Genomic DNA, 121,896 nt, shown 5'->3' with positions numbered 1-121,896 from the left:
ACCACCCCCTATCTCCCTCTCCATCAATCACTCTTGAATTGGCAGCTCTTTATTCTTTCTGCATGTTTACATGGTTCATATGAGCCTTTCACATTGTGGAGACCTACACCTTGTATCCATGGGTGTTAAATTACATCACCAAACTACCAATTAGCATCCATAGATACAAAAGTTAGTGTTTGATGCTATCTAATGCAGGACTGTTCTATTGCTCTTGGTTAAATATAACCTTATGAGGATTTGGTTTTCACCAGTCAGTACTGTCTTTTCTGAAAGCGAATGGTTTTGTTAAATTGGTTATCTGGGAATTTGGGGTCCAATGACGAGCTTATAGCCTCCCCCCTTACCTGATTTGTTCACTGCAGTTTTGGATGCCATTATCACAAAGGTAGTGCAATAAACATGATATCAGATCAAAGTATGCACTCAACAGAACTATATGGGGGGAGAATATAAGTGAAGTAAGGTAATGTCAAATAAAATATTGACACCTAGCCAAGGATGTGAGCAAAGGGTCGCCATGGAGGTAAGCCCAATGGAACACATATACACACGTCCAGAGTCTTTGTCGTTTTATAGGACACATACACACACCATACAGATGGTTTTAGCACAAATATATATATGCTCTCTCTTTATTCTCTGTTAGTGAAGGGGGATAAATTATTAAATTAGTGTGCAGATCCAAGGTTCCCAAAGCCATCAAATCACTATCGATTTAGACAGTCCATTGCCTCTAATATCCTCTTTACATTTCTCCAAAATGATGCCACACTTTTCAAAATCGGTGTTTGGCAATAAGCACTGTAAATACACACACCAAAACCACTGTGGGCCGATGTGTAAGATCCATATCGAATTATTATTTAAAATTATATAATATATAAAGGAACTAAAATAAGGGGGAGATTGACACAGATAGGAAACATTTATTGAGAATAATCAAAGTAGTGATTTTTAAAAATTGTTTAAAAAAAAACTATTTGAAGGGCAGTAACCATGGGAACCCATGAAACAAGCAGGTATATTCCTACAGTAATATGTAACTACTCAACATTTACAACTTTACAGTTTTCTGAGCACACTAATACCACTCCCCTGTTGTATGAGGCGAATTTTCACAAAGCTTATCTGGCCCACATTTTCCTATGACGAGAGTATGTGAAGTCCAAAGCGTCACTAAAGTAACATATGTAGCATGTGTAGTTCCCAATTTAATTCAGTTTGTGGACCAATAATATTGTGTTTCTTAGGTATAGTAGTGAACATTAGTATGTGTATGCATAACTTCCAAATGTCCCTATATGAGAGAGTGAGTCACTATTTTTGGGACAAATACCTCTGTCCCTCTATATCATGGGTCCTCAAACTCCGGCCCCCCAGATGCTGCTGAACTACCATGATTCTTTGAATTACATAGATAGTCAGAGAATCATGGGAGTTGTAGTTCAGCAGCATCTGGGGGGCCAGTGTTTTAGGGCCCATGCTCTATAGTGTTGGTGTGTCTGTGTATATCAAGGAGTTCCACAGCAATATAACTCATAGTAATGTGTCTTCAAAAGAGCACTATACTGTCCTAAATGGTTTTGAAAACAAGTTTAGGTTTTCGGGCCTTCTTGTCTGCATTTAAAAAGATGATTTTACTCCCTTTTTTAACAGCACCGGTCTCGCCATGGCTGGTTTCACCCCACCTCCTTGGCTAAGATCATCAAATTTGAAAATCTCAGCCAAGTCAATGCTTTCCAATAGGAAAGCAGTGGGAAGCTATTGCACATGCGTGGCAATCCGCATCTTCATGAAGAGCATGGGGATGCTGAAGGACCCAGTAAGCACCTCTAGTGGCCATCTAAGTGACTTGCACTTGAAATGTTACTAGGCACTGAAAAAGCAGTGTTTACATTTAAAAACCTGCACAGGCACACTATACACATCAGAACAACTACATTAAGCTGGAGTTGTTCTGGTTACTATAATGTCCCTTTAAACTACAATAAATGTGTTTAGAAAACAGTCTGTGTTGGGGGGGGCAGAGCCTAGCAGCACATCCGAATAGACGCTATTTTCACAGCTCCGAGCGCTGAAAATTGAATCCACCCAATATCTCTGGCATCTTGGCAAAACCAACTGAAAGGAGGGCAGATATCACTGCAGCAAGCCGCCCTGACTCCTCCGATGCCTTTTTTATACACCCCGGGCAAAAAATACCAGACCCGAGGCTCCAAGCAGGGCCGGATTAACATAGGGGCTGATGGAGCTGCAGCTCCAGGCCCAGGCCCATGGAATAGGCCCATTTAAAAAAAAAATAATAATTTTTTTTTTTCACACACATTACTCTTAGGTTTGCCACCTCACTGGTATTTACTGGCACAGCCAGTATTTGAGGCTGCCTGGTCGTGCCAGTATTGCAGTAATACCGGCAATACAAATGCAGGTATTTTTCTCAGAATAAATGGAGATTACTCTGCAATACCAGCACCGGCCAGTAGGGGTCACTGTGTGTGGAGAGAGGCAGGGATAGGAAGTTACAGCATATCCCTGCCTCTCTCTACTACTTACTGATCCGTGGGGGAGCAGCTACACAGCACAGAGTCCAGACAGCAGCTCTACAGCTCAGATAAGTGAGGGATGGAGGGAAAGGCAGCAGGGACACATGGGGACACTGAGACACTAGGGGACACACGGGGACACTGAGACACTAGGGGACACAGACACACTAGGACACATGGGGACACAGACACTGGGAGACCTGGAAACACTGAGACACTTGGGGACACTGGAAAACATGGGGACACAGACACTAGGGGACACAGACACATGGGGACGCTGTGAGACATAGGGACATTGGGAGGCACTGAGACATTGGGACACTGAGACACTATGTCCCCATTTCTTCCAGTGTCCCCATGTCCCCCATCCAGTGTCGCTAGTGTCTTGGTGTCCCCATGTCTCCCAGTGTCCCCAAGTGTCTGTCTCCCAGACAGTGTCCCCTAGTCTCCCAGTGTTTGTGTTCCCATGTCTGTGTCCCTAGTGTCTTAGTGTCCCCATGTCTCCTAGTGTCTGTGTTTTTAGTGTCTCAGTGTGCCTAGTGTCCCCATGTCTCCCAGTGTCCCTATATGTCCCAGTGTCCCCATGTCTGTGTCCAAAACTGTCCCCGTGTCTCCCAGTATCCCCAAGTGTCTGTCTCCCAGCCAGTGTCCCCTAATCTCCCAGTGTCCCCTAGTCTCCCAGTGTCTGTGTTCCCATGTCTCTGTGTCCCTAGTGTCTCAGTGTCCCTAGTGTCTCAGTGTCCCTAGTGTCTCAGTGTCCCCATTTCTCCCAGTTTCCCTAAATGTCTCAGTGTCCCCATGTCTCCCAGTGTCCCAATGTCTTTGTGTCCCCGGGTCTTTCAGTGTCCCCATGTCTCTTAGTGTCCCTGGGTCTCTTAGTGTCCCTGGGTCTCTCAGTGTCCCTGGGTCTCTCAGTGTCCCTGGGTCTCTCAGTGTCCCCATGTCTCACTGTGTCCCCAGTATCCTAGTGACATGGGGACACTGGGAGACTAGGGGTCTGGGTGACATGGGGACACTGACACTGTGATACATAGGGACACTGAGACACTGGGTGACTTGCGAGACTGAGACACTGGGAGCAATCCATCTATACAGCAGAGTCAAACTGGGAGTAGTTTGTTGGTGATTTTACAGAATTTTCTCTGATGTCACTCCTTGTGATTATACAAATGATTAAGGCTGGTATTTATTTTCAAAAAAGGTGGCAACCCTAACTACTCTTCACATTCTCTTGCTTAAAGGAGCACTATAGGGTCAGGAACACAATCATGTATTTCTGACCCTATTATGTTAAAACAACCACCCTGGCCCCTTCTTGACTCCCTAAATATAGTAAAATATGCTGCTGGATCTGCCTCTGAACTGACTGTCTGCTGACATCATCCGAAGTGGTGGTCTGAGCAAATTACAATACTTCCCCATAGGATTGGCTGATAGTGTAAACTAGACAGATCAGGGGCAGAGCCAGCACAAGTCCAACATAGCCCTGGCCAATCAGCATCTCCTCATAGAGATGCATTGAATCAATGCATCTCTATGAGGGAAGTTCAGTGTCTGCATGCAGAGGGTGGAGACACTGAATGGCAGTGCTGCACACTAGGCAGTACTGCCACAGGAAGCACCTCTAGCAGCCATCTAAGGAGTGGCCAGTGGAATTATTTTCTCTGAAAAGACAGTGTTTATTGCAAAGGGCCTGAATGGAATGATTCTACTTACCAGAACAAATACAATAAGTGGTAGTTGTTCTGGTGACTATAGTGTCCCTTTACGTTTGGAAGCTTAAGAGGGATGTATGGGAACAAAACTTGTGTGGACTGGCTGACAATAAAATTAGTTTAGGTAATGCAGACGTTGGTCTCTCTAACACTGTGGCATGTCCCCTTTCTTTTACACTTACTACATACACCTTTTCTCTGTCCCAGACTATATACCAGGATCTTCTGCCTGCTAGTAAGAAGGTAAGGAGACAAGTGGACCAGCGAGTGCTAGGGGACAGTCCTTAGAAAGCATGGAGTGAGCGCATCATTAGACACATTTATGTAAAGCTCAGGGTGCTGCCTGCATAGTATGCCCTTAGTTGGACAGCCTGCATTATTGGCAGGCAGCCTGACATGCGTTCATGCCAGGCTGTCCTTCAAATTCTTTGGACAGACATGCCCCCTTTTTGGACATGTTCTCCCCTTTTGGCAGTTCTGGTTACGTGATTTGCACCAGTGGCCCACCCTTTTACCCTGCCCATTGACTCCCTGCTTCACTGGACACTGCTGTTAGGGGGTATGGATTTACTTAAAAGATGAAAGCATAAATTAGAGAGAGATTAGCATAGAGTATGTGTTTTCTTATAGCTGAATCCTATGAGTTTCCCTCCAGCACCATCTCCATCATATACATGACGTTTGGGAGGTATGACTGTTTGTGTTTTTGGTCGATAAGATTCCCTAATTAGGCCCATCATAATTGTCAGCACCAGGCCCAGTGTGCTCTTAATCCGGCCCTGGCTCCAAGGCCTACCGTGCTACCAGACACACCTCAGCAGCCTACGGAGGCCTACTGGACTGGGACGAGACAGACTTCTTCCCTCTGCTGACCGGTGATATGGGCAAGAGAAACCAAAAAACCCTGCGACTACCACCAGGACCCAGCACGACATAGGCCTGATGCTGCAACAAACGGCGCCCACGATGGCACCGGCGGCACGGGAGGCTTTACTCACCCGAGAGCCCTCACTCTCAAAGGCTGACGACCGGACCCCACTCCAGAGCTCGATACCGGCAACCACAGGGACACTACACCCACAGGAGACAGAAGCTCCAGCCACAAAAAGGGAACTTCAAAATATGCTCACCGACCTGCAAAACAACCTCAGGACAATGTGGGAGGTGGATCTGGCGGTTCTTAAAGCGGAGGTACAGGCCGTCAAAACGCGCACACAGACATGTAAGAAATGTAACAGACCTACAAAAAGGCCTTAAAGCACTCAGTGATGAGGTACAGCAATTGCAGAAAACACAAGCTCAAACCAATAAACAAGTGCACATACTAGACGACAGGGGCAGGAGAAAGAACATAAAGGAGAGGGGAGTAGCAGAGTCCATAACCCTGGAAGAATTGCCACACTTCATGAGAAGACTGACGACATCGCTACTGCCAGCAAGAGAAGCCAAGTACTTCTCCTTTGATGGGGCATACAGAATAGCCAAATCCCCTAGGACCCCTGAAACTGCACCACGTGACATAATCCCGAGGTGTCAAACGATGTCCAACAAGTTAAAGGGAAACTCCAGTGCCAGGAAAACGATCCATTTTCCTGGCACTGGAGGGTCCCTCTCCTTCCCACCCACCAATCCACGGTTACTGAAGGGGTGAAAATCCCTTCAGTTACTTACCTGGGGCAGCGGCGATGTCCCTCGCCGCTGTCTCCTCCTCCGCGACGCTCCTCCTTGTGATTGCGTCGGACGGTGGGCGAGACTGATCTCGCCCACCGGCCGAGGAGACCTAATGCGGAAATGTCGCGCATTAGACAGCCACTAGAGGTGGAGTTAACCCTGCAATGTAATTATTGCAGTTTATGAAAAACTGCAATAATTACACTTGCAGGGTTAAGGGTAGTGGGAGTTGGCACCCAGACCACTCCAATGAGCAGAAGTGGTCTGGGTGCCTGGAGTGTCCCTTTAAGCCTGCTAGCGGCGATTAAAGGAAAGATGCCGTATCACTTTGAGAACTGTAAAATTTCCTTCTTCCAAGACCTTAATAGAGCCACACTACAGTGGCGAAAAGCCATGCAACCCCCTCACGCAGACCCTACAAAAAGGACTGACCTACAGATGGGCGACACTGCAAATACTATGGGTCACCAAAAACGGAAAATTCTACAAGGCCACTGACCCTGCAGACGCTCCCACAGTCTTGGCAGCGCTGGACTTGCAGCCTAACCCTACACACGAGCTGCTAGATACGCAACCTCGAATGGACACTGACTCGGACACGTCTTCACACGATTCCGGAAGAAGCAGGAGGCCGAAGACCTGAACCAAATAATACTCCTGGCCATCCCATACTGAAGTGGCACATACATGATTCTTAACCACAAAGTTTTGCAATTGTAACACTACAAGTTCCGCTTAATTTGCCTAATTTTACACACACCAACGCACAGTCACTCTTCTTTGCTGGAACACCCAAAAGACACACACAGCGCTCACACTATGCTCAGGAACTCTCTCTCCCCCCCCCCCCCCATAGTTTCAACGTGCCAAGGAGAAAAAACGAGGGGACAAGGGACCAAACACACAGATAAGGGCCACACGATAGGACTTACAACACCACTGGAGCCGGGATGTCACCTGGTACCACGGATCCGCCACCTAGTGGGGCCGACACCACAGAGACACCAACACCTCCCCCTTCTACACAACACCCGAGCGACCTAGACACCGCAAAACACACTGGCACACCAACTCCGCGGCACCACGCATTGAGGGGGTTTATTAATCCATACATTGACCAACTCGCTACAACCCGACAGTCCAACACACTTCTAAAAATGTGCAGCCCACTCACCAGACATAAGCCACAAACATATGATGTTACCTTTGTTGTTTAATCATGTTGTAGACCGAAACGAAAAAATATGTATGTACGTTTACATGCAAATCTGCACCAAAAATAAAGAATTTAAAAAAAGAAAAGAAAACAGTCTGTGTTAATAAGATACATTGTTTTTGCACTAAATTGTCATTTAAGTTGCATAAATTATTGTTACCTAAAATGTATCAGAACAGCCTTACCTCTGGTCATACCCATATCCCTAACTGAAGTGTCCCTCTTTATCTATTTGAAATGTTAGGGGGTATAGTATGGGTCATAATGTGAACTAAATCATATTTTATATGCTTGAACTAGGTGAGCACTGAAATATTTTAAACCGTATTGTGGTGGAATCTCGGTAAAAATAAATTTAGTAGGCCGAGATTACCACGTGGCATGTGTACGTGCATATGCTGACGTATCGATCAGTTGGTTGCACGAGGCAAGATACGATCAGTAGTGTACGGAGCATGTGCAAGAATACAGGATATAGTATTCCCCCTCCTCCATTGTGCTGGACAAGCCATGCGGTCAAACAGGAAGTTAATTCTTATTGTGTTGATTGGTTAAGAGAATGTGCGGGTGGAGCCTAATATGGGAGGAGTTATATGCCTATATAAGGAGCCTGCACTATTGTCCGGGGCTCAGAACTTGTGGTATTTTGGTGACGCTAGTCCCTCTGAGTCCCGATCGGTGATCCAATAAAGAATCTCTTCCTTCCTGAAGAAACCTGTGTCCATCTCTCTGTACTTGGCTTCCGTCAGTTTCTCCGGTATCATTTGGTGCATTGGCCGGGAAGCTCATCGTTCAACGGTAGCTGAGAGGCAGAGGCGTGAGACGGTCTATCTTTGCCCACGTTCTCTACGGCTGCACCCCTGAACTTCTGCGTGGACCTCCCTTCGTCTCGGCGCCACTGGGCCGTTGTCCAGGAGATCATCGGCCTCTACGTGAGAAGTGCTGGGGTGTCCCCGTCGATGAGTGTGAACTCAGGTTCAGGAACGAGGAGGTAAGACAACTGCTGTTTTAGACGGCAGGACCCACTAGGGGTATACCGATTGTGCGGTAGGCCCAAAGGGGTTTTGAATCTGTGTATCTGCCCCCTCTGTCGGAGGGAAGGAGCGAAGGCGCACCGCTCGATCGAACGCTCTTTAGTCAGACCGTTTGATTCTGTTAGTCAGGCGGGGCGCTCTGGTGTAAAATAGCCCTAGCCGGACACCGGTGTCTTGTCTAGACTAGCGTTCTAGGGTGTATATTTTGTTCGCTAGGTCGGAGGGACCGGGAGACTAAGCGGCGTCTGTGTAAATCCGGTTCGCTAGTTCTCATCCTATCTGGGCTAAGTGGGAAGGCGTGTAAATTTGGAACCCACTAGACTTTTGATAGTACGACTAAGAGGCGTCTGTGTAAATTCGGTCCTCTAGTTCGTTGTATAGTGCGACTAAGAGGCGTCTGTGTAAATTCGGTTCTCTAGCTCGCTATATATGTGGTGATTGGGCAGTGTGGCTAACCAAAACGTATGTAGATTGTTTTTAGGTAGTCCATTCAAGGTACTGGCCAATAGTTTAGTTGGGAATTGTAAATGTGTTAGCGATTGTTTAGTAAAGTGTATATCTTGTTAGATAGCGCGAGCTCAGCCGTCTAGCGAGAGTGTTAATAGTGTGTTGCTGTATTATAATGCACGGTACCATAACCCTGTATATTTACTGACATTGTATAATAAGTACTAATCATTGTCGTCCATTGCATGTTTAACACCATAACCACTAATAATTGTATTGTGACCTTAACTTGTACTTTGACCTATGCTAACCGTACTGTAACCGCTATTTGTAAAAGACGATGTTACTGGGGTGTGTTATAGACGGGTAATTCGTATATAGAGAATTATAGCGTGGGTGACTGTATAGTTACGCCAAAGGGCATAATATTGATTATCTAGTGACTGGTGTAACAGCTGTGTGTGTACGGGAATTCCCTGAGTGTTTATTGTTATTGTGTACGTTTCACTTGGTAACCGTACCACGTGGTGCTGTTGCCAGAGGAAACGGGTGTGACTGTTGAATAGTACGCGTGTATAGTATTTGTTGTCGACGACGTTCCATTGTTAAGTATGGGTGCGTCGCAGTCAACGATTCCGGATCCCTTAGGTTGCATGGTAAAGAATTTTAAAAAGGGATTTAAAACTTGTGATTTTGGGGTTAAGATGTCTCCTGTACGTTTGGTTACTTTGTGCACTAGGGAGTGGCCTACTTTGGTTGCGGCATGGCCGCCACGTGGCAGTTTGGATCTAACTTTGGTACAGCGCTTACACGTGGCTGTATCAGGTAGGCCTGAACTTTACGGCCAGTTTCCTTATATTGACTGTTGGAGACAGGCCGTAAATGACTCGCCAAAATGGCTCCAGACATGCCACGAGGAGCAGTGTCGCCTCATGGTAGCTAGGACTTGTTCGTCCACTAGGACTGGTGTTAGGCCCATTTTGGACACGCCCCCTGAGTCCGAGATCCCTTTGCCGCCCCCTTATTTTCCGTTAAGAAGAAGTGACGCAAACGCAGGAAGCCCTGCACCCCTCCCCTCATTACCCCCATCCACTTCCGCTTCCTCCTCCAGTACAGGATCCACCCCCCCTCGTACTAAATCTCCCCTTCCGGAACCAGAACCCACCCCCATTAGAAACGAATATCCTGATTTGGCGCCACTTCAGACTTCCGGTCAAGCTTCATCTAGCTCGACTCGAAGTGTTTTATTTACAAACTTTTCCCAAAGCCAACCTCCCACATCCCCATACCCTACCTCTCCCCGACCGGAACCCATGACTGACGCCTCTCTACGTAGCCCCATCCAAACCCGACAGTTAACTGGTGCCCAACAATTAAAGCACTATCAGATGCCTCTTCGCCTAAATCCCGGGTCAGCTTATATCGATGCCGCAGGTCAAATGGCACACGCTGACCCAGTCTTCGTATATGTCCCATTTACCACAACCGACCTTTTAAACTGGAAGACCCATAATTCCTCGTATACTGAGAAACCACAAGCCATGACTGATCTGTTCACCTCAATAGTACAGACGCATAATCCGACATGGGCTGATTGCCAGCAGTTATTAATGACTTTATTTAATAATGAGGAAAGAACGAGAATAAATCAAGCAGCCATTAAAGCATTAGAGGATAGAGCCCGTGCTTTGAACCAAGCTAATCCAGCAGCATGGGCCGCAACACACTATCCCAATACCGATCCCGATTGGAACGTAAATGGTGCTGACATGGTTCAACTCAGAGCCTATAGAGACGCTATAATTGCTGGCATGAAAGCAGGAGGAAAGAAAGCCATTAACATGTCGAAGACAGTTGAGGTGATCCAGAAAAGCGATGAAGCGCCCAGTGTCTTTTATGACCGATTATTGGAGGCATACCGCTTGTATACCCCCTTTAATCCGGAAGACGCAGACAATTCCCGAATGGTTAACTCCGCCTTTGTCAGCCAAGCATACGGAGATATTAAGCGCAAGCTACAAAAGTTAGAAGGGTTTGCAGGTATGTCAATCACCCAACTAATGGAGGTAGCAAATAAGGTCTATATGAACAGGGATACAGAAAATAAGAAAGAGGAAGAGCGCAAGATGCGTAAAAAGGCTGATATGCTAGCGGTAGCGATCGCAGGCGTAGATAGACGGGGCCCAGATAGAGGCGATAGTAAGTGGAATGAGGAACCTCTAAGTAGGAATCAGTGCGCTTACTGTAGGGAAGAAGGGCATTGGAGAAATGAGTGTCCGCGAAGAGAACAGTCTGAGAGAGACAGACCTAGGTCAGGTTACGGAAACTTTAGAGGCAGAGCGAGAGGTAGAGGAGGCCCCGGAGGGAGTAATGGTTATAGAGGAAGTAATGGGAACAGAGGAAGTGTTAGGGAAGATAGATATATTCCAGCAGCGCAGAGGTCCCGCGATAGAGAAGGTAGGGACTTTGTAGGATTGGCTGACACGGTCATGGAGGACTATTGATACCGACCGGGCTCCATCCCCCTTGGTCGAGCGGAGCCTATGGTCGATGTATCAATAGGGGGGAAAAGGAGTGCGTTCATGATCGACACTGGTGCTGAACATTCAGTGGTGACTAATCTAGTTGCTCCTCCATCTGGAAGGACTATTACTGTGATAGGAGCAACTGGAAGAAGTGCTGAAAAACCGGTTCTTAAAAGTCGACTCTGTACATTGGGAGGCCACGTAGTGAAACACCAATTCCTTTATATGCCTGAATGTCCAGTCCAATTGCTGGGACGTGATATGCTATCAAAATTACAAGCGCAGATTACGTTCCTACCAAATGGAACAACATCCTTAAAGTTTAATGGACCTTCAGGTATTATGACTTTATCCGTACCAAAGGAAGAAGAGTGGCGACTTTATACAGTGTTGACTAGCCAAAACCCTAGGAGTGATGAGACATTATTCAACATACCAGGAGTTTGGGCAGAGAACAACCCACCAGGACTGGCCCGCAATATTCCACCCATAAAAATTGAACTAAAACTTGGGGTTTATCCAGTAAGCCTACGACAATACCACATCCCACAGAAGGCTAAGAAGAACATTCAATCCTATCTGGATAAATTCATACGGTATGGTATCCTAAAATTCTGTACTTCCCCCTGGAACACCCCATTGCTGCCTGTTCAGAAGCCCGGTACAGATGAGTATCGACCTGTGCAGGACTTAAGAGCAGTCAATGATGCGGTTGTTAGCATACATCCAGTTGTACCCAATCCATATAACCTGCTTGCTTTAATTCCGGGCGGGGCTACTTACTTCACAGTCTTAGATCTCAAAGATGCCTTCTTTTGCCTCCGAATTGCCGCAGAAAGTCAATGTATTTTCGCTTTCCAATGGGAGAATGCTGTAACGGGCTCAAAACGCCAAATGACTTGGACAAGACTGCCCCAAGGGTTTAAAAATTCACCTACCCTATTTGGTTCAGCCCTAAGTCAAGATCTATTGGATTTCGAGTCCATCCCAGGAGAGTGTGTATTGTTACAGTATGTAGATGACTTGTTGATAGCAGCAGTTACCAAAGAAAAATGTCAGCAAGCAACGCACGATCTACTACACATTCTCTGGAAGGCAGGATACAAGGTGTCTAGAAAGAAGGCTCAGTTGTGTTTGCCAACTGTCAAGTATCTGGGATTCCATATCTCTGAAGGTCAAAGGATTATGGGGCCAGAGAGAAAAGAAGCTGTCTGCCAAATACCAATACCCAAGAATAGAAGACAAGTGCGAGAATTCTTGGGGGCAGCAGGCTTCTGTAGGATATGGATTCCCAGCTATGCGATACTAGCAAAACCTCTGTACGCAGCCATCAAAGGTACAGAGCACGACCCCTTCTTATGGACCCAAGAACAGCAAACGGCATTTGAAGATGTGAAGAAGGCTTTGATGAGTGCCCCAGCATTAGGTCTACCTGATCACACACGACCATTCTACCTATACGTACATGAGCAAAGAAGAATGGCTGTGGGAGTATTGACACAGTACTTGGGATCATGGCAAAGACCTGTTGCCTACATGTCTAAGCAATTGGATGCAGTGGCCAGCGGACTTCCACCTTGTCTAAGAGCCGTAGCTGCAGCCGCCCTGCTAGTAGCTGAAGCCGATAAACTCACTCTGGGTCAAGAACTTTATGTACGAGTTCCACATGCAGTACAGACGTTGTTGGATTACAAAGGAAATCATTGGTTTAGTAATAGCCGTATGACCAAGTATCAAGCAATGTTGTGCGAAAACCCAAGAGTGCATTTAGAGACTGTAAACACTTTAAATCCGGCTACCCTTTTGCCACAACCTACTGAAAGTCAACATGATTGTTTGGAAGTAATGGATGAAGTATTCTCAAGTAGACCAGATCTTCGTGATTTTCCCATCCAGAACCCCGATGTTCAATATTACACCGACGGCAGTAGTTATGTGAAAGAAGGGATCCGCTATGCAGGATATGCAGTAACAACAATAGACAAGGTGATAGAAGCTCGGCCACTGGCAAAAGGAACATCAGCACAAAAGGCAGAATTGATAGCACTAACACGAGCGTTACAATTGGCTGAAGGTTTAAGAGTAAATATCTATACGGACTCTAAGTATGCGTTTTTAACCACTCATGCCCACGGAGCTTTGTATAAAGAAAGAGGACTACTGAATTCAGAAGGCAAAGAAATCAAGTACGCAGCTGAAATCCTACAACTATTGGAAGCAGTGTGGGAGCCGAAAGAAGTCGGTATTATTCACTGTCGAGCGCATCTGAGAGGAGATGGTGATGTAACCAAGGGAAATCGGATGGCAGATAGTGCAGCTAAGCGTGCTGCCGAATCAGGAAGACAGGAGTATGTGGGGCATATAGCTGCTCTAATACCAACCCCACTGTCTCAATGGACTCCAGTTTATACAGCTCAAGAAGAGGAGTGGTTAAAGACTGAACCGGGAAAGTATTTGGAGAACAAGTGGTATCAGCTAGAAGATGGAAGAATAGTTATACCAGCATCACTAGCAGTAGAAATTGTCCAGAACTATCATAACGGGACACATTCTGGGAGAGACAGTACAGAAGAATCTCTCAGGAAACATTTCTACATACCAAGACTGTCCAACTTGACTCAGGCCATTGTACGTAGATGTGTAACGTGTGCTAAAAATAATGCAAGACAAGGACCAGTAAAGCCACCAGGAGTCCAGTTTATGGGGGGACTCCCCATGTCCGATCTACAAATAGACTTTACAGTGATGCCTAAATCGGGTGGACATCGTTACCTGCTGGTAATTGTGTGCACCTATTCAGGCTGGGTAGAAGCATGTCCCACTCGTACAGAGAAAGCAGGAGAAGTTGTGAGATTCCTGCTACGAGAAATAATACCCCGATATGGACTACCCTGTTCTATAGGATCGGACAATGGTCCAGCTTTTGTTCACCAGTGCCTACAACAACTGACTCATATGCTTGGTATAAAGTGGAGGCTTCATACTGCATATCGACCCCAGAGTTCTGGTAAGGTAGAGAGAATGAATAGAACTATTAAGAACCAGTTGGCTAAAATGTGTCAGGAAACCCAACTTAAGTGGAACGTTCTCTTACCCATAGCTCTATTGCGAATCCGCAGTACCCCTACCAGAAGGATGGGCCTCTCTCCTTTTGAAATTATGTATGGGCGACCACCTCCCGTACTTGGTAACTTAAGGGGGGATTTGAGTCAGTTGGGAGAAGGAATTACCCGGCAGCAGGTTGTAGAGTTGGGTAAGACTATGGAGGAGGTACAGAAATGGGTACAAGATAGATTACCTGTGAATATTTATCCCCCTGTTCATAGTTATCATCCAGGAGACCAAGTGTGGATTAAAGAGTGGAATAATGTACCGTTAGGGCCCAAGTGGAGAGGTCCTTATGTTGTTCTTTTGTCTACCCCTACAGCGATAAAAATAGCAGAAGTGACTCCGTGGATACATCACTCCAGGGTTAAACCAGCAGCAGTCGATTCTTGGCAAGTTACAGCAGATCCAGAGAATCCCTGCAAGATCCGGTTGAAACGCACTACTCAGTCGGAGTAACGAGGAATTATTGTGGATTACAAATTTTATTGTTACAGGTGTGAGTGAGAAGGCCATAATAAAGCCTGTCCGCTTACCATCACATAGTGTATAAGCCAGGAAAGTCTCGAAGAGACACCTGTGAAGACGAGCAGAACTCCATTCCCTGCAGCCCTCACATCCTGGAAGCTGAGGTTCCATCGCACGGACGAAGACTGAGGATGACGGCGAAAGATGTGCTTTTGATTGTGTTTATTTACATGTGTTTTTATATTCAGGAAGGTAGAGGTACCGACACTCCTAGCTGTGAGGTATGCATTAAGACTACGAGAACAGGTAACCATATTTCCCAAACCCTAATTTGGCATTCACAATACGAGTGTAAAGGAGAGGTATCAAGATGTAGATACCTAAATATAGACTATAGTGTGTGCCATTTAGGAGTAGGAGAACCTAAGTGCTTCAGTCCGGAGTATCAACCTCGTACAATTTGGTTGACTCTCAGGAATGGAGATCCTCAGGGGACCCTAATTAATAAGACGGTGTTAGAATCCGTATATTCTTCGGGTGTTCTGCTATTTGATGCATGTAAGGCGATATCAAGTGGTAGAAAGCCGTGGAATGTATGTGGGGATCTTAGATGGGAGAGGACGTATGGATCTAACGATAAATATATTTGTCCCAGTAGTAAAAATAAATATGTGAGTCCTAGATGCCCAAATAAAGACTATAACTTTTGCCCATATTGGTCTTGTGTGGGGTGGGCGACTTGGGGACAGACAGTAGATAAAGACATGATAGTGACTAAGTTGCCGACTAGCCCATATTGTAAGTCTATGGAATGCAACCCAGTCCATATACTTATAAATAACCCCGACAAGTTCCTAGATAAGTATGGAAATTTATTTGGGTTTCAGATATACGGGACGGGTTTAGATCCTGGGACATTATTGTTTATAGGAATAGAGACTGATACGGTATCCTCCCAGACTCATCAAGTATACCATTCCTTTTATGAAGAGATGAGTATAGATAATAAGATCCCCCATAGCGCTAAGAACCTGTTCATAGATTTAGCCGAAAGTATTGCCGGTAGTCTTAATGTTACCAACTGCTATGTGTGTGGAGGTACTAACATGGGAGACCAATGGCCTTGGGAAGCAAAGGAGGTAATGTCCGGTTCTGAGGCAGTTGACCAACTAATATCTGCACAAGCTGATTATCATTTGAGTGTTAGAGGTAAATCTGAGTGGAGATTAAAGACCTCCATCATAGGTTATGTTTGCATAGCAAGGAAAGGAATAATGTATAATACTTCTGTAGGAGAATTAACTTGTCTAGGGCAAAAAGCTTATGATGATGATACTAAAAATACAACTTGGTGGTCGGCTTCAAATGTCTCAGAACCATCTAACCCGTTTGCTAGATATGCCAATTTAAAGGATGTGTGGTTTGATTTATCCATCACATCTACCTGGAGAGCCCCAGCAAATTTGTACTGGATCTGTGGTAAGAAAGCCTATTCGGAGTTGCCACAGGACTGGGAAGGGGCATGTGTGTTGGGTATGCTCAAACCATCCTTCTTCTTGTTACCGATTGAAACAGGTGAGACTTTAGGTGTTAAAGTGTATGATGTGAATCATAGGAAGAAAAGGGGACCCCTAGAGATAGGTACCTGGGAAGATAATGAATGGCCTCCCCAGCGTATCATAGATTATTATGGGCCAGCCACGTGGGCAGAAGATGGTACCTTTGGTTATAGAACCCCTATTTATATGCTCAACCGCATTATAAGGTTACAGGCGGTGGTTGAGATTATCACCAATGAAACATCACAAGCACTCAATCTCCTAGTGAAACATAATACCAGGATGAGGACAGCAGTATACCAGAATAGATTAGCCTTGGATTACCTTTTGGCAGTAGAGGGAGGTGTATGTGGGAAGTTTAACCTAAGCAATTGCTGTCTTCAAATAGACGACGAAGGGCAAGCAATAGCTGAGCTTACTAGCCATATGGTTAAACTAGCGCATGTGCCTACTCAGGTATGGAAAGGGTATAATCCAAGTAGTTGGTTTGGTAGCTGGTATGAGTGGTTTGGAGGGCTTAAGGCAGTGGTAGGTGGAGTCCTATTGATCTTATTGTTGTGTCTACTCCTACCGTGTCTTATCCCCTTAGTAGTTAGGTCTGTGCAAAGCCTGATAGGAAGTATAGCAGAGAGGAAGGCTGCTGCACAGATAATGGCGATATATAAATATAGGGCTCTAGATCAGGGAGAACCAATGCAGGAAGATGAATGTTGAAGATTCACATCATAAGATAAGTCTGGTCTGGTTCAAGGTAACTTGCGGTGTAAGCAAAACTAAGGTTATGTGATGCCTCAAGTAATTGTAAAATATCAAGAGGCATCAAAGGGGGGAATGTGGTGGAATCTCGGTAAAAATAAATTTAGTAGGCCGAGATTACCACGTGGCATGTGTACGTGCATATGCTGACGTATCGATCAGTTGGTTGCACGAGGCAAGATACGATCAGTAGTGTACGGAGCATGTGCAAGAATACAGGATATAGTATTCCCCCTCCTCCATTGTGCTGGACAAGCCATGCGGTCAAACAGGAAGTTAATTCTTATTGTGTTGATTGGTTAAGAGAATGTGCGGGTGGAGCCTAATATGGGAGGAGTTATATGCCTATATAAGGAGCCTGCACTATTGTCCGGGGCTCAGAACTTGTGGTATTTTGGTGACGCTAGTCCCTCTGAGTCCCGATCGGTGATCCAATAAAGAATCTCTTCCTTCCTGAAGAAACCTGTGTCCATCTCTCTGTACTTGGCTTCCGTCAGTTTCTCCGGTATCAGTATATTTTGTGAGTGCACTGATTCTTAGTTATGTATTTTGAACACAATTATGTCTTTCAGCAGTACCACTATTAAAAATAAGGGAGTACTCTGCAGCATAACTTTGTCACATCCACCAGGTTTGCATTGTTTATATCACTTCCATACACTATGTGGTAGCACTTGCAAAGTACTGTCCATCAGTATACAGAATTCATATGCTGCAGGAATGAAATATATTAATTAAACAGAATTCTGTAGCAAATGCTTTGCCTAATCAATGGATTTCTCAATGCAGCATAAAGCCAGATCTGAGGTGAAATATCAGTTTTCATATTTAGAAACAATACTTTCCCATGTGTTGGATGTGTTATAATATAACAATTTTTTTTAAAGCTAATATCTGTGTTTTACCCACCCAGAGTCAGGTTAACCTACATTGTAGACAGTAAGTACATTAAAAATCATGACAAACACTGGCTTACAATCAAATTTGGCAACAGAGTTTTTGTTTTCACCCCAACGCTTCCAACAAACACATTCAAAATGAGAACCTATGAGGAAGTAAAGCCCAGCCAATACCCAGACAGGCTATATTGGAGCTGCTCAATGAGAAGGGCCAGTTTGGAAGCCACAAGGCCGCCCCTTTATTAGGCAACTCTTCTGCTCCCTGAGGGGGCGGCGCTACGTAAACTCCGCAGTTTACGCGTAGGATGAACGGGTTTACGGTGACAAGAGGTACTAACTGCCTTTGTGAATCGCGAAGCGCTTGCTGTCAAATGCTTTGCCATTTAAATGGCTGCGCAGTGTCAGATTAGGGACAGTGTGTTCGGTTTGGGCAAGGAAGCTGCTGGGGGGACCGGAGAGGCCTGAAGATGATCAAAGAGGAGGAGGAGGAGGACGGTGAGAGACGGCAGGGAGAGGAGCAGCTCCGGAGCCGGTATGAAGAGCTCTGTAGCAGCCTTAACATGGACGAGAGGGCCCGGGGGGAGGCCTGGGAGAGCTATGGCAGGATCAGCCAAAACTACACACTGGAGGTACAGTAAGCACACTGTCATCATAACCTGGGAGTGACTGGGGGGGACATGGAAACTGCTCTCTGGGGGGTTTAGGGCACCTTTGGCAAAAACAGCTGTTTTGGACTACGTTTCCCGTGATGCTCAGCCAGCCTTTTGAATGACAGAGCATCACGGGAAATGTAGTCCGCGAGAGTCCATACCTTATATAGAGCAGGGATAGCCACACTGGGGACCCCCCCAGATGTTTCTGAACAGGTTTACTATCAAAGTGGTTATTATTCACCCCATGATCATCTCACCTGCATGCTGTGAGCATCTGGAGGGTCCTTGTGTCGTGTAGTATAACCCAAAGACCCCCCCCCCCCCACTTTCAATTTGCAGAAGTAAAAAAAAAAAAAAATGTGTGTGTGTGTGTGTGTTTTTTTTTTTTTTTTTTTTAATATAATTATTTTATTTAAGATCCAGATTTGTAAAGACAAATTAAACCCGGGAGCCACGGTTTGAGGGCCACTGGTTTAACCCTTTGAATGCCATGGCTCATTGACCCTTCAATGGAGTGGGTACACCTCGCAGTGATATGATGGGGGTGATATGGAAATTGAAGGTGTTAATCTGTGAAGAGTATTTCTGCCTTTTGTTAAAACAAAGCTAAGGTTTTGCTTTCCTCCTTGCACAAAATCTCCTGTTTATAATACATCACAACCTAGGACATACCTGAAAAGGAGAGAAATCTCAATGTATCCACCCTGGTAAAATATTTTATAAATAAATAAATAATATACACTGCTTTGGCTGTCAAAGGGTTAAGCATGTGTCTCCCAGATTTTATAATTTATCCAATTGTGTGTTTTTTTTGGTTTCGAATTGTGACATATATATATAAAAGCATAATTTACTAAACATACTAGTATCACGGATAATGCATTGTAGAACATCGTGATTTGTTCACATACCTGTTGTGCCACTATATCTTCTACATGGATGGTTTAGCCACTAAATTAGTAATGGGCAAGGAAATTGGCTTTGTATGCCCAAATACAGGGTGGGTAACTAAAGTTTGAATTGTTAAAGGAACTCTCCAACATTAAAAATACATTTCTTTTTAACATTTCCCATAGCATTGAGATACAAGAGAAACATCAAACCCTCACTTACACTTTTAGCGTGCACTCAAAGCAAGCAAGGAAGGCAACTTTGTCACCTGTCTGATAGCGAGGAGTTGTCACCAAGGCTCTAAGCACTTTTATTTAGAAAGGAAAAAAAAAAGGACATGCTTTTAAACCCTAAAGCATTTCAGCAAGCAGATACAGCATTGATGTCTCATTAAAAGGTGGTTGATTTTTTTTTTTTTTTGTTTGTGTTGTGGTTTTTTTTTTTTTTTTTTTGTTTTTTTACGAATACCCACATGTATCACACAGGAAACAAAAAGCTCTTTTTTTTTAGTGTCCATCTAAGATGGTCTAAAAATTTGTATAAAAAGAAAAAAACTAAACTTTTTTTTTTTTTTTTTTAAAAAGCAATTTCATTAAGAGCTATGGGAACAGTACTCCTATTGACACATTCTTTTATGCTGTTGATCCAAAATAAGCTTTAAAAAAAAGCAATTGTAGCCATTTCTAATTATGCCACAAATGACTCCATAATGGCAGTCAGTTAGCTCCTTGGATCAACAACCAGTTTACACAAATATCTGAAAAGGTCATTTATAAACAGATTAAAGAGAAGTGGACCCAGGACAGAACCCCGAGGCACTCTCCTTACCACTTTTGTCCAATTAGAAAATTCTAATTTACAACTACACTCTGCACTCTATCATTAAGCCAGTGTTCTATCCAAGAATCCTTTTTTTTTTTTTTTATTATTATTATTATTATTTTTTTTTGTGTGTGTAAACCAACAGATTTCAGTTTTACTAGTAACCTCTTTTGTGCAACTTTATCAAATGCCTTGGCAAAATCCAAGTAGATCACATCCACTAGATCACCCTTATCTATATTTCTACTAACTTCTCAATGGAATGCAATTAAGTTAGTTTGGTTAGTTCTGCCTTTCATTGAACCATGTTGATTCCTGCTAATTACATTTTTATTCAAAATTAATTCTTAAATATTATCCCTTAACAGACCTTCAAATAATTTTTTAATAACAGATTTTAAGCTCTTGGGTCTGTAGATTCCAAGTTGAGCATTCAAGCCCTTTTTAAATATTGAATATATCTACCCCTCTGATCTAAATGTTTTGAATGCTATTTTCTTATCTTTTATCATTTGACTAACCTTATAAAGAAAAAGTTGTATCCAATTAACAGAAAATGCTAATCTGTTACATTATCTTCTAGCCCAAACTATGCTGGTTTATTTTGACATTGTTGATGTTATTCAGTAAATTGTGAACATTTTAATTTTTAGATCAAAATAAGAGTTGGGGAATTTTCCCATTTTGGCTTTAAAGATGCAATTCCTAGCTCAATTTACCAAAATTTATTGAATAGACAAATAACTGGCATATTTAGCTGTCTTTAATCCATTTTGAACAAGTCTAATTTAGCAGTACATACATTGAATGTTCTACCCCGAGCTGTAATTCTAATCCTGTTTGACTCCTGATTCTGTTAAGGTACAGCAGGTTATGGACATGGAGATGCTGTGGCTTGGGTACTACAGAAATAGCTTGTTGCCATGCAGTCGCTAATCACAGGGCTTGATGCTAGACATTTGTATAGTGTTGCCATGGATTGTAGTTTGATGCAGTCTCAGTAGCTGTTTATTACCTGGGAAATGGCATTGATTTAATCGCTGCATGGCATCTAAATGTTTTCGCTGTGGGGTCATCTCATCAAAGGCAGATATGCTTTGGGTACAAATAGAAAACAATGTCAGTGTTTTAATCTCTTTTGTGGTTGCATTCCTCCTATAAAAGAACTGCTAAAGATGTTATAGATTTTATTTCCAAAGGAAAAAGTTGAATTAGTAATTATGTATTATTAATATTAAATATAAGTTTTAATTCACTCACCTGTGTCTTGATTCTGTAAACATTTTTTTTTACCTTAAAAACGAAATAAAAAAAGTTAAAGAATAAATATAATAACAGTACATATTCAATTCTGAATTTTCTTTAAATTCGCTTTTTGACAAGGCTAACAAAAAGGTTGTGATGCGTTACTATATTTACAGGGTTATTTAAAAAAAATAAAAAATAAAAAAAAAAGTATCCAAGTCCGCTTTGCTTCCACTTCTGCTAATTTGGTCTAAAATGTGAAATTCACTTTGAATCTACGGTGAATTCAAAACAATTCTCACTACAAAGCTGGAATTAGGGTATCTTGTGTTTTTTAACTTCACTATATGTAAATATACCACTGATTTCAGGACCCTGTCCTTAGAAAAATACTTTTATTTCCCCGACGTAAAGAGTCCGTTCAAGAGGGATGTTCTTCCTTAAAGGAAAACTCCAGTGCCAGGAAAACAAACCCCTTCAGTTACTTACCTGAGGCAGCGAAGATGTCCCTAGTCGCTGCTTCCTCCTCTGCGCCGCTCCTCCTTCTGACTGCGTCAGCCGGTTGGCGAGACTGATCCCGCAACACCGGCCGAGGAGACCTATTCCAGAGATTTGGTCCTTAAGGGGTTAAAGGAACACTATAGTGTTAGTCACCATGTAGGTGACTTGCCCTCCACTCTGCCTTCCTTAAAAGCTAATAAAACTCCCCTTTATTCCAGCGCCGTGCGGATCTGCCTGCACTGGCCCTGCCCCTGATATACCTGCTTTCCCATAGGAATCAGCATCTCCTTATTGAGATGCATTGAATCAATGCATCTCTATGGGGAACGTTCAGTGTCTCAAGTTTTAGATGCACTTAACCAGCTGGCCTTGTCCAATCTATACCTTGGCTGAGACAGGGTCATACCAGCAAACATATATTGGTGAATATGTGTTCAGGGTTGAACCTAAAATAGAAAGGGCCCCTTTAGAGGGTACTTGGTACAACAGAAACATAAGCAATTGCAAATACTCAGTTATTGCAATACACTCCACAGCAGGCATTCAGTATGGAACTACTAATATACTATAACTGCAAATTCTCTCCTAACTCCCACAGACCTCCCTCTTGGTGTCAGACACCAGAAGAGTTGTTTTCATAAAACTCTGTTTTATAAAATTAAATAAAGAAATCCACCAATCTATCCTGGAACTGAGCAGTACAATCTTGGCTCTCTGTCACACATTGTTGTCCTTTTCTACTATCGACCATAGTGGAAGAGGAAAAACCAAAAGCGTTCTCCTGCTCATTTGCACTCTGTGCCATGGCTATGCCAGGACTGAACTGGTTTTGTGATGCCTACTGCTAAATCTTTAATATGTATTTATTTTTTTAATGATGATTTTCAGTGTATTATTCAATGGTGTCAATTTTTAGAGAAGTGACAGTTGCACTTTAAGTGCTATTAACAATCCGTCATACTATATACGTTGAATTCTTGATATATTCTTTATTTTTTCTACTTATTTAAAGACTGTTTATAATCCTGGACATGGATTCAATTATCAGAATATCTTGCTGTGTAAATTGAATGATTGCTCTAATGCATCTGAGGTCTGTAATGCATTTTACACAGCATTCAGACAGAATTTTACTATGCAACATAAGCTAGATCTTTAGTATTAAAAGAACACTCTTTTGTCACTTATCTGTTAACTGCTGTTGGTCTCAATAAAAACTATATATGAAAAAAAAGAACACTCGTGGTACCAAAACCACTACAGCCTCTTGTAGTGGTTATAGTGCCACGAGTGCCCTGGGGCCATCACACGGTAAAATGTCAAACTGATTTAGCACAGTTTGACAATTGACCTGGGTCCCACTGGGCCCAAGCTCCACATATAGTCATCTTCAGCATGAGAAGCTCTGTAGAGCACAGCAGGACCATGTTCACTAGTTGAGTGCTCAGCTAATGAGCATGGATCTGCTTTGTTCTATAAGTATCCGTATTCTCTTAGTAACCTTGTAACATTGCAACGTTTATATTGGGGTTTTGTGCAAATTACTTGAGAATATGAGTTACATACCTTTTTTATTTATTTTTTCTTCTTTTTTTCAATTTATTATGTACTTGAAAAATGTCTCCTTCGTGTCATCCAGTTTTACAAGAATTCTTTTTTTATTTTATTTTTTATAGGGTAATGCCCTGCATTGGTTGGCGTGTGCATTGTATGTGGCATGCAGGCAGACTGTACCAACAGTGGGCCAAGGGATGGTGGAAGGCAATTATGTCTCACTGACAAGAATTCTGACCTCTTCACAGTTAAGGTATGTTGTGGGGGTAGAAAATACCATTTTGTTTCAGTGTGACGTATATTCAAATGATGTGACATTTATTGAACACCCCTCCCCAAAGTTCAATCAGCTTAACAAGCTCGCTTCTGTCAATATATTGTGTAGGATGTAGAGTGGCACTCAGCTTGTGGTGTGCAACACGAGGTAATTTGACGTCCGAGGATCACAAATTATTGTAGTTCACTGTGAACACTTTAATTGCACTTTGATCTGTCATTTCCAGATGGACGTAAAATATCAAACCCCTGTACATTCCCTACAGTTCTTTGCTGCTCTAAAACCCTTGTGAAAATCTTTTTATTCTGTAATTTACCTCAAGGGGCATTTCCTACGCTGGAAAAGATAATGAAAGTAACACACTCCAGCAAGTGAATGATAAATGAAAGAAACTAGTAAAATAGGAGTCTTCAAAAATGTATTGTGCATGCTTGCATGTATCATCGTAGGTGCACATACTATTTCAATCACTGAATGCAATGGGAGTTCAAGGATTGGCTTAGAGACCCCAGCCAGTTCCTGGTTTCACTCAACACAATTATCGAATGATCAAATTGCTTGTGAAAATATTCAAAGAAGTAATATTTAGAAGGTTTTTTTTTTTTTTTATTGGCATATTTTGTATGTGTTCTCTGTATATTGTTGTCCTTGAGACACTTGAACATTTACTTCGACCAATAAATTATCTCCCACTTGCTTCACTAATAGGAGAAAACATAAAGTCTTGGTTTGTTCCAAACTAGCAAAATATCAGGGAACCTTAAAGAGCTGGACTCTTGCCTAAATGGCAGTTTCGCTATAAATTTGCAAAAACCAAAGCATGTTAAATCATCAACATTATTGACAAAAATTTTTTTTTTTAGTTTAATAGAGTTTTTTAACAAGATGAAGAAGTGGGAAGACATGGCCAGTCTGCCTGATGAATTTCGCGAGCGGACTGAGAAGCTGGAACGGAACTTCACCGTCACGGCAGTGCTGTTCCAGAAATACGCTCCAATATTTCAGAAGATTTTCAAAAACCCACAGGAAGAACAACCGCGGCAGCACAGAGGACGGAAGCAAAGGTGTGTACTGCCAGGTAGAGGAAGGTGTGCGAGACTGAGGGCATCAAGCCACTCATGGAGATGAATTAAAAAGCATTTTCAGTATTGCGTATTGTCCTAGACTGCATATCACCCTTAATCTATTAAAGTGGGCATTCCATGCAAAAGTTGGCAATTTGCAGGTAATGGCTTTATATTGGAACATTGCGCTAGCCAGAACACATGCTTATCTGTTGGATTTTGATCCTATTATTATTATTTTATTATTTATGTAGCGCCAGCAAATTCCGTAGCGCAGTACAATGGGCAGTTCCTATAGTTTGTCTTTTGTATATGTTCAGTTTCCTCACAGCATACTGCCATACCAGCAGGAGATGTAAATACTTACTGTGCCCTTTAAACACCATAGGTCCTCAACAGCAGCAAGTATAACCTTTTAAGCTTTTCCAAAAATAGGTTGTCCGTTTTATTGTGACCATTTTTAATGTGGTGCTCTCAGCCAATCAATAATGTTGTTTGTTGTTGTTATTATTATTATTATTATTATTATTATTATTATTGCCATTTATATAGTGGCAACAAATTCCGTAGCGCTTTACAATATTATAAGAGGGGGGATTTAACTATAAATAGGACAATTACAAGAAAACTTACAGGAACGATAGGTTGGAGAGGGCCCTGCTCAAACAAGCTTACATTCTATAGGAGGTGGGGTATAAAACACATTAGGACAGGAAATATCAATCAAATAAGGGGGGAGTGAAGCAGAGCTGGAGGAGATAGCAAAGTGATGCCCTTTAGGAAAGAGCAAGGGACAGGTATGTGAGATAGAGGTTACTCTGGGAGGCCATAAGCTTCCCTAAAGAGGAAGTATGAATACTAAATTGGAAGTATGAATTGCTGCTTTAGCATATCAGTGCAGACCGAAAGGACCACAGGTGCCTGATAAAGGCATGTAAGTGTTACATGGTTTTGTAAATGGTTTGCCAGTACACTGAGGTTGGTGCCAAGGGACTCCTGGCACCATAACCATAATCGCATATAGGGGTTATGGTGCTTAGGGGATAGATCTTTGTTTTGTCACATTAGGGGGAAATAAACAGCTTGTACATAAGACCCTTATTTGTCCTAAACTGCAATTTGTAAAGTAAATTATGTTGTGTACATACTATACTTGGATTTTTAAAAGCCTTACATAATTTATGATGTTAAGGGTCATGAATACATTGTAAAATGCTATGTGATGGGCATTCCAGCTGAAATGAGTGTCTCTGGGTTCTTTTAGAAGTTGAGTGCTTTATAGTAATGGATTGCCCAGTTCAGGATTTGAATACCTCATTTAGCACAATATAAATGAAGCCGGAAGGGATAGTAACGCTGTTATAATATCTGAGTCCTTATAATATATTCTGAATCCAACAGTTTTGACCATATGAACAGTTGGGACAGTTTTACAGATCGTATCTAACAATAGGTTTTGTATCAGTGATGTCCTTGTACCCTCTTCATTAATACCACAACAGCAATCTAAATACGTTGTAGACCAATTTACACTTACAGCAATTAACAATGCCACAAGCAAACATTTCAACAATTTTAAAAATAACTGTATCCACATGCTGCTCGATGTGAGGAGAAAGCAACGTTGACCCATTTGAACAGCCACTTATTGCCCACATGTGCTTCAAGCTTTAAAGGGACAATCAGGACCCCTAAAACATCTTTAGCTTAGTGGAATGCTTTATGTGTTAAGAGTGTGTCATCTTTTTGTCATTTTACAAAATGTGCAGGTTTCAGTAGAAATTGGCACTTTTCTAAATTAACCTTGTTACACCCCCTGACTTTCAAGCAGACAACAGGTCCTGTCACTTCCTGGTTGTTTAGCTCAGTGAAACTAAACTCAAGAGGCAGCAATTACTCAGAGCACCTGTCTTGCAAAGACTTCTCATTGAGCTGCATCGGGAAGTCTGTGATTGAACCGCCACAGATAGTCTAAGAAGTGGAGAGGCAGCAGATGAGATCTTTCATTTTAGATACACCCTCCATGTACAATTTCATGACTGCATGCATGTATGTTTTCATTTGAAGTATATTTACCAAACAGTGATTTTTATTTGTATTTGGGAGGAAACCTTTAAATACTAAGATACATTGAACCACACAGTTTGTTCAACGTTCCAACTAATATAATTAGTTTTATGTTGGTTGCAACAAGCATCTTACAATATAATATATAACATCCTATATATAAAAGGGAGTGTCACACTAAACAAACAGGATATACCATGCGTGGACGGATTCTTTCGAGAACCGTGTGCTGAAGACATTAAATATCATGAGTCCTTAAGGGTGACCTGCCTCTTCCTAGGATTTTTAATGTTAATTTTATCTATTTGTATGTTTAATAAATCTTTGATGTGAGGTGTCAAAAATAATACTAAATGTAGAAATATACACCTCTTTATCCCGTACCTGGGTGCCTCCATTTTGGCTCCCTGTCAAGCATTGTTACAGGCTTTTTCCTTTGCACCTGGTAGTCGGCATAGAGAGAACAGAAGAGGAGAAATGAAGCAATGGGAGATATTTATCAATGTGTTCTGAAAAGTGGTGGCTAAATTCAGTCAGTATAATCATATGCATTAATGTGTTTTGAAAACTGATTTTAAAAGTGCTGGTTTTCCTTATAGTAAATTCCACTAGAAATGTCTGTTTGTGAAACCTGCTAAATTTAAAATGGAAGAAAAAAAATTAAGAAAAATTGATTGCATCACTGGAAAAATAGTGTATATTCAAAAATGATGGTCAGAACACAAAAGAAGCAACAATGCACAAATCTGACTGATTTAATAAATTGCACTAAACATTTACGGAAAATTAGACATAAATGTGTTGTCCACACTTTGATAAATATCCCACAGTGCTTTTATTTTACCTTCATATTTCCAGTGTTTGCCCTGGCTGAGCCTGGACTTAAAGGAACACTGTAGGGTCAGGAACTCAAATGTATTCCTGACCCTATAGTGTTAAAAACACCATCTAGCCCCGCCTCTCTCCCCTCCCATCACCTCCGTGTCAGGGTACCTGTGGTCTCTACCTCCGAAAGAGGTAGAGACTAAGCTGTTCCTTCATCCAGACGGTCTGATGGCTCCCTTCCCCGCGGTCTATCCGGTCATGCAAGGCCGGCCGCGAGGGAGTGACTGCCTTTTACAACATCTAGGCAGGAAGTTGTCATCAGGACACTCCCCCGGAACGACCTGACAGTCAATTGCTGCAGGACCAATCAGGACGCCTCGGAGGCGTGGTTACTGCTCTGAACAGGGTATTTAACAGAGCTTCTTTCACTAGCTCATTGCCCTGTCGTGGTTCTAGCTTGTTCTAGTCACTCAGTGCTTGTGTATTCTCTTATCCCTTTTGGTTTTGACCCGGCTTGTTTACCTTACTCTGCTTATCTCTGTTACCCTTGATTCGGCTTGTCTCTCGCTTACCTGTCTTCTGTTACCCTCGACCTCGGCTTGTCTTTGACCATTCTATACTGTACTACTTACGTTAGTCCGGCCATTCTAAGGTCTGGTATACGTATCTGGCTACTGTTTGTACTCTGCGTGTTGGATCCCTGTCCCGATCCTGACACTCCGGCCCTCCCAAACATAGTAAAATCTTACATTTACTCCAGTCTGCTGCTCCTGGTCCTGATCTGCCTGCTTGGCTGACATAATCAAACGTGATTCTCTCAGCCAATCCAATGCTTTCCCATAGGAAAGCATTGGATTGGCTGAGAGTGTCAATGCTTCAGATCAGGGCAGATCCAGAACAAGCCAAACACAGCCCTGGCCAATCAGCATCTCCTCATAGAGATGCATTGAATCAATGCATCTTTATGAGGAAAGTTCAGTGTCTCCATGCAGAGGGTGTAGACACTGAATGTCAGTGATGCACACTGTGCAGCACTGCCCCAGGAACACCTCTAGTGGAGTTATCCGTAGGCTGCAATGTAAACACTGTTTTTTTTTTTTTCTCTGAAAACCTGGAGGGAATGATTATACTCACCAGAACAAATACAATAAGCTGTAGTTGTTATGGTGACTATAGTGTCTCTTTAACAGGATTGTGATGTCATTTCGCTTAATATTTAATATACATTTAAAATAAAACAGAGCAAATAGGTTTCCACAAATTCTAGAATATTTTCAGTGGTTTACTCAATAGTGAACTGAATTAGATGATGGTCACTTGCTGTATAACTGTATGATTTTTCTTTTGATTTTTAGGCGCCAGCCGTGTACAGTGTCTGAGGTCTTTCAGTTCTGCTGGGTGCTGTTTATCTATACTAAAGGTACTGTACTTCTGCTTCCTCTCAGTTTCTGTAGCTCTATACCAGAATGCATACTCATTACTCCTGGATAACTAAACATAGTCTAGATCGGGGTTCTCCAAACTCTGGCCCTCCAGATGTTGCGGAGCTACAACTCCTATGATTCTCTGGCTATCTATTTCATTCAACAAATCATGGAAGTTATAGTTCAGCAACATCTGGAGGGTCCGAGTTTGGGGAACCATGTTCAATAAAGGGGGAGTGTGTCAACCCACTTAATTTATTTTCAGCCTAATCATTCTGAAGACTCTTTAAAGAACCACCCCATCCACATAAAGCACTTTAGCTTGCTGAAATACTCTGTGTTGTCCTCTTTGTTTCATTTTGCAAAAAGCACAGATTTCAATAGAAATTGGCATTTTTACAAATTAACCTTGTTACACCACCCTTTGCTGTATATCAGACAAATGGTCCTGTTACTTCCTGGTTGTTAGGCTCAGTGGAGCTAATTCCAAGAAGCAGATAATTGCTGAATTTATTAATTTTAAATTTTTTCTTTTCATATTTATGCATTTTGCTGTATGAAATCTAGTCCATTAAGTCTTAATCACCCTTATTTATAGTCTAGTTATAACTACCAGCCTATAGAGGAATTCATTTCTCTGCCAGAAGCTCGTAGTCATTGAAATAACGCCTGAAGTTGCTGACAACGTAAGCTCACCCCCTGTTTTTGAACAGTTCAGGACATTTCAATGGGTTATAACATTTCTATGGTCAGGTGGGTGGGAGGAGTGAATGGATCCTGCTATTTCAATGTCATCATTATACTAAAATTCCAGAGACTGATAAAGATTCCTATACCAGTTTTCAATACCTTTTTCTATTTTTTTATATATGATTTAACTGTATTTACTGTATGCGGGCCTTGTGCTCAAATGCAGACATTCGTTTTACATTCTGTTGCCATTTTTAGTAAGCTGTACTGCCTTCACCGTCCTTGCACATACCGATCACAAAGGTATTTGGCAATTTTTATTTATCTATTTTTTTGTCACATTTACTGTATGTGAGAACATTTTGTTTTTCTGCTAACATTTCAACATTTCTGGAATATTGTAAGATAAAGGATGCCGAATACTGTCTATAGCGGTTCATTTCCCAGATATTTTATGAAGTCTGAATGACAATGTGAAATAAAAAGTATTGGGTACATTTACATAATTGTTATTGTTATGTTTGTGTTCAATGCAATCTATGTGTTATCTGTGTTATGCTAAGTTTATATGCTGCCTATTCATGCCTTGCTTCAAAAAAATGTTATGCTAATATTTTTTTCAATTTAAAAGTGCTCAACAGTAAAGGGGTAATAGCATTAATAGTATACAGAAGTGCTGATTTATCTATGGAAAAATCTGTTTAAAAAAAAAAAAAAACACAAAAGATTTTTGTAAATATCATATGATTTATTTTACAAAAATTCCCAAGGACCTTTATGGTGATGTCTGTACTTAAATAATTTGGAAAGTTTTTTCAACAGTATTGAATCATTTGGAAAGCTTACTATATCGAGGCCTTTGTCCTTTGTAGAAACTCTAACCCTTGTCTTCTTTCCGATGTAGTAATGGAATGCATTTACATGTCTGGGCACATCTTTACATTTCGCAATTTTAATGGTTTCAGATGAGAGGACCATTCTGTGTTTATAGCTTTTAGTTAATGATATATTCTAGAATCTATAGCTGTCGTGAATACCTATGAGCACAAGACAAAAGTAACCTTGTCTGCTTTACCTTGTGCTAGGTTTTGGGTATTGTAACTTTAAGATGAAAATAGAAAGGCAGAAAAAGAGAAAGGGTTACGAATAAAGTGGCTTTTTTTTTTTTTTGGCTTCTTTTGAGAAGGGGAATGTCTGACTAGCTGGCTCATACTGAGCGATGCTTCTCTGGAATTGAGTTGGAGATTGTATTGCTTACGCTATAGTAAACCTGTATTCTTTGCGCTGTAATGTTGTTCTCGTTATTTAGATCCAGGGAACCCTTGAATATAAACAAAAACTGGGGAAAATAGTGTTGCCTCCATTTTTTTCCAGTGCCAAGATCAACCCCTGCAGCCGCTCGTCCTGCCTCCCACGACGTCATGCAGGCACATCTAACAGTCCAATATAGAGGAGCATTGTAGACTAAAAATGTATGCGTAGTACTATGCTCTTACTGGGGGCTGGATGTGAGAACTGTGATTGACTTGGTTCTCACCTCTTAAGGCCTAGTGGTTGTCAGGTAGACTGCCACTAGAGATGTATTTAACCTTGCAATGTGAACATTGCCAAATCTGCTAAACGGCAATGCAAAACTAGAGAACCATAGCACGCAGCCCACTTCATTGAAATAAAGTGGTCTGGATGTCTTTAGTGGTCCTTTATCTAGTAATGATAAATTTTATGGTAAGAGGGTATCCTGGAAAGCTGAATAATGTTATGGGGAGAGTATATAATATGCTGAAGCATGGTATGAGATGAGTCGGTGATGGTTGAAGAATGGTATGAAGTGAGTCGGTGATTAGCTGAAGTATGATATGAGGTGAGTCAGTGTTCGGCTGAAGTATGGTATGAGATGAATCCGTGATTGACTGAAGTATGTTATGAGGTGAATCTGCGATTGGCTGAAGTATGGTATAAGGTGAGTCTGTGATCAGCTGAAGTATGGTATAAGGTGAGTCTGTGATCAGCTGAAGTATGGTATAAGGTGAGTCTGTGATCAGCTGAAGTATGGTATGAGGTGAGTCAGTAATTGGCTGAAGAAAGGTATGGGGTAAGTCAGTGTTCGGCTGAAGTATGGTATAAAGTGAGTCAGTGATTGGCTGAAGTATGGTATGAGACAAATCCGTGATTGGCTGAAGTATGGTATGAGACAAATCCGTGATTGGCTGAAGTATGGTATGAGATGAATTCGTGATTGGTTGAAGTATGTTTTGAGGTGAATTCGTGATTGGCTGAAGTATGGTATAAGGTGAGTCTGTGATCAGCTGAAGTATGGTACGAGGTGAGTCAGTGATGGCTGAAGTATTGTACGAGGTGAGTCAGTGATGTACTGAAGTATGGTATGAGGTGAGTCATTATTTGGCTGAAGTATGGTATGAGGTGAGTCATTATTTGGCTGAAGTATGGTATGAGATGAGTCAGTATTTGGCTGAAGTATGGTATGAGGTGATCCATGATTGGCTGAAGTATTGTACGAGGTGAGTCAGTGATGGCTGAAGTATTGTACGAGGTGAGTCAGTGATGTACTGAAGTATGGTATGAGGTGAGTCATTATTTGGCTGAAGTATGGTATGAGGTGAGTCATTATTTGGCTGAAGTATGGTATGAGATGAGTCAGTATTTGGCTGAAGTATGGTATGAGGTGATCCATGATTGGCTGAAGTATTGTACGAGGTGAGTCAGTGATGGCTGAAGTATTGTACGAGGTGAGTCAGTGATGTACTGAAGTATGGTATGAGGTGAGTCATTATTTGGCTGAAGTATGGTATGAGGTGAGTCATTATTTGGCTGAAGTATGGTATGAGATGAGTCAGTATTTGGCTGAAGTATGGTATGAGGTGATCCATGATTGGCTGAAGTATTGTACGAGGTGAGTCAGTGATGGCTGAAGTATTGTACGAGGTGAGTCAGTGATGTACTGAAGTATGGTATGAGGTGAGTCATTATTTGGCTGAAGTATGGTATGAGGTGAGTCATTATTTGGCTGAAGTATGGTATGAGATGAGTCAGTATTTGGCTGAAGTATGGTATGAGGTGATCCATGATTGGCTGAAGTATTGTACGAGGTGAGTCAGTGGTCGGTTGTGATCAGATGAAGTAGTGTACAATGTGAGTCAGTGATGGGCTGAAGTATGGTATGAGGTGTCTCAGTGATTGGCTGAATCATGGTATGAGGTGAGTCAGTAATGGCTGAAGTATGGTATGAGGTGAGTCAGTCATTGGCTGAAGTATGGTATGAGGTGAGTCAGTGATGGCAGAAGTATGTTAGATTTAGCATTTCACAAGCTGAAGAATGTTAGTCCTGTGAAAGGCTAATGATTATTATAGAGCAAATCTCTAACAGACTGATGAGACTTATGGGGATGTGCCCCAGGCTGAAAAATATTATTGGGTGAGTCTAAAGAAAGCCAGAGGAATGTTTAAGCCATGTCAATCAGGAAATATTACATTTTACCCCTGTGACTTTAATTTTCAGCTATGAACAATTGTTCAGAGCAATTACGAATTAAAAAAAAATATATATTAGTCTTAGAATAAAGTATATAGTGTTACTCAAACCATTGTTTTTATCACCTCCACTGTGACAAAATAAGTAATGTTTTTTTCAAATCGGAAGAAATCTATTGACAAAAATGAAAAATTAGTCCTTCACAATTGCCCTTTTTATTTCTGTCAATTAAATGTTTCCTTTTTAGTTTTCACTAATAATTATTCACAACAGGTAAACAAGAAATAAAAAGTATAAACTATACCTTAAGTCCTGCACAAACAATACATAAGACTAAGTTACCTTAACACAAAGCATATTAAGCAATGATTTTTAAATCATTGAGCCTGGCTGTTTAAATACCCTGCACTTAAAGCCAGCAAACATAGATTCTGCATCACTATCATAGCAACTATACACAGAAGGCAAGTTTGGGCTTGTTTGTATTATAATGCCATCACTTCAAGAACCAATAAGGAACAGCGTCTAGTCACATGGCTAGCCCCTGCTTCAAGCAAATCCAATTTAGTGTGTCAGACAAGAGTTTGCAGCTGTCCCAGTTTGTTCCTGTTTGCTGGTGACAGATGACAGGATAAAACCCAGGACACGTACCATTAGAGGTAAACCTACTGATTTTCTATGTCTCATACAGGGTGCTTAATACAGAGTAATGGCGGTATATAGTGGTATAAAAGGTACAAGTTTGCAGAGTTATTCAGGCAGGTGTAACTTTGGATATGTATTAATATGTGTATGTGCTGGAGGGGTTAGTAAAACAATATACAGTGTTAAACATTGGGACAGGACGCTAGTAAAAAAAAAAAGAGAAAATTTGAACAAGGAAGAATTTAATCCTGGCATGACTATTATGTCACTGGCCATCGAAGGGTTAATAAAATACTGATGAAGGTTATTTACTAAATAACCCCCGCCAAATGCTTCTCCTGAGAACTTCCAGCAATCAATCCTTCTGAAAATCACCATCCCTGCTTCACTTACATTGTTTGGCGTAATGATGGAGCAGCAGAACAAGGGAGGGAGAGTGGTAACAAACAGGGTTATTCACTGAAGTGAGAATTCAAAGTGAATTTCAAATTAAAGCCTAGCTGGAAACATGTTCTAAACCATCTATACTTTGTTTGCCTTCTCTAACCTTAGAGGGTCACTCCAGTCACCATAACTATTTCATCTAAATGAAGTTGTTATGGTGTCAGGAGGCCCCTGGGCGCAGTCTAACCTTAGGGGTTTATACTGTTTTGATAAAGATTTAAGCCCAGAAGTCGCCTTCAGTGTCAATCTCCAAGTCCCCCAAGCAACATCCTGCTTCTGAATCTCCGTTACAGGAAGCGCAGAGTTACGCTGGGCAGTGGCGCCGCTTATTGGCTAGAGCAGTCAGCTGCCACTCTAAGCCAATCTGTAGCTTCCCATTGATAAAAAAGGTACATTTCTTTTCTTATTAATGGGGAGCTACGGATTAGTTTATTCCCTTAAGGTAAGAGTGCGCCGGGGTCCACTTGACAGCATAACAACTTCATTCATGTTATGGTGACCAGAATGTCTCTTTACATTTATAATTAACTTTAAAGGGAATCTCCAGTCCCAGGAAAACGATCCGCACTGGAGGGTCCCTCTCACCTCCCACCCTCCCAACCCCTTCAGTCACTTACCTGAGGCAGCGGCGATGTCCCTCGCCGCTGTCTCCTCCTCTTCATTGGGTTGGCCGATGGGCGAGACTGATCCCGCCCACCGGCCGAGGAGACCTAATGCGCATGCGCATTACGTCTCCCCATAGGAAAGCATTGCAAAATAATTTAAATGCTTTCCTATGAGGAAATGAGCGACGCTGGAGGTCCTCACACAACGTGAGGACGTCCAGCGACGCTCTAACACAGATAATCTGCGCTATAGAGGAGGAAGTGACCTCTAGTGGCTATCTAGTAGACAGCCACTATAGGTGGAGTTAAAACTGCAATAATTACACTTGCAGGGTTAAGAGTAGTGGGAGTTGGCACCCAGACCACTCCAATGGGCAGAAGTGGTCTGGGTGCCTGGAGTGTCCCTTTCAATTTTCACTTTAGTAAATTATCCTTAAAATTTTTCCAGGCTGGATCCACCTGTTGACTTAGAGGGAGGATTTCCACCAGTGCGTCAACTTGATCTTGCAGAGTATATAAAATAAATGATGTCTATACTAAATGTTTCTTTTCTGCCATTGTAGAGTAAAATATGATTTTTCATGATTTTTTTTTTTTTTTTGTGATTTTTTTATTTAAAGCTACATTTCTTCCTGGATGGTTATGCCAATTCTACTTTAAGACACAATGTTTCCAAGATATAACCATCTGTACCTGGGTAGCAAGTACATTTCCATTGCAAACTTACGTTTTTTTTTTTACTGGCTTCAGATTGTTCACATGATTTGATAAGCATTACTGTGCACACATTGCCAAAAAAATTTCACAATAAACCTGGTTAAGTGGAACCCCAACTATTGTTTAGATGCATATTAAACCATTTGCTTTTGATTTCTGTCGCCTATGGTTTCCGCGTAGGTTCAGATGTGCCACATATCCTCTGGAGATTGGTTAGGGTCCCTTTGATTGGTGGCCCTACCTTCTGGAGATGTACTGTTTGAGCCATAAATAAGCGGATAGCTCTAGATGGTGTAAGGGCAGGGAAGTTTTTAGGATGTTTTGCTCAAAAGATTGCGCTACATACTTAAAATTTGCTCTACCCCAAGTCTGTAGGGGCAAGTCTGAAGCACCATAAGAATGGCATAATATAGCAGAGATGATTTCGACAGTGGGTGAGGGGCCCATCAGTCCCTTGTCTTAAGATATGTCAGGGTAAGGGTCAGTTTCCTGTCAGTCGGCGGTCTGTAAGAGGGTGGCAGCATCATTAACTCACTAACTGACTAAGTGTATAGGGGCGCATTTTCCAGAGATGCCCATTGGGGTGATTTGTGGTGGGGCAAGTTCTGAAGCATAAGTGTAGTTAAGAATGCTGTGTAATACAACTGAATATCAGGAACTAGCCACCCTGCTTAGGGTGTAATCAAGAAGACTGTTGATTCTGGAATTTTTTAGAAGGAGATTTGGAAACCAATAGAGGGCAAGGGGGAGTGCACTCATTTTTATGGTATTGATTTTCCCTATCCTCTCACTGTTCGTACAAGGTTGCCAGTTAGTTGAGTAGTTTCCTCGAATTACCAGTCTTGCTGAGATTTAACCAGGACCATATCTAGGTTTCCGGACATAGGGTAATATAGTCAGGTGACAAATAACCCACACTATATGTTGCACTCACAAGAACATGGAAAAATGCAAGCCCATCATCCTAATATCAGCGTATGGGATGAGTCTGTTCCACATAAAGGGGATGATACTTTCAAACTTGTAAAGAAAGCAGAAAGCCAGAAATAGTGAAGATGGTAGCTATAAAACATTACATTTATTTAGATTGCACTTACAGGATAAAAATAAAAAACAAACATATCTCCACATTCAGCGGGTCTAGACAATGCCGATGAGTCTAGGAGCCAGCCGTGTGTGTGAAAATAAAACCATAAAATAAATTAATGAAAAAAAGATAATAGAGTCCCGGAACAAACGAACCCGGAGTCCTCCCAATAAGTATAGCCAACACGTTTCGTCTTGGTAGACTTCTTCAGGGATATCTGACTCCCTTCTTTCATGGAGAAAATTTATGAAACGTTGGTTGTGGAAAAGAAATCTGACCTTGGGAGCATTGAAGTTTTGTCATTATTTAAGAGACCGTCAAGAATCAGCAACTTGCTATCAGTATCTATGTGTATGTGGTCAGTTTGGAAGGCTCAATCTTTGTAGAGCAAGATACAAAATAAATCAAAATCACTGTTTAATAGATATACCCCAAATGACAAGATGCATGCCTTTAGTTATGCATCTTTTCATTGGGAGTATATCTAAAAACAGCTTGCAAAACTGGCATTTCTCTTGTCTGCTGCCATTGCAAGTCCTTCCCTTCTAACCCTGCCCAGACTTTCTGTGGCTGTCCAATCACAAACTTTCAAATGCAACACAATGGGATGTTTTTGTAAGGCAGGTGCTCTGAGCAATTGTTTCTTCTTGACTTTAGCTCCACTGAGCTAACCAAACCAGGAAGTATCAGGAGCTGTTGTTTGCTTAAAAGTCAAGGGACATTTTAATTGAAATCTGCACCTCTTGTAAAATGAAAAAAGTAGGATACACTATTCACACAAAGGTTTTCAGCAAGCTAAAGTGCTCTAGGGGTCTGCAGTGCCCCTTTAACTCAGCAGCTGGCAATAGAAAAGATTTTGGAGTATCCCACAGTGGGAGTTGCAAGGGAGGGATAGCCTAGTGGAGGAAAACAAACTATTGACATACCACAAAGCATAACAACAAAAGAAGTAAGAAACAGTACATACTAAACCGTGAAACATACATATTAGACATACTAACTTTGTGTGAGTTGAACTCCTGGATCTGAGTGGTGTGAATGATCAGGTGACTCAGCACATTTAGGGAGAGGGGTGCGGGTCCATGAATGTGCCTAGGTACAAATACCACGCCTGACCTACGCCTAGATAATGTGCATGAACCAAAGATACAAGAAAAATAATATATATAACACACGTGCGCCCCAGTGGGTAAACAAATATAAAATAAAATTTACCCCAAATAAGAGTGTAAGAAGATCCCTCCAGTCTTCCAATTCAGTATATAGACAAATACAATCTATAAAACAATATAGCAAAAGAATGGTGTAGGATGTTTGAAACACCATAAAGTACGCAAATATATAATGCACTCACAGGATGGAATTAAATTGCAGACAGAAAAAGGTTTCTTTAAAATTCAATGAAGGTCAGAATCTTCTTTTAAACCTTACATATAAAGGAGAGACACAAGGACATAGTGCACCAATCTGACCGATGACAAAATAATTTATTCAAGTTTCCACTCACAAGATACGAAGTAAAATGCCAACATATCACAAATCTCAAAGAAGTTCAGCTCCAAAGGCGACCTCCTGGATAAGCAGATTGGATGCAGCAGTCAAAATAAATATAAATAAAAAAACATACATATAAACAAAAAATCTAAAACATAAAAAACAATAAAATAATCATTAAAGCCTTGGTCTCTCCGCTCGACGCGTTTCGTCCTAAATAAGGACTTCCTCGGGGGCAAAATAAAATGTAATTTTGCCCCTGAGGAAGTCCTTATTTAGGACGAAACGCGAGTGGAAACTTGAATAAATTATTTTGTCATCGGTCAGATTGGTGCACTATGTCCTTGTGTCTCTCCTTTATATTTAAGGTTTAAAAGAAGATTCTGACCTTCATTGAATTTTAAAGAAACCTTTTTCTGTCTGCAATTTAATTCCATCCTGTGAGTGCATTATATATTTGCGCACTTTATGGTGTTTCAAACATCCTACGCCATTCTTTTGCTATATTGTTTTATAGATTGTATTTAACATGAACCAAAGATGTATGGTGCATGCATATAAATAAGCCTTACAGACTAATTTTAAACAGGCAACATATAAAAGAGGCATTAACTTATTTTATGCATGGTTCAACTTGTATACCATAGGCAAAATGTACATTGTGGGTTGTTGTTTTTTTTTGTGTATTTTTTTTTTTTTTTTTTTTGTGTGTGTTAAAATATTGTGGGCACAAACTAAAATTACTTAGATTCTTAGAGGGCATACGCAAATTAACAACTAAGTCCCTACCCTGGTGGAGGTCACCAGGTTCGCAGATGTGCATTAGTCAGTCTCCTTGTTAGCCATTTTCCAGAGATGGGGAACCTTGGGAAGAGTTGATATCTCCTTTGGAAAGAGATAAGACTGCGCTACGATGTTCCAGGATTTCAATAGTTATTGGCCGTACTCAGGATTGTTCGCTATTGCCATGGAGCCATTTGTCCAGATGATGAGCTTGGTTGGGTATACCCACCTATATGATATCTGATGGTCTCCACGTAGCCACCATCTTGCATACTTTTGAGCTTCCTTTGTTTGGAGTCATCTGCCATGCAGGGGGTCTCCTGACTTGCCTAAGGTGTTTGCGGAGCCATTTACTTGCTCGGTAGATATTTTCCCACGTATTTGAAGCTTTTTATTTCATGTTGTGCACTCCAGAGCGCTGATCAGTTGGTGTAGGCCTACAGAATAAATGGAGCTCTCCTCACATGCTGCTTGCTCAGAGCAGCTATAGGTCACGCACCCTGTGGGTGAGCTTTCTATGGCGCTAGTGTATTTGGGGTACGTCGTGATAATCTTTCATTGAAGGGTATTGAATGACATAGTTGCTGTTGGTGCTGTGTTCATATTTTTGATAAATCATAAGGGGCATGGCTATGGAAGCAGGCAGAATTCTATAAAGAGCTAAGCATGCAAATAAATACAGCATATTAATCAGGCCAAAATCTATCAAATGCATTCAGGTTTTATCAGTACCCATAGAATTGCTTTCATTTCTAAATGCACGGCTTTTTATCCTGCAACTAGGCTCCTCCATCTTGGCTCTCTGACAGTCATTGTTATAAACTCTGTCCTTTTTACTTGGTTAACTGCATAGAGAAAGCATACAGAGAATAGGAGAAACAAAACCGTTTTCTCCTTTCCGGTTGCTCTGACTGTGCCTGCACTGAAATGGGTTGTGACGTAGTTTGTTAAATCTTTTAGTATACATTTAAATGAAAACACATTAACACAAAAAAAAAAAAAGGTTTAAAACAAGTTATAGGTAATTTTCACGTTTTGTTAGATGGTGTAGTGATTGGTGAAGTGACTGTTCCTCTTTAACGGGTTGTTATACATGCACATACTACTTCAGTCAGGAAGTGGCTAAGATATCACTATAATGTTTCCTGCTGATACTATTTAGAGAAATAATTCCACAAGTTTTGCATTTCTACGTGTTGGTAAATAGTCAGTGATAAATTTCACTTTAACCAACAGGAAACAGATGTCACATGACCAGCCAGACAAGTGAACGAGATACATAAACAAAGTCAACCAAAAGTACAACTAATTGCAGCACTAAACTGCCGTATGCCACACCAATACACAAACAAATACAATGTACTTACATTTAAAGCTTCTAGTGTTATTCTGACAGTTCTATGATCAAAGCACAATGCTTCAAAGACAGGGGGAGATAGGAAACTATAAAAAACATATTGCATTTTATCCCCTGTATATGGAAGAGTGAATTTTCTCTTTTTTGTAAGACTTTTAAGGCAAACCTCAGGCAAAACGTTTTAATGTATAACATAGAGAATGCATAAACAAATATCCAATAAACAAATACAATTAAAGCTGAAAGTTGACTATCTGTTGCTACAGGCTAGCCCCTCCCTCACCAGGAAGATGATCCACCAATCAGCAGTCTCTCATTCTGATCTATGGGGTAGAGTTTCCAACACCCCTTACACATGCCGATATTGTGGCATTATAAGTCATTCCATCTGGCCTGAAAGAAAGTTCAATAAATAAGCAATTCTGAAATCTTTAATCAAATCCTAATTTCTAAGAAGTATGTAAAGAGCACATAGAGAGATCACACTGAGAGTCTTAGTCTACAGTAACTACTTGTACCAGATGCACTTAACGTTCTGGACTGTGGAGAGTTCTAAAAATGTTGTGATCTGAAAAGTGGTTTGAAAAAAGAAAGAGGTGTGACTATCGGTGGAAGATTCCTGTTGATTTGATGGTTTCCGTGGTGAGCATCTAACCGCTGTACCACTACAAATTTCCCCTTGTGTTTCTTATTGTGCTCATCCATTGTGTTGTCTGAACATCTCAAAAAAGCATTGTCCAGAGCAGATATATTCGGGGTATTTAAAAAAAACGCTTACTTCTAAACACAACTGTTGCTGCTGCCCATGTCTATTTGCTGGGAAACAGGATTGCATGAGTTGACCTAAACTAATCTTTTGTTTACATTCTTTTTTTTTTTTGTTTTTATCTTTTGAAAGCTAATATTATTTTCTGGGTCTTCTTTTTTTTTTAGGAAACTTTCCAATGATTAGTGATGATTTGGTAAATTCATATCACCTTTTGCTCTGTGCCTTGGATCTTGTTTACGGTAACGCCCTGCAGTGCTCCAACCGGCGGGAGCTGCTGAACACCAACTTTACAGGTATAAACTGCGCAACGCATAGTAATGTCTTTGAGGGTTGTTGTTGTTTTTTGTTTTCTTTGTTTTAAGGTAATTGACAATATTGGAAACTGAAATAAATTCGGACTATAGTTAACTATTCCACTAAAATCATTGTTACCGTTCTTTAGCCGTCTATTTAAAGAGGATAAAATTTCATATTTTTCATCATTTCTTCATTTGCTTCAATGCTCTTTGGGGCAACGTCCTCCGTAAGGCTCAGGGACAGAAGGGTCTGGATATGGGGGATACTCTAAAAAATTAACTAGTGTCAGGAAAATTCCAGAGACTTTATTCTCTATAGTATACATACTATACAATATATAATAGCATATTTGCAGTTATACTTTATGGGGAAAAATATATATTTACAATATAATTGACCAGTGAGGTTTGTGTGTCTTACTAAAAAGTGTCACATCCTTTCCACTGTCTTTCCTGTTACATCATTATACATAAATATGTTCTATGTATTGTGATTATTTCATTTCCTCTGAAGGTTTACCTGAAGATTTCCCAAGTAAAGACTACAAACCTCCTTCCGAACCTCCTTGCATCATTGAAACCCTCTGTAGCCTCCACAATGGTTTACTTCTAGAGGCCAAAGGCATTAAGGAACATTTCTGGAAGCCTTATATCCACAAACTGTTCAAGAAAAAGGTTTGTCACTTATTTATTGAATTGTAGCTAAACCTATGAACACCAAGCTCACTTTTTAAACTTTTTTTTCCATCCAATATTCTCTTTTGACAAAAGTTTGAAACTCTAAAAACTCTTTCTTTTGTAAGTACCAGACAATGATGTCACCATCACCTATAATTTTGTTTCAATGCCTGATATTCACACAGTATGCTCTAGCATATTAATCCAATGAGTTTTCGTATTGCAATATGCCCCAACTGTGGCACACTAAATCAGCACGCAGCCTGCAGAGATGCTCCCATTTTGCTCAATGCTGCCAGAGGAAGTGTCGCAACCAGTCAGACTTCCTCCACTACAAATTCATCTTTCTTTCATACAGAGCAGCACTTGCCCTTGCCAAACAGTCATACTTTTCATCTCTCATTCGCGCATGCTTCCACAATCCAAGGCGTCTCTTTGATACATTTAACGCCCTTTTTTGCCCTGCTGTGGCCACCCACCTTACAACCAATAGCTTTGCATGCTACTTTACCAACAAGATTGAACAGCTAAGGAAAGAATTCTCCCTACCTTGCCTCTCTTTTACATCCATACCGTAATCATGCCTTTCCTGCCCTTCAGACTTTCTCCCAGGATACTGAACAAATGGTGGCTGTGCTTCTCCTTTCCTCTCGCCCCACCACTTGACCAGTTGATTTTGTCCCGTCTCACCTTATCAGATCTCTCTCTTCTTGTCTTTTGCCTTTCTTAACACACATCTTCAACTGCTCTCTCTATTCTCGCATAGTCCCTGCTGCCATGTATCTTCACCTGTGTGTCTTTCGTCGCCCTCACCCTTTCTGTGTCTCTTTCTCCCCCACTCCTCCTTTCTGTGTCTCTTTCTCCCCCCGCCCCCGCTCTTTATCCCCCCCAGCTCCTTTGTGTGTCTCTTTCTCCCCAACACATGTGTGTGTCTTTTTACCCCAGCACCTTTGTGCATCTTTCTTGCCCTAGCCCCGTTGTGCTTCTTCTTACTCCCCTCTATCCACTTTGTGCTTCTTTTTCCCTCCGAGCCCCTCTGTGCGTCTTTCTCCCCCCCAGCCCCTCTGTGTGTGTCTTTGTCCCCCTATGTGAGTCTTTGTAGCCCCTCAGTCCCTCTGTGTGTCTCTTTGTGCCCCGTGCCCCTCTGTATGTTTCTTTGTGCCCCCCAGCCCTCCTGTGCCTTTCAATGTTCTCCCTGTGCCTTTTATTGTCCCCCCTCCTGTACCTTTTTTGTCCTCCCCATACCTTTTATTGTCTCCCCTCTTCCCCTTCTGAACCTTTCATAGTCCCCCCCATCCTCTCCTGCGCCTTTTATTGCCCCCCTCCCCTCATGCACCTTTTATTGCCCCCCCTCCCCTCCTGTACCTTTTTATTATCCCCCCTTCCCTCCTGTTCCTTTCATTACCCTCCCCTCCTGTACCTTTCATTGTCCCCCCTCCTCTCACTGCTCTCCCACCTCTCCTGTATGTTTCATAGTCCTTTACATTTTGTTGTCCTCCGTACCTCTAATTGTGCCCCCTGCACCTCCATCCATGTGGCTGAGCAGGTGGTCCATGGCGGAGGATCTGGTTTCCTGTCCCGGTTTGACAGGAAGTAGTTTGTTGTGTTTCCTCAGACCAGGTAGGTGGCAGTACACTCGCTTGGCAATGCTACATGCAAAGGGCGCTCTCTTCCTGCCGGTCACGCGGAGATCGCACTGCCTGCTGCCCTTAAACATGCTACTGTAGCACCCATCTTAAAAAAATCCATCTCTTGATCCGTCCTTAATTTCTAACTATTGCCCCTGCTCTTTTTTTTTTTTTTCTCAAACCTTCTGGAAAGACTTGTCTTTACCTATCTGGCTTGCTTTCTCAATTCCAACTATCTCCTTGACCCTCTTCAGTCTGGTTTCCGCCCCCTCCTTTCTACTGAAACTGCTTTTATTAAAGTTACTAACGTCATAATCGCAGCTAAATCCAAAGGTTACTACTCCATACTAATTCTTATTGACCTCTCTGCTATTATTATACAATATCCTCCCCATAGCCAGTAACCTGTGTTTATTATACATTATCCCCCCATAGCCAGTAACCTGTGTTTATTATACATTATCCCCCCATAGCCAGTAACCTGTGTTTATTATACATTATCCCCCCATAGCCAGTAACCTGTGTTTATTATACATTATCCCCCCATAGCCAGTAACCTGTGTTTATTATACATTATCCCCCCCATAGCCAGTAACCTGTGTTTATTATACATTATCCCTCCATAACCAGTAACCTGTGTTTATTATACATTATCCTCCCCATAGCCAGTAACCTGTGTTTATTATACATTATCCCCCCATAGCCAGTAACCTGTGTTTATTATACATTATCCTCCCATAGCCAGTAACCTGTGTTTATTATACATTATCCCCCCATAGCCAGTAACCTGTGTTTATTATACATTATCCCTCCCATAACCAGTAACCTGTGTTTATTATACATTATCCTCCCATAGCCAGTGTAACCTGTGTTTATTATACATTATCCTCCCCATAGCCAGTAACCTGTGTTTATTATACATTATCCCTCCATAGCCAGTAACCTGTGTTTATTATACATTATCCTCCCATAGCCAGTAACCTGTGTTTATTATACATTATCCCTCCCATAGCCAGTAACCTGTGTTTATTATACATTATCCCTCCCATAGCCAGTAACCTGTGTTTATTATACATTATCCCTCCCATAGCCAGTAACCTGTGTTTATTATACATTATCCTCCCATAGCCAGTAACCTGTGTTTATTATACATTATCCCCCCCATAGCCAGTAACCTGTGTTTATTATACATTATCCTCCCATAGCCAGTAACCTGTGTTTATTATACAATATCCCCCCCATAGCCAGTAACCTGTGTTTATTATACATTATCCTCCCATAGCCAGTAACCTGTGTTTATTATACATTATCCCCCCATAACCAGTAACCTGTGTTTATTATACATTATCCCCCCATAGCCAGTAACCTGTGTTTATTATACATTATCCCTCCCATAGCCAGTAACCTGTGTTTATTGTACATTATCCCTCCCATAGCCAGTAACCTGTGTTTATTATACATTATCCCTCCCATAGCCAGTAACCTGTGTTTATTATACATTATCCCTCCCATAGCCAGTAACCTGTGTTTATTATACATTATCCCTCCCATAGCCAGTAACCTGTGTTTATTATACATTATCCTCCCATAGCCAGTAACCTGTGTTTATTATACATTATCCTCCCATAGCCAGTAACCTGGGTTTATTATACATTATCCTCCCATAGCCAGTAACCTGGGTTTATTATACATTGTCCCTCCTATAGCCAGTAACCTGTGTTTATTATACATTATCCCCCCCATAGCCAGTAACCTGTGTTTATTATACATTATCCTCCCATAGCCAGTAACCTGTGTTTATTATACATTATCCTCCCATAGCCAGTAACCTGTGTTTATTATACAGTATGCCCCCATAGCCAGTAACCTGTGCTTATTATACATTATCCTCCCATAGCCAGTAACCTGTGTTTATTATACATTATCCCTCCCATAGCCAGTAACCCGTGTTTATTATACAATATCCCCCCCATAGTCAGTAATTTGTTTTTATTATACATTATCCCCCATAGTCCTTTATCGTTGGACCTAGGCAGCATGATGTCTTAGGCCGGCCCAGAGAGTGAGTGAGTGAGTGAATAATGTAATATATATGTTCAGAAACATATTAGTAATATATGTAAATCGGGTTCATGCAAAGACGGTGAAAAAGTATTAAAGAAAAAAACACTTATTGCATCAAATTTACAAAGCCAAACTTTTAAAAGCTTTCCTCATTTCTTTCTCGGGATGAGGAATATATCGGTTGTAGACTGAGGATTTCCATCTGCCCAATCTTTTAATAATATGCACTGGAGTGTCAGTGTTGAAGGAGACCGAAGCTGCCCCTATTCTAAATGAAAGACCCGAGACATGGATACAACCCAATCTTAGGAGTAGTGTTCTGATGTAGAAGATTAATTTAGCCGTAGTCAGAGGGATTCATTGAGCGTAGTGGTGAAATGTGTGTGGCATGACTGAGTGTGGGTAAGTAAGAGTCAAGTATTTTAACTGGGCACTAGTTCTAGGTGGGATAAAGTGGTATAGCGGATGGATGAGTAGTTTGGTTCGTTTTAGAGGTTTGTAGAGAAAGTATATAGTGATCATGATTTTTAGCGATATCCAATATTTTTAAGGTGGTCTCAAACAAACATAAAATGCTATATAAAATTTGTGGGAATATCGAATAGTCGTTTACAGTAAATCAGAGAGGGCTCAGAATATCGAACCATCGATCAGTAACCTGTTTTATTAAATACGTGGTAATATGCTTTTAATGGGATAGGACGTTAGGAAAGGTGTGTGATTGGGATAAGTGGTTGTGGCTGTATTTACCTTATCCTGGGACCGACCTGACTCCTAAGCTTGAGCAGCGCGTGGCTGGATCACTCCTGCCTCCACACGAGCCGCATGCGGCTTGATCTCCTCTTCTGACTTAGCCGCGTGCACTGACCGCAGTGATCGGCACTAGGAGCACAGCTCGAGTCACGAGCTCGCTCTTAAAGGGGCAGTGGGAGCCAAAAGTTGATTCAGGCTCCTATTGGCCCACGTCATTCCAGCACACACAAACGTTTTGGGGGCGTAGGCATGACGTGGACCAATCAAATGTTAAAGGATATTTAAACTTCCCTAGCCCTATCCACTTTGTCCTATCGTGGTTTCTGTGTCAGTACCCTTTAGTGCGTTCCTTGATCTATTTTGTTTATTTTGGTATTGACCATGGCTTTGTTCTTGACTCTGAATTTATCTTTAACCCTTTCCTGTCTTGTTTGCCCGTGTGACTGATTACCATCTACCTGACTCTGGCTTGTTCTCGTTTTCGTAGTCTCTCTGTTACCATGACCTCGTCTCGTTTCTGATTACGCTTTATCTCTGTCTGACGTTTAGTCTGGCCATTCTAAGTCCAGGTAATAAGTTATATCCTAGTCTTGTCCCTTGCTATCCTAAACTCTGCGGGTTGGGGTATTACATCATGACATTATGATAGGACCATGGGCCCTGCAGGTTTAGGACAGCAAATGGCCTCCTATGAGGCAAGATTTTAAGAACAGGATCACCGTATGGACCAGATTGCCCAGGCCCATCAGACACTTTTGTCCAGAAATGCTTATTTGGCCCCTGAGACACTGGTATGCGTACCATCTCAACCCGTACCTCCCATTTCAGAGGCATCTATACTGACTAGAGATGTCCCGAATAGTTCGCTGGCGAATAGTTCCTGGCGAACATAGCTTGTTCGCGTTCGCCATGGATGGCGAACATATGCGATGTTCGGTCCGCCCCCTATTCATCATCATTGAGTAAACTTTGACCCTGTACCTCACAGTCAGCAGACACATTCCAGCCAATCATCAGCAGACCCTCCCTCCCAGTCCCTCCTACCTCCTGGACAGCATCCATTTTAGATTCATTCGTAAGCTGCATTTTTTTTTTTTTTTTTTAGACAGAAGTGTGTTATATTTGAGCATGCTAGGCTGAACGTGCGTATATCATGGCTAGTTGCACTGAGGGTATGAGTATATAGCAGTACATTTTTGTGGAAGATGGCTGTCATGTTTAGGGTGTAGCTTGCACGTTATCAACTGTGTATTTATATCAGCATCTCCACCACTAGTTATAAATCAAGTGTGAGTCGCCCCATGAGATGAGACTAGTGAATAACAGAATACATGAACGGTTAAGGTAAAGGCATGTAAGGAACTACGACAATATACTCTTTAGGAGGTGAAATAATGACATGTTTAAACACTTGCTACTTTACAATTAGTTAATGTGCAGAGAGCAGTTCATGTGATCAAAGGCATGGTGTGGAGGATCGGCTATAGTGGGACATGCTTGGCAGGCTGCTGTTTACTGCTTGTGCTCATCCGATCCCTTCTGGGCGCCAGGTGCAGACCCTGGGAGTCCCTGATACCTGGAACAACATAGGCAAGTCTCTAGCTGAGTGCCGGGTTCGCGGCTTGAGGTGGTGGAAGCTTGTTTTGTCGGGTGGTCGGATCTGTCCCGGTGGTGCATCACGTCCGGTGCGGGATTGTGGTGGCTTAAGGTGGAGGCGAGTGCTTGACGTGGGGCAGGCTCTGCATTTCTGATTATGCCTCCGGTCCCATCTTCAACGCCTTTGGCGTTGGTGGATTTTAATGGGGACTGCTTCGCTTAGCTGTGGTGGAGCATGTTGGGGCTGTGGTGGAGCTTGTTGGGGCTTCCTGCTTGTTATTTGCTTCCAAAATTGATTAAAGAGTCTGTCCAGCTTAGACTCAATATCCTGCCATGCTTTGCTGGTACCAGGAGGACACGCGGCTGCCGCCATATTGGGAGAGTCGCAGATGAGTATGTCAGCCTGGGTGGCTGTGCTCTGTGCGTCCATTAGCTCCAGACAGCCTCTCAGGGGTGGACCGGGATAACCCCCACCGGTCCGAGGGGGGGGGGAGGAGTGGGGGTAACGGAGCTCCTGCCGGGAAGTAGCTGCTCCTGGGCATCCCAGGATCGGGAGATCGGCCGCCTCTCCCGCCCAGTGAGCACCAGGCCACACTTGCCACGTGGAGGTAAGTAAGACTCTGTTGAGTTGCTGACCGCTATTAAGCATGTCGGGTCGGTCAGGTAGGAGCAACATTGCTGGGTCATCCCCTTCTGGGGTGAAATTCGCTTGTTGATAGCTGCTTGAGGGAGCTCACACGAAGTGCGTCTTTCCTCCATGACAGCTAGGCCCCGCCCCCCGGAAGCTGCATTCTTAGTGAGAGGAGGGACAGTGTAGCTGCTGCTGATTTAATAGGGAAATCGATAGCTAGGCTAGTGTATTCAGTGTCCACTACAGTCCTGAAGGACTCATCTGATCTCTGCTGTAAGGACAGCACCCCAAAAAGCCCTTTTTAGGGCTAGAACATCAGTCTGCTTTTTTTTTTCCTGTGTAATCTAATTGCAGTTGCCTGCCTTCCAGCGTGTGTGTCAGGCTCACAGCGTATACTGTGCCCACTTGCCCAGTGCCACCACTCATATCTGGTGTCACAATAGCTTGCATTTAAAAAAAACAAAAAAAACTTTTTTGACTGTGAAATAATAGCAGTCAGTTTCCTTCACACGTGTGCGTTTCAGGGCCTGCCAGGGCACAGTGTCACACCAGTGCAACTCATATCTGGTGTAACAGTAGTGTACATTTAAAAAAAAAATACAGGGGGCTTGTTGTCACCTTTCGGGGACCCTTGGTGTTGTACGTGGCTGGGTGGTGGAAGAGACCTTCAATGGCATCAGTGAGGACAAGGAACGGGACATGGCTAGCTTGGTATCCAACCTTGTGCAAATGGGGAGTTTGCAGTTGTGCAAATGGACTGTTTGCGGTTGTTTGCGGTGCGTTAAACGGGGAGTTTGGTCTGTCACTGTGAAGCGGGCGTAACCCTTACACTACCTGATCAATACAACATCATACCTGATGTTTTAAAGCACGTTATTCCAAACAAAGGAATGTTAGGTGATTTATGCCCTTTATGGATTAAAACCAAACTCTGCATCAACTATGTAATTTTCCATGGGAGTTTTGCCATGGATCCCCCTCCGGCATGCCACAGTCCAGGTGTTAGTCCCCTTGAAACAACTTTTCCATCACTATTGTGGCCAGAAAGAGTCCCTGTGGGTTTTAAAATTCACCTGGCTATTGAAGTCTATGGCGATTCGCCCAGTTCGCCCGTTCGCGAACATTTGCGGAAGTTCGCGTTCGCCGTTCGCGAACGGAAAATTTTATGTTCGCGACATCACTAATCAGCAGGATATGTAGAGAGAGAAAATATCCAATGGTACAGTATAAAAGCAAGTGCCAAAATAAAAAATAGAATATCCTACTTACACAGACAAGAGCAAAGACCTACTCTGGAGCTTGGGTGGTAAAAATCCTCACCAGGCATACACAGGATAACAGGAAACCAGATGATAAAAAAAAAAAATTGAAAAGTTTAAATGGACTGTATTTTAATTTAAACAATACTTTAAAAACAAATCGAACATAAAGCAAACAAATATAGATATAAAATAAGAAAATACCAGTCAGATCTAAAACAGTATAGATAAGTGTGCGCTTGACGTTTCGCCAGAGGCTTTTATCAAAATTGTCCACTCCTTTGGTAACGTTCCACTATATATAGGTAATCCTTAATTTGCTCCAGGTGTTGTTTCCGCGCACTATCTGGCATTCGCTAGCGACATCTTATGTATGTGGATCGTCAGACGGAAAAAATGACATCCACAGGAAGCCATCAGTCCACCATCCTGGAATGCAGCAGATGGGCAAGTGTACATAATGTATAGGAAGACATATAATACAAATGCCATTATACCCCAAAAATATGTAATTAAGTGCTCCAATAAATCTTTAGCTCTTAATAAATAATAAAAAGCTCTAGATAAATAATTAGCAATCAAAACTAAAGACTGTTAATCTGACTTGTGCTGACTTTTTCTTTCTTTCAGATCTTGAAGGGAAAATCAGAATCTCTAACTGGATTCCTGGACCCAGGAAACTTTACAGACTCTGTGTAAGTTAACTTAGTTTATCTAGTTTAAAGTAATGTCTCACACACACGTACCAGTTCTTAGAGTCCACTTTTCCTTTCCCTGGGACACAGTCAAAATGTTTGCAATGTCTGATCTATGGAATGCAGCTTGGTGTCATATACTAGGGCAAAGAGGTTAGCAACAATGAGTGTGTGTGCTTGCTTATTTGTGTTAGACTATTTTTTTTTTTTATTATAATAGCATTTAGTTTATGTGGAAAAAAAAACGGATGCCATTACCATTCTATATTCCGAACATATTCTAGAGCAGGGATAGGCAACCTTCGGCACTGCAGATGTTGTGGACTACATCCCCCATAATGCTCTTACACCTACAATGCTGGCAAAGAATCATGGGAGGTGTAGTCCAAACCATCTGGAGTGCCGAAGGTTGCCTATGCCTGCTCTAGAATATGTTCGGAATATAGAATGGTAATGGCATCCGTTTTTTTTTCCACATAAACTAAATGCTATTATAATAAAAAAAAAAAATAGTCTAACACAAATAAGCAAGCACACACACTCATTGTTGCTAACCTCTTTGCCCTAGTGCTGCACTGCAAAAAAAAGGGACTCGTAGTAAGCATGTATGCTTGTGTCTGTTTCACTTTTGCATTCCACAGCAACTAGAATTCCACAAATCGAAAAGGGTTACTACTGTAGTTAGTATATAATTCCCTTTAATTTTCTTCTTATAGTCATCAACTGGTGGGCCAATGTCCACAGCGATAGACTCCTTTAGTTTCTGTTAACCATGTTTGTTGCGTTTCTTGCGCGATCTATTGGTCCACAGCCAGCTCGAACCACAAAAACATCACAAACATCGTTAACAGAAACTAAGGAGTCTATCGCTGTGGACATTGAAAAGCATGTAAATACATAAAACCGTCTAAGACAATAGAATGTACCAACACTAAAAAGATCTACAAAATAGGAGATTTTGCAAACTGCAGCACTACCAAAATCGTATACCTGATAACTTGCAGTTGCAAAATCCAATACGTCGGTAAAACATATCAGGAATTTCGTAGAAGAATTCTACAACATGTTAATTCTATCACAAACTTAAAAAAATCTCAACACCCGTGGCCAATCACGTCGGGAATTTTCACGATACCGATCCGTCTAGCTTGTCCTTCCAAATCCTTGAACGGATTTATCAGAACACCAGAAAGGGCAATTTCAACCTAACCTTGCTAAATAAGGAATCCAAATGGATTCATAAATTAAAAACATTAGCACCACTTGGCCTAAATTAGGAATTTACTTTACACCATTTATCCATAATTAATCATAAGCCATTCTTTATATCGCCTCCAAAATAACCTGTTATTATACAACCAGAGTTCCCATGGTAATCAGACATTTTTATTATTTGTTTATTTAGCCACATACAAAGAGTCCATGTCAAGTATTATATTAACTTGTTTCACCTAGTTCCGACAAATATAATTATTCTCATTGATATGTACTCACGATCTCCTAGTACAGTTACTACTAAATAATCTACCATCACCGGAAGATATCACTTTCCTGTGTTCAGTGCAAAAATTGTTTACCATCAACTGAGAGATTAATAGAAAATTTCTAACTGGCTAATTCCATCCTGCACGCCAATCTATAAATTGTTACTCCACACATACAATCACCCCTCAAAAGTCTGCTAAATGAACCCCTGACAACATTCCAATTGTAAAATAGATACAAAGTTATAAAATACCTAATACTATCTGTCGTTTCTATTTTCTAAAAAATTTGGAATTTCAGAATTCCACCCCATTTAGCCTAACACACTATCTCTCATGACCAAAGAAAGTGGTAACTGATTACATCCAAAAGGATACAGTATCTATCATAAGATTACTAATTGTTATGATACTATAGTATCAATTCGACATCTGGCCAAAATGGCTACAATCTTTCATTCCAATTTTATAATCGGACAAGAAGTCATAAATACACAACAAACACTCTTTCAGTAACTATCCCTATTAATACTCTAACTACTATTACTTGTATATATTCTATTATACAATGTGAGCATACTAAGCAACTTAAACACATTTATTTTCTTTATATAGTCGTTTTTATTATTTATTTTTTATTCACTAGCACAGTGATAGAAGTATCAAAAAGGGTTAACTTTATTTTGAAAGACCGTCAATGAAAAATCCTTCGTATTTGCATTGGTCAGTTCAAATTATTTTTGATGAATTACAGCTCGACACCCGCATTTATAATCCCTGATACTCACTTGTGCCTGGTTCCCCTCTGAAGAGCTGACTGGCTAAACGCGCTCGTCAGGGGCTCGGGTAGCATCATCCTCATAACACAGATGTCAGTACACTAGGATCGTGCTTCTAGCCGCGGAAACTGACATTATTGCTACCGATCTCAGAATGTTTGCCTTTAATTTATTTAACTCTGGGTGGTCTGGGTACTCGTTATAACCAAGAGAGAGAGTAGAATGTTGGGGTAAGGGGTGCCCTCGAAGGCACAGTAGCCTCCACTTATAGGAAAACAGGCTTCTCACACTCCTCCATATTCTACTCATATGAACTACACTTCTCTCCTTTGTCTGATAAGTGATAGGAGCTGCAGGGATGTACCTAACGATAAATAGGTATCTAACTGAAATATAGTGTAATAATAGGGACCATACTGCAATTCACTCCTATTTTACAAACTGTATCATGATCTATTACTCTAAACCATAGCCATCTACAGATTTACACATAGGAAAACCTATCTGCTTTCATTAGATGTTTTTACAACTTTTGCTATACACTCTATACAAATTTTTAACCTACTATATTAAAAGTTAAGTCTTAATAATAATTTGCTTGCTCTCCCATAGACAGATTATAATCTGAGATTTATTTATCTGTTTTGTTTTTCTCCATTTTTTTTTAACTAATCAATCAGGGGTTACCCCCCATTTCTTGTTATACATCCCTAGCAATCTGTCTACATTTCGATTTACAAACTGGCTCAACCATTTCTTTTAGTTTTTTTCCTTGACTATTATATATGTGTACTCGAATTCTTGTCTTGAGGGTTCTAGATGTTTTTCCAACATATTGGAAACCGCAGGGACGTGTTATCAAAAATATAAAATTTTGTATTGCACGTAATAAAGGATTTAATACTTCTTTAGTCTTAAATGAGGTGAATTTCTGTACACATTTATTATTTTTATTGTTATCTCTTACTAAAATAATAAAACCTCTACACGTGAGTGGATCCATTTATTTTAATACATAGATCTAATCTAAACTATATTACCCTATATGTATGTTTTATCTTTTTAGATTTTACCATCATTGTCCAAGTTTGTGGTAATATTTTATTCTGAGTGTGCTCTCACCATTCTATATTATATATCGATAATATTGGTTTCGATTATCTTTCCATCTGGACTATTCCTTCCTTTAGGATCTTCTGCTCGGTGTAATAAATCACTAATAAGATTAATAAGATCAAAGTGCATTCAAAGAGTATTTTAGGGCAACATTATCAAACTGCGACGTAGCTGACTTGGGGAATCTATGACGTCATGTTTGGACGTTACTTTGAAGGTTTTTTGCGCTTTTTATTAGGTGGGAGACTTCCTTTAAAAGAAAGTAATGCAAATAACTATCCTTGTGACAGAACCTCGTAAACCTTATCACTGCCCACCTAGCGCCTGTACTTTGCCCCTTTTTCTTGCTGCCTTAGGACACCAAACTCATGTAATTAGCATTTTCCACTTTTGTCTGTCTTAATTTTTGTTACGTCTGTTTTTTTAAACACTTAGGAAAGCTATTAACAAGGTATATGAAGCATACGTGCTGTCGGCGGGAAACTTGGATGAGCGAATCTTTCTAGAGGATGCAGAGGAGGAGATTGGAAGTATAGGCCGCTGTTTGAATACTGTGTCCGGAACCGAGTCTGTGGAGAGGGCACACTTGACACATAATCTACAGCAACACTTTGACATGGTAAGTAATCATACTTAATCAATTTAGAATTTAATCTGTATTAAAGGGATAAGTTAAACACCAAAACAACTGTAGGTAAATGATGCGGTTTTGGTGTATAGATCTGCAGTCTCACTTATCAGCTCTCCCTCTCTTCCGTTTAGGAGATAAACGATGATAAAAGTCATCCCTAATCCTATCTCCCATGACGTCTCCCTTTAGCATGATATTAACAGAGCAGGAGATACGACATTCTAAATGAAATACACTGTGCAAGATGAGATCTCTTTTTACTGGGAGTTATTAGGGAGGCTGTGTGAGTCTCAGCCAGAGGAGTTGTTTCTAGGGCTGCTTACAAAAGGATTTGAACACCTAAATGGCTGACAATTTAGCAGTGAGATTGCAGGGCATGATATATACACCAAAACTGCTTAATAAAGCTAAAGTTGAGACAGCCAGTGAAGTGGGTGGTATTAGATTCCTTGAGTGACCAACTTAGAATGTGAAGGTGTTGGTATTGCTAGAAAAAAAATGTCTGGTCCCATTAACTATCACCTGCGACAGCTGATGAGAAATGGCAAGATGTCCCGGCAGAAGCTGTCTTAAGCTCTGCTTTTACCACTTTTTTTTTTTTTCAATTTGGCACTTACAATTTAATAGACTTAGAAATAACTAATTAAAAAAAACAATAAACCAAATGATCACAATGGAAGAGATGTAAAATCATAAAACATCTTTGTCTACATGGAAGACTTTATGTTAATGTACCTTATGCTCCATTGAGAGGTGTGACGAGACCAATCTCGCCACATTGCATTGGAGGAGCCTGGTCACAAGAGGTCTCCAAATACTCTACTATATGCCTCAGTCACCTTCTTAAAGACAACTTACATAGTTAGTTACGTAGTTACATAGGCTGAAAAGAGACGTGTCCATCAAGTTCAACCTTCCATACATTTGTTTTTTGTTGTTGATCCAAAAGAAGGCAATAAAAAAACAAGTATGAAGCACTTGCAATTTGGCAACAAACTCGGAAAAAAAGTTCCCTCTTGACCCCAGAATGGCAGTCAGATTTATCCTTGGATCAAGAAGCTATTATGTTTTTGCAAGTATGCATGTAGTTTCTGTTTAAACATTGATACGGACTCTGATAAAACCACTTCTTCAGGCAGAGAATTCCACATTCTTGTTCTTACAGTAAAAAAAACAAAAAACCTTTCCTTTACCTTAGACTAAATCTTCTTTCTTCCAGTCTAAACGCATGACCTCGTGTCCTATGCTTAGTCCTGTTTGTAAATAGATTTCCACACAATGGTTTGTATTGGCCCCGGATATATTTGTATAATGTTATCATATTCACTCAGAGGCGAAGTTTTTCTAAACCAACTTGTATCAGCCTCCACTCCCCTCTACAATCTCATTGAAGAGTTGTTTCCACCCCACCCCCCCCTTATTGTAATTTAGGGCCCCCACCCGCCGTTCATGGGTGGGGCCAAGGGGTGAAGACAATAGGTCCCCCCCTTTTTCATTTAAGGCCCCCATCCGTCGCTCATGAGTGGGAGCCAGGGGGACAATAGGTCGTCTGTCCCCCCTTTTTCATTTAGGGCCCCCAGCCGCTGCTCCTGGGTGGGTGCTGAGGGGAGGGAAACAATAGGTCCACCCCATTGTCTTTTAGGGCCCCCACCCACCGCTCATGGGTAGGGGCCAAGTGGGGGCCTATGTTAATAGATGCTAGTTAATTGATGCCCCACCATGGGGCCACTTGTTGGAAGGGGGAGGGTGCTTTTTTTTTTGTTGCTCACTGTTTAGTAGACATGCCTTCCACTTCTGCTCCCTGCCGCTTCTATTTTTGCATTTTACAAGGAGGGAGCTGCGCGCGGTTAGCTCCCTCCTTGTAATAAACCGAACGAACAAACGAACACCGATAATTGTTTGTTTGTTCGTCTGAAATTTCTATTCATTCCTGACGAATTAATGAATAGACAAAATTCCCATAGCAAATGCCCAAGTGTTTAACTGGGCATGCACGGGAATTTCACAGCGCTATCTAGTGTAGGCAGATGACTTCATCTACCCACACAAAGATGGCGGCAACCCGGACCTAGGTCCGGGCACAAAATAAAGATTTTTAAAAAGGTAATTTGGGGGTGACTGAGGGGCAATTAGATGTAGTGGAGTCAGGAGGGGGGTTAAAAAGCAACAACTGGATTTGGCCATGACAGTGCCGCTTTAAGTTTAGCTCCACTGAGCTGAACAAAAGAGGAAGTAACAGGACCAGTTGCCTGATTGACAGCCAGGTCGGGGTGTGTAACAAGGTTAATTTATAAAAGTGCCAATTTCTATTGAAATCTACACTTTTTGTAAACTTTTTTTTAAAAGAGGACATGCTCTTCACACATCAATAATTTCAGTAAGCTAAAGTGCTTTAGGATCTGGGGTGTCCCTTAATTACCAGTGAATTCTGCTTATTTTAAAAAAATAAAAAAAATAAAAAAAAGTGCAGTCAAGAATGTGGAGACATGAAATTCGAAAATCTGTGAAATTCGAAGACTGTGCACATGCTGCAACATTAAATTTGGGAGTTCCATAGGATACCTGTAAAATCAGAAGGCAAACAGGGATTTCTTTGCACTTTGATATTGTAGGGTAGGGACTCCAAGTAATTGTAGTAATTCATCAGAATATTGATAATACTGGCCACTGTCACTCAACTCTTGTTGTCATGGTAACTTTCCTCTAAAAAGGTTTAGTGATTTTCAAGACCTCAAAAATTCTATCTAGGTCTATGTGTGTTCGTACACCCCGATACACAAATAAGGAGGGGAGAGCGGCCTCTCTTCTAATGCATCTGTTTAAAAGCATAAAGTGAACTTCCCTATGTGGTAATAACAGTACTTCCTCTTTTTGTAATACAATACGTGTGGAAAAATATATTGGTAATGTGTTTATACAGTAGACTTAATTGTTTGGTGAACCTTGCAGTAACCTATATTCTCAGAGTGGGAGCTAGAAGTGCCCTCAGCATCATATGTTTAAATAGAGAATGGTTCTTGCTTGTATACACAGCTTTTTATATAGTATTGATTGATGCAACTGGTAAAAAAAGAAAGGTAATATTGATAGAGGTCAAATAGGTTTTGAAGTCTAGAAGGAGCATTTTAACTTCTTAAAGGTACATTTCTGCAAAACATCGGCATTTTTATCATCATTGTATCAAGAAAAGCAAATCTGAGTGTTTAAGTACATTGCCCATGGATATTGTTATCCTTATTAGCTATATTATTGTGCAAGTGTTCATAATATAAAAAATAATTTTCATTCCCACAGATGAAATCGCTTCGAATTTCCACTCCACTTACTGGCCTGAAATATGTGAGTGATAACAGCCCATACACCACCCCAGTGTCCAGTGCCACGTACAGTGTCAGTCGTCTGTTTTCTCTTATATCTGGACTGAAACCAGCTCCTGCCGAGAAACTGCTCCAGATCCTGAGGTGAGCTGTAAATCTCTAGGGAGCGGGGGGTGGTTGCAGTTACAGAAGAATTGCCCATGAGGCACCAAACTACAGGTGGCTGTTAAAACCTCCTACCTCCTGCCGGCATCCGCTGACCAGAACAGAGGAACCCTATATATACCGCTTCCCAGACTGTACACACACACACTGCTACCTAGACTGTACACACACTGCTACCTAGACTGTAGACACACACACACACTGCTACCTAGACTGTAGACACACACACACACTGCTACCTAGACTGTAGACACACACACACACTGCTACCTAGACTGTAGACACACACACACACTGCTACCTAGACTGTAGACACACACACGCACTGCTACCCAGACTGTAGACACACACGCACTGCTACCCAGACTGTAGACACACACGCACTGCTACCCAGACTGTAGACACACACGCACTGCTACCCAGACTGTACCCAGACTGAATGGTTTAACCCTTAAGGGTGAGCTAGCAACAGGGACCTTCTGGTGCCATAACAACTTCATTTCAGTGAACTTCTTATTGTGCCCAAACTGGTTGTTTAATTTCTCTGCAACAGAGCTTGCATGAAAACGTTAGTCTCCAAAGAGAAAGCAATACCTTTTTGTCATTGACATTGCAACTTCTTCTCAAAGCACACACTCTCCATCTGCCCACTGAATAAGAAAGAATGTATGGTGTATTGAGAGAAATGACCAGTGTCCGTGCATACAAATATATAGATACATGTAAAAACCAGGGGCAGGAAACCTTTGGCACTCCAGATGTTGTGGACTACATCTCCCCTGATGCTCTGCCAGCATTATGGCTGTAAGAGTCTTATGGCAGATGCAGTACACAACCTCTGGAGAGCCAAAAGTTTCCTACCCCTGGTATAAACGGCCATTATTGCTTTAGTGGTGCTGGTTTTGCGCTCCCTTCCCACATTGAGTCCCATTACAATGAACAACATAGTATTCCATAGTCTCTTGACACATGATAGAATATAATAGGATTTGTCTTGTCATGAAGGGATTAAAGGATGAATTTGATGTTGATTTCTGCTCTGTCTCTCTCTTAGATCTTGTTCCCGGGACCCTAGTCATGCAATTTCCGAAAGGCTCAGAGAAATGTTTGATACTTTCTGTGGGCACACTGTGTCCGAAGGAGGAGAAAATCAGTATTGCAAAGGTCTGACCAGTTATCAAATTGATTTAAATATGAGAGCAATTAAATGTCAATATCTTCTGCCAAATCCTTGGGTGCTCAGTCAGCTATGTTGATTATTTGAATGTTGACCTGTTGTTATACGAGTTTTATGATAACCAGAACATTGGCTGAATCTAGCTTGATTTTAGATGTCATTTAGGTCCTGTGGGTTAATTTGACAAAACATTGCTCTCTCCATAGATATCGCAAAAAAATATTTCCGACTCGCAGAGGTGCTGTATTACAAGGTGTTAGAATCTATTATTTGCCAAGAAAAGAAACGTCTGGGTGATACGGACCTGTCTGTAAGTTGAATAAATGTATAATTTCCATTGTTTTATTTCTTTACGTTACACTTTGGTTAACCTTCAAAAGACTATTTTCGCTGGAATTGTTTTGACAATCTAAACAGGAATTGGAAAAAATGGACTATATACTTATAAATGGTGGGTGAGGATTTTTTATACCACTTTTGTAGCCTACTGATAGATGGGTAAGTGATTTAGTACAAAGTGAAATGACTTGGCATGATGTAATTGATGTCACGTAAATTGGATGACCTATTTTTGTAGCTATGAAGGTGTGCAAGCACTCTCAAACTGCACAGTTCTGTCAACGTTGTTGCTGCTATGGAGATGTCTGATGCACTCCTACACACTTGACCAGGACAGGCGAGCGATTGACCCCCAGATGTTGTAGAACTGCAACTTCCATGATGCTTTGCTCTTATAATAGCTGGCAAAGCATCAAGGCAGTTGGGGTTCTGCATCATCTAGGCATCTACTGTTTGCCGAACCGCCGCACTATACGTTGCTGTCAGCATTATTTGCCGTGGAGATCTTATATATATTTGTTTACATAGCAATTATTACTTTTTTGTAAATTGTATTTGGTTTTGCTATTTTTCCAGAAAAAGATTGTGGGGGAAAACTTCACATTTTTGGGGGGATAGTTTAGGATTTTATTGGATACCTCGCCGCTTTGAAGACGTTAACATGTTATGTATAAATTGTTGAGATTGTGCTAATTTCAACCATAACTTCTCACCAGGCAGCAGTCATAACAAGAAAATTACCCCACTCATCAAACTGCTTGGGGGCTAATTCACTAATCACCAGATTGTTGTGAATTGAATTGAATTGCAAAATTTAGGTCAAAATGGCTGATTTTGGAAAAATTATACTACTCTAGCCAGTCAAAGGCTGGTTATTTTAGTGACGATTATTTCAAGGGATTGCAAACTGAATTTAAAATTGTAAGGTCAAAATAGCTGAATTGGACACAATCTCTAAATCGGCTATGTTTTCAGTTGAGCTATATTCTGGCCTTAAAGGAACACTACAGCTTTAGGAATACAAATATGTGCTATAGAGCCCTAGTCACCTAAACGGTGAGTAGGGCCCCTTCCGTGGCAAATAAATGGTTAACTAACTCCCTCGGCGCTGGTGACCTCTCCTCCTCCATCAACGCTAGCTCCCGAGTGGACCCGAATGTGCATGCGCGGCCAGGGGTGCGCACGCTCATTCAAACCTGCCCATAGGAAAGCATTACTCAGTGCTTTCCTATGGGGATCTTTTTTGACGCTGGACTCCGTGAAGATGTCCATCAAATAAGTGCGATTTACTCTGTGTAAATCGCAGAAGCGCCTCTAGTGACTGTCAGGGAGTCAGCCACTAGAGGCTGGATTAACCCTGCAGTGTAGACATAGCAGTTTCAGGCTACATTTTCAGCTGCAGGGTTAAAACTAGGGGGACCTGGCACCCAGACCACTTCATTGAGCTGAAATGGTCTGGGTGCCTATAGGGGTCCTTTAAGTGTGAAATTCACTTTAAATTCTGGAAAATGTACTCTTTAGCGAATAACCATATTCGTTTTTAGACCAGTAATGAAGTGTTGCACACCGGTATTAAGTAACACCTGAGCTCCATGGTAGAGCTCCACTAACCTCAAAAATGCAAAGCACTGGGTGAATACTCAAGTTTATTGTGAATCTCTGTTTTATCCTTGAACCCACAATAAACCTATCTAAATATTCACACTACGCCGTGCCATCTGTGGCCCTTGACCTTTGGATGTTCGTTTTAGTTAGTGTTCTGCAGACAAATTGAACTTTTTAGATATAAACGTTGCCAAAGTTCTAGAATATTTCTTTTGAGTAGGTCAGCTTGGTAATTTGGCCCTCCTTTTCAGTTTGGAATGCCTTCAATAAATTTATAATGTTGCTGATTAATGATTCTTGCTTTATTTCAGAACATTCTGGAACAGGATGTCTTTCACAGATCCCTGTTGGCGTGCTGCCTTGAGATCACCATGTTTGCCTACAAGCCCCCTGGCAACTTCCCTCAAATACTTATGATGTTTGACCTTGCACCATATCATTTTTATAAGGTCTGTTCCAGTAAACATGCATGGGCTTTCAACAGTATCTATCTTTGCACCTGTCTGGTATTGATTTATCTCCTGTTACATGTCTTGCTTCTTCATCTCCACATTTTACTGGTTTTCTAACTATTATTGCCAAGTTTATTCATGTTCCCTGACTAGTCTGTCCTCCATGTTAACTTATAGAGACACTACAGTCACCAGAACAACTACAGCTTAATGTATTTGTTCCGGTGAGTATAATCATTCTCTTCAGGCTTTTTGCAGTAAACATTGTCTTTCCTGGGAAAATGCAGTGCTTACATAACAGCCTAGGGATATCTCCACTGGTCACTACTCAGATGGCTGCTGGAGGTGCTTCCTGGGGAGGTGCTGTACAGTGTGACTGACATTAAGTGGGTCCCCAACATCTGCATGGAGACACTGAAATTTCCTTATATACATGCATTGATTCAATGCATCTCTTTGAGGAGATGCTGACTGGACAGGGCTGTGCTTGGCTTGTGTTGGCTCTGCCCCTGATCAACCTCATCGACAGTCTCAGCCAATCCAATGCATTGTGATTGGTTCAGATCATCACTTCTGGTGATGTCAACCAAGCAGGCAGATCAGGGGCAGAGCCAGCACCAGCAGACTGGAATAAAGGTAAGATTTTACTACATTTTAGGGGGGAGCTAGATTGTGTTATTAACACTATAGGGTCAGGAATACATGTTTGTGTTCCTGACCCTATAGTGTTCCTTTAAAATTGTATGTACTATATATGCAGAATTTACCATCTCTATTATTTTTTGTACTACTATAGTTATTAAAGAGACTCTACAGATACAGTATTAAACGGATTGATTTTATTATAAAAATCAAGGACATAGGTGCATTGAAGGTGTGTTTTTCAAAAGTGGATCCTGCCCTCTACTCCTTCATTTCCTCTTCAGTCAGGAAATGGCTGAGTGCACCGAGCAGATCTCTGATCTTCCATTGAAACCACAGAGAGAAGCATTGCAAGTGCTCACATGACATCACACACATTTGCTATGTGTCATATGTTAAAAATAATGGGATCTCTATAATTTAAAGAATTATAGCTACGATTTAATGTTTTGGGATAAACCTTTCAAATGATTTAATATTATTGGATCAACGTTTTAAAAATGATTTTTATATTTCAATATTTTTGTTGTTTATAATTAGATATTTTATTAGTTTGAAAACATTTTTTTTTTTATATAATTGTAAACAAAAATATTAAATCATTTGAAAAGCATATCCAAAAACATTAAATCAAGGCCTGTCTGTGTAAAGTGTGATAAATAAATGTAGAAATCCACACCTCTTTATTCCAGCAAATTAGTGCCTTTATCATAGCCCCCTGTCAATCATTGCAATAAGCTCTATACTTTACATACAGAAGTCAACTACAGAGAAGAGGAGAATAAAACAATATTGCTCCTACTTGTTTGCAATGTTTGTCGTGGCTTTGACTTATCTGAACTGGATTATAAAAATCCTTTCCTAAATATTTAATATAAATTTAGAAGAAAACGGTGTGTTTTTTGGTGGGGGGAGGGGGGGAGTTGAAAACTGTTATAGGTAAATTCCGATGTTTTATTTCTTGTGTGAATTGCAGTTAACCTACAAATAAAGTTTGGTCCTTTCTTGCTTGCCTGCTCAGAGATGTACAGTTAACTATTTCTTCCCGTTGTAGGTGATTGAAGTGTTTATTAAGGCGGAGGATGGTCTGTGTCGGGATATGGTGAAGCATCTTAACCACATTGAAGAGCAGATATTGGATAGCATGGCGTGGACACATGATTCCCCGTTATGGGAAAAGATAAGAGAGAATTGTGAAAAGCTCCCACTCTGTGAAGAGGTTTGTACCGCCAAAGAAATACATACTGTTATGAAAACAATAAATATACGGTATGTAAAGATGTTAGTCCATTTTTTTTTTATTTCTTAAACTGTAGGTTATGCATCCTCAACACTTTGAGAGATCCTGTTGTAACAGTGCAACAAGCTCCCCCACTCCTCTCACCCCCAGAAGAGTGAACGAGATTCGTGCAGATGCAGCAGGCCTTGCAAGAAGTTAGTGCTCTATAGCTTGTGTTTGGTGTCATGTCTAATACTGAGTGTAATGTATGCACAGAATTTAAGGTGTATTGTGCATCACCTATATATCACATGTTAAACCTTGAGTAAACTCTGTTCTGGGCACAGCATTTTTGAGAAATCTATATTGTCATAATTCTCCCAGAATACTCTATGGGATATGCAAATCAGCATAAACAAGCACTGTGTTTCAGATTTCCTCATGCATTTCAGCAGCTTTTTTTTTTATATAAGAAACCTCTATTGCATGGTAACAATACAATCCTATGTCTTCTGATTGTCATTTAAATGGTTAAAAGCTAAAGTTATATTGCATAGGGAGGTTTATTTGTAAGAGCAGTAGCTATGCATGAATGAATGTCATAACATTTGGATGGTGGGAGAGGGACCCAAATCCACATTCAGTCCATTGTCTTTTGGTACTGAAAAAGCTCTCTCTCTCCCTTTATATTTATTCCATAAACTTATATTTAATACATTTTAGTAAATTTGGACCATGCAGTGCTATGTCACAGTGCAATTTGCTGATTAAAATAACTTTATATATTTTTTTAATAAAAGCTGTCCATTTTTGCTAAACATGAATTTGCTAATCAAACTTCTGTCGTTATATAAAGGTATTCCTTCATCCCCGGCTAATGTTAGTGAGCGCTACAACTCCCCTGCTCCGGGAACAGCACGTAGACGCCTCTTCATGGAAACAGATAGCCCGACGGATACCGCCAGTACACCCCAAAACTCTCCACACACCCCTGCTGCAACCGAGTCTGTTACTACAACACCGGTTCCTGGCCAGACACTGGTTACCATGGCAACAGCCACTGTAACAGCCAATAATGGCCAAACAGTCACCATACCTGTGCAAGGTGAGTAAGCACTTTAGGAGGAATTCTGGGTGGAGAACTAGGAGTAGGGAACAACACTGTAATTTATAATACCAGTCTTTTTTTCCCCATTAAAGATGTGCAAGGCTTTCCTACTTTTGTTTTGTATGCACCTTGTTTTAATTTTTATTTTTAAAAGTAATTGGAAAGCTGTTTTGTTACATTGTATTTTTTTTTTCCTGTTCGTACTTGTCTAACACAGACTAATGGGAATTTTTTTACGTTTGTGTTTAGTAACCATATTGAATTGCTGTGTACTTTTGATGTGTGTTCAAAATAGATCATAATAATAAATGTCAATATATATAGTCTCCTACCTCCATGCAGGTATTGCCAATGAGAATGGAGGCATCACATTCTTTCCAATGCAAGTGAAAGTCAGTGGACAGCCTCACAATGTACCGAGTACATTACAGCCCCTCACCGCACAGACTCTTGCAGGCCCCTTGACCTCTCAGCAGATTCAGGTCACAGGGCAAGTCACAGCTCCACAGGTCCCGGCTTCTCCAAACCAGAGGAACGTGACCAGTTCGAAACTGAAGAAGACCAGCTCATTCTCCCTGTTTTGCAGACGGGTAAGGCATTAAGAAATGTATGTATGGTAAGGAATATTTCAAATAAATAACCACACAATAAACACAGACAGTCTATTTATATTTTAATGGGCTAGGCTGTACTGTTTATTTAAAGCTTAAAAAGGGGCATACCACCTTAACATGATGATGATTATTATTAGTATTATGTTATTATTTATATAGCGCCAACAAATTCTGCAGCGCTTTACAGTGGGTGGACGAACAGACATGTAGTTGTAACCAGACAAGTTGGACACACAGGAACAGAGGGGTTGAGGGCCCTGCTCAATGAGCTTACATGCTAGAGGGAGTGGGGTAAAGTGACACAAAAGGTAAGGATAGTATTAGACTAGTGACAGTTGCAAGAGAGGAATCAGTCGGGAGCTATTAACAGTTTAATCAACTAGTGACGTAAACGTGCATGCGGCGTCACGTTTTCGCCGTGCACGCACGTTCTGGGGTCATGGGACCCAAATCAGCCAATAGCAGGTTTTACTGCAGTTCTTCAGTGCCTTTTAGATACAACCATTTGACACATATCCTTCCTCAGAACTTGAACCTGAGGATGACTTTACCCCAATGCTTTCTATCACCATGACATTAATTATAAAGAAAGTTTAAATAGGGGAGGGAGGGAGGGGGTCCGTCTGTGCTTCTCCTGCCTTGGAAATAGCTGACCGGCCTTAGCAACAGCTGTGTCACCGAATCTGCCCAGCTACCTGTCCCACTCTGCCCAACAACTTCACTAGGGGTCATGGACTTTTACTAGACTTTCCCTAACTGTAAAAACATGACAGCTTAACACTGTATTGCCATCATACATATATGCCACAGTGCTTGATGCCTGTGGCATCTTATTTACACGTAACTGAGAGCTCTGTCTTGATTTCATAGAACATGCACAAGAAAGCTTCACAAAGACATACAAAGTGTAGTTTCATAACAACCATTTTAAAGCTGCACTGTCAAGAAGGATTTTTTTTTTTCCTTTTTTGTGGCGTAATTGGAAATGGCTACAATCAAGTTTTTTGCCTTATTTTAGATCAGGCATAGGAAACCTTTTGCACTCCAGATGTTTTGGACTACACCTCCCATGATGCTTTACCAGCATTATGGGTGTAAGCGCATTATGGGGGATGTAGTCCACAACATCTGGAGTGCCGAAAGTTGCCTATCCCTGTTTTAGATCAAGGGAATAAGATTGCGTTTCAAGGACATTAGTCTTTTTTTCAACCAAGATTACTATGTAAGACAGGCTTTGCAGACAGTCAACTGAATATATTTATTTTTGTGCTTCTATTACTCATTGTGCTTGTTTTTTTTCAATTTCGCTTAGTTTTTTTTTAGTCACACACAACAAAAAGTAGGGATTACTTTTTTTACGGGGTGCATGGTTTTTGGAGGCTTTTGGCAATGGGTGGAGCTCAAGCAAAGTTCCGTTTTAGTTGCTAAACTAATTTACCCACAATCCATCGGTCCAAAAAAAAATCCCACAGAAGGACAAATTGCAGACCAATATGGAGAACTTTTTTCAGGTAAGTTATTTTATTTTACCATTTAAATTTCAGTTTGCTACCGTTCAGACTTTAGTGAATAGACCCTTTTAGAAGTGGCTGAAATGGGAGAGAGAAATGCACAGAGGACTATCCCTCCCCCAGTCATAGAATAGGCAACTGCTTCCCAGGTCAGGACCTTTATATGTGTTTCTTCTCCTCAATTCCAAACCTAAAGTATGTGTATTTTATGAATGACTTTACCTCACTATTATACTTCTCACTTCTTCCCTCCTCCCTTAGTTAAAGGGGAAATTAATTAATTTACATGCTTTATAGCAGTAATGTCTAAACGTCGCATCACAGATTTTTTTAAAATAAATTTCCCATGATACAGTTGGCTGAGCATCATGGAAAATGGGGTGACAAGGTTTACCATCAGTGTTATATAATTTACATACAAGACATATTGATTGCTGTAATACAAACTAAATCCTTGTGCCGACCTTCCCATTACCTGTAATACTCACATAATTACATGCAATGTATAATAACCTCTTACATTGGTTCTCGGATTCCTTCACTGTACAGGTTTACCATTTAGCCAGTGTTCGCCTTAGAGATCTGTGCCAGAAGCTCGATGTTTCTGTCGAACTCAGGAACAAAATCTGGACTTGTTTTGAGTATTCCATTGTCCATTTCCCAGACATGATGAAAGATCGTCATTTAGACCAGCTCCTGATGTGTGCTGTGTATATCATGGCCAAGGTAAGAAGGGTGGGACATGAATGGCATGTGACCACTATGAGGTTTCCATGTTGATTATAATCTTACCTTTCAATAATCACCCTTAAACAAAATACATCTTCACGTACTTAGAGTGGGGCTTTTTGTGTGTTTTTTTCACCCCTTGTTTTTTACAAATCAAGTTATTCTAGATTATTTTATTTTCTCTGTGCAGGTTACAAAGGAGGATGCTTCTTTCCAAAATATTATGAAATGCTATCGTACCCAGCCTCATGCAAGGAGTGATGTAAGTTCATATCTGGCTAATATATATTATCAATGCCAAAGTTGGAATTTAAATTGTGCATAGGGTGTCATGGTCGCCTGTAATCGTCATAACTTCATATAAAATAAATCACAAGGATACTGGATCCTAAAACGTACCAGGAAATATACTGTAAAAATTGATTTAAAAAATAAAATAAAAAATTAAATATATAAAAAATTTTTTTAATGATGACTTGTGCGGGAAAAGTGCTGCCCCTGAGTAGGAATGAAGGGGCCGCTGTTAACTAAACAGTGACATTTTTTTTTTCAAAAGTTGATAAAATAGTACACAGCAAAAGATACTATAATAAACAACTAAAATGAAACCGCAAAAGCAAATATAAAAAGAGCATGGCAGTCCATGTAGTGAACAGTCAATAACACTTTGTATCGTGATAAAATGTAGCAAAAATGTATCAGCTGCCAAGATGTTAGATACCAGTTACTGAATAGCAGGAACTAAAATCTGTGGGTGATATTCTATGACCTATATAGGACTACATGGGATAGTGACATATAGGTGAAAAGTCTTCTTTAGAGGGGTATAATACCTGACCATGAACTGGTCTCATATGATGTCTTGAGATCTAGAAAGGGCAAAAAACAATAGACACAGTGTTCTCGGTAAACCCTTTATTACAGTATTATTATTATTAAACCGTTTCTTAGTAATGACTAGTAAAGGGTTTTCAGAGAGCACTATGTCTCTTGTTTTTGCCCTTTCTAGATCTCGACATCGCTCAACATGTGAGTCCACTCCTCCTTGCCCTCACTATTTTCCCTCAACAAATATGGCTCATACAAACTCCCCTGTGTGATATTGAGACAGGGGAGGTCTCGGGAGCACGTCACACACTCGGGGGGCAGGACGACTCAACATTTGACTGACTGTGCCGTTCCCAGCCTTACCTGAGCGTGTGTGATGATCAGACAGGTGCACGTATGCTAGAGGGAGGTTGGAACGGAATGGTGACATCACGTGATTGGAGAGGGGTGACGTTCGCAGATACCTGCGACGTCACTTCTGCCAACCACAGTAGGCGGGGCTAGCACTTCCACCACAGCCCATCAATGAAATTTAATGATAGAAATGGTGCCAAAATTCAGCAAATAAACTACGTTACCACCATATCTGCACTCCTCTTTCATAATTACAGACGCTTCCAGGACTTTTTTAATAGCATTCAGCATTTTAATAATTACAGACGCTTCCAGGACTTTGCTTTTGGATAATTACAAACCCATGTGATTAAAGGGGAAGTGCTGCAAGACAATTAAAAATTCACAGGACCAGACCTACAGCTGACCGAGGAAGCTCTACAAGAGTGAAACACGTTTTGGCAAATTCAGGACTCCCTTATTTCTATTTTAAATTTTTTATTTTATTATATGTTACAAGTTATACTGTACCAATAAATATATTTTATATATCTTAAGAAGTCATCTGGATTCTATTGAATCTACATAGGGGTAGTGCCATCTCCCTAAATTGGCACATAGCTATCATAACTCAGAGCCGGGAATACTTGGCTCTGGGAAAGGTGAGCATTTTACTTATTTCACCTCCCATATCATTTTAAACATTCTACACATTCCCTTGGTTCCCATCTCTCCATGTTTTGTCTTTGAGATACATCACATTGTGGATTGACCTTGAAAGCATACAAGCTTGATTACAGAGCCAGTATTTATACACAGGCTCCTTTAAATGTGAGTGTTCCTTTTTCACCACTATTTTATTTTATTTTTACTATATGTACCATCTGCACTATATTGTACTTTTTATCTTTTTTACATATATTACCAACCACGTTTGATACCAACCCACATGGGGTAAGTCTACCCCTTTATATATATATCAGCACTCCACTTATATGTATAGGTTTCCACTTATACCACCTTATAGATTTTGGATTTCTTTGGGTGTGGACAAGAGGATATTTCCACACAAGTGCTCAGAGCTGCTGTAACTTATACCTTTTGTTTTTAAGACTATGTTGGACACACATTCCAGGAGGTATACCTCACTAGTTTTTTTTTATCAATTCTCACAGCAAATTCCCGGTACGTCCAGTATCCTTGTGATTTATTTTATATCTTGAGCTTTTATAGGGGCTTTTTTAAACCAATAGAGATTAATGTGAGTGAGGGAAAATAAGTCCATTCCCTGTCTTTCCATTCAATTTGAATAGGTTTATTCCTGTCTGTTTTACCTGTAGTCATAACTTCATATATCTAGCAAGATCCAAAACAAGCTCTCCCTCAATTTCTAAATCTCACAGGTCTACAGAAGTGTCCTCTTAGAAAGACGTAGAAGAAGGCAATCTGGGAGCAGCGACGTCAATCTGCAAACAAACTCCCCAGCAGAACACAGCAAAGATCTTGGTATGAAATAATTTATCTCACATTCACAAGTTATCAGTGAGAATGTAGAACATGTGTACTTTATAAAGTACTCCATATTCAAACACATTTTAAGGTTAACTTTATCATTTTTATACTTTTGTTTTTCTTGTGCTATGGACATAACTTTTAATATACATGTAATTTAGAGACTTTCACTTTATATTTAACTTATAGAGGGAACTCTAAGAAGTTCCCCTTTCTTTTTTTTTTTTTGAATTCTTTATTTTTGGTGCATATAGTAAGTTTAACATACTCGCTAGCATAGCCCCAACGGCTTTTGCCGGCACATCAATCAACATATAATAACATTTGTTAGGAATGCATAACAGTGCACATTTTATATTTTGAAGAAAAAGACAGTAGTATGTTGTAGTAACTTTAACGCTTGAAATGTGTTACAGTGGGCTATGACCTATAAACTGGGATCCATGTCTTGTGTAGCTTGCTCTTATGTCGCTTTGTCGTCTGGGGTGTAAAACCCCCTAATGAAAGTCATCTGTGTATCTTAGGAGCTCGTCAGGTCATGTATTTTCCTCTTGGACGCTTAGTTATAATATAGGTTTAGTCTGTGCTATTAGTTGTCGTCTGGTAGTTGAGGGTCTTGCGTAGTCCCTAACCGGAGGGGACGTCGGGGGGTGCTGGGAAGCAGGCCTACGTGGGGCCCTGTTATGTTCGTCGCTATAGTACGGGCTATAGTGGGCACAGACTTTTTCTGGGGTATCCATCAAATCAGTGCAATGGGAGTAGAATTAGGGGTGCTCAATATGAAGGTTGGGTCAAAGGAGCACTAGAGTCTTAATCTGTGGCTGAGGTGTGATTCCCTATGTCACTGCTCCATGTCCATGTCGGGGGACAAAGGGGGTGACGTTGTCGACATCCCATGTCCCACTGGTATCTTGGACCTTCCGCTCCTGCGGGGTGTCTCTGATGCCAAGCGCTGTCAGGAATGTGTTGGCCTCCGCCGCATCGGTGGCCTTGAACTGGGTGCCTTCTTTAATTACTGTGAGTGATCGAGGGGCAGTCCATCTATATGTTATCTCTGCCTCTTGCAGCCTTTGGGTGATGGGTTTCATAGTCTTTCTCCACAGTAGAGTGGTGCGTTGAAGGTCTTGGAAGAGTGAGATCTTGTGGGTCTCAAAGTCCATAGGCGATTTATTATGGATTGCTCTCATCAAGACTTGTTTGTCTTGTCTCGTTCCGCATCGCAGTATAATGTCCCTGGGTGCTACGAGCGGCGCCCTAGGGGATTTTGCGATACGGTATGCGCCGTCATGTGCGAATTGCTTTGCCTGTTTTGCTGGGAGCAATGTAGTTATTAGGCGTCTTATGAGGTGCGGTAATTCTTCCGTAGTTACTACTTCTGCGACCTCCCTGATCTTTACATTCTTCTGGCGGGATCTTTCATCCAGTAAGTCTAGTCTCAGAGACATGTTTGAGTGTTGCTCTTGTAGTTTCGTTACGGTGTCTCTCACTGCTGCCAGGTTGCTTTGCAGATCAGCTATGTTTGTGTCAGACACCTGGATGCGGGCAGTGACCGCCCGTACCTCGGTCCGCACCGCCGCTATGTCTGCGGCAAAAAGCTTTTGGATTCTGTCGAAGAGGTTATCAATGTCCTGTTTTGTTGCAGGTTCAGTGTTGACTGGGGTTTGTGGGGATGGGACCCCCCTGTGGATGGTCCTTGTGTGTCTTCACTCACCCCTGCTTTCTCCTGGTAGTCATAGGCCCCTGGTTCGGCCTGCTCCAGCTCTCTGGGCTTGGGTGTTCGTTGAAGCAGCTTGCCGATGTCCTGTGTGTCTTGGGGTATGGATGCCTGAGATTTGTGGGATTTTTTGCCCATCTCCTCCGGCTCTGGTGTCTGCGCTTGCCATTGATCGGGTGTGAGCCAGTCTGTATCCCACCAGGCCGCGGTTGAATGCGGTCTGTATTTCTGGCTGGCCGCTTGGGTGGCCTTTGAAGGCCGGCGTTTCTGCTTTGCACCCTGTTGCAGAAAGAAAGGCATCGACGTGTGCCGTTTGCTCTCCCGGAGCTGAATCTGGTCGCCCCGGCGGTCGGGGTGTGCTCGTTTAGGTATTATTCTCTTTTTTCACTGCAGGATTAGCGGAGCTCCTGAAATGGCGTCTGTGCCGTTCGCCCGCTAGGCCCCGCCCCCCAGAAGTTCCCCTTTCTTGACTCACATATTTAAAAAAAAAAAACCTGCATCTGTCATTGAGACAGCTGAAAACCTAAAATTACCCACTGGTAGTTTAAGCTGTTGATGCTGTCAGCAGATTTTTTTCAAACCTGATCAGTCATGCACTTATCTTATTGGATAATTGATAGTCTATATTGTATAACGATATGTGACTAGTATCCTCAGTATATCACACAACAAAATTAGAAACCTTGCACATCTCCCTCTTCTAGGCTGTGCATCTGCACAGCATATTAAATGATCATTTAGATAAAAATTATAATTTCATAGAAACCAGCTATACGATTATAATCACTTTGTTTGGAATGTAATTTACATGAATGCCTTTTAAGCTATTCGATAAAGATGAGGTTTACCTACATTTTTTTTTTTAAATGAACTACAGATATCAGAACTGCTTTGCACTTTTGTCTATTGATTTTCCAAAGTTCAGCTTATATCTTGTGTATTGGTTCTAATAATTTGTCTATAAACTTCTCCACCTCATTTAGACAGCCGCGAGGCAAGCCCAGTAATGAGATCTAGCAGTACTTTACCAGCTGCTCAGCCCAACAGTGCTCCCCCAACACCTACACGTGTTCCGGCAGTGAGCAGTGATATGGAGGGAGAGCAGAGAGGGGATCTCGTTCAGTTCTACAATAATATATACCATGACAAAATGAAAACCTTTGCATTGAAATATTCAAAAAAATCTTCGGTAAGTAGAAGGAACGATATTGCATACTTTAGAAGACATAGTGGGTGTGTTCTGTGCTTGTCGATAAAGTTGGCTATTAATCATTGTAAGACACAGTGGGCATTTTTCTGTGCTTGTTGATAAAGTTAGCTATTAATCATTGTAAGACACAGTGGGTGTTTCTGTGCTTGTCGATAAAGTTAGCTATTGATTATTGTAAACACCTACAGTCGGTATAATTAGGAGGATAAAACTGACAGGTTTACTTGTTTAACACTTGTTTTGAACTTCTTTCTTCATTGGTACCGACCAACGCTTAGCCTTTACCATTTTGCAAATAAGACATATATATATATATCTATGTGTGTTTTTCATTACTCTAGCAACACCTGAAAAACACTATAAAAGGTTCACTTCATGCACAGGCACTTCACCCAACAAATGTCACAAATATTTATTGAAAAATACATACATCGTAGATAAGCTTTAGTGCTTATATGTATTTAGATATGAAATAATATAATATTTATTTATAGTTTTCGGTTATCAGTTAACATTATGAGTGTTGAGGCATTGTGGTATTATTAGTCAGGTATGAATTCTTTAGTTTAGCATGGAAACCATTGGTTTCCATTGGGTCCTATTAAAGGGACACTACTAAGTCACCAGAACAACTACAGCTTAATGTACAATCATTGTCTTCAGGCATTTTCATGCAAACACTGCCTTTTCAGAGAAAAAGCAGTGTTTACATTGCCCCTAGGGACACCTCCAAGTGGCCACTCCTCTGATGGCTACCGGAGGTGCTTCCTTGCTCAGTGCTGCACAGTTGGCAGAAGTGCTCTTCAGCGTCTCCACGCTCTGCATGGGGACGCTGCATTTTCCTTATAGAGATGCATTGATTTAATGCATATCTACGAGGATGTGCTGATTGGCCAAAATGATGTTTGGCCCCGCCCCTTTGACGATTTTAGCCAAAGGGGAAAACATAGGATTGGCAAAAAATCGGCAATTCCGCTGATGTCACGGGGGGGGGGGGGAGGGCATTCCAGCAGACCCGCACTGCTCTGGAAATAAGGTGAGTTTTATTAACTTTTAAGGGGGCTAAGGAGGCGGGGGGGGGGGGGGGCGTGTTTTTTGTTCATGACCCAATAGTGTTCCTTTAATAGCTATAGGAGATGTTAAAACTTTTGTCAGCTGCTAATTATCAAGTGTAAAATGGTACAATTTGTAGAATGGGACTGTTTGTAATTGCTAATGACAGTGATTGGTAATTTAGTGATTATCAGCCTGTCGTTAAATGAACAAACATAGAAATTAATCTATAGTGTTTTTTCTGTCAATATAAAGCGTTGCTCACTTGCTTAAAGGGTGTGCTTAGGCATGTAAAATGCAAGATTGATAGATAACTGATAATGGTAAAAGATGGGTGCTTTGTTTAATGAAAAATGTTCCATCCTACTGCTTAGATTTCCAAAATAAGTTGGTGAGACACTAAACAATAACAAAATAATCTAAATAATAATCAAGGGGGCGGAGCCTGACCAGCGACCGGGCAAGACGTGTGTTGCAGGAGCTCCTGCCACACGGGCGCTGAAAATGCCTACCTTTCCTGCTACGGGGCTCAAATCCTCCTACCATGGTGCCCACGATGCAGAGGAGGCCGGCCGGAGCACAGCGACACCACACCCGACACCCGGGTGGATCGAGCCCCGCAACGGCAGAATGAGGCCTAACTCGAGAGGAGGCGAGGAAGGACGGCCGCCTTCCCGCCAAAGGCAAACAGCAACAAGCGAGTATTCTAGCCCTCCCCCCCCCCTATGGACCGGTGGGGGAGATCTCGGTCCCCGCTGGGTGGGGTGCCCCACACTCTGCACCAAATGAGTGTGCCTCCAACTCCTCCAAGCAAGATGGAAGCTGGGGCGCCCAAGATGGCGGACACAAGCGCATCCAGCATGAGAGACAAGCAGCAGCCCGCCGGACTAGGCAACGGCGCACAGGCAAGAGACTCAAAAAGTGTAATCTTTGATTGTTTCTGGGCCAAGCTACAGGCACACATGCAGTCAGCAGGTTCAAACAATTTGGAACCTACGAAACACAAAGCTCGAGGAATGGGAAGGCCTGGGAAACCTCCGCGGGGCGCCATGGAGCACCAAGCGACAAATCCCCTTGATGGGGGCCCTCTCGTGCTGGGAGCAACAGGGGCATCACCCCACAGGTGCCAACCACACCGGCGGAATGGGACTAGAGGTAACCAACTAAAAACGATGAACCATACCCACCGCATTATCCCGACAGGGAAGACCCAGGACCACTACGGAACCCTGGCTCGTGGCACAAGAGCACCAGCTTCCGTACAGCGTCGAGGCAGAAGGGCACAAACGACTGACAACAGCGCCAGACGCTCCTCTGGAGGATTAAACTGGGGCCCACTATGGAGACCTCAGGGCCGAAACGCACAGACCACGATACCCAGCGGTAAACAGACACCAAAAGCAGGCGAGAGTATCCGACACCCAGCAGGGCCACGAGACCACCGCCAGATACACCCAGAGGCATCCAAGACCCACAAGGCCATATCGGACGGCCACCTCAGACACGCAACGATAACGCCCAGACGGGGCATCGGCTGACCCATGCAACCAGGGACTCACTGAGACTCTCAGGCTGTACCGAGCTGGCTGTGCCAAGCTGTCCTGAGCGAGGTAACAGTGCCTCATCTCCCCCAGGACTAACAGCCACGCAAAAGCATAGCCGTCCCCAGTTAATTTTGAGCCAGTCCAATTTGCTTGCGCTGTTATTTTCGGGTATCACCACAGTTCTATATGATGCTATGTTCTGTTATTATTTAGATTTGCATTTACTAGATAGGGCAACGCAAGCCTCCCACCTGCCAGAACTAAGCAAGCGACTAATATGCTTAAGCAACGCCTAGTTAATTTTGCCGCTACACCGCTAACACACCGTGACTCAAGACTACAGTAGCTTCCTAGAGTAAATGTAGCCTGTTCAGGCCAAACCTGGAACAAGTCTAGTCATGTATAATCGATAGAAATGTCTGTCTCCTTAAGCGATATAACCCGCAAGACACCCCTAAAACCTTCAAAGCGTGCATGTCCCTACAAATGTCTAGCTAGTCTAAGAATATACTACTATATTTCTCTTAACATTACTTAGCTCCTACCTAGCACTCAGCATACATGATATTTATAAGCAAAGGTTTAGCTTGTGTTTAACATAAAACATTTAAAAAATGAGGCATCAATATCCTGAAACTGTACTGTACTAACAATACCGATGTAACTACCCTTTGATGTAACTCACTTGTACGTTTCCCGTATCTCTTCTTCTGTACCCCATCATATATGCCTTAAATAAAAGAAAGATTGACAAAAAAAATAAATAATAATCAAAATAACTTGGTGAGAGACTAAATGAAAAAGTATTGCTTACAACAGGTCTGATCACGAGACCATTAATTTGTGAACCAAAAAGTAAATTTTGGGCTCCTGTCCGATTATTCCAGGTTTATTTCTTGGTGTCCCATTTTTAATGATATCAGGGAATATACCATCAAAAGTCTCAAGCTAAGCTCAGGCCATTCAGCCCGTTGGCATGCTACAATGCATTTGCGGTCCTTTGTGGGACTGGCCAAAGTACCTATCAGTCAACCTGACGTGCACTCACATCAGATGGACTTTCTTGTTAGGCCTGCCCCCCTTTCTAAGACATCCCTCATCTTGCCCCTTTTTGGTCCACCCCTCACATCCGTACTTACCAATCCTTGGAGATGTAAAATCATTAGGTTTTAAATGAGTTCTGAGGCAAGTATTTCCTTATTTAGTTCAAAAGCATTTTAATATATTATCTCTACAGTTTGCAGGAGGTGTTGAACTTGGTAATGCTTTTGATGTTTATTATATGAGTAAACAAAATACACCATAACCACTTATTTCTTTTTTTTTCTTTTTAAGGGGGAAGCTACGCCACTCTCTCCATATCCTTCAATGAGAGTCCTTTCGCCACGCCGTGTTCAGTTGTCCCACGGTTATCCTATATTCATCTCCTCCCATGGGGATGACACCAACACAGCTTCTCCTCGGGAAAAGATCTGCTACTACTTTAACCTCAGCCCGGCAAAGGTGAGATTTCCATATATATATATACTTTAAACCAGCAAGTAGGTCTCATTAAAATGTATGTTAAAGTGAAAATACTAAGATACCTTGCAAAAAGAACTATCTTCCTATAGGTATGGTCCTACTGTGGAATGGTATCTTATACTGCATATTCATAAGATTAAGTCATGTTTACAGAGTCACTATTTTCCAATTTGCACAACAAGACCTTTAATATCCCAGTTTGAAGCAACGCTACTACATACTGGGAGACCATAAGATTAAATATAAAATTCAAGGGAATACCAAAAACACTAACGAAAATTAAAATGATAACAGTGCACCATGCATAGGACAATAATCATGCCAAAATGTATTCAAGTTTCAGCCAAAGTGTCTATTTACGTTGCTAGGGGGGACAATTTGTGTGCATATCTCCGTGCCCTTTTTGTTGTGGGGGATAATGGTAATATGGGGTTTGACTGTGCCTTGTCGTGTTGTCCTATGTGGGTAGCAAGTATCAGTTTGGCATTTTTGAACATTCTTCCATCGAGCAGAAGTTTTAAGGTCCGGCCACTTAGAAAATAACTCATTCACACAGGCATACACAAAATTCTGGACTTAATACTCCAAACCAACTGAAAAATGTATATATGATTGTATCTGGAAAGTCACAAATGGATAATTTTACACACTCATAAAATAAAATAACCCTTGACTTTGTTTATTCTTCAAAAAATGTTGTCTCCCATCTGAATAATTTTCAATAGCCAAACAACATATAATATATAATATAACGCATAAATATACGTGTCGAGAGGGGACAAAACATCCCTTTACCAAATGTCACAATAATATGGAAAAGTGAGGTTTATTCAATTGGAAAATGTTCTCTGTAATGATGCAAAATACCAGCAGTTGCAGTGTGTAGATTCCAATATAGCATAGACCATAATTAAACTAAATAAACTTCCATATGAAAATGTAAAGTCTATGAAAAATCCAAAGACTAATTATTTGGTTTCAGTATAGTTAGAATATAGTTGTGTATTCAGTGTATACAATGTATTCTGTCTTCTCTCTCAATCCAGAAGCTACAAGACATTAACAGCATGGTGCGAACAGGAGAGACTCCCACCAAAAAAAGAGGAATTGTCCTGGAAGAAGGAAGCGAATCACCGGCCAAGCGCATCTGTCAGGAGAACCACACCGCGCTTTTGAAAAGACTGAGGGATGTAGCCAATGACAGAGGGAACCTTTAAATCCCTAGAATACCAGTGTTTTTATAATCTATTAATGTAAATTAATTATGTTACGTATGTGATAGGGTTCCTTCTGCAACATGGAAAACCAATTCAAGGTATTGATCAGGAATAGTTGAGTGAATGTACTTCTAGAATGGAGTGCTTTCTCTGTTAACATACAAGTAATTGTTAATGCCTGGAGTGGCTACTGAGAAGGAATCAAGGAGACCGATAGCGATATTCACAGACTGTAGGGTTTGGCTTCCCTGTAGCAGGGTCAGGCTAAGGTGGAGTACAAATCTCCACTGCTACAACTTGTTGGACTGAGCAGATCTACTGCTAGAATTGGTTGTCAGGACTGACCGAACGAATCCACAATTCCACTGCTACAAATTATTGAGTCAAATGTATACAGAAAAGTCCACCATGTTTCGAGTAAACACCTCACATATCAAATTATGATTTCAAAAAGTCTGTGTAAAAGGCAAGTTTTCTGTCCTCTAAATATATGATACACACATATAGTAAGACCATGACCGTCAAAAAACATTTTGTTTTGTTTTGTTTTATTTTTGTACGATTCAAGTATGCAGTCAATGTTAATCAGTTAAGTGGATGTTTGTGAGACAATTAAAGCCAGTACATGGTTTCATTTTAAATATACAAATAAGGATTAAACTGCTCACAAACTGACTGTAACGTTATCAGCGATGATGAGTTTCCAGATTATAGTTTTATAGTTCAAAAACTCTTACACAGCAAGTTTGTTAGTACCGGACGTGGTATGAGATAAAGTTACTATTGTTAGTGCTTTAAGAGATGCTACCTCTTAAAAGCCTGCTAACTGTAAATTATTTTGTTTGTAGTGTTACAGAACTACTATTGTACACATGGACTTAGACATTTTAAATCCATCTTGATACAGTAAAGTTTGTTGAACTTTATGTTTATTTGATACTTTTTCAGTGAGTTATTACGGAGTATCAGTGTAGCATCAGATGATAAAGTTTGTCTGGCATTACTTAAGACAATAAGGCTCTCACCTTCATGTATATAAAGTCTTGTAGCTTAGGTATTAGTCTAGTAGAAAGTTATTTTGTAGTAAAACATTCAAATAGTCTGTCCCCAGAATGCTCACCTGTCTGCAGGACACCAGAAAAGCTTCTGGTCGTAAAACATTTCATGATTGTCTAACACTCATACACTGCTATCAAGAAGAGTTTTTATAGTTGCTTTGTCACATGTGAGCCTGAATGGGATCATCCCATGTGTTCTCCTGGTGAATTTAGGCAAGTCGCTTTAATGTTTGGTGTTTTTTGAAATAGAATGTAAGCTCCTTGGACAGAGGATAATTTTTTCCTCCAATGTGTATACACCGTAAGCACAGCTGATAATTTGTAATAACAAGTTTACACCCTGTTAGTAGCATGATCAATAGTACTGGATATTTTCGTAACAAAGCATGACGTCTGTAAACATTTTGCTGTATTATGGACGAAGAGACGCTTACTTAAATTTGAACTATTAATCTTATCACTAATCTTTTATTTTGTAGATCTAGAGTTTCTCCTTCTTGACTCCATAAACAAATAATTATGATATGCTATATAATGTTAGTGCAGTGTCCGTTTACACCAAGGCTGAAGGGTGACTATAGCTAGGAATGCAGACAGGGTTAAAAACCCTTTTGTCACTTACCTGAAGTGCCGATGTCCATTGGAGCTGGGTCAGACTCAGCCGATGTGGGGGACCTAATTGCGCATGTACAGCGAGCGCCACAGTCACATTAGAACTTCCCCATAGGAAAGCATTGACTCAATGATGCTGGATGTCCTCATGCATAGCGTAAGGACATCCCGTGCCGTTTAGCGGACCAAGAAGCGCCTCTAGCGGCTGTCTAGTAGGCAGCTACTTAAAGTGGAGTGAACCCTGCAAGGTAATTATTTCAGTTTCTCAATAACAGCAATAATGACAATTGCAGGGTTATGGGTACAGGGACACTGCACCCATACCACTTCAATGAGCTAAAGTGGTCTGGGTGCCTATAGTGTCCCTGAAACGAAATATGGATATTACAATGTTATCAGGCAATGATAGGAATGCATCGATCCACTCCATGTTCTAAGGAGTAATTTCCAATCTCATACTCAGTCCATAGTCAGCCAGGATTTTGGGATCTCCCTGTAATGTTCCTATGGACATACCGGAGTAATGTGGATCATTGCGATTTCTTAAGGATATTGTTGGAAGCCACCACTGAATTTATAGTATGAAGTAAATTCCAGGGGTCAAACATTCCCAACTGAATGTCTTCTTCAAAATTTTAAACATTGATTATTATTTTCTACGTTATTTCTACTATATATTTCACTACTTTTTATTATTATTAAAATATAAACAAGAATATGCAGATTATTAATCATGCTAATAACATTCCACTTTAACCCCTTCTGGGCCAGTGATATGTGAGGTTTACAATGGTAACAAGCAATTTGCTCTTTTCCTGAAGGGGTTAAAGTGTTAAAGCACTTTGCAAATAAGTAAAGTATTAATTGAAGCAGGTGTTTTATTTTTGTTTTGTTTTTTTTACTATTTTTTTTTAATGATAATTAAACTTGTCTTTTTATGGAAGCAAAAAAAAAAAACGAATTAATGCAGTTAAATGACTCTACGCACCTTGTTAAAATTTTGATATATATTTGGTCTTTTTGAAAAACTCAAAAGTACTAGTTTAGCCACTAACCTTTAGATAGCGGTATAATATTTTCCTTCCATGGACTTGGAAGGAAATTGCAAAAAGTTAAGTACATTTTTTTCCAGTGAGTTACTGCCTAGTTTTAGAAGCAGTAATACAGAAATATTAGTTATATACTTAATTTCTACGAATATAAGTATTTCTGTTTTTAAGTAGAGAGGCCCTGACTCTGTTTCAACCTTGATGATCTCAGCCAATCCAATGGTTCGCCGTAGGGAAACTGGTAAGATTTATTCTGTAACTAAAGAATTTCGCCTCTCCCAAAACACTGAATTAATCTTTTCTCATTGAATTTTCTAAAAAAAAAATTGTACTAAACGTTTGAGCATTTTACACTATTGTACAGATGTACAGTTTATATGTCTGCTTTGCTCATTCTTTCAAATAATTATTTTTTATTTTTTTTATTTTTTTTTTTAAACCTGAAATAAAACATTGCAATTTTTGTTTAATTGCAGCTACTATGGCCTAAATTTTAAATTCGCATTGATTCCGAACTCACAATTTATTGAATAACCCTGTAAGAAAAGTAAAATTCTTACTTATCATTATGTTTTTATCAAATGAATATAATCGTATATCTTTGTCGTTATACGTTTTTTTTTTTCTTTCTTTCTAGTGGTGTTTCCACTATCATATTTATTGTCCTATAAACATTTTGTTTTTATGGTTTAACTTGGTAAAAAGCAAGTGATTGAATTTGTTTAGGAGTTCATTTTTATATAGGTTTAAATTGCACATGTGTATCTCCTTATCAATAAATATTGTAATTGAAATATTCAAACAGCTTATACATATTTTATGATTTGTAAATAATTCCCTCCTTCCCAAGAATAATTAAAGTAGTTATGGATATATTAACATATAATTGCATGATTTAATCTCCATATTTGGAAGCCCATTGATTATAAATAGAAGAAGAATAAAATAAAATTATCATCAATTACGACAACTAGAAAGCTAATGATTCAATAATTCACATTGCTTGAGTCTAATTAGGCATTAAATACTGTAATCAATGCCCCAAATGTACCATGGCTATGGCCAAGAAGCACAGAATAGGGACAGATTATTCTTGTATTGAGGTCTGGTTTTTCCCATTGTTGTTTTTTTTTTTTTTGTATTTAATATTTAATAACAACCAATTCCTTACATTAAGGAGGAACTGTAACATTTCAGATTTCTTTTTTGTTGTTGTTGATTTTTTTTGCGTGATTATCTAACATGCGACAGAGTCAAATGAAAACCTACTTACTTTCTATTCTATGAACCAGGCATTAAGCGCTTACATCTTGAAGACTCTGTACCCAAGCATATAATTGTATTTTTGTGATGGAAGAGCATAAGAAGTAAAATAGATGTTTTGCTTCTTATATAAAATATATGTGATTTACTTCTTATATGTGTGTTTTTTCTCAGTTGGCTGTATTGACATCAGTCAATGGCAAGTCATCATCATAGACTAATTTGGAAGAGCTGGATTGGATGTACAGTAACATACAGGATTTATTAGTCATGCTCAATATATTCCTTATTAACACAGATTGCTTTGACTCAGTCCTTATTTGTCTTTCTAATTGATGTTTGCTTCCCTTCTATTTGTGTATAGAGTGTGTGCCAATGTGCAATAAACTATTATGCTCTGTTCAAGTATTCTTCTAAAAGTGATGTACAAATAGTTTACAATAAACGTTTGACAAATTCTGTATTACTTTCAAAATTTCCTTTATGGAGCTTAACACAATATAGCAATATGGTGGAACTGAATCCCCATACATGTTTTCTGAAGTATGTGATTTTTAAGTAGCCTTGTAAAATGTAAAACTTGCTCCCCTAAATATAGTCAAATCTTAATTGTATTTAATTCTGCTGCTGCTGGCTCTGCCCCTTCAAATAGGAAAGCACTGGATTGTCTGAGCTTGTCAAGGAGGCAGATCAGGGGCAGCACCAGCACAAGCCAAACACAGCCCTGACCAATCAACACCTCTTTATAGAGGTTAATTGAAAAAAATGCATCTCTATGAGGAAAGTTTAGTGTATCCATACAGTGTGCAGCACTGCCCCAGGAAGCACCTCTAGTAGCCATCTGAGTAGTGGCCAGTGGAGGTATCCCTAGACCTTGAAAAGACTGTGTTTACTGCAAAAAGCCTGAAGGGACTGATTATACTCACCACAACTACAATAAGCTGTTTTTGTTCTGGTGACTATAGTGTCCCTTTAAGGGTGGTGGACATCGTTATGCTCACATGGTTTTTTTGTAAAGCTAATATCAATTTGACAAAGCATGCAGGAGAACGGACAGAGGTTGAGGTTGAATATGTTGTTACCATTATGCAAAACCCCAGACTGGTTCTTGAACAGACAAAATTACATTAAGGTTGGAAAATACATCCAGATCCTGACTAATGGCCTTGATAAAATCTGTGAAGATCATGAGATGCTCAAAAAGATCAAGGCTCGCAGAGGGCTTCATCACTTCTGGGGCCTGCGTATCAGAAGTCAGCACACAACAACCACTGGCCATTGTGGATGCATAAAGGGTGTGTCCAAGAAGAAGTAACTTGTTTGGCTGTGTTATGTGTCAATCTACTATACAAAAGATTTGCTTTCCAGGCTTCAAACAAACACATCTTGGAGACCTAGCAGAGTTTCGCCTGATGCTCATGGCAGTGTATTGTGTAGGGTATGGCCTTGCAGTGTGGAGCTTGCAAAAAGTGCAGTCACTTACTCTGTCTCCTTCACAAAAATCTCATTAATTTTGAAATGTAATATTGTTTATGCATGAATTAGAGTCCTTGTATTCCAAATATCATTTACCTCATCAGAAAAATTTCTGGTCATGATAGAAAGGTGTCACAGCACACAATGCTTTACAGTTTGTTGCATATAGGGCGATGTAGTTGCAGACTGGTCATAGTGCCCATGACCCCTGTCCACCTGCAAAAGTCCCTTGAATGGGTATGTGAGCATCAAAACTGGACCATGGAGCAATAGAAGAAGGTTGCTTGGTCTGATGAATCATGTTTTGTTTTCGGTCAGGTGGATGTGCATGTGCATCATTTACAAGACGGTAGAGATGGCAGCAGGATGCACCATGGGAAGAAGGCAGGCTGGCAAATGTAGCGTTATGCTCTAGGCAATGTTCTGCTGGGAAACCTTGGGTCCTGGCATTCATGTGGATGTTACTTTGACAAGCAACTCCTACCTAGAGATTGTTGCAGACCACATACACTGCTTCATGGCAATTTTGTTCCATGATGGCCTTTGCCTGTCAGGATCAGATGGAACAAGAACGCACAGACTGAATCACAATAAATAGACTTTCTATATACTGGTCCTTTGAATGGGCCGGCTAACTGACAAAAATAGTCAGTAAGAATAGCAGAGGTCAAAGGGTTACAAAAGTGCGCATAAACCTTAAACAAGCCGAGGTCAAAGGATTACAGAAGACCGGAACAGCAATGAACCAGAAATAAATACCAAATAACATCCAAGAGGAACACTCTATTGGGCTAATAAGAACCACATCAGGGAAACATGGAATGGGTGAGGTAAGTAATTATAGGCAGGCCTTACCTCTCAGTGGTCCACATCATCTTAAAATTACATATTATTTGTGGAGGTTATTTGACCCCTTTTTTCTGACCTCTGAACTAATTTTTGGGCGCTTTGCCGAATTCCTCGTTTGGTTCGGCGAACGCTAAATTCAGGACTGTATACGGTCACATAGATAAGCACACTGCATGCAAGCATACTGCGTTGGACAAAACACCGGAAAGGTAAGCGTGCTGCAAGCCCGACATTGCCTCTTTTAGCACGATAATACTCCCTGCCACATTGCAAAACCTGTTCAGGAATGGTTTGAGGAACATGTCTAAGAGTTCAATGTGTTACCTTGACCTCCAAATTCTGATTGAGCAACTGTGGTAGGCGATGGAACAACAAATCCGATCCATGGAGAACTACCTTGCAACTTACAGGACTTAAAAGATCTGCTGCTACACAAGACACATTCAGAGGCCTTGTTGACTTCATGCCTCAACGCAACAGCTGCTGTATTATCAACACGAGGGGGACCTGCAGGATTTTAGGCTGGTGGTTTTAATGTTGTGGTTTATCAGTGTATACACTAATGGATTAGTAGACTTTTGTTAAAAGGTCCAATAACCATAACCACAAGAATTTATTATACTCTAGTTAGTATTCTAGTGGTTCATGGCCAGAAAATGTTTACTATATACATTACAGTTTTACTTGGTTCAGCATATGTCAAATGCTATGCTAGTCTAGACTGTCAGCCATGTATGCCTTCACATGTTTTTGAGCCCATTACACAGCTCAAGGTCAGTGTCGTCCCTGCCCCTTTTCCGGGATGTATTGAGTGTGGTTATAGTGGATTTAGTGCCTGTATAGTGGGTGTGTTTAGGAGCTGTAGTGTACATGTGTAATATATTAATATCTGTGTATTTCTTTTCTAATTCAAAATATTGGTTCTTTCAGGATAATAAATCATACAGTAACCATACTCAGATGCAGACACAGACAATCTCACTGACACAAGCTTATTGATACACAGGCTCACAGACAATCTCATTGATATACCTATAAGCTCATTGACCTAAAAACACAAGCTCACTGATGCACACAAATAGGCTCACTAACAGACAATCTCACTGACACACATAGATAAGCTAACTGGTACACACAAATTTAGTACAGACAAACTGACACACACACATGCTCACTACAGACAAGCTCTCTGACACACTTATTACAGACAAGCCAATTGACACACACATGCTCCCTACAGAAGAGCTCACTGACACACACATGCTTACTACACACAGGCACACTGACACACACATGCTCCCTACAGAAAAGCTCACTGACACACACATGCTCAAACTGACAAGCTCACTGACACACATGTTTACTACAGACAAGCTCACTGACACACGTTCACTACAGACAAGCTCATTGACACATGCTTACTACAGACAAGCTCACTGTCACACACATGCTTACTATAGATAAGCTCACTGTCACACACATGCTCACCACAGACAAACTCACTGGCACACGCTTACTGCAGACAAGCTCACTGAAACACACACATGCCCCCTACAGACAAGCTCACTGTCTCACACAAGCTCACCAAAGACCAGCTCACTGACACACATGCTCCCTACACACAAGCACACTGACAGACACACATGCTTACTACAGACAAGCTCACTGTCACACACAAGCTCACCAAAGACAAGCTCACTTACACACATGCTCCCTACACACAAGCATACTGACAAACACACATACTTCCTACAGACAAGCTCACTTACACACACATGCTCACTACAATAGTGCTCACTGATGCACACACATGCTCACTACAATAGTGCTCACTGACACACACACGCTCACTACAAACAAGCTCGCAGACACACACGAGTTCACTACAGACAAGCTAACTGACACACACATGCTCCCTACAGACAAGCTAACTGAAACACACACACACAAGCTCACTCACTAGCAGGAACACTTGTTGTACCATGGGGCTAGGGCTGCACCACATGGACCCCTGGGCTTTTTACTCCAGGAGACCTGGACCCCTGCTACCAGGGTGCCCACTGGCCATGTGGTACGGCCCCAGCCCCGTGGTACAACTGCCTGGGCCCTAACAGCATAGGCCATCCGATGGCAAAGTATTTCCAAGGACCTGGTCAGCACTACGGTGCTTTAACAGCGTGATGAAGTCAGCATGGTAGTATGGTGATGAAGTCAGCATGGAAGTATGCCACGGTCACTTCCTCCCAGCAATCACAGAGCCGTGCGAGAGGAGGAAGAAAGAGTGGGAACTCTGACTCCCATCAGCCTGAGCCAGCCACTGGACCCAAGGGAAGAAACCATTTTGCATATGTGTGGGTGTGTATCTCTGTATGTATGTATGTATTTGTGTGACTGTTTGTATGTGTGTCTCTGTATGTATGTAAATGTGTGTTTCTATAGGAATATCTGTTTGTCGACATGTGTTTCTGTATGTTGTATGTGTATCTATTGGTCGATATGTGTGTCTGCATGTCAGTGTGTGCCCTATGTATCTGTATGTGTGTTATTCTGTGTATCTGAATTTTGTGCGTTAGTGTCTGTATATTTGCATGTGTGTCTATATGTGTGTCTGCGTCTGTGTATCTGTCAGTGTTTGTATCTGTAGGAGTGTCATTCTGTGTATCTAAATGTGTGATATTCTGTGTGTCTGTGTATCTGCATGTGTATCTGTGTGTATATGTGTCTGTGTATCCGTTTGTTAGTGCGTGTGTCTGCCATTTTCACCCTATTACACTCCCCTTCTCTAGCACTGCCACACTCACCCTCCCGCAATCCTGTCACATTTATTCTCCATCACTGTGCCATAGGTGCCCTCTTTCACCCTGCCCCTCTCACCCTATCACATTAACCCCTCCAATTTGGTCACACTCTCCCCCCCAACCATAACACACTCATCCTGTAGTGATGGACATGCTGGAGGGCATTAATGTGACACATGGGGGGGTTGGTGGGGGTGAGATGCATAGGGTGTCCCCATGGCAATTTGTGCACCAGCCCTGTAGTTTCTAGTTACTCCTCTGGGCACACACACACACAAGCTCACTCACTAGCAGGCACACACGCACACGCTCACTTACTAGCAGGCACACACATACACAACCTCACTCACTAGCAGGCACACACACACACACACGCGCACACACACACACAAGCTCTCTCACTAGCAGGCACACACACACACACGCGCACACACACACACAAGCTCTCTCACTAGCAGGCACACGCACATGCACACACAATCAATGTCATGGGCTGAAGCTTACCTGGCACTGGTATGTGAAGTTGTAATTCTCTGGCCTCTTACTTCCAGCAAGGTCAGCAGCTTGTGTGCAGGGGTGGCGCTTGTGTATGGGAGGTGAGGTGAGGCTTGTGGTTTGGAGGCATGGCATAAATACAGGGGTGGGGCATCCAGTGCCGAATTGTTTGGCATTGTAAAGGGAGCCTCCCTGTGCTCCCCCAGACTGCCAGCAGCCTAATTGAGGCCGCACCAGCCCAGAGGGAATTTTTTAAAAATTTATATTATCCTAATTTACGTAGCCCAGTAGCCCGGTGGGCCAGTCTGGTCTTTTATATACTGTATATATTATACAACTAGTACTTAATATACCCTCTCCCCCAGCTCCATAATCCTCTCCCTAAGCTCCATCCCTCTCTCCTCTAAACGCCATCTCCCTGTCTCCCACCTAGCTCCATCTCCCTCTCTTCCAGCAGATCTTTTTCTTTGCTCCCTCAGCTCCTCTCCCTTTATCCCACAGCTCTACCTTCCACTCTCCCCCAGCTACATCTGTCTCACCCCTGTTCCATGTCCCTCTCACCCACAGCTCCCTCTCTCCTTTCCAGATCCATCTCCCTCTCTCCACCCAGCTCCACTATTATCTCTCCCAAGCTCTCGCCCCCTGCACCAACTCCCTCTCACCCCTGTTCCAATTCTCTCTCACCCCAACTCCATCTTCCTCTCACCCCTGCTCCACCTCCCTCTCACCCCAGATCTCTCCCCCAGCTCTATCTTCTCTACCTCAATTTCACTCTCTCTCCCAGCTCCCTCTCCCCCAAGTTTCATCTTAAGCATGATGGGGCTAATAACTCCTGAACAATGCAGTTCCTAAGACTTAGAGACCCTCTGCAATCCTGCCTGGGTCCCATACACCTTTATGGGTTGTTTCCCACTCCAGGCAGCCTAGCACTCAGCATTATTAAAAGGTACACTTAAAGGATCACTATAGTGTCAGGAAAACAAAGCGGTTTTCCTGACACTATAGTGCCCTGAGGGTGCCCCCACACTCAGGGTCCACCTCCCATGGCACTAAAGGGGTTAAAACCCCTCCAGCAGGTTACCTTATTCCAGCGCCAAGCTCTCTCGGCGCTCGTGACCTCTCCTCCCCCGCCGACGTCAGCTCCCCTGTCCGACGTCAGCGGAGCCGAATGCGCATGCGTGGCAAGTGCCGCACGAGCATTCAAAGTGTCCATAGGAAAGCATTTCTCAATGCTTTCCTATGGACGCTCTGCACGATAGAGGCATAATATGCCTCCAGCATCGCAGATGCGCCTCTAGTGGCTGTCCAGAAGACAGCCAATAGAGGCTGGCTTAACCCCTAAATGTAAACATAGCAGTTTCTCTGAAACTGCTATGTTGGCATCTGAAGGGTTAAAACCTGAGGGACCTGGCACCCAGACCACTTCATTGAGCTGAAGTAGTCTGGGTGACTATAGTGTCCCTTTAAGTACTAAAAACCATGCTGCTTAATGGGGTAGTTATGGTGCAAAAAGACTGAGTAGAGTTTTTGTGTGGTTTTCCAAGTCCCCCCCCCCCAGGCATCCAAATTCTTCTTCATTATCTGGACAAACTATTTGTAAAAGTTAGCCAGATTCAGCCTCATTGAATTGTTGTTAACACCTTTTGGCACCACCAAATCAACAATGGACAGCCTTCTGAGTAACTTCACTTACCACATTTGTCCAATTAAAACATTTTCCGTTAAGGAGTACATTAAAGTCTATTTTGTCAGAAGCTCCTGTCTCGTGGCATCCCTTTGTGATTGCCAGGAATGCAGGTTACAATTAAAATATTGCTGGTCTGTCAGGTTTGTTATACATAGACAATATTAAAAAAAAATGATACTTTATATAGAAAGGCTTTCCTCTTTATGGGTAGCTAGCAATGTTTAATGATTACTTACTAAAATTATTTACGTATCTGGTTTATGTGTTTTTAATGGAGTTAAATAGCTGACAAATGCAGGGGTTAATAAAAATATCATATTGAGATTTATTAAATAGTTTGGTACGTGTAATAGTTTCTATGCATCCAGCAGATGGGGCTTAAACACTTAAGTATGTAGAGTTTTTAAATGTCCTGAACAGTCTGGATACTGGATCAGGCTTTGTTACTAGGGATGGGAAAAATCTGCTATTCATAAATCGGAAACACATACCTCCAAAAATTTCAAATAGACAAAGAGGAACAGTTACATTTTTGGGGTGTGAGCGTGGCCAGGGGCAGTGCTCCTTTGAGACTTTTTAAGTGACTTACTAATAACAATTTCTACAACTAAAATGCAATTTAGAACAATAAAAATGCATTCTATTTGCACACATTATTGTAGTTTACTGTGAGTATTATTGCTGTGGAGCTCTGTTATTTATAGAGGGATACAAAGTTTTGCATCCAAAATAGGGACTGTCCCTCTTAAATAGAGACATTTGGGAGGTTAAAACCACTGACCGGTGAAGTGAATAACATTGATTATATCATTACAATGGCACCTGTCAAGGAGTGGGATAGGCAGCAAGGGAACAGTCCATTCTTAATTTGCATGTGTTGGAAGTAGGAAAAATGGGAAAGCGAAAAGATCTGAGTGACTTTAATAATGGCCAAATAGTGGTGGCTAGATGACTGGTTCAGAGCATCTCCTAAAGAAGAAGACTTGTGGGGTGTTCCCAGAATGCAGTGGTTTGTATCTACCAAAAGTTGTGCAAGGAAGGACTACCAGTGAGCAGGTGTCAGCATCATGGAAACCCAGGGTCTCAAAGATGAACTTTTGGTGCGAACGTTAGCCTGTCTGATCGTTCACACAGAAGAGTTACTGTAGCTCAAATTACTGAAAACCATAATGCTGGCATTGATAGAAAGCTATCAGAACACACAGTGCATCGCAGTTTGCAGCATATGGGGCTAGTGTCACGGGAGTCGTACCCCAACATGCAGGAAAGTAGAAACCCACAGAAGGTAGATTCGAAAGACGTATTATCGAGCCTTAGAATTGCCGGACTTAACGTATTAATGCAGCAAGAAACAAGGTCAAGATATGCCAAGGTCAGGAATACAGAAATACTCAGAGTCAAGACAAAATTGGGTCAGGGTACCAAATAATCGGGAAGTCCAATACGAAGCCAGGTCAGGATACCAGACATCACACGGTCAATACGAAGCCGAGGTCAAACACAGAAAATCCCATGGGCTTCACTAGGAGCACAAAGTGGGGATCTATACAGAAACCACAATAGGGCAATGAATGGAGGTTAAAACAAGCCTTCAATAGGCTCAAACGATTTCTCATTGGTCCACGTCATTTCTGCAAACACAAACAGCATGGGGTCGCCTAGGTGACGCGGTCACTTTAAGAAGATGGCATCAGAGGGCTACTGCCTCCAAAGTTTGAGGCCAAACTTCGACAATATCTCCTCACATTTCACTGCCATTCTACATTATGTACATTTTGTACATAGCGCATCAATTTGGGAAATTGTTTTGTAGTTGCCTCTCAGGTCAAGCATAGCATTGGCTTCAATGATCAAATCAATCGCATTCCTGTAGCACAATAATACTTGGTATACCACAACACCATAATATGATATCACGTCATCCCAGTTGTTCACTTTACCCCCATCACATTACCTTACTTGATGGTCACATTACTCATCCCATTAATCCCCCTAACACCACGTGAGTCAAAGTGAAAATACCTAATCCCTAGAATCCCCTCATCACCCCCTGCCCCAATTATATAATCCCCATGGCCATAATCTTATTCCCCTAGCTAAATCTTCTCACACCAACTCCATAATTCCCTTATCAACTTCAGCTATTAAAGTATATTTATCCCATATTCTCCTCATCACCCCAGTTCTAATCACTTTACCCCATCTGTCCATCACACAAATTCATATTGGCCCATATTAACACTGGCCTCAATGTAACCCAGCCAGATATTGCCCTTACACCTCCATATGATCCCCAAATGCCATCAATTCCAGCCAGATATTGCCCTTCCCCACCCCCGCCATACATATTAATCACAAACCCATGGTGCCCTGATCTCTGCCACCTCATACATGGTGTTCTAGTGGGACAGCTTCCAAAGTCCTTCCTGGCAATATGACAGAAGGAGCTAAAGAGAAATGGGCTAGGTGATCATATTCTGTGTCTCCATCACTGTGTCCCCTCTAACACACAGCACCATGTGCGCGCAGTGTCTGGTTGTGATTGTTCCTAGCATAAACTGCAGAAACAACAGAAGGAATGAAGGGACTGTTAATGGCAATGCACAAACTAGGATTTTGGAAAGGTCCCAGCAGACTGTCCATCCATCTGTGCCAGTTTGTGCATCGGAATTAGTTATGATCAGCTCGGTGGTTGATCTATTACATTTTTTTTTCCAAGATTGGCTCCAAGGCGGGAGAAAGTACCTGTGAGAGTTTGTAGGTGTTTGATTATGTCTATGAGTGAATGTGTGCGTGTGTGTGTGTGTGCGCGTGTTTGTGTGCATTAGTCCAAGAAAAAAAAAATAGCCTATTTGCTACATATAGAAAGCGCATAGGGTTGGTGTTATACTTAGAAAATCTAAACACTCGCCCCCTATATAGTATCTATATTCTCTACATATGTATTTGTATATAAATATATCTTTTGGAAATGATTTAGGTGCTCAAATATGTAAAATAATAAATAATACAATTCAAAATGTCTTAGTACTGCATGCATGTGGTCACTGTGTATCATTGGAATATGATGTCTGCTTACTAAATCAGTCTGTCAATATGAGCCCTAAAAATTCACGCACCTAAGATTCTGTTTAGAAGTTTTAATGATTCACTTTGATAGATATGTTTCACCAAGCTGTCTGTTGTAGGAACATGTTCCCTCTGCACTTCCTAATGTGTAACCTTGTCTTACTGTGCTGAAAACATAAACAAGTAAAAAACAATGTAACAAATGCAGGCAGCTCAGTAAATAGAAAATATATAATGAAATATTGTAAAAAAAGAAATCAAAAATGGAAACTCCGAATTACCTCATTTCACATATTCTAAATCCCTGGCCAAGCGCAATCAGAATCGGTATCTGTGATCTGAGGCATATAGTCAAGACCTCAGTGCTGCAAACCTAGTCAACCGTTATTCTATATTATTATTTATTAATTTTGTCAGTTAAATGTTGGATGCCTTTTTAATTATTGTTTAATAAGGCAACCAGTGATGTTTTTTTTCCCCTTCCAATCTGTTGTCCATGTTTTTTTGCTATATTGGGGAGGTTTCGGAAAATTTGTCAATGTCGATGCATGTAGGGACAATACGAGCTCTACCCGTTATGTACCATTTGGTGGAATTACAAGAATGCTGGTATGTGCTCACCTTTATCTGGCAATTCTCATATAAACTATCATTACAAAAAGCTGTCACTAGCAATGATAGATAATTCCACTGGAGAAAAGGTTAACCCCATTGATGGGACCAATATATCCCAATAATAAAAACATATGTATGTATTTATAGGTTATTAAATATTTTATTATACATTCATTTATATTTATTGAAATTGTATTATTTTATTAGATTATGATTATTCTAACCATTTACCCACTAGCTGCTCTTGTTACTGATAGGCAATCATAGACTGCTGTAGGTTCACCTGAAATTGTTTTGGGAATTTGTCTTCTATCAAATTTTTCAGAGTGAATATGGTTAAAATTAGTGTTTGATCATGCCAATCCTGTCTGCAGTTAAAATACACAACTGCACAACCTCTTTATTTTTTTACGGCCTGAGTTCCCTCATCACGTGCTCATGCAAACATAATTTGCATAATGGAAAAGTTTGGAAAAATCCAATGTATTGTTTGGGTGATATACACACGTACACGGGTTGTTTATATTTATTATCTTTTCTTCCTTGTTCTGGATCTCAATACCTGGGCACATACATCATGTTCTCCTTTGTCCACGATGTCTGTGGGATCCTTCCGAGTTAACGACTTTGGGTAAATTAGCCCAGCAACTAAAATTAAACTTTGCTTAAAGGAACACTATAGTCTCAGGAATACTAACATGTATTCCCAACAGTATAGTGCTAGAATGCAGCATTAGATCCCTCTCCCCCTGCTCTCCAGAGCCAATCCAGTGTATTCCCATAAGAAAGCATTGGGAGGCTACTCCGCAAACGTGACATACCAGTCAATATCTCATCACAGAGATGCATTGAGTATGGGAGGCGTTTGACATCTCCATGCACATCATGTTGATACATACTGTGCAGCACTGAACTAGGAAGCACCTCTAGTAGCCGTCTGAGTGAAAAGGCATTGTTTACAGTTCTAAGGCTGCAGGGACATGCGTTAGACACCAGAACGACTACATTAACCCCTTAACGACGCTAGACGGTTCAGGACCGTCATCGGCATTTTTGCGTTGCCGACCGACGACGGTCCTGAACCGTCCTAAATTTAAAAGGTACTTACCCGATCGCCGTCGTTCCCCCGGCGGCGATCGGCGTTGCTCCCGTTGTGGGGAGACTGCCTGCAGCCCAGACAGTCTCCCCATGGCGGTTTAGGACCCCTGTGGCCATGTGATCGCCCAACAGGGCGACCACATGGTCACAATAGGTGTCCAAGTATCTGCCTGCAGGGGGACTGTCTGTGCTGACAGGCAGTCTCCCTGCCAGTGTAAAATCATAAAAAAATTAAAGTTATAGTGAATAAAAAAAAAATATTATTATATATGTGTATATATATATGATATATAGACATATATTATACCTATATAATATATGTCTATATATCATATATATAATGTCATGCTAAGTTTATTTTTATATTAATATGTACATATATTAATATAAAAATACACTTATTATTAAATTACACACGTATATATATATAATATATATAATAACTATATATATTGTATATATATATTATAAAATACAAATAATAAGTAAATTAAATTAAATTAAAAAAATAAAAATAATAATAAAAATTTAAAAAAAAATTATATATCTATACGAAATTTTATTCTAACTGTATTTTGATATTAATATATATATATATATTTATATCAAAATACACTTAGAATGAAATTGTATATATATATATATATGTGTATATATAAATAAATAAAAAGAATACGAACTATTCATAGGTCCATATACAAAATTACATAAATAATTATATAAATATACACGTAGACTTCAAATATATAAATATGCATATATATTTAAATTCTACGTGCATATTTATGTAATATTTTTACATAATTAAGTTATTTTATTGATTGCAATTTAAGGGACCTGCCTGCCAACTCAGGCCGAAAGTCCAGAGAATTTAATTTGCTGTCACTGTATTTTACCCTGTAACGTTCTACGACACCCTAAAACCTGTACATGGGGGGTACTGTTTTACTCGGGAGACTTTGCTGAACACAAATATTAGTGATTCAAAACAGTAAAACATATCACAGCGATGATATTGTCAGTGAAAGTGACTTTTTTTGCATTTTTCACACACAAACAGCACTTTTACTGATGATATAATTGTTGTGATACATTTTCCAGTTTTGAAACACTAATATTTGTGTTCAGCAAAGTCTCCTGAGTATAAAAGTACCCCCCATGTACAGGTTTTATAGCGTTTTTGAAAGTTACAGGGTCAAATATATGGGTCAAATATTTTTACATTGAAAATGGCCAGGTTGGTTACGTTGCCTTTGAGAGCGTATGGTAGCCCAGGAATGAGAATTACCCCCATGATGGCATACCATTTGCAAAAGAAGACAACCCAAGGTATTGCAAATGGGGTATGTCCAGTCTTTTTTAGTAGCCACTTAGTCACAAACACTGGCCAAAATTAGCGTTCAATTTAGTTTTTTACTTTTTTCACACACAAACAAATATGAATGCTAACTTTGGCCAGTGTTTGCGACTAAGTGGCTACTAAAAAAGTCTGGACATACCCCATATTGAATACCCTGGGTTGTCTGCTTTAAAAAAATATGTACATGTGGGGTGTTATTCAGCGATTTATGACAGATAATAGTGTTACAATGTCACTATTGACACATTTTAAAAATGTATGTTTTGAAACCGCAATATCCTACTTGTACTTATAGCCCTATAACATGCAAAAAAATAGCAAAAAGCATGTAAACACTGGGTATTTTTAAACTCAGGACAACATTTTGAATCTATTTAGCATTTTTTTTCATTCGCTTTTGTAGATGAGTAAAAGATTTTTCACATAAAAGTCAAAAAACATGTATTTTTTTCAATTTTTCATCATATTTTTTCATTTTTTTTAAATTAAATTACATGAGATTATATAAATAATGGTATGTAAAGAAAGCCCCTTTTGTCCTGAAAAAAACAATATATAATTTGTATGGGAACAGTAAATGAGAGAGCGGAAAATTACAGCTAAACACAAACACCACAAAAGTGTAAAAAGATGCCTGGTCGCAAATGTACAACATCGCAAAAACAGTCCGGTCCTTAAGGGGTTAAGCAGTATTGGTTCTGGTACTATAGTGTCCCTTTAAGCTCTGCCTATTGCCAAAGTTTATCAAAGATCCTGCACCCCACAAGAAAAAATATCTTTATATAAAATAAAGGAGAAATAGAAGGACCAAAAACATATTAATTTAAAAGCAAAACCTACAAAGTGACGGACCTCTTTAAATCTTTAGTGCACAATACCATGAGAAGCAGTTAGTCCTAATGATATTGAACACTGTATCTATATATAGCAATTCCCAGAAAGAGGTCTGTGGTCATTATTACTATTTAAAATAAGCATAAGCAAGTTCCATGTAGATTAGATTTTTCCTATAGTGATCAGGGCCAGATTCTACAATCAGAGTTCTGCATCTCTGACAATGGAATAGCAATTTGCCTGTAATAGTCTATGGGAAAACGGATGTTTAACCACCATAGATAAAGTCATAGAATGCATCATCAGGACAAACAAAAAAATCAGATATAGGTCTAGATTATTTTTTCAAGTAAATATATCTCTTGGAAGTAAAAGTTATTTTCCCTATAGACATGAACAGGAAATGCTACTCAATTAAAAGAAAAAAAAATATTGCATATTGTATTATCAAAGATAAAACATATCAGCATGTGCAGGATTAAGAAGAGAATCGGTCCAGGAGATTGAGAGAAAAGGCACAGTATGTCTCTAGGAGAGGAGATGAAATGGCGTACATACAGGGGTCGCAGCCCGTCACTCCAGGGGGCCCGGCCGCCCTGCGGACCCCTGCGACCGGGTACCCGCAGCCAACTTTTAGCGGCCCTGGCCTGCCCAACAAACTGCTAGGGCCGCCGTCCAAGGAGAGGGATTGTCATGGGGCCCGGTCAGCGCTGGGCGTCACTCCTCCCAGCTAACACACAGAGCCCGCGCGGGAGGAAGGAGAAGGAGGGAGTCAGAGTGGGAACTCTGACTCCCATCAACTTGAGCCACCACTGGACCCAAGGGAAAGTCACCCTCCTGCACCTAAAAGGTAGGAAACCTGAGGGTGACTTAAACATTGTGTGTGTGTGTTTGTATGTATTTGTGTATGTGTCTGTATGTATGTGTGTGTGTGTCTGTATGTATGTGTGTATGTGTCTGTCTGTATGTGTATATGTGTGCCTTTCTGTTTGTATGTATGTATGTGTGCCTTCCTGTTTGTATGCATGTGTCTTTGTATGTGTGTGTGCCTGTCTGTGTCTGTGTGTGTGTTGGTATGTATGTATGTATGTGTCTGTGTGTGTCTGTTTGTATGTATGTGTGTCTTGTCTGTATGTATCTGTCTGTGTGTGTGTGTGTACAGTCAGGTCCATAAATATTGGGACATCGACACAATTCTAATCTTTTTGGTTCTATACACCACCACAATGGATTTGAAATGAAATGAACAAGATGTGCTTTAACCGCAGACTTTCAGCTTTAATTTGAGGGTATTTACATCCAAATCAGGTGAACGGTGTAGGAATTACAACAGTTTGTATATGTGCCTCCCACTTTTCAAGGGACCAAAAGTAATGGGACAATTGGCTGCTCAGCTGTTCCATGGCCAGGTGTGTGTTATTCCCTCATTATCCCATTTACAAGGAGCAGATAAAAGGTCCAGAGTTCATTTCAAGTGTGCCATTTGCATTTGGAATCTGTTGCTGTCAACTCTCAATATGAGATCCAAAGAACTGTCACTATCAGTGAAGCAAGCCATCATTAGGCTGAAAAAAACAAAACAAACCCATCAGAGAGATAGCAAAAACATTAGGTGTGGCCAAATCAACTGTTTGGAACATCCTTAAAAAGAAAGAATGCACCGGTGAGCTCAGCAACACCAAAAGACCCGGAAGACCACGGAAAACAACTGTGGTGGATGACCAAATAATTCTTTCCCTGGTGAAGAAAACACCCTCCACAACAGTTGGCCAGATCAAGAACACTCTCCAGGATGTAGGTGTATGTGTGTCAAAGTCAACAATCAAGAGAAGACTTCACCAGAGTGAATGCAGAGGGTTCACCACAAGATGTAAACCATTGGTGAGCCTCAAAAACAGAAAAAGCCAGATTAGAGTTTGCCAAACAACATCTAAAAAAAACCTTCACAGTTCTGGAACAGCATCCTATGGACAGATGAGACCAAGATCAACTTGTACCAGAGTGATGGGAAGAGAAGAGTATGGAGAAGGAAAGGAACTGCTCATGATCAGGGCCTGTGCAAGGATTTTTGCCGCCCTAGGCAAAAGAAAGATTTGCCGCCGCCCCCCCCCCCCCGTGACATCACAATGCCCTACCCATATGATCTGCCATATGAACTAACGCCAGTGCTGCACACAGTGTGTGTTTACATTAAAAAGCCTGCAGGGACAAACTATAGACACCAGAACCACTTCATTAAGCTGCAGTGGTTCTGGGGACTAAAATGTCCCTTTAATGTGAGGTAAATTAGAGATTAGTTTCACTAATAATATACTAGATTGCCTACTTAAAGGACCACTCTAGGCACCCAGACCACTTCAGCTTAATGAAGTGGTCTGGGTGCCAGGTCCAGCTAGGGTTAACTAATTGTTTTATAAACATAGCAGTTTCAGAGAAACTGCTATGTTTATCAATTAGTTAAGCCTTCCCCCTAATCCTCTAGTGGCTGTCTCACTGACAGCCACTAGAGGCGCTTGCGTGATTCTCACTGTGAAAATCACAGTGAGAGCACGCAAGCGTCCATAGGAAAGCATTATGAATGCTTTCCTATGTGACCGGCTGAATGCGCGCGCAGCTGTTGCCGCGCGTGCGCATTCAGCCGACGGGGAGGAACGGAGGCGGAGAGGAGGAGGAGAGCTCCCCGCCCAGCGCTGGAAAAAGGTAAGTTTTAACCCTTTTCCCCTTTCCACAGCCGGGCGGGAGGGGGTCCCTGAGGGTGGGGGCACCCTCAGGGCACTCTAGTGCCAGGAAAACGAGTATGCTTTCCTGGCACTAGAGTGGTCCTTTAAAACCAGATGAGGATGGTGATGGACTCTGGCTGCAGTCTGGCTCCACTGGTCTGGTGCAGGATCTCTGGAGGTTGTTTGTAACTGTGGTCACAAAATTCAATGCTCTGGGAGAACGGCAAGCAGCTCCATTTTTTGGGGCCCCTTACACAGCTCAAGGTGCGTTGAGTGTTTGTAAGATGCATTGTGTTTCTGTGTGTGTGTAAGAGAAGCAATGTGTGTGTAACGGATGAATTGTGTGTTTCTGTGTATGTGTGCAAAGGATGCATTGTCTTTATGTGTAAGGGTTGCATTGTGTGTGTGTGTGTGTGTGTGTGTGTGTGTGTGTGTAATGGATGCATTGTGTGTTTCTCTGTGTGTAAGGGAAGCATGTTGTGTTTCTGTGTGTGTAGGGATGCATTGTGTGTTTCTGAGTATGTATAGGGATGCATTGTGTGTGTGTGTGTGTGTGTGTGCGTAGTGTGAAAGAGCTCCCTGTCCTGCCCCCTGTCCTATAGAGCTCTCCCTTCCATCCCTTAGAGATCTCCCCTACCCCTTAGTGGTCTCTCATCTCCTCCCCTCCCCTGTCCCTTAGTGGTCTCTACTCTCCTCCCCCCCACCTCCCTTAGTGGTCTCTACTCTCCCCCCACCCTCCCCTAGTGGTCTATCCTCCACACACCCCCTCCCTCCCTTAGTGTTCTCTGCTCTCCCCCCACCCTCCCTTAGCAGTCTCTCCTCACCACCCTCCCCTAGTGGTCTCTCCACCACCCCCTCCCTCCTTTGGTGGTCTCTCCCTCCCCCACGTTCTTCTCCTCCCCCTCTCCTCTTGTTCTCCTCTTCTTCCCCCATGTTCTCCTCTTCTCCACCCTGTAATCTTCTCTTCTTCTCCCCTCCCTGTAATCTTCTCTTCTTCTCCCCCCTCCTTGTAATCTCTTCTTCTCCCCCCCGTAATCTTCTCTTCTCCCCCCTCCCTCCAATCTCTTCTTCTTCTTCCCCCTCCCTCCCTGTAATTCTCCCCCCCTCCCTGTAATCTCTTCTCCCCCTTCCTGTAATCTCGTCTCCCCCTCCCTGTAATCTCTTCTCCCCCCCTCCCTGTAATCTCTTCTTCCCACCCCTCCCTCCAATCTCTTCTCCCCCTCCCTGTAATATCTTCTTCCCCCTCTCCCTGTAATCTCTTCTTTCCCCCCTCCCTCCCTGTAATCTCTTCTCCCCCCTCCCTCCCTATAATCTCTTCCTTCCCCTCCTCCCTTCCTGCAATCTCTTCTTTCCCCCCTCCCTCCCTGTAATCTCTTCTCCCCCTCCCTGTAATCTCTTCTCCCCCCTCCTTGTAATATCTTCTTCACCTCTCCCTCCCTGTAATCTCTTCTTTCCCCCCTCCCTGTAATCTCTTCTTTCCCCCTCCCTCCATGTAATCTCTTCTTCCCCCCTCCCTCCCTGTAATCTCTTCTTCCCCCTCCCTTCCTGTAATATCTTCTTCCCCCCTCCCTTCCTGTAATCTCTTCTTTCCCCCTCCCTCCCTCTAATCTCTTCTCCCCCTCCCTGTAATCTCTTCTCCCCCCTGTAATCTCTTCTTTCCCCCCTCCCTTCCTGTAATCTCTTCTTCCCCCCTCCCCCCTGTAATCTCTTCTTTCCCCCTCCCTCCCTGTAATCTCTTCTCCCCCCTGTAATCTCTTCTTCCCACCCCTCCCTACCTGTAATATCTTCTTCCCACCCCTCCCTCCCTGTAATCTCTACCCCTCCCTCCCTGTAATCTCTTCTTCCCTCCCCTCCCTGTAATCTCTTCTTCCCCCCTCCCTCCCTCCCTCCCTGTAATCTCTTCTTCCCCCCCTCCCTGTAATCTCTTCTTTCCCCCTCCCTCCCTCCCTGTAATCCTTCCCCCCCTCCCTGTAATCTCTTCCCCCCCTCCCTGTAATCTCTTCTTTCCCAATCCCTCCCTGTAATCTCTTCTTCCCCGCCTCCCCCCTCCCTGTAATCTCTAATTCTCTCCCCCCCCCCTTTTCTCCTTACCTTCCCTTCCTGGCCGAGCTCCTCTCCGGTCCGCGGTACAGGAGTTTCTGTTTCCTGTACCCGGCCGGACTGACAGGAAATGCACACTGAGTGTGCACTTCCTGTCAGTCCGGCCAGGACCGCGGACTGGAGAGGAGCTCGGCCACGATACAGGGGAGGGGAGGTGAAGCAGTGCGGCAGCCGCCTGAGCACTCTTTATGGAGCGCTCAGGCGGCTGCAGCATTTAAAGGGCCGGCGATGGGGGCGCAGGGCGCCCCCTCCTATATGGCGCCCTAGGCGGCTGCCTAGTTCGCCTTATAGGAAGCGCCGGCCCTGCTCATGATCCGAAGCATACCACCTCATCAGTCAAGCATGGCGTGGGCATGTTTGGCTGCCAATGGAACTGGTTCTCTTGTATTTGTTGATGATGTGACTGCTGACAAAAGCAGCAGGATGAATTCTGAAGTGTTTCGGGCAATATTGTCTGCTCATATTCAGCCAAATGCTTCAGAACTCATTGGACGGCGCTTTACAGTGCAGATGGACAATGACCCGAAGCATACTGCAAAAGCAACCAAAGAGTATTTTAACGGAAAGAAGTGGAATGTTATGCAATGGCCAAGTCAATCACCTGACCTGAATCTGATTGAGCATGCATTTCACTTGATGAAGACAAAACTGAAGGGAAAATGCCCCAAGAACAAGCAGGAACTGAAGACAGTTGCAATAGAGGCCTGGCAGAGCATCACCAGGGATGAAACCCAGCGTCTGGTGATGTCTCTGTGTTCCAGACTTCAGGCTGTAATTGACTGCAAAGGATTTGCAACCATGTATTAAAAAGTGAAAGTTTGATTTATGACTGTTAATCTGTCGCATTACTTTTGGTCCCTTAAAATGTGGGAGGCACATATACAAACTGCTGTAATTCCTACACCGTTCACCTGATTTGGATGTAAATACCCTCAAATTAAAACTGAAAGTCTGCAGTTAAAGCACATCTTGTTTGTTTCAAACCCATTGTGTTGGTGTATAGAGCCTAAAAGATTAGAATTGTGTTGATGTCCCAATATTTATGGACCTGACTGTATATGTGTGTGCGTCTGTCGGGGGGAGGGAGGGAGTGGGGGGAAGAGGGTGGCGGGGGGCCCACAGATCAGTTTTGCACCGGGGCCCCATGAATTGAATTGTGGCAGATGATGGCAATGAGTTTTGTTCTGTCTTCACTAACTCATCAAATGCACCACCCTCCTGGTTAATACTCTATCTGGCCATCTGCAACATGAGTGAATTCCTCATTTTGGAAAGACTCGTCATGTTGACATAATCAGGGCCGGACTGGCCCACCGGGATACCGGGAAATTTCCCGGTGGGCCGCGGCACCTGGGGGCTGCAGAGGTATGTGCCACCGGGTGGCCGGTCCGGTGGCACACTCAGAGGGGGCCGGCCGCTTTCCACGCTGGTGCCGCCGGGCCGGGTGGCTGCCTCGCCGGTCCGGCGGCACTTCTAATGCTGAGGACGGAAGGAGGAGGAGGAGGAGGGAGTAGCATGTCTCTGTACCATGCTCCCTCACGGTTCCTGTGCTGTGAATTGTGGGAACCGTGAGGGAGCATGGTACAGAGACATGCTCCTCCCTCCTCCTCCTTCCGTCCTCAGCATTAGAAGTGCCCGGCGGCACCAGCGTGGAAAGCGGCCGGCCCCCTCTGACTCCTCTCAGGTAAATGGAGGAGAGGAGGGGGGGGGGGAGGGGGGGATAATATAGAGACAAAAGGGGGGGGATAATATAGAGACAAAAAAGGGGGGGGGAAATATAGAGACACAAAAGGGGGGGATAATATAGAGACAAAAAAGGGGGGATAATATAGAGACAAAAAAGGGGGGATAATATAGAGACAAAAAAGGGGGGCATAATAGAGAGACAAAAAAGGGGGGTATAGAGACACAAAAGGGGGGGATAATATAGAGACACAAAAGGGGGGATAATATAGAGACATAAAAGGGGGGACTATAGAGACACAAAAGGGGGGACTATAGAGACACAAAAGGGGGGGGAATATAGAGACACAAAAGGGGGGGGAATATAGAGACACAAAAGGGGGGATAATATAGAGACAAAAAGGGGGATAATATAGAGACACAAAAGGGGGGATAATATAGAGACACAAAAGGGGGGATAATATAGAGACAAAAAAGGGGGGATAATATAGAGACAAAAAGGGGGGGGATAATATAGAGACAAAAAAGGGGGGATATAGAGACACAAAAGGGGGGATAATATAGAGACACAAAAGGGGGGGATAATATAGAGACAAAAAGGGGGGATAATATAGAGACACAAAAGGGGGGATAATATAGAGACAAAAAAGGGGGGGATAATATAGAGACAAAAAAGGGGGGATAATATAGAGACAAAAAAGGGGGGGATAATATAGAGACAAAAAAGGGGGGATATAGAGACACAAAAGGGGGGAGGGATAATATAGAGACAAAAAAGGGGGGATAATATAGAGACACAAAAGGGGGGGACTATAGAGACACAAAAGGGGGGGATAATATAGAGACACAAAAGGGGGGGGAAATATAGAGACACAAAAGGGGGGGATAATATAGAGACAAAAAAGGGGGGATAATATAGAGACAAAAAAGGGGGGATAATATAGAGACAAAAAAGGGGGGGAATATAGAGACACAAGGGGAGGGGGGAATAAAACAGAGATAGGGAAGAAAGAGACAGTGGGAGAATAGAGAGAGACAGAGGGGGAGGGAGAGTGAGACACAAGGGGAGAAAGAGGGGGATAGAGAGATAGTAGAGAGGGAGAGAGAGACAGGGAGAAGGGGGAAAAAGAGACAGAGGAGAAGAGAGAGATACACAAAGGGAGGGAGAGTGAGACACAAGGGGAGAAAGGGGGATAGAGAGATGGTAGAGAGAGACAGGGAAAAGGGGGAAAAAGAGACAGAGGGGAAGAGAGATACACAAGGGGAGGGGGAGAAAGAGGCAGAGGGGGAAGAGAGTGACTGGGAAGGAGAGGGGTGACATGGACACAGAGGAGCAGTGAGGGGGAGAAAGAAATATATATTGCCCTTTCCCCCCCAGATGCTCTCCCCTGCTGGCCAATGCAAGGCTGGCACTGTCCAAGCACCATGTATCTTCACGAACCGGAGGGGAGATCAGAGATATCCCTCCCTGTTCTGGAGGCACCATGCAGGCAGCCAGCAGGGGAGGGAGGAAGAGAGGACCCGGGAGCTCAGCCTGCAGCTCCTCCGGGTCCTTCTTGCGCGAGTACAGAACGTTGCCGCGGTTACAGTGGTAACGCTCCAGCTCTCGCGAGAGTGAACTCTAGTGCTGGAGCTACGGGCTAGAGTTCACTCTCACCACTGCGACCTCTAGCCCCATACACACACCCAGACCCCCCCACACACATTGCCCCCCACACACACACAGCACCACACACCAAACCTTTCACACAAACTGCACCCTCACACATTGCACCACTGCTCCTATACCCTACTACAGCCCCATATCCCAGCAGACCCCAGGTAAGTTGTCAAACTGTTCTTAAACGGTTTGACTACTTACTCTAGGAGCGGGTCCCGGCACTCCTGGCACCATAACCACTACACAGAGCAGTAGTGGTTATTGTGCATGGATTATTTCTTTAAATCTATAAGTGCCCCTCCCAAGATCAGGCTCTGGATCCGCCACTGGTGTGTGTGTGTGTGTATATATATATCATGTATATTTATGTGTGTATTAGTTATATATATATAATTATGCCTATTATATTTACACATATATTAATGTACATATATATATATATATACGTAATACACAGAGAAATGTAATTGATATGTACCATATGTAATGAGCAGATATTGGCCCAGTCTTGTTGCTAGGTGCATACTCCAGCACAATAACATATTTCAAGTGAAGAGCGCACCCACAGGACTTCAAAATAAACAAGATACCGTCATTTTTTACAGTTGTGCCCTACATACATTCACTATTTCAGTCCCATTACCAAGCTTTTCTTAATATGTCAAGGTAGTTGGACTGAAACATTGGTTATATGCAAAGACACGTCTGCTTAAAATAAATCTGCACTCTTGTTTTTTTTTAAGCCTATATGTGCTTTTTTTCACGTTGGAGTAATAATTTTTTTTTTTTTTTTTTTTTTTTTTTTTGAATTCTTTATTTTTGCGTGCGGATGGTTAACAACGATGTCGACTGAGCCACAACAGCTCTCGTTCACATTTGTCATTAGATTTTACAACATGGCAGGTATATCAATGCACATTTTTAGAGAATATGATGAATACTATACAGCTTTACATACAGTAGGACGTTCGTATGCTTGGTAGTCGCTAGCTAGAGCTATAGGATGCCACGATATCTAAACAGTAACAAGGTTAATTTTCCAGATTTTCTGAAGGTATATATATATGGACATTTTGCGTAGACTGACAGGTATCTGATATGCGTAAAATTAATAAATGTTACCATTCATTGCATTGTGGTGTGTATGTAATGACAGTGTACCTGCTCTGCCCCAGTAGCCGGGTCGTCCTACCCAACAACCTGATGATGGTGCGTGTGTGGAAGGCATCTATAGTTTTCCTGGAGAGCGTCGTACCTATAGGCTAGTGAGGGCCATGTGGGATTGTGTTCCTTGTGCAGGTATGCTGGCCCACGGGAGTATACGTATGCGAGTATTGTGCTCGCGTGTAGTGTTCCCCGGGGGGCTTGTAATAACATGAACTAATAAAAACTTTAACAACTAATGGAGTAACCATCATATTGTGTTCAATGTAGTAGGTAAGATGCTGTGTAGTAAAGTAAGATGCTGTGTCAAGCTAGTCAAACCGTGCATGAGTAGCCACTGGGGTCCGGAGTGTACTGCGTCTGCTCTCTCTGCGGTGTGCCTAATGTATGCGGCATCGTAGATACTAGGTGAACTGGGCTGGATTTTAGTTATCCATGTGGTAGTGGTGATTCGCCTAAGATCAAGGTAGGGCATGGAGACCCCCCCTACGAAGTAGAGAGGATAAAGTAAAACACAAATTAATGTAAGCAGAAGTCGCCTGTGCGATGAACGGCAGTACAGAACAGTAGTCGCCAGTAGTTTGTAGAACATTGCAGGTCTTGGCAGTCCGTACCCCATACATTTACCAAGTAGACAACATAAAAATTAACAGGTTAACGTAAACTTAAACTATAGTCTAGAAAATATGCAGACTGCCGGATCTAATGTGCTTAAAACAATGTTAGATTTGCTGACGCTGAAAGAACATAAACTGTAACGGGGCTTACGAGGGCCGAGTGTATCATATCAGTTCAGCGGGATGGCGTCACTGGTGCCCTGGGGTGAGTGAGTTCGTCAAGTATCCGAGGGGGGTGTGAGCCGATCACATCGACAGGCTCATTGTATAGACTTGGTTGGCGTGAGGCCGCACTATCCCCACCTGCAACTCTGCGAACATAAACTTAGTGGGGGGGTGTAAACCATTAGGTTAGTCCGCTGTACAATATGGTAGCGTGTGACAGTCTCCGTAAATGAAGACCCTCATGGTGTGGTAAAGTCCCCAAAAACTCACGTAGATCTTCAGGTTGTGGCAGAGACGGTGGATGTACCGGCTTGTTGTCTGGGTACAAATTCAACGCTGCTAGCATTTTCCCAGCTTGGAGGGTTCGGGCGTCTCCCCTTGGGTGCTGGCTGGGGTAGTATGGTCTGTGGAAGGCTGAGCTTCCCCAGAATCGTCGGTGCCTCCTGCATGCTGTGCAGTTTGTGCGTGTCGTTGCCCTTCGTTACCAACAGGGTGTGAGCTGGGCCCCAGCGGTATGCAATATGCTGCTCCCTTAGGAGTGATGTGAGCTGTTGCAGGGATCTTCTCCAGGCCAACGTTGCCCCCGAAAGGTCCGCATAGAATATTAGAGTCATGCCCTCGAAGGAGTATGTCGGCTGGGCCCTGGCCGCTGTCAGGACTGCGGTTCTATCTCTCTGGGCTTGAAATTGCAGGATGACGTCCCGGGTGGCCGATTCTGGAGCCTTAGCTGGTTTTGGGATGCGGAACATTTCGTCCAGCATCGCCGCTTTAGCATGCTTTGGAGGGAGCATTACCGTGAGGAGCCGTCTCACAAAGTGAGGTAGTTCAGAGTCCGTTATAGTTTCAGCAATGCCTCTGATCTTGAGGTGTTTCAGCCGACGCTTGTCCTCCATCTCAGCCAGCCGCAGTTCATGCTGCTTAGATAGGTTCCTCAGCTCCTGAACCTCCTGCTGTAATTCTTTGAGTTGTGTGTCTTGGGTTTGCGTGGTGTGCTCCACAGCCCCGAGTCGTCCATTGAGGCCAGTCAGGGTGTCCCGAATCGAGGCCACATCCTCCGATATTTTTTTATGGTGGTCCGCCATTAAGGCTCTGATGGCCTCCATGCTCACCGGCGTAAGGGCTGCGGCAGGAGTTGTAGGTTGCTGTCGGGTCGGTGGCGACTTAAGGGCGGCCTGTATAAGCTCCCCTTCCGCATCATCCGATGAGTCGCTATAGAAGTCCGTACAACCCCCATGGAGGGACGCCATGTTGGCGGTAGAGGCTTCTTGGGCCCTCCGCCACAGCTCACCAATGTGTGTGCCCGGGTTGGTTTTTTCAGGCTTCAATTTCTTCGTTTTACGCCCCATCTCGTTAAGAGGAGTAGCTGAGGCTATTTGGGTCGGGTTTGGCCCGATTTGTAAGGGTTTTTTGTGGTTTTTCACCGTTGTCTGGCCCGGAGCTCAGCAATCCTGCGACCTTCTGCTACCGTGGTTAGGCCACGCCGGAGTAATAATTTTTAATCTTAAATTATCTTTTCTAACGCTGTATTTGCACACTATGCTGGCGCGATGCATTATGGGGCTGGTAAATATTTTTTTCCAGGGCTGCTTTTAATTCCCAGTCCGGCCCTGGACATAATCTGTGCAATTATATCCTGTAATGAATGGGGAATAAAGCACTAATTACCTCCATGCATTCTAATTGCCTAATCCTGAGCAGAACATGCCGTTTTTTTTGTTTTTTTTAGATCAGTGGAAGTTACATTCATGAAGGGCACCTCCCGTCATTTTAATAAGAGCTGAAATATAAGACAAACGTGACTATGACTCCCAATGATCTCAGGTAGCACAGGAACATACCCAGTGCTGTCCTTACAGTAAGTCCTACCTTTAACCACTACCCTAACACAGAACACTATACATTAACCCATACAATACCATAACATATTGCACCACACATTTACCCCTGCAATATCTTTACATAGTACACCACACATTAAACCTTACACTACACTAAACATTAACTCCAACATCAGTGGGTGTGTTACATATCAAACACATTGACTTCATAGGTGTAAAAGGTTGAATGTAGCTATAAAATGTTTTTAATAAGTGTTACTACTTAAAGTGGAATTTTCACCTAGAAAGGAATTAAAAGAAATGTTAATTTGGTTAGCAATATGTATATCTGTCAAATTAGGCTACAAGTATATGCGACTGATACAAGTGAAAATAAAAAATAGAACGTTTTGAAAACTCTCAGTGAGTCAAAAGTTGAGAATCACTGCCCCACAATACACTAACACCAAGCATTAGCCACTACACTGTATGAATGCTGACACTAACACTAACCCTAACTTGTGATTCTTGGAAATATAAAACCATCGCTGGGATCTGTCAAGATTTATACACCACTCAAACGTCAGTCTCGTGGTTTAATATGATGTCTCCAGAAACCCTAGATGGCGGTATATTCCCAGTTATGTGTCCTTATATGATATGTGATGTTATTTCAACAAACACATTATTTTGTATAATGTACAGAGGGTGGCATAACGTGTGCACACTGACAGCACTGATGGTGGGTTAGCCCAGCAATTATTGACATCCTAGAATCAAATGGATGCGAAAAAATGTCTCTTTCCACCATAACCACTATAATGTTTTTTTAGCAGATTGATGCACAGATTTCCCCTTTAAATCATGTGATCAGTAAAATATATTTTTTTTTTTTTAAAACACACATGGTGTAGTATATGGATTAAAATTGTTGCCTTTTGTTCAAGGGAAACTTCACTACCCAAAATGAAAATAAAGAAATCACTGTTTACTAAGATGCACCTCAAATGAAAACATAAATGCATTTAATTGTCCTTTTTGTTATTGGTGTTTATCTAAAAAAAAATGTTTTAAAAAGCCTACAAAACCTGCAGATATCTTGCCTGCAGCCTTTGCAGCCCTGTCCTTCTAACCTTACCCAGACTTTCTGTGTCTGTCCAATCACAGACTTCAAAATGCCGCTCAGAGAGACATCTTGGCAAGGCAGGTGCTCTGGGCAGTTGCTGCCTATTGAGTTTAGCTCCACTGAGCTAACCAAACCAGCAAGAAACCGGACCTATTGTCTGCTTGAATGCAGTAGACCTGTAATAAAGAGGGCAAAAAGAAGTGTACCATCCAAACTTTATTCATACTACAAGCATCAATTATTTGGACAAATCACGAAAATGTCTGTCGTAACGCATTAACTGGGTTTGGTATGCATAAGGTGAAAGCAGACGATTTCCAGTGTCCCATTGTTTTGATTATATGAGCTGGAATTTGGTTGGAGAAAGCAGATGGTGCTGCGCCTATGCGGAAAAAATGTCCGCAATAACTTGCATTTAGGCCAAGTCTTTTCATTAGTATACGTACATAAAGCATACATTTAATGGTGGTATAAGTGGAACCGTGTAGTTCTAATAGTGGTTGATGTGGACAGGGCGGGTGCAAGGATTTTTGCCGCCCTAGGCAAACAAAAATTTGCAGCCCCCCATATGTTCTGCCCACCATGTGACATCACACTGCCCCACCCATATGATCTGCCATATGGGCCAACTCCAGTTCTGCACAAAGTGTCTGTCTTTTATCTGAAAAGGCAGTGTGTTTACATTAAGCTGTAGTGGTTCTGGTGACTATAGTGGCTCTCTAATGGGTGGTAAATTAGAGATGAGTGCCACTAATAATATATTGGATTGCCTACTAACCACGAGACGAGGACAAGAGGATAATGATGGGCTCAGGCTGCAGTCTGGCTCCATTGATCTAGTGTAGAAGAGGCTCTCTGGATACTGTTTGTTTGTAACAGTGCTCACAACAATGAACGAACAGGAAGCAACTCCATTTTTGGAGCCCCTTACACAGCTCAAGGTCTGGGCCCCCAGGCTTGACTGAGTATGCCTACAAGGCCCACCTATAAGTCCACCTACATGGCCCACCCAAGAATTCGCTCACAGGGAGTGGACTGTATGTGTGTAGGGGATGTGTTATGTGTTATTGTAGAGGATGTAATGTGTGTGTGTTCTTATGAAATGAAGTATATAGGGATACCAATTTGTGTAAGGGATGTAGTGTGTGTATAGGGCATGCAGTGTGTGTTTGTGTGTAAGGAATGCATTGTGTGTTTCTAGGTGTGTGTGTGTGTGTGTAAGGAATGCAATGTGTGTTTCTGTGTATGTAATTTAATGCAGTGTGTGTCTGTAAGGGGTGCATTGAGTGTGTGTGTAAGAGATGCATATTGTTTCTGTGTGTGTAAGAGAATCAGTGTGTATTGTTTCTGTGTGTGTGTAGGGATGCATTGTGTGTTTCTGTGTATGTGCAAAGATGCATTATGTATGTGTGTACTGTAAAAGAGACGGTTTGTGGGGTAGGATAGGGGGTTGAGAGGGGAGCAGCTTTTTTTTATTTTTTATTTTTTTATAGTGCTCTCCCCTCCTATCAATTAGTGATCTCCCCTCCCCTCCTGTCCCTCAGTGTTCTCCCCTCCTGTTCCTCAGTGTTATCTCCTCTCCTCCTGTCCCTCAGTGTTATCTCCTCCCCTCCTCACCCTTAGCGCTCTCCCTTGGCCACCTGTCCCTTAGGGATATTCCGTCCCCTCCAGCCCATTAGTGCTCTCCCCACCCATCCTGTTCCTTAGTGATCTCCCCTACCCCTCCATCCTTAGAGCTCTGCCCTGCCCCTGTCCCTTAGTGGTATCTCCCCTCTCTTCCCTGTCCCTCAGTGTTCATCAGTGGCGTCTCCAGGATTCATACTTGGGGGGGGGGGGGGCACATAAGGGGCCAGAGACAAAATAAGGGGGGCACATACATACACACACAGAGGGCTCGTCAAATTCCAGGTGCCAGGTCGCCATGACGACTAGACATTTCACCCTGGCACCTTGCATTTGTCAGCCATTTGCTAAGCCGCGCAGGAAACATGAGAGCCGGCCGCCGCAGGGAGCATGGAGATGGTGCGTGAGGGAGCAGTAAACTTCCTGAAGTTCCTCTCTGCTCCCTTGTGCGCAGTTTAGTAACATGACGTCACTCCGCCCCCAGCATCACTTCAGAGAGCGCGCAGAGGAGCAGAGAGAAACTGCAGGAAGACTGGGAGTAGACACACTGGACGCCAGGGAAAGATCCACTCAGCTCTCCCAAAGGCTGGGTGGATTTAAATTGAAACAAAAATATTAAATTGTGATTGTGTGAGAAAATATGTGTGTGTGTGTGTGCTGGAAGGGCCTGTAAAGTGTGTGCGTGTGTGCATTATATGTGTATTGGGGTTGCACTGTGTGCTTATTAAGGAGTTGTTGTTATATATATATATATATTTAAAGGACCACTATAGTGCCAGGAAAACAAGTGCACTATAGGGTCTTAAGGTCCCCCCCCCCCACCCTCAGGGTTCCACTCCCGCTGGGCTGAAGGGGTTAGAAACACTTGCCTTTCTCCAGCGCCGGGCTCCCACAGCGCTGGGAACTCTCCTCCTTCTGCCCATGTCAGCGCCAAATGCGCATGCGGGGCAAGACCCGCGTGCACATTCAAACCGCCCATAGGAAAGCATTTCGCAATGCTTTCCTATGGACGTCAGCGTCTTCTCACTGTGATTTTCACAGTGAGAAGCGTGGAAGCGCCTCTAGCGACTGTCTGTAAGACAGCCACTAGAGGCTGGATTAACCCTAGTGTAAACATGGCAGTTTCTCTGAAACTGCTATGTTTACAGCTGCAGGGTTAACACTAGAGTGGCCTGGCACCCAGACCACTTCATTGAGATGAAGTGGTGAAGTTGTCTGGGTGCCTATAGTGGTCCTTTAATTAATATATATATATGAGATATGGTGTGAAATGGGGTAAAGCATGTATGTATGTATGCATGTGTTTGTGGGGGTAAAGGTATGTAGGTGAAGAGATGATGTGTGAGGTGTGCACTGTGTGTGTATGCAAAGGTGTACTCTGTGTTGGTGGGAGTGTACTGTATGTGGGGGGGGGGTTCACTGTATGTGAGGGTGTACTGTGTTCAGGGGGTGTAAAGAGTGGGACAGTGAACAGCTTTACAATTTTTACTTTAATAGTTGTTTACAAAAAAAAAAAAAGAATACTGTATTCCCCTTTCCCTCATCTTACCTTGCAGGGAGGGGTGTCACAATCAGATCCATGGTGGTTGAGAAGGCTGCCTATCCATCGGGTACAGAGGGGGTCACGAGATGAGAGTTCTGTCTCTTGGAGCTCAAGCACTTACAGAGACTGACCCATACACATAAACAGACAGACCCATACACAGACATACCCATACACACACACTCTGCCCCCCACACACAGACTATTCCCTTACACAGACAAACCCATACATACACAGACTGACGCCCCACACCATACACAGACGGACCCATACACTCACAGACTGACCCATACATACACAGACTGACCCCCCTCCCCCACACCCATACACTCACTGGCTGACCCATACACTCACAGACTGGCCCCCCACACACAGACTGACCCCCCCTACACACAGACTGACCCATACATACACAGACTTACCCCCCCACACACATACACTAACTGACTGACCCATACACTCACAGGATGACCCCCCTACACACAGACTGACCCCCCTACACACAGACTGACCCATACATACACAGACTGATCCATACACACACAGACTGAGCCCCCTACACACAGACTGATCCATACACACACAGACTGATCCATACACACACAGACTGATCCATACACACGCAGACTGATCCATACACACACATACTGATCCATACATACACAGACTGACCCATACATACACAGACTGACCCATACATACAGACTGATCCATACACACACAGACTGATCCACACATACACAGACTGATCCATACATACACAGACTGATCCATACACACACAGACTGATCCATACACACACACAGACTGATCCATACACACATAGACTGATCCATACACACAGACTGATCCATACACACACAGACTGATCCATACATACACAGACTGATCCATACATACACAGACTGATCCATACACACACAGACTGATCCATACATAGACAGACTGATCCATACATACACAGACTGATCCATACATACACAGACTGATCCATACACACACAGACTGATCCATACACACACAGACTGATCCATACACACACAGACTGATCATCCATACACACACAGACTGATCCATACACACATAGACTGATCCATACACACACAGACTGATCCATACACACATAGACTGATCCATACACACAGACTGATCCATACATACACAGACTGACCCATACATACAGACTGATCCATACACACACAGACTGACCCACTCCCCACCCCACAGACTGAGTAACACTTACCAGCAGCTGCCTGGATGCCTCAGTGCAGAGCTGATCTTCCTCTCCCTGTCTCTCCCCTGCGCTGCTCTCTGTGATCCTGGAGGAAGTCCTCCCAGCACACAGCACCCCCTCTGGCCGCAGGCAGGAAATGTCCACCAGTTACAGTGCTGCTGCAGCGTGAGAAGGGAGATGCAGAGCTCCCGACTTTAATTTGAATTGGGGGGGCACTGCATAATGTAGGGGGGGCCATGGCCCCCCCTGGCCCCCCTCCCCCCCCCCCATAGTGACGCCACTGTCGGAGGGTGGCAAAGATGCATTAGGGACATGGTGAGGGTGGCAGAGACACATTTAGACTAATAAGGAGCATATGTTAAACCATGTAATTTTGTATAGGTAAAATGTTACACTGGGAAGGCTATTATTAGAATGGAGTATAGATCTGTGTAAGCTGCCAGACTTTACAGTTTAATATTTATAAATATACAATTTCTCACAAAACACAAACAAAAAAATTATTCAATAAGTGTATTTCCAATTATATTTGTGCATATAGTTAAAATATAATTGTTCTAAAAGCTATGTGGACTAAAAGATAACCAACTCCATTGTTTATTCTTGATTTTTTTAAACAGTAAAACATCTCACTAGATTTTCTAGGGCAATATTTGCCCTGTAAACTAAAGAAGTAAAGTTTAGAGGGGCTCCATAGCAAACTAACTAAAAGTTGACCTCTCCAAGCCAAACAGCGGCACCACCTGCGACAGACCTAGGCTTCTGTTTTCAAGCATTCCAACAAGTGGTTGTAGGGGGCAGAGCGATTCTGCACTGGAGAGGAGACTTTGGGGTTAAACCCATTTGTGAACTCTTTAACCTCTAAAGGAAAGCCAGAGTCATAGACCTCCTGGCACCAAACAAAACTTCATTTAGAAAACTGTTGTTATGGTGCCCAGAGTGTCCCTAACAAATCTGCAAAATAAAATTGCTGATTAAAGGGGAGCTCTCTTTTTTTTGCAAATTATTGCTGAGATACAACATGGCATGAGAGCCATACAGGAACGGGCATGATACAATAGCAAAGACATTAAGATCTCATAGCGTAAATCCACTCATTTTAAGTGTTTGTGGCTAGTCTTCCCTCCCTTGTCAATGCCCGATTAAGTGGTCTATATCTAAAAGGTTGCTGGTATGGGTCTGCAAGTGCAGACTTCAGGAGGGTAAAGTGGTTGTCTCACGCCCACCCCCTCTGAGTACAAATGGAGTAATTCCTGCAACAGTCCAGGATGGGCGAGCCGTCTGTAGAGTCTTCTCTGCTGGTATGCCTAGGGACTGGAGAAAAACTAGTGCTTCAGAAAGGTGTGACATGAGATGTGTCTTGTCTGCCTTATCAGCCAGGATTTGGCGTTGGCCCCATTTGTAGGGGATGGAGTGCTCCTGCAGACAGTAGCTCGGTAACTTGCTTGAGGGATCTTTGCCATACCAGGGTATGTCTGGAAAAATACCAGCTGTGCCCCCTCAAATCAGAGCCTCTCGCGGCCCCCCTGATTACCCCATGGTCGGAGTCCTGAGTTAATTTCAGCAGAACATCTCTGGGTACATCTTGGGCTATGTTGGAAGCCTTGGTAATTAGGAAACAGAAGTCTACCACTAGTTGTTTTGCCTGCTTGGGCATTAGCAGTGTGGCAATAAGCCTCCGACAGTAGTGGGGGAGTTCGGTTCCTGCAATCGTTTCTGATACTCCCCAGAATCTCAAATTTTGTTCTGTGGCCCTGTCCTCCACGGTGGCTATCTGCGCTTGTTGGTCTGTGCATTGCTTCTGTAGCGCTCCTATAGTAGCATCAGTGGCTGATTGTGCTAGCTTGGTGCCCTCCATGCCTTCCTCCACTTTGTCAGCTAGCTTAGATACTGCCTCGCGGATCGGTGCCATATCCGCTTTGAACATGATCTTGATTTCTGTCATTAGTGCCCTGATATCTGCTTTAGAAGATGGATTAGAGTCCTCCAACTTTGTAGTTGTCTGTGGTGCTGAGCGTGGTCGAGATGGAGGGAAGATGTCATCGTCAGACAACATTGAGGTGCAGGCCTCGGCAGGTGCCATCTTGGCTGATTAAGGCCGCGGGGTCGTGCGTAGGAAGACCCCTATATCTTGGGATCCTGAGCCCGGGTTCACTCATTGCTTCTTGTTCTTTTTCCCCATATCGCTGGGCATTTGGCTGGTGCACTCTGAGCGATATAGCTGTGCCGATGACAGTTATTAGTCTAGAATATTGGGGTAAGCTCGCAAAGATGTCCATAATTACTTATACACTTTTTTTTTTTTTTTCAGAAAAGCAAAATAGCATTGAATGTTAAAATCCAAGCCACTGTATTTAAATCTATCCTGAAATTTGGCACCGCCATCTTGGCTCCCTTTATATCATTGCTATAAATGGAAAAAAAAAAAGTTTAACACAAGTTATAAGTGATTTCTAATGGTGCAATTTCCAGAGCAGTTATCATTTAAGAAAATGATTTGTGGTTAAAATGTTATGCAAGAGCTCTCTTAGTGGGCATCATATTAAATACACAGTGTATGTATTTAATATATACTATTTTGACATGAAATCAGCTGAAAAAGTCTTGTGAATTAGATGGGCTGTCAGAGAAAATTGTAAAAGGACTGATTCATAATAAATGTGTAATTTTACTCTATGGAAGTCCCACAGCAGGCAGACATTATGAACTATGAATGATTATCTTTGGTTTATATTTGGATAGTTACAGATATTTGTCTTTGAATACTTATGGCAGTGTTCCTATTCCGAAAAAAAAAACCATTTCAAACAATTAGGGTATAACTAACTGATCATTCTGAAATAAAAAATAAAATGAAAATATAAAAAACAAATAGAATAATTTTCTGTGTAAGATTTTACATGTTTACGTACAAACTGTATTGATAGATATCCATTAAAGGATAAAAAGCCCAGGCCATTTGCTTTGCCCATTTACCTTATAATTTGCAGTGATGTCATCATGCATCTTACATCATAAACAGCTGAGGGCAGGTAACAAAGGCTTGCACCTTCTGAAGCCAGTCAGTGTTTAGCTAGGACTACATCGTAAACAGGTGCTCATCAAATCTTATCAGAACAAACTGAAAATTTCAGGATAATATGGACAATGCTAATATTTCAATGTCTTTGATTTCCTAGCATGAAGTCTGTCAAGCAATATTACTGCCGCATGGACCTAAACAGGATCTGGAGGAGGATGGTAAAGTATAAAAGGATGGAGTGATGATAAAGTGGTTAAATAATAGATCAATTTAATACAGATCCAGGGACAGATTTGCAGCCGATCGCCTTATGGGGTCAGGAAGGAATTTTTTGCTTGGACATATTTAATATTACTATTGGTATGTCCAAGTTTTTTCGCCTTCCTCTGGATCACTTATTCACTAAACTTTGAATTGTAGCAAATTAAAATCTGACAGGGTTGTTCACTAAACATCACATTTTATCTGGAAGTATTTTGTGTTCTTGAAACCCCTCACAGTATAATGTTTATAAAAGGTAAAATTGTTTAAAATATTTGTAAGCTTAATACAAATGTATTAAAGATAAATTCACTAAATAAAATTATACAACTTTATTAGTTATATAGTTACGTTTTAATTACTATGGTTTACAGTAATACAAAGACAAAGGACCTCTTACAAATATAAATCCTTAAAAATACATTTAAAACAATAATAATAATAATTTGCGATTTTTGTAGCGCTTTTCTCCCTGTGAGACTCAAAGCACTTTACAAATATATAAAGCAGACATAAAAGCTAAGCGTTTCTGACAGTCAGAAGAGCTGACTGAATGCCTATCAAAAGAGTCGCAGGCCAATGTTAAAATATGTTTGCCATTTAAAGGGAAACTCCAGTGCCAGGAAAACGATCCGTTTTCTTGGCACTGGAGGGTCCCTCTCCCTCCCACCCCCCAATGCCCGGTTACTGAAGGGGTGAAAACCCCTTCAGTCACTTACCTCAGGCAGCGACATGTCCCACGTCGCTGCCTGCTCCTCCCCCGCCGCTCCTCCTTCTTCCTCCGTTGGCCGGTGGGCGAGACTGATCCTGCCCACCGGCCGAGGAGTCCCAATGCGCATGCGCGGCACGCATTGGCGCACCCCATAGGAAAGCATTGAAAATTACTTTCAATGCTTCCCTATGGGGAATAGAGCGACGCTGGAGGTCCTCACACAGCGTGAGGACGTCCAGCGACGCTCTAGCACAGATAATCTGTGCTAGGGACCAGGAAGTTCCCTCTAGTGGCTGTCTAGTAGACAGCCATTAGGGGAGGACTTAACCCTGCAAGGTAATTATTGCAGTTTATAGAAAACTGCAATAATTACACTTGCAGGGTTAAGGGTAGTGGGAGCTGGCACCCAGACCACTCCAATGAGCAGAAGTGGTCTGGGTGCCTGGAGTGTCCCTTTAATTGGAAGCCAATGCAGGGAGTGGAGAACAGGTGTAATGTGACATGATCGACTTTGGTTGGTCAGTAGTCTGGCTGCTACTTTTTGTACTGTCTGTTGGTGATGGAGTTCTTTTTCTGGGAGGCCCAAGTAGAGTACATTACAGGAATCTTGACAAGAGGACGCAAATACATGGATTAATGGTGGTGCACAAGGCGTTAAGAACTCCTTCTGTCACTTACCTGATTCCAGCACCAATGTCCCTCTGCTTCTCCCCCACCAAAGTAAGCCGACATTGGGGCCTACTGCACATGAGCGGAAATCTCGGTGCTTGCATTGGGACTTCCCCCATACAAAAGTGTTGCATAATACGTTCCTATGAGGTCTTGGGTGGCACTGGATGTCCTCATGCATAGTGTTAGGATATCCAGTGTCAGTTAGGCAACCAAAAGTCGCCTAACGACTGGAAGTTCCTCTAGTGGTTGTCGAGAGTTCACATAGAAAGTTCAATCCTTAACTTCCATATGCGCCTAATGTTTCTCCACTGCAGTGGCAGATGGTGTGTAGAACTCTGTTGGAGTGGCAGGTGAACTGCAATTCTCCGCTGTTGCAGTAGATGAAGTGCGGATCTCCATCGTCTTGGCCGATGGAACATACTGATGCAGCAGTGGAGTGCCGCTCTTTGCCATCATGGCAGATGGAGAAGGGTCAGGCCCCTGTTGTTCTGCAGCTTGGGTAAGTGTGTGAGTAGAGGAGCAGGATCCTGTTGGTGCATGTTACCGTGAAGTAGTCTGCCAGATATTTGAATTAGTCCTCATCGGATTTGCTCTTGAGGCAGCATCGAGGCAGTCACCAATTGGGCCAAAAAGTCCTGAAATTTTGCCAGTGAGGCTGTGTACATCAACAAAGGTCTTTGTCAGGACCTGTGCCGTCGGTGAAGACTTTTCCGCCATCTTGGGAAGCTTAGGCGTCCACAGGTTAGTGGCAACAGCTGTCTGCTATGGAATGAGTAGCAGTGTAGCAGTGTAGGTCAGTCCACCAGGAACCAAAATAACTCCCACCAATAGAAAGAGGGGGATAGAAGTCAAGGTGGCCCGCACAGCAAGCTTGAGAGCGTGGAACTCTTCTGCCTTTTCCCAGCACAGCAGCCTGTAGGCCTCGGCAAGTCTCAACAGGCTCCCAAGTTAGGTATCAGTGGGTTAATCACAGCTACCCTACTTCAGTTTGCGTGGAATCGCCCATATTTTATTACAGTGGCTAAAAATATCCCTCAAAAATCAGTAAGCAAAGCGGGAGCTCGCCCAATACACGTCTGATCAGCACGTGTCTCAGGCTCCGCTCACCCTAGTTATTTTTTTTTATTTTTTTTTTTTTATTTGCATTTTGTAATATCAACATGCATTGCAACATTTAGTACAACAAGGCATCAATCCCCTTAGTAACAGTTTTGTTCAGTTGTTGCACGATTCCTTATATATACATTGTACTTTTTGAGCAAATTGATGCATTAACTTTTGTTAACAGTAACGGGTTAATGAGGGGGAGGTGGGAGATAGGAGAGTCTAGGGGTAAAGCTGTGTTCACCAGAGATTGGACATTTGTTGCGTAGTTATCAGTACAAAAAGTAGAATCGCAATTAATTTATGTTGCGTGGGTACCTTATGTTACTCTCAGTAATTACATTCATATTGTTGCTATGTGGCTAAAGCTACGTACTTATGGTCACAGCTGGTGGAGTTGCGTTTTTGTCTCATATTAATGGGTGAATTTGCATATTGCTAGCTCAGGGTTTCATCCCTGTGAAGTGGCGAGGTATTTCTCCCATAGTTCCCAAGCTGTAGTTATGGCTGGGTTCAGTTGTGCAGTTCTCCTTGCCATTTTTTCGTATAGTTTTGTGAGCTCTATCGAAGCAATGCATGTGGCTATTTTTGGTGGGCATGGGTCCCGCCAGTGCCTGCTGATCGTTTGGAGGGCTGCAACTATGATTTGGTAAATAAGATATTGGTGGGCTTTTGTAAGGCCATATGGGAATAATTGTAACAGGAAAATTTCTGGGGCTCGCTGGAGGTGAACGCCTGTGCAAGCCAGTATTACTTGGATTACGTCTGTCCAATATTGCTGTATTGTTGGGCAGGACCACCATATGTGGAGCATAGTTCCTTTGTCTCCCATGCAGCGCCAGCATGAGTCCGGTATGGTGGGATTACCTTTGTTAAGCCGTACTGGTACCATGTACCACCGGTACAAAATTTCGCGCATTATTTCCATATGGGAAGTGCACGGAGAGAGGTTCTTATGTGCCCGGAGTATTTGGCCCCATTGGCCCTCAGTGATGTGGACACTGAGTTCTCAGTTCCAGGCCTTTATAAACGTGGGGACGTGGGGTCCCTCGTTGGCGCTAAGCATAGTATAGACCGTGGATATTAGTTTTCTCCGTGGTCTCAGGTTAAGACATATTTTTTCTACCTCCTTCAGCTGTAGACCATTTACACTGTTGTACGAGCATATTGTTTGGGTCCTAAACCATGACAAGAGCTGTCTGTGCGAAAATTGTGCCGTGTCTGGTAGCTTATGTTGTTTTTGAAGGTCCGCAAATGGTTTCAGTGTGGGGCCTTGAAATAAGTGAAAAAGATGTGTGATATTGTGGTTGTGCCACAGCCTAAAGTTGAAGCCTGGTATTGTTAAAGAAACCGATGCCAGAGGCATTGCTAGGGAGATGCCCCCCTTCAGTAAGTGTGCATCCCCGAATTTGTCCCAAGTTTGTAGCGTAAGCTGTGTTGTGGGGAGGGTATCCTTATGTTTGGGTCTAAGTTTCCTAGACATCCAGGCTAGGGTCGGTAATGTGAAGCCATTAGTGTAGGCCGCTTCTATCTGCACCCATTGTGGGGGATTGGGGTTGCCACTAGTAGCTAACACTTGGCCTATGACAGCTGCTTTATAATAGTTGGTTAAATTCGGTAGGCCCATACCTCCCAATGGGA

At 42.1% G+C, this 121,896-nt stretch overlaps 1 protein-coding gene across 3 annotated transcripts; it reads left to right on the top strand.

Moving 5' to 3' along the window:
* The first annotated feature begins 18,308 nt into the window (after nt 1-18,308).
* On the top strand, nt 18,309-79,668 carry RBL2 (RB transcriptional corepressor like 2). 3 transcript variants are annotated; one of them, XM_063438099.1, is made up of 22 exons: nt 18,309-18,570; nt 23,730-23,860; nt 24,748-24,948; nt 29,196-29,260; nt 41,510-41,638; nt 42,156-42,316; nt 50,881-50,945; nt 54,760-54,943; nt 58,250-58,416; nt 59,492-59,601; nt 59,821-59,924; nt 61,870-62,007; nt 63,707-63,871; nt 63,969-64,086; nt 64,728-64,976; nt 65,322-65,569; nt 67,654-67,830; nt 68,024-68,095; nt 70,398-70,500; nt 73,204-73,409; nt 77,363-77,530; nt 78,598-79,668. In XM_063438099.1, exons 1-22 carry the CDS (start codon nt 18,409-18,411, stop codon nt 78,766-78,768), a joined length of 3,294 nt encoding a protein of 1,097 aa, XP_063294169.1. In that variant the 5' UTR covers nt 18,309-18,408; the 3' UTR covers nt 78,769-79,668. The 3 variants fall into 3 exon arrangements, with proteins under 3 accessions (XP_063294169.1, XP_063294168.1, XP_063294170.1); XM_063438098.1 differs by having other exon boundaries at nt 65,304-65,569; XM_063438100.1 differs by lacking the exons at nt 18,309-18,570; nt 23,730-23,860; nt 24,748-24,948; nt 29,196-29,260 and adding an exon at nt 34,071-34,103 and having other exon boundaries at nt 65,304-65,569.
* Nucleotides 79,669-121,896: the final 42,228 nt, after the last annotated feature.

This window comes from Pelobates fuscus, chromosome 12 (assembly GCF_036172605.1).
Source record: "Pelobates fuscus isolate aPelFus1 chromosome 12, aPelFus1.pri, whole genome shotgun sequence".
Lineage (NCBI taxonomy): Eukaryota > Metazoa > Chordata > Amphibia > Anura > Pelobatidae > Pelobates > Pelobates fuscus.
The sequence above is the reverse complement of the archived record's forward strand: the minus strand, read 5'-3'. Positions and strand labels throughout refer to the sequence as shown.

What these genes read in the sequence shown, in the direction of transcription:
- RBL2 (XM_063438098.1), top strand. Translation starts at nt 18,409, where the DNA reads ATGATCAAAGAGGAGGAGGAGGAGGACGGTGAGAGACGGCAGGGAGAG. An exon ending in GGAAACTTTACAGACTCTGT is followed by an intron (nt 50,946 to 54,759) that starts GTAAGTTAACTT and finishes TTAAACACTTAG; the next exon opens with GAAAGCTATTAACAAGGTAT. An exon ending in CACCATATCATTTTTATAAG is followed by an intron (nt 62,008 to 63,706) that starts GTCTGTTCCAGT and finishes TTCCCGTTGTAG; the next exon opens with GTGATTGAAGTGTTTATTAA.